The 144,179-nt window shown below is 44.7% G+C and overlaps 1 protein-coding gene across 1 annotated transcript; it reads right to left on the bottom strand.

The window, feature by feature from the left end:
* Window positions 1-35,708: 35,708 nt before the first annotated feature.
* Window positions 35,709-97,889, bottom strand: LOC123954405. The gene is given in 19 exon segments (XM_046025535.1): window positions 35,709-35,954; window positions 48,363-48,514; window positions 48,594-48,666; window positions 52,569-52,754; window positions 55,063-55,200; window positions 55,339-55,470; window positions 73,955-74,270; window positions 74,462-76,616; window positions 76,619-77,094; window positions 77,096-77,193; window positions 77,410-77,457; window positions 77,460-77,533; window positions 77,536-77,785; window positions 78,154-80,901; window positions 80,903-81,955; window positions 95,704-95,838; window positions 96,094-96,229; window positions 96,341-96,412; window positions 97,798-97,889. Coding segments are annotated over 19 exon segments (8,580 nt in total).
* Window positions 97,890-144,179: the final 46,290 nt, after the last annotated feature.

The following is a 144,179-nucleotide window of genomic DNA, read 5'->3' as shown; positions in this document are numbered from 1 at the left end:
TCTCTGCTTGCAGCAAAATCACTCTCACTACAATGTAGCAACACATATTTCACAGAGAGGATGGCTGTCCCAGGTCCTTCTGGTGAATGTAGTTCATGAGTTTTGCTATTTTATCCGACTCTCCCTTTTCCCCACACTTATTCTGGAAAAAGCTGTATTCCAAAGGCATGTCATTCCTGGCATGTGGAGGAAAGATTAGAACAGTCCAGAGTAGTGGTGGGCAGCCTGGCAGGAGGCTGTGGCCATGACCGTGGAAGAGATAGTTGTGTCTCAGATTAACGTTGCAAATGTCAGCATGGAAACTGGGGGGGTGGTCCCCAGCGCTGGCCGGGCAGGTGGCACAAGTAAGACGGGGGACTGAGTTTGCAGACATAGAGTAGGGGGCCACCACACAAGGGCTCTGGGCTGTCCCTTCCTTAGCAATCCTGTGTGTTTGGCAAAGTGACCCCTTACTCAAGACTGGCCGTGTTGGAACCGGGCAAGTGTGTGTTTCCAGTCCCCTCTGCTCTATCTCCTAAGCGCAGCCTTGCCCCCCACCCCCAAGAGCCCCCACTCCTCCCTCTTCCTGGATCTGCACAACCCTGCTTCTCTGCAACTGGACCTCAGTCTCCCCGACTCGTGCCGTGTCCATCCGGTGTCCCCGTGGTGGCATGACTGCACTCTCTCCTGGAATGCAGGGCACACAGGTGCCCACCCTGGCTCCAGACGATTTTCTTTTCTCCTACATGTCTGGAAGCTGGACGTAATAGGCTTCACAAGGCTAGGAATCCTCTCTTAGGTCTCCAGAGCATTGGAAGACGTCTAAAGCTCAGAAACTCAACAGCACGGCTGGACTTTGAGGACAAGCCTCTGATAAACATAAATTGGATTCAGCCAGCGATTGTGAACATTGCTTTCTTGTTTCTAATGAAACAAGAAACATCCGTCAATTACGCATTTTAAGAAATGCTAGTAGGACATTGGTTTGCAGATGATAATTATGAACGATAAATGATAAAAAAATTATTGTACTGTCTTCTCTCATCAAAGTCTAAATGAGATCTTCTTTGGTGAAAATGGAGCTGTGTTGCTTGCACCAAAGGATACACATCCCCCCAGAGACCACGGGTCACCGTTCTGTGGCTCGTACAAGTGACCTCTGCGTGAGATCTAAGAGGAGGAGTGGAAGCAAGATGGCCCCAGGCCCACGTGAAAGCTTGATGAAATCTATTTATTTCTAGTTTTCTCCTGATCACCTCTCCCCTGTTCCTCCTTCTGAACACGTCATGCACACGTGTGTGCCGTGGGCTGGTTAGACTGGGTTTCATGTATCCACCAGGCAGCCCGTGTAGTGGGTATCTGTGGTCTTTAGAGCAGGAAAGCTGGACGTGAGCTCTGCACATGCCACTGCTGTTCACACATCAAGGGCTTGGACCCCAGGATGGCTTGGCTGTGAGATGGGGGCTTAAAGGAGGCCATAATGTCACGAGATTTTCAAACATGCCTCATAAAGGACTTAGCTGTGCCAATGTCATGATGAGCCTACAGACACAGCCATAAAACAGGTGCCGTTGCTGGGGCACGTAAGGGACAGGCCTGGGGCCGAGGATTGTGGACCTGACCCCCGTTTACTGCGCACTAGCACTAGCAAAGGGAAGCTGTTACCGTAGAAATATTAGTAAGAGATCGGGGGATCAGTGGGGTGAGCTCCTGGAGCCCAGAGGCCAAGGCCAGAATGGAATTCCGGGCTGTCCCTCACCAAAGCCCACTTTCTCCTTGTTCCTGCAGGGGTGTGTGGAGAACTGACCCCAGGGTACAGGATCATTTCATTGTAAACCAAACTGTGAGCCCCCAGACAGACTCAGCCTCCAGGACTCATGGTCCAGTTCAGCGAAGTGTAGAGAAAAGACATCTCCTGTATCTCCCGGCCCAGCAAGTGTGATCTTTAGGTTCCCACCCCGTCAGATTGATGGGGAGGAAAATGTGTCATGTTGGCTGTATACAGTGCCAGGGGGGAGGTGCTCAAACAGCACCCAGAAAACACACAGGGACAAAACCTATGTTTCAGACTGGACCTGTCAGACGTAATGTTCTGGCTGATATAATTTCGACGTATCAGTTCCCAATATTCCCACAAGCAGTTTTGTAGGCTCTGCATCTGTATACCTGGGCACTGGGTTTCCCCATACGTGCAAAAGTCACTTGATCTGATCACAAAGGCTAATGGGCCCAAAGAGGGTGATTTATGGAGATTTGAAAAGAAACAAGGGATGAGTGATACGGTTTCTGTGCATTCCCATAGCACGTGTCTGAGAACAGGCCATTCAGATACACCACTTACTAAAAGAAAGACTGCATATCCCTTTGAACTAAAATACCTTTAGTCTTTGAGGCTTAGCTGAAATAAACAGAATTCAAAAGGACCCAAACGAGGAACCGGTAGAACAAGGATGAATGGACGTGATCTTATGGACAACGTCAAATCACCTCCCTCCAGAGTCGAGAGAAAAGAATCAGGGAAGGCTTTGCACCAGTTCGTATTTTGAAATGCACACCCTTAGCTTTCTTGTTCAGATAATGATCGTGTTTATGCCCTTCTCCCTCTTTCTTTTCTGAAGGGCTTCCAAGGAGCTCTGATTTCCCATAAGTGGTTCTTGGGTGAGCTGCTGACCCAAAGGGGAAGGGACACCATCGTGGCAGACTTCTGTGTTGAGGGCACTGGTCTTCTCTCCTGGTGCCTCCATTTCTCCATTTCGGGGGTAGAATCTAGATTTTCCGGCAGGGCAGACCCGGTTGGAGGCTGCAGACGAGGAACTGGGAGAACCGGTTCCAGGAGCTGGGGAAGCTTCCCACCCATTTCAGAAACACCACATTCTGTAAGAACGGTGTGCAGAGACCTCCCATAATGCAGGGATATCCGTACATGCACCTGCTCATAACCGCCAGTGCTGCCGTCCTGTGTTCCAAAGGGTGTGGTGCTAAAAATTGGGCAGGGTTGGCGTGGGACACACGCGTGTTAATTTCACTTGTCAAAATGAGTCCTTTCGCTCTATGAGCATTACAGTATTTATAAAAATAGAAAAGCACAGAATATACAAGATAAATAGGAGGTATGAGCTTTCAGGAGCATCCTCTTTGTGGGAAAAATGTTTCAGTGATGTTATGGTGCTGTAATGCTCAGGGTTCCAACCCTAATCCTGCCAGTAAATGCTGACCTTAGCCTCTGTCTTTCTGGGCTCATGGTGTTAACAATGGCTCAGAGACGTCCTGGGTACTCACAGAGGACACACAATGATTGTTTTCAAAAACTATTTTTTTTTCCCTTTCAATGAAGCAAGGAGTCAAGTTTTGTAAAAGAAGTCTAGAAATCCATAAAGTAAATAAGCAATTAAAGTACTTTTTTACCAACCTGTCTGTTGTGTTGCCCCCAAATTTCACTCTCCAGATGATTTCCTGGACTTGCCCAGAACATTTTCTGTGCCTTGACAAACACACGTGCACAGACACGCTCATGAGAGAGCCAGACAAAGGCAGAGACCCCCATGCCAAGGGAGCCGGGAGCCAGGAGGAGGGGAGAGCCCTGCCCATGGAGGAATCAAGGTGTTTGCTACTTCACCAATGGCTTCTTTCAAACCCTCCTTCCCTAAAGGAGATGAAGGAGTGGGAAATGATTTGTGATTCTGCTGTGGGAGGGATGATGGAAAACAACAGAATTGACCAGGAACCCATCTCCACGGCTTTGGAGAGGGAGGGTAGGGGGTTTTCTGGGAAGGAGGCAGCCTGGATCTGCAGAGCAACAAGCACGACTGACTTCGAGAAGATTGCTTTTTATGGGGGAGCCTGTCTGGGTGTGTTAAGGAGAAGCCAAAGTGAGGTTAGTGGAGGCAAAGAATAAAAATGAGCCTTCACATTTTATGACATTTTGGTGCCCGGGTTGAAATGGATCAGAAATGACACATTCTTTTTTGTGACATCTGAGTGTTTGGATCATTTCTTTCTAACCTACATCCTCGCTTCACTCAAGAGTCAGACCCAACCTTCTGCCCATGGCCCCGTGGGCTCCGTAAACGTCCCGACTGCTGCCGTGGCCACGCGATCACTGTGCTCTGCTTTATGAGCCCCGAGGACGTGGGTGCTGGTTAGGCTGTGTAAACTGCTTCGGGGGACGGTTGTCTTCTTGTTTTTGGAAATCTGCACCAATACCCAGAATCAGTAAGTTTACATATTATTTTCATGTGACCCAGGCACGAACAGGCCCAGGGGGACGGGCAAGGTGGTCAAGGTCATCCGGTGTCTGAGCGTTCAAACTACCTGAGCCCTACCAGCCCATTAACCCGTTGGGAATGTGTGCGGACTGTGGAGTGAGGGGTGACTCACGAGGGGCGGGTCACTTTGAGCAGCCTGTTGGAAGTGTGTCAGTCTCGTAAGCCCACAGTTCTGTGGAACATCTGGGTTCCTGGTCGCCAGTGTGCTCCCTGTCTCTTGGTCTGAGCCAGGAGGCTGAGGACACTAGGGACAGCTGGCTGATGGCAGGGCTCTGGTTTTAATCCTGCTTCTGCTGTCCCCAAGTCTGTGACCCTGGACACGTCATTTTACTTCTCTGGGGTTCCATTTTGTGTGTTCTGTGCATTAAGAACACCTGTCTCAGGTTCTAAGGCCTGTTCTAAGGCCTGTCTCACCTTGGGCTGCTATTGGGTTGAAAACACACACATCTGCAAAGTACTTTGCCAAATGCCTCACACATAGTGAGCACTTGTGAACATTCTCCTTAAGGGGCTTCCTGCATCTTCTCGGACCTCCCACAAAGACCCCCAGCTGGGTGATATCCGGGTGCAAGGCTGTTAGGTAACCTGGGACCCTACGAGAATTGGTCCATCCCTTTGAAGACTGTCGGGGCAAAAATCACATAGGGAGAACCAAAAGAGAAAGGCAGAGAGCCAATAAACACACAAATATGATTTAAAGAAATGGCCAAATGTCAACAAAAAGCCAATTAAGATCATGCGTGTGGGGGAATCTCGTAACAGCAGCTTTTAGCCAGCTGTGAGACACAGGGCAGAATCATGGGTTAAGGCTGAGTTGGCATGGGGAGGGCAGTCTGTGAGACGGCATCTATTACATTTTAAAAGGGGTGAGCCCTCCCCCACCCCCGCAATTGCACTCATTGTAATAGTTCAAGAAACAGTCACATATCCACAGACTACCAAGAGCACCCACTGTGGCATTTTGTGTTGGGGAGAAAAGCTGAAAATAGCCTATGTATCCATCAGGGACAGGAGGGGGTCTGATAAACGCCTACGTCTTCATGGAATACTTGGAGGAAATACAGGGCAGTAGCAAAGCTTCAAAGACTGACAGAGAAACAAACACACAAACCAGCGAACCTCCTAGAACATACACTGTAGCCCTAGAGCATGTTATGGAGTAGCTTGTGAACGACAGCGTGCTGCAGAAGGACACTTGGTAGGGTGTATGCGTGGATATATGGAGAGATTTGTCTCCCTGACAAGCTGTCAATGCCCAAGCATCGGTTATCACCTGCGTACAGTGGGAGTGTGGATGGATGGGTTTGGAGGGTGGTTCTACTCTCTGCTTGGTCATTCATCTCATGGAAGGGAGGCTGGTCTGGGAAGGGTATGAAGGCTGCTTCCCAGTACTGGTTGATGCAGCTTTCTGGCTCATAGTCAAAAAGAATAAGAAAAGTGGGGCACCTGGGGGGCTCAGATGGTTAAGAGTCTGTGTTCGGCTCAGGTCATGATCTCGGGGTCCTGGGATGGAGCCCTGTGTTGGGCTCCTTGCTCAGCAGGAAGCCTGCTTCTCCCCTGCCTGCTGCTCCCCCTGCTTGTGTCCTCTCTCTCTCTGTCTCTCTCACTTTCTCTGTGTCAAATAAATAAATAAAATCTTAAAAAAAAAGAAGAAGAAGAAAAGGAAGGAGGGAAGGAAGGGAGGAAAAAAGGAAGGAAGGAAAGGAGGGAGGGAGGGAAAGAGGGAGGCAGGAAGGGAAGATGGGGAAAAGAAAAGGAGGGTGTGCTTTTAATATTTAAAGTTAACTCTCATTGAAATATATATTTTATAAGCTTATTGTACTTATGCATAATTAATTTAGGAAGATGTACTCTCTTAGAAATATGTGTTTTTAATTACAACTTTTAGGAACAAAGGAGCTCTTATACGAGTTCTAAATTAATTAAACTTTGGAGAATTTTAGACAAATCTAATTATTTCCATGGCCCTTCCTTTTATGGCATGAAAGAGCAAAGCTATTGGATGATACTTCATCCCGGTTATAGGGAATCCAAAGATTGTTTAAGCGCCTAAGACAGCTTGGCAGCTTTGTCATTCTGAAGTTGAGCTCAGACAGCGATCCGTTTTTTTCAACCTTTTGGGTGCTGCTGCCCCTCCCAGGCAATGCTGGAGTCTGGAACCTTCTGGCCAGGCCCGTTCTGAGTCCATTCTGTGTTGAGGCTGGGTCAGCCAGGGGGGAACCCCGTGGGGGACCACCACGGAGGACCCACTCTGAACGCAGCATCTGCCCGCACTTCTGCAGGGGGCCTGTGACAAAATCATGGTTATTTCCACTGTTGCCGCCAGACAGGTCCTAACAGCATTTAAAAAATTCATTAGAATCTCACCAGTCACTTCGAAGGGGAAAAAGAAAGTCAGAAATAATGATGCTGGTGCAGGAAACTCACCTGTTTTTCATTTAATGGGAAGAAGTTAAGGTTTCTCACTGCAAACTCTTAATGCCAGGTTCAATTAACGAGGCCCTCTGTTCTCATCACACTTCACAACCAGACTCTCTGAGGTCGTCTTCCACTTGTTCTTCTCAATAATCATTTCCACTTTGAAGAACTGAGGGATTTCACAGCAGATCTGAAAAAAAGAAAAGGATTTCCTCTTTTCCTGCAACAAACATCTCAAAACCACGACTTGTAAACCTATTTGTAACCTCCGATATTTTACAACCATCCTAAAGTGTGTCTTGTGTGAAAGGGATGTTGAATCACACCCAGTGGAGAAAGGGAGACCTAATTAGATTTCGTCGGATTCAGGGAGCTTTCCAACAAGGATGTTCTAGGGGCCTTGTTCTAGGGGAAAAATGTCTATCTTTCCCTGGCCTTCCGCTAGACGAGAGCTTCACTTCTGTCTGAATCTTACAGTCCTGACGGGTCTTGTAATAATAGAAGAAAAGAGGAAATTATAAGTAATTTTGGGGACAATACTTCAGCCAAGTCCTTTCCCATAAACCTGAGCTACACTCCACAGCTGAGTATTCGGGGAGGGAGAAATTTAAATACACTCATGACTCCTGTTTTCACTTGGATTTCTCACACTGGAGGCTCTTAATTTTCTCAAGGAAAGGGAGATTTCTAATGCAAAATTGGATTTTCCCCATGACTCTAAATCTAGCCACGGAGAGCTGGAAATGTAACAACTTCGGGGTGGGGAAGGGAAGAGTTTTGTTTGCTCTAATAACATAATAAACTCAGAAAGGGGAGGCAGTGACATGATTCTGCAGGACATGTAACAATGGACATTAGTCCAAGCCCATAGGGGGCACAAGGCCAAAAGGGAGCATATCATGGGCTGTGAGTGGCCGTGACATGTCGGTGTCAGTCCATGGATTGCACCAAATGTCCCACCTGGAGGCTGGAAGACTGAGATCAGGGGCCAGCCTGCTCCGGTTCTGGGCAGGTGGTCTTTTCTGGATTGCAAACAGCTGGCTTCTTGGTGCATCTTCACAGGGCAGAGAACATGGGGGGCGGAGGGGAGATGCCCCATGCATGGAGGCTCTGCCCTCACATCTTCATGGGATCCTAATGGCCCCCAAGTGTCCACCTCCTGATACCATCAAACTGGGGGGATACGACGTGAACATATGACTCTTGGGGGGAACACAGACATTTGGTCCATGAGAAGCACGGCACACATTAAACTGTAAGGACAGATCTTAAAAGGTCATCATTCTTGCAGTGGTTGATGAGTCCAACCTGAACTGAGCTCACCTTGGATTTGTACAGAAGTGACCGAGCCTTTCAAAGAGAGAAGGAGGACAGAAAGTTCAGGGAAGTGGGGACAGAGGAGCAAGGTTTGGCCCACGTGCAACTCAGCTGGTCTTAGAAGCTTGTGAATGGCGCTTATCAAAGTTAGGTGCCTGCTGGCCTGCATAAACCCTAAATTCTTTCAGGAGGTTTGAGTTTTCTCAGGCAGATACTTTAATGGGTCAGTCTAGGGGGGTGACTTTGAGCTGTTAGCAAATTTGTTAGTGTTTGTCCGAGGCTTTACAAGCCAAGGTCAGGCATCATGGAGAAGAGGTTCAGAGGAGCCTGACCAGAGTTTGGTCCAGACATGAAACATCGTTTTAATGTGCTTGTTGAGGTGGTGGGCCTTCCTGCTTTCTGGGCACTTCTGTTCTTCTACAGACTCTTGAGTAATTCATTTAGATGTTTCCAACTCCTTTTTACACAGGACCAGTCACAGGTTTGACACTCTCCTAGATAAAATTATCAACAGCACTGGATACAAAAATTCTAACCCCTGTGGCTTACATTCTCACATGGGGTTGGGGGGAGATGATAAATTCATGGACAATTGAAATTCAGAGTAGGTCATTTTTACTGCTGAGTAGTAACCAAGCCCTACCTATGCCACGGCTTGTTTGTCATTCACCAGCTGAAGGACATTTTGGTTATTTACAGTTTGGGATGAAGATAAATGAATCCATAGGAATGTTCACACTCATAAGTATGAACATAGGTGAACGTAGGTTTTCATTGCATTTAAATGAATGCTCAGAAGCGGGACTGATGGGTCACATGGTAAGTGTACGCTTCACATGATCAGAAACTTTCAGACTGTTTTCTTGCTGAGGGGTAGGTAGTGATGTCTCATTGTGGTCTTCATTGGCATTGCTGTAATGGGTAATGGTGTTGAGCACGATTTCAGGTGTTCCTTTGCCATCCGTCCCATATGCCAGGGGAATGAGTGGCTGATACAAGCAAAAGCATGAATGAAATTAAATGCATTGCACGGAGTAAAAGAAGACAGACTCAAAAGACTATGCGACCTAGGATCTCACCATCATTCGTTCCAGAGGAGGTAAAAATACAGGAAGTGGGAGAGCTGAGTGGTTTCCAGGGGCTGGGCTCTGGGGAACAAAGGGCTCCCCACAAGCCGTGTACAGAGTCATGTAGTGATTCTTAGGGTTATGGGACGCTTCAGCGTTTTGAGTGGGGCAGTGAGTATACAACTGTGCATCCTTTAAAACTCAGAAATACCACTAAAAAGGGTGAATTTTAGTGCATGTAAGTTATACTGTAGCAAAAGGGATCATCAATTTTTTTGAATGGCTGAGATATTCATAGAGGAAGCATCACAAAAAACAAAACAAAACAAAACAAAAAACTCTGCTTGATGTTGTACCAATGTTGACGGATGCTCTCTTGGAGGGTTACAGGAGTTATAGAGAAACACGGAGCAAGGCAGGGCCATAAAGAGCAGAGTGTCCAGGGAATGCATTAGGCAGGATAGCCAAGGACATCTCCACTCACGAAGTGGCTTTGAGTCAGGATGAGGATGGTGTAGGGAGCCACAGGCACAGTACCCAATTTTTATTTTTATTTTTATTTATTTTTATTAACATATAATGTATTATTTGTTTCAGGGTTACAGGTCTGTGATTCATCAGTCTTACACAATGCACGGCACTCACCATAGCACATACCCTCCCCAATGTCCATCACCCAGCCACCCTATCCCTTCCCAGCTTCTTTCCATCCAGCAACTCTCAGTTTGTTTCCTGAGATTAAGTCTCTTTTGCTTTGTCTCCCTCTCTGGTTTTGTTTTGCTTCATTTTTCCCTCCCTTCCCCTGTGATCCTCTGTCTCGTTTCTCAAATTCTTCATATCTGTGAGATCATATGATACTTGTCTTTCTCTGATTGATTTATTTCGCTCAGCATAATATCTTCTAGTTCCATCCATGTCGTTGCAAATGGCAAGATTTCGGGGGTTTGATGGCTGCATAGTATTCCACTGGACAGCACCCAATTTTTAAACAAATGTATTCTTTTTAAATGAGCAAGCATACAGCCTCAGCCAAGGACTTTTACCAGGAAATGTCTCACTGGAAACAGGAGAAAGGCGAACTGTAAGGTTTTACAGGCGAGATACACAGGACACTAGGCGAGATAGGCACAAGGCAAGGTTTATTAAAGGCACACTTGGGTGAGGTTCCACGACTCAGGAGAGGAGAGTCAGGGAAGTCGCGTCTGGCAGGGGGCCGAGTGAGTCTTTTATCTGGGTTAAGACGGGGCATAGGTTCACAACCATATAAGGTAAGGTATTTGGTGATTGGAGGATAGGAGGAGTCCTGATGTTCCTGTTTCCTGTATAGGTATCGGTTTACTTATGGAGACATGTCCTTGGCATACGTCCTTCCGGCAGGAGAGTCATGGGTAAAGGAAGAAGGCAGCCCTCCTGCATTCCTGTAGCCGCCGACCTAACACAAACCACTCCTGGCTTCTGAAGCATCAGGTATAAAAGGGGGAAATGCTATGCATAACCTTAGTTGGTTGAATACTAAAACAGGCATGTCGCGGCAGACACACACCAAACAGGCTCTCTTAATAATTCCACTTTCAGGCATCTTACTATTCCAGAAAATGTACATCTCTTCTCCAAGTACTTAATATATTCAGCACCCGTTTATAGACTAGGAAGCTGAGGCACGGAGATTAAAGGGCTGGCCGGGGGACACACGGCTGCCCTCGGAGCCCAAATTTCAACCAGCTGTCCGTGGCCCCTCCACCACGTGGCCTGAAACTCACCCTCTCCCAAGTCATGAGGGAACGTGGATGCGTATGAGTGGAATCATGGCACATCGATGTGTGAATGAAGTTGCCGTCGGGGTCAAGATCTCCTGCAGTTCTCATCATCTGTGCCCTTCGGAGCAGTGTCTTCGAGGACCAGCCCATGAGCAGCCCCGTCAGTCCCCCAGCAAGCGAGAAAGCAAGCCCCTCGGGGATTTTTCCAGCCCCAGTTACTCACTGGTGAATTCTCTTGTTAACGTGATCTGGCCACACCTGAGTGTCTGCTTATATTGCACTATCTGATACTGGAACGTGGGGCAATTTTTATAAATAAAAGCAGATTAAAAAAAAAAAAAAGGCAGCTCATTCCAAACGAGGCACTGTAAACGGAGATGACTGTGTATTTATCATTTGAAACAATGTAATTCCGCTCGACAGGAATTGATTGGCTGTCTGCCAGGTTTCCCACTGCGAAAGATAAAAATGAAATATGGTCACAGAGGGGTCGGTGGAGCTTCTTGGATTTGTGGGTTTTATAGGTTTCATTAAGTTTGGACAATAGTTGGCCATTATTTCTTCAAGCTTTTTTTTTTTTTTTTTCCTTTTTCACCTCTCTCGCAAGCATTAAACTGCTTGATGTTGTCCCAATGTTGACAGATGCTCTCTCCATTTTTGGCGGTTGCTTCCCTCTCTGTGTTTTGGGGGAAGGAGGGGTATTTTCTCCAGTTATGCATGAATGCTCAAAAATGGTTTCTCTTGTCTAATCACGTGAATCTCTTCTGGGGTATTTTTCATCCTAAACACTGATGTCAACTTCAGAAATTCAGTGTGGGTCATTTTAAAGACTTCAGGGCACTCCGGCTCGTGATGGCTGCTCTCCTGCTCCTGCACTAATTCTGACTTTGCTGTCCGTCCCACTCGGTGGTGTTGAAGGGCTGTGTTTTTCTGCCTCTTTCCCTGCCTGGGAATCCTTTGCGATGAAGTCATGCAACAATAGCTGGATCCTTTAGGGTCTTGCTTTTGTGCTCTGTTGGGTGGCACGGAGGGAGGCGTGCTGGGTTCACAGCTATCTGTCCCTCACTGCCCAGGCAAAGCCCACCTGAGTGCCACCCCCTCCCCCTAGTGCCTGTCAAGGATGGAGTCCTCCAGTCTGGAGGGCGGGAAGGGACCCTGTTCTCTCTTGGATATTCTCACCACGCAGCTTCTCTCTAAATCTTTTGGATAGTTCTGGCCTCAGCCTGGGAAGTTCCTTACACACCCGCACTGACCAGCACCTGACTCGGTATTCCCTGCTCACCACCCACCTCCCCACCCCACATGCTGCTCAGCAGGGTTCCCTGTGTGCAGCTCTGGCTTCTCTTGGCTACTCTTCCCTATGGCTTCTAGCTTCCCTGGTTTCCCTGAGATATCCCCTCTGCCTCCTCTGCTCAGGGACTCGGCCAGGCCCTGCCTCCCTCAGTTTCTCCTTTTATGTCGTAGACCATAAGCACTCCCAAGGCAGCAAGTAGAGGAGCGTGATTGGTTGTTTCTTGTCTATCAAGAATCAGTCTTCACTTCTGATGCTCAGTGTCTTTCAAATTACTGTTTCATGAATTTTAGTTTTGGGGGTGTTTTGTTTTGTTTTGTGTGTGTGTGTGTGTGTGTGTGTGTTTTGGTTTTTGTTTTGTTTTGTTTTGTTTTTGATTTTGGGTTGCGGTGGGTGAGAGGGTAACTTGGTTTCTTTTATACCATCCTGTCCAGAAGTGTAAGTCCTTCATTTATTTTTTAAATGTTGTGAAAGGCCCACTACTTGCTGATGCTGACAGTTCTTCTTTCTTCTGCTTTTTCCTTATCTTATCACTCTTTGTCATCTTTGGGTAGTAAACTGATATTTACCACCGTTTTTCCAACTTTGCCTTCTGATCATACCAGAATCATCTTATGAGATCTCTGTCTTCAAAAATAATTCCATATCCTTCTTTTATGACTGTTGATCAAAGCAATAGAAAAAAAAGCAGTAGTTAAAATCAATACTCCAGATAGGTTCTAAACTTAGTTAAAATCAAAGTCAACCCAAATAAAACTTAAAAATGTGTGTGTTCATTCACTTGAGGGGCTGGAAGCATCCTTCATTTCACAGTAGAATTCAATACACATGCTAGATATCCAGATGAGCGGCGTTGAAGTCATTCTCCACTATCTTCTCTTTTGTCTTTTGAAAACCAAAAATATCTCCCACGTTCCCTTGTAATGCTGAATCATTATGGGGTCCCCTTTGACCTGAGAACCTGATGACAGGAAAGTAGAAGTCCTTAGAACAGATATTCTACACTACTTAATCCCCGTCCCCCCCCCCCCCACACAAAAGCAAGAAAACTTTACAAGTCCCTTCTTTTCTTTCTTGCAATATAGCTGTGATGCCTGGAGGTCCAGCAGCCATCCTGTGACCATGAGGACAAATATCCCATACTGATACTCTTGGCTGAGTCAACACAGCAGTCATAAACTGCCTGTGTCTACATGAAAACAGAATCCTGTTGCATATTTATGCCACCGTAGTAGAGACTAGGGTTCTTTCTGGCTGCACACAAACCTGATGATAGCTTGTCCTCCCTTATAAATGAACACATGACACCTTTGGACTTAGTTTTCCAGAAAGGAACTCCTAAAATTCACATTTTTTCCTACAAACCTTCCTATTTTTCATAGAAGGACTCCACTCCCTATCTATAAAAAGAGGCAGTGGTATATCCTACAGGAGTGGTGAGTTTTAGAGTCTGATATAGGCTAACTCCTGGCTCATTCACTTTCAGTTGAAACAGAGTGTCTTATCCATGATTTCTTTGCAGCAACCATCAACCTTGCCTTGGTTACTTTATTTCTCTTTTGGTTTGTGTCTGTGGAATCACATTCATTATGGAGATCAAGAATCAATAAAAATCCTCACCCCAAATTGTATGATCTTGTCTTCAGGAACCCAGGTAAGAAAAGCTTTGTGCTATGTGACTCAGCTTAGGTGAGGAGATCTTACAAGTGGGGGACCCATTCCCAGGTACACTCTGGTTATTATCCATTGGTCCTTCTCCTCCTTACCCTCATAACGTCCTAGCAGAAAGAGGGGATGAGTGGGCTTATTAAGCGGGAGCGAGTAACACTCAGCTGTAGGTAAACCACTGGCGTATGGACACTGGTCTCAGAGACAGTCTGTAATGACAAAGGGAACCAGTCAAGTGAATTTGGCTCATCTGAGCCTCTGCAAAATTATGGTTTTGCAAAATAGCATCAAATTGTCAAAGCCCAGTTGTTCCCATGATTATGTAAAATAATTGAGTTATGTTGGCTCAAGCTAGTAAAATAAACTTCTTATGCAAAATGTATTGATTAATAAAAGATGAGCATTTCTAATTCAGCTGTCCTGGTCCATCTGAATCCAAACCATTTTTATTTATTTTGCTCACACAAAGCTTTTTAAATTTGAGTCTAAAAAATGTAATTATGGTTTTAGCACACTCCTGGACAGTTGTTGAACAGCAATGCTGATCACGTCTTTTTTTTTTTTTTTTCTCCAGGTTTGATTTTCAAAAAGCATTTCATTAAAATGAGTTTTGCACCAGGGTTCACCCACTGAATCAAATCTTTGGCAAACAGCATAATATGCCACCTGCTTATCACAGAGTTTAAAAGACTCTCTTTACATATTATCAATTGCTGTCTCTGAAAAACATCACAGTCCCTCGGGATTGGGGAAATGGGGGTCAGGATGACATGGTGGCAGAAACTACCTCTGGGCAAACTCAGCCTGAACACACACTTCTTTTCAAATAGCTCTTTAAACTTCCTGGGTTTTATTGAAACACACATACACACACAACTAATGAAACCCTCGGAGTCCCAGAAATAGCTTGGGTGAGAGATAATGGTTTCTGAAGAATCCCCCCCTTTTTTTAAATTAACGTATAATGTATTATTAGCCCCAGGGGTACAGGTCTGTGAATTGCCAGGTTTACACACTTCACAGCACTCACCATAGCACATACCTTCCCCAATGTCCATAACCCCCCTCCCCCTCTCCCAATCCCACCACCCCCCAGCAACCCTCAGTTTGTTTTGTGAGATTAAGAGTCTCTTATGGTTTGTCTCCCTCCCGATCCCATCTTGTTTCATTTATTCTTCTCCTAACCCCCAACCCCCCATGTTGCATCTCCACTTCCTCGTATCAGGGAGATCATATGATAGTTGTCTTTCTCCGATTGACTTAGTTCACTCAGCATGATACCCTCTAGTTCCATCCACATCATCACAAATGGCAAGATTTCATTTCTTTTGATGGCTGCATAGTATTCCACTACATATACACCATATCTGAAGAATCCTTTTGTGAGAGTCTTTTGAATGCTGTGGTCACTTGGCCAGATGCCAGATACTTAAACACCCACCCGCACCCGCCTTTCCAGGTGACCCCCGGGAAGGAGCACCTGGGAAGCTGCCTGGGGGGGGGGCAGGGCAGTGTGAGCGTGTCTCAGAAAGACCGTTGAAAGAATTAAAGCCTGTGTGGATGCAGATGCGTTATCTTTGGTATCATACAACCCACTCTGTGTGCACAAAACCGGAGTGATAGGCTATTCAATTTCCTCTGGTTAAAAAATCATCTGCAGTAAATTCCACCCACAGGCTTTCTCTGGCTTTGTAATTCCGGTAGGATGCTTGGTGCGGAAGGCTCCCCAACGCTGTTACTGTTGAGCACCCTGGCCTTGGTTCAAGTTTGGAGGCTTTCTTCCTTCTCTGATGATATCCCTCTGACCGCAGGCTCCCGGCAGGAGGCAGTGACAGAGGAGAACTTGCGGGTGTAAGACTGCGCTGTCTTCTCTGTGTAAAGAGGATTAGTGGGGAAACACACATTGTTTTGCTTTTTCGAGACTGAGAGAGCCCGATTGTCCATTGTCAAGCCCAGAGAATGAGTTCTGGTGCTTCATGGCCAGCAGGTGAAGTCAGGCTGCAAGTCACTGATTAAATTTTTTTTTTTTCTTTTTTACAGATAGAGAGAGAGAGAGAGAGAGATCACAAGTAGGCAGAGCAGCAGCCAGAGAGGGGAGGAAGCAGGCTCCCTGCCAAGCAGAGAGCCCGATACGGGGCTCGATCCCAGAGACCCTGAGATCATGACCTGAGCTGAAGGCAGAGGCTTAACCCACTGAGCCACCCAGGCGCCCCACAAGTCACTGATTAAAGGTAGGAGGTTAACTAGTCTCCTACCGCGTGCAGCTCACCGCTGAACACCAGACATCATTTCCTACATCGGTCCTCTCCCCAAACATCGCCTCCCGCGGCAGACCTCCATCATCTCCATGTGATGAGGCCGTGGTCTTGCCGCTGTGAAAACAAACCTTTTATTATCTAGGACACCTCGTCGCCCTCCTCTATAAATGATGCAGATTGGGTGCCTGGGTGGCTCAGTGGGTTAAGCTGCTGCCTTCGGCTCAGGTCATGATCTCAGGGTCCTGGGATCGAGTCCCACATTGGGCTCTCTGCTCAGCAGCGAGCCTGCTTCCCTCTCTGTCTCTCTTCCTGCCTCTCTGTCTACTTGTGATCTCTCTCTGTCAAATAAATAAATAAAATCTTTAAAAAAAAAGATGCAGATTAATTTCGGGTTTAGGATGATAATATATACACACAGCATGTTAAATTTCCACTTGGAGTTCATGGTCTGTGGCATATAAATATTCACCAGCTCGCTCTTTGGATCTTCAACACGGTACCAGGTGTGGACCTGAAGTGTGCCTTCACGCTCCTGGGTCCGCAGGGTCCCTCCGTAATTGGGTAACTGAGCCTTTCCGCTGGTGGCATTCACGGTGATGTCTAGCCAATGCTGAGTTAAAGGAAATGGAGTGAGCTTATCATTTTCAGTTTTCCCAAATGTCCCTCAATGGGACACGAAGCAAAAAGTCCAGACTCCTCTCTCTGGAAAGGTGCCTTGCGCCCCTGCCTGCTGCTTGTCCTTGTCTCTCCTGGATCAGGGGTCTCTGTCCCCATAAGGGGGTGCTGAAAACATAGACTGGAGTGTCACAGAAGCTCCCATCTTCACCCTGTCCTTGCCATCTACTGCGTGGCCCTGGAGCATCCCCAGGCATCTGAAATACTCAAATTTCTCATCTGAAAGATGATTATCTTCTAAGATGCCTGGCAGGGTGGGCAAGAAAGGGGAACAGCCAGCACCCAGTTGTGTTTAATACACTCGACTGATGGTGGCAAGTGCGGTGGGACCCTCGGAGCTCCCAGAAGACACCTGAGCTTGTTTGACCAGTCAGGTGAGCTGAAGGACTCAGCCTTCCCAAACACTCATGCAGAGAGTAAGAAGAAAGAGAGGGGCTGCTTTCTGACAACCGAAAATAGACTAAATGTGACTAATTTGTTATAGATGCTTTAAAAAACCAGCTTTTTCTTTTTTCCCTTTTTACCATGGTAAGAACATTAGCCCGAGATTCTTCCTCTTCATGGGTTTGTGCGTGCACAGGGTGGTTATCTGGAAGTGCAATGTTGCATAGCAGAGCATGAGGACGGCTTTGTCCTGTGTGACTAATTCCAGGTCTTGTGGGGAGGCGAGCACGGTCCGGTTGTTCACGGTGCTGCTGGTGCAACCAAGATGTGGAAACAGTAAATGTCCACAAATGGATGAACGGCTACGTGTGGTATATCCACGCAATGAAATATTATTCAGCCTTAACAACGCAGGAAGTTCTGGGTTATGTGTATGTGACAAGACGTGTGAGCCTGGAGGACACACGTTCAGGGAAAAAGCCCATTGCAGAAGGATAAATATGGCCTGATCCCTCTTACCTGAGGAATCTTCAAGAGCCAAATTTGGGGTGCCTGCTGGCTCAGTTGGTTGAGCGTCCGACTCTTGATCTTGGCTCAGGTCAAGATCTCAGGGTCACAAGTTCAAGCCCCACATTTGGCTCCTGGCTAAGCATGGAGCCTACTTAAAAAAAAAAAAAAAAAAAGTCAGAACTCACAGAAGCAAAGAATAGAATGATGGTTGCCGGGGGCTGGGGGACAGGGGAAATGGGGAGATGCTAATCAATGCGTATAAAACACAGTTTTCCATTTGTCAATTCATTAACTTTGCTAGGGATTCAGTTTTGAGAATGACAGAAAATGCTCAGGAAAAAACAGGCTTTCAGGGATAGGAGTAAAGCCGGGAATGGTGACGTTAGGTCCGAGTGCGACCATGAGACAGTTACAGCCGTCAGTGGCAGGTCGGGGACAGAGGCATCCCCAAGAATGGAGACCAGATAGACAGAAAGAACTCCGGACTTTTTGAGAAATATTGAGCTGCTGGAACAATTAACCTGAAGCCTTCTTACTCGGGACTTCCTGCTAGCTTAGGGCTCCAGTGTCCTTGGGAATCACCCAAACTTGCAGACTGTGGTTATTTATTTACAGAGTAAAACCTAATTTCAGAGACTTGGGCAACACAGGTAGCAGAGCTAGGCAGTGGGAATTGGCCTTTCTTGTTTTGGATTCATATTTATTGATGGAGAGAAGGGCGGGAAAGTAGGAGAATATTCCTGAATTTCTGAGTATTCACTGCTCCCAAGGGACTGAGGTCTCTAAGTCTCATGCAGACACGTGGCCAGGACGTAGGTCACAGAAGCAGGAGTTTTTGTTCTTATGCAGACGAGTATTCTAAAACCAAGGAATTTGTCATTCTCCTCTGCTGATTGAAAATTTCCCAAGGTGGAGTCCCGCCCTAGGTGCTCCATTTTAGCCAGGGTGTGAGCTCCGTGCTGATGATCACAGTCCCCACTGTTCCCTATTGCCTTACCAGCCCCTACCATGCATTCACATTGCTTTACATGGCACCTGATGGCATTTTTGTTTATGATTTGTATAAGTCATTTTATTTTATTTTATTCTTTTTTAAAAAAAGATGTACTTATTTATTTTAGAGAGAGCAAAGGCAGGGGAGGGGCAGAAGGAGAGGGAGTGAGTGTCTTAAGCAGACTCTGTCCTGAACACAGAGCCCAACATGGGGCTCAACCTCACCATCCTAAGATCATGACCTGAGTTGAAACCAAGGGCTGGACGCTTAACCAGCTAAGCCACACAGGTGCCGGTGTATAAGTCATTTTAAATGTGTGTCCTGTTTGTTCCCTTCATTGGAAGATTTTTACCAACAAATATCCTGCGTACTAATGTTCTCCTTTTAGGCACACAGGTACTTGTCAAAGAGGACAAAACACTGGCGACTGGCCAATTCAATATTTCATGAAGAAATGAGTGAGAAATTTCACTTAAGTTTTTAACACTTTGAGGACAAACAAGGAAGAAATATATTTTTAAGAGGGGAAAGCTTAATTTACGTTGGCTTATCATTTTTTAATTGACATTTATCCTCGGAGTTAGCTCCGAATTGGAGAAATAATATCAGAATGGGATCAAAATGATGATCTTATCATTTTTCTTCGTTTTAGTATTCTGAGAAGATTCGTCACTGGTGCTGTAAAGGTCTGTTTTTAAATGGATGACTTTGATTAAGCTAAAAGCTTTTTAAGGGTAGGGTGTGAAATTTTTTCTCCTTAATATATTTATGAAAGCAGTAAAAAAAAAAAATAGAACTGATGTGCCATTTCAAAAGCCATTAGAGAAGGCTGATACTTACCCAGTTCTACTTGTAACCAGATCCAGACTTTAAAATCCACCTGTGTCTCCCCGCTAGAATGTAATGGGGAGCTTTCAATTAGGAGCCACTGAACATCCCATCACCAGCCACTAACCGCCACCCCTTCAAAGAAGCTGGGATTTTAAAATGGGCTTAGGTAGGAGGAAACTTCCGATTTCTGTGATTTCTTAGGCTTCCTCAAGGACCTGATTTAAAGTGTCCCAGATACACACACATGGTTTAAAAAATGGTTGTCATTTTAGTTAAGGATTGGTGTCCTTTAATTTTAACACAGTCACATTCCTTTCAGGAGAAACACGTCTCTTGCCATTACTGGTGCTCAGAGACCCAGAATGCCCCGACATGGGTTCTCCATTGGGTGGTAGCAAGTAGAGATGTTTCTGTGACAGAGGAGGATGTCCTCCAGTTCCTACGGGGAGGCGGGATGGGACTCATAGAGGAGCTGGTCCTTTATAAACCACGAGTGCCTGCGGGTTAGGAACTGGGATCCACCGAGGGGAACAATCAGAGATTTTTTTTATTGTAAAGAATATTGTCTGCTGAAATGTGGAACAAAGATAAAGAAATAAAAGTTATTCTTTATTGCTCCATCAAGAGGAGGATTGGAAGGCTGACGAAGCGAAGGGGACAACTAGCAGTGTAAGGGTTATACATGATTTACACGTAGGAACTAAGGAAGCTTGGGGGCACAGATAGTTTGCCAATTAGGAATTCTGTTCAGTTGTAGTCAACATAGATCTTCTCCAAATCAGGGGTTTCTTTTTCGCAAACGTGTCATGACGTCCAGAGGTAGGTGGTAGGGTGAGTGTAGCAGAGCCTCACTGCCACCAATAACCACACACATCCTGCCTCCCACAGTGCCTGGCTTGTAGTATCCAGACTACCTCAATATCACAAAACGGCTTCTGTAACACCAGCCATTGCTTCTGTGTCCCAGACAGTACAGGGGAGAAGGTGAGAAAAGCCAGAGAATGTCTGCCCTTTGAGTCAGCTCTTCGCCTTCCTTTTTCTTGGAAAATTGCCACTAACAACTTCACATTTATTTCCAGCTTATTGGCCCAAACTGAGTCATACGGCAATGTCTACCTGCGAGGTATGTCTACCTACACTTAGATTTTGTGTGTGTGTGTGTGTGTTTCTTTAGACACACTCTTTCCCCACTTCTAAAAAGTTCGGACACTTTTAGTAAGGGAAGAAGGATGAACAGTTATTAGACAGAGGGATCAGAGTTTGAGACCAGAGGGGCCACAGAGGTCAACATACAGAGTTCTGTGAGCATCAGAGTCCTACACAGCATCACAGATACCTCTATGCCTGAGGTCTACTTACTCTATGTCTTAGTATTTGTCAATAAGCGGATATATTATTGTACTTACATTTCTTTATTTAAAAAGGGACCTTTTATTGAATCCTACATGGAAATATTGCCCCGTGTTTCCATAAGAAGGCACACAATAAAGATGAACAGATCTATAGAATTCCAGCTATATTGTCATACTGCCCAAGTTCTGAGCATGGATCAGGCTCCATTAGTCACACAGGGGATTAGAAAATGTTAAAAAAGATGCAGTCACTGAAAGGACTACTCCTCCATGTCCCAAGAAGCTTCAAGGAGGTTGCTAATGAGGAATAAATCCCTGTAATGTTACAGATGCTATCACCTGAAATCCCCTTTCATTCCAGCCTTCTTGGCCCTGCTGATTATGTCTGACAGTTTCATTGGCGGATGAAAAACACAGCCCATGTCGGGTCTATGGTTTGTCTCCAATTTCTGGCAAAGGAAGCACTGACATGTGTCACCCATCTCCAAGATCGTGAGCATGCCGGTGCAACTCTTCCCCTTTATCAACTCCAGGATGTGGAAGACTTGTGAAGTCCTTCGCTCACAGATCACATGGCGCCATGAGGACCTGAGCTATGAGTCCAGCCCTCCGCCCTCGTCCTGTGGCCAACCGAATGGCCCATTTGTTAGAAAACAAAACAAAATCAACTCCAATGTAAAGAAAACACCTGTGATTTACTTCAAACACAGTTAACAGTCCATGATTATTGGGAATGGATCTAGGGGTGGACTCACAGTTCTCACCCATTAAAGAGACCCTATCTGTTGACTGGACACAGTCCCTTCATCATGAAAACACATTGTTTCTCTTCTCTGTAGATGATAGCATCTAATGGAACTGGTGGAGAACAGCAATACACAGAGGTAAAAGAAACCCTCCCTCGCTTCATTTCTGCCTATAGAAAAAAAAAACCAATGTATCTTTAAGTCAGACTTGATTATCATTTTGTTACATTGCAAAACACATTTCTGAGAGTGTAGCTAGCATTTTGAGACAGCACATGAAATATTAAAATGTAGCCAGACTGTGTACATTTAGCATGGATACTGAGATTCTATTTGTACTGAAACTCTCATTAACTTAATGGGAACGATGCCCAGGAGCCTGGCCTCTGGTTAGGACGAAACAATGATGTTTCTCGATGATTTTTTTCCTTCTTGAATTCAGAAATCAAAGCTGAGTTTCAACCTTGCAAAACCAAGGCATTGGTAGAGGTTGGAAATAGCTCTATTTCGTAGATACTGGGTAATGGGCAGGAATCCTTTGTGGGTTCTGCCTTCCAGTCAACTCTCCAAGTGCATCCTTCCATGTGTCTGGACGTAGGCACAAGTCCATGTCCTGAGTAGCAAGAGATGGTCTCTGTGGACTTGATTGTAAAAGAATATTCAGAACCAACAATCGCCAGCCCCATCAGGCAGAACTCGACTGTGTAAAGTGAACTCATCTAGAACAACTCACTGCACATCAAATTCAAAACCAACCCCCAAATCTAGAGGTCTTAATCTGCTACCTGGAGGTTGAATTTGCCCCCAAGACCTGTTCTTTATCAGCTTTGCTTTATGCAGTGCTGACCTGCAAAATACTAGGAAAAAGTGAGCTGCTGGCCACATTTAAAAATGAGGATACTTGGCTCCAAATTGGGATACCTCTTGGCAGGTCTGGGAGTTTTGGAACCATGTTTCATCAGGGTAGGTAACAACCCTGGGGATTTCAGACACCTGTGTTTGTTTCCTCTGGAGGCTGCAACAACTTATCTAAACCTTGATGGTTTCAAAGACCAGAAATCTATTCTCTCAAAGTTGAGGAACTCAAAGTCTGAAACCAAGGAGCCTGCAGGATGAAGTTCCTTCCAGACACTCTAGGAGGGACTCCTGACTCCCATCTTCCAGCTCCTCATGGCCCTAAGGTGTCCCTTGGCTTGTGGACATGTCCCTCCAGCCTCTGTCTCAGTCTCCATGTGGCCTGCCCTGTGTCTCTATGTCTCACATCCTCTCTCCGATTGTATGGACACAAATTGTTGCAGGTAAGACGGACCATTCTAAATCTGGAATGTTCTTATGCTGAGATCCTTGACATGATTATACCTAAAGAGACCCCATTTCCACAGAAGCTTCACAGGTACCACGGTGAGGAGTTGGGAATATCTTTTGGGAGAACGCTTTTCAACCCACTGCAATGGGACAAGGATTCTCGAACGTCTCATAATCATCTCTATTCCTTTTTGTCTTACTTCTGGCTAAATTTACCTTCCTACCTGGTCCATGCATGAATCAGAGTTCTCAGAACTGATCCTACCTGATCTCACAATACAGGGCTTTCAGCTGCTGAAATTAAAAACAAAACAAAACAAAACAAGGAAGACTTTATTCAAGTTGATTGCAGAGAGGTAGAGAGACCAGAATTCCATCAGCACTCAACTCCACCGCAAAAAATTGTTTATAAAAGCGGGGGGGGGGGGGCGGGGGAGGCTGTCTTTGGTCATCTGCCTTTGTTAATTGACTTTTCGCAGGCAAGAACAAGTGACGCGACACCCTTCTGTATCTTTCAGGAGAGAAGAGAGTTTTAGAGCTTGGAGCAGGACTCCCACTGAGGTTGGCTGGGGGTGGGGGTGGTGAAGTCTTCCTTGAAGATCACTTTGCAGAGGGATGGCTCCCAGGTCCTTGGGAAAGACATTCCTGGCCCCAAAACTGAAAGGAGGCTTTTAAACAGATTTGCATCTCAAAGGAGCAAAGACAGAATTTACAACTTCTTGTTTTCTAAAGTCAGTGCTCAAAAAAAAAGAGAAGCCAGGGCCTAAGGTAGGGGGAGGGGTGGAGGGCGAGGGGATCTGATGAGTCAGGCAGAGGCAAACAGTAAGGTCTTCTCAGGGCCAGGTCCTACCTGAGCCCCTAGGTGACATTTATTTGATTAGATGCATCCCGCTTCCTGGACTCTGCTAATTCACAGTTTCTTCATCTGTAAAGCACAAGAATAAAGTTTCCTACCAACTAGGGCTGTTGGGGGAGGTAAATAAGATCATATAGTTAAAGTCCTGCGGTGACATGGAAGCTTGGACTTGGAGCACCCAGATCCCCCACACCAACCCACTGTGATGGCCAGCCCTATTCCCTTTTGACTCAGCCTCCTTTGAAGATGGTAATGGCTATTTGACCCAACTCGGGCCAATACAAACTAAGCATGGATCTCTGTCAGGCATTTCTTTTGTTTTGGGATAAAAGGAGATATGTGACTGGCAACCCCTCTTCCACATCTTTTTGCTCTGATTAGGACGTGATGGCTGGAGATGCAGCAGTTGTCTTGCAACCGTGAGGAAAAAGCCCACGGGTTGCAAAAGCTTTCCCTTTGATTTCTTTTAACTGCTCAGCTGATCCCAACAATCTCTAGATACTTTATTATGTGAGAAAAATGAATCCCTAATTTTAAAGCCACTGTGATTAGTTTAACTGTTACTTGCAGTTAAACTCTGTTTGGGAGAAGATATCACGGTGGTCTTCACTTTGTAGGGGATTACACTTTGTTATACACGCAGCTGTCTCTTTTGTTAGATTTAAAGATCTTGGAGACAGTCCCAAGTCTTACTCACTTCTGTATCCTTCTAAGTACAAAGAAGAAAGAGTTGCCTTAGTGTGCTTGAAGAGATAGTCTTATGAGTACTGAAAGTTTTAATTGAATACAAAATTTAATTTTAAAAATATTCATAAGCACTCACTGTGCCTGGTTCTGAACATTAAAGAATAAATAAAACTTAACAAATTAACCAAAAAAGAAACCAGTCTCTGCCCTCAAGATGATCACAGCCTTCCTGGGGGAGAAGATGAATTTCTGTACCACAATAAGTTTGTTGTAATAGAGACATAGCAGAGGGTAGCAAGCACTCAGCCACTTACAAAGATGTTGCAATCACTGAAACCAAAATTTTTTACCTATCTCTTATTATGTCTCTCTTACAAAGCCCAAAGCTCCAGCAGTGAGACTTGGGGGTCCAGAGTTGGCAAATTCAACAGCTCAGCGATGTTGGCCTGTCCCAGCTTCCTTTCATCTGTCTGCTTGGCCATCCTTAGCCTGGGAGCAAGATGGCCCCAGGAACTCCAGGTGTCACAAACCAACATGAAAATCTTCTCATAAAGAAGATAGGATGTATCTTCCCAAACTCTTCTGTAGGAAAGCAAACACTTTTTTTTTTTCCTGGAAGCCTGGATCAAATTTCCACATATGTCTGGTTTATCAGAATAACAGAGTAGAATCACATATTTACTCTTGAACCAGTCTCCCGCAAAGAAACTAGAATACTCCAGAGCCAACTAAGCCGGCCTACCCAAAGCTGTGACCTGGAAAGTGTCAGGCCGCATTCAGGAATGAGTAAGGAGGCAGTGGATTCTGGGTTTATAACCACAACATTTTACAGGAAATAAGAATAATGAGTGAATTATGCACTTCATGAAAATTCCAGAATATCTAAGCACATATTCTATTAGATCACTAGAGAAATGAGGAAGCATTCTCTTACTTCATATATCAGAGAGTCCTAAGGCTAACATTTTGATTCTTAGAATGGCTGTGTGTGTGAGAGAGGGTTGCAATGAAGAGCTGAAGGCTATTTTACATTTTTTCAATAGATAAAGCCCTTGTAACTAAAACAGAGATTATTTCAGGGAAATTCAGCTCCCTTCTGGGGGACTTTGAAACTTTTCCCACAATATTTACTCAACAACATTGTATGGATTTCTCTCTATGTGCCAGGCATCGTCATTTGAAAATGGAAACATACAGAAAGGCATTAGAAGCCATTTCCCCTACATGAAAATTTGAAAAACCCAGGCCCGCGGGCAGCCCCTGCTCATTAAGCCCACAGCTCTTTGCTATATCCATTCCCATCATGGGGGTTTTGGTAAAAGTCACAAATTTAAGAAACACATTTTAAAGTGAACAGACATGAAGGGCGAAAATGCCTCTGCTCTGTTGGAGGAAGTCTTTGAAAGGAAGGATTGTGTTGTGGAGGAACCTGGGGGGGATCCAGTCAACACGCTGGAAAGAAGGCTGAAGGAAGGCTGAAGAAGTCACTTGACACACACCACTAGCTTCAGACAAAGACACATGATGCAGTCCACATCCAGTTTCCAAAGGAGCTCACGTCCCCCACATACACTTCCAGAGGGCTTCCTTTGTATGGAACTCCATTGACTGGACCTCTAGAGATGACAGCATGGCTCCTGGCCCTTCCTCTGTCATCTGCACACACCAAAAGGCCCTGAGTTTGCATCCTTGGGCTGGACATACCAGGACCCGTTGGCTTGAGGGTGGGCTCTGGGAGCTAAGCTCTGCCTCGGACTTCTTCAGTTTCTGTCTAGTGCTTTACCAAATATCCTAAGCCCAAGACCAGTTTTCCCTCTGCTGCTTCTGGTTGCTTTTGTCCTTTTGCCATCAGGTACTGAGAGTGACCTCAGTGTTCCAGGACAAGAGCAGGAAGCAAGCATTCTGTAAATGGCTTCAACCACACATGGATTATAGATTCTTGTATAGCCTGCCTCCACCTCGCCATCTCTTGCCTTTCGTTAGATCCAGATTTCACTCGCTTCCATCTGAGGGTATTTCTAGACATCTGAGGCAGTCTAGTAAATATATGGGGCCATCCTCAGTAGCAGTTTGAATAAGTAGAAAAAGGGAAGCGTCTCAACTCATTTGTTCATGGAGTAGATTTCAGGAGAATAGGCATTATTTCCGGTCCTTCCCTGAGTGTCCAGCATCCAGCTGGAGAGCTCACGATAACATGGGCCATTTCTATTAACATCTGTCAAAGAGGAACAATCCAGGCAAAGGCTGTGATTGGTTCCATTTATTTTTGCTAAAATATTTATGCAAATTTAATTTATATGCAAATGAACCCCTTTCCTCTCAGCCCCCAGGTATCTGTGAAAGCTGCCATGTTGCCACTGGTGCCTGGAATTTCTGGTTGGAAAATGAATTATTCTGGAGTTAAACACTGTCCATTCAAAGGCTCCTCTTCCCATGGGACTGACTCTTCCCCTCCTGCTCTCAGAAGTCCCAGTGATGGAGCAGTTTCGTCTCAGTGACAGCTCTATGCTCAATGACAAACCACCAAATCCAAGGTATGTCTTTCCAATTTAAGCCCATGATTGTGTACTGGAGATTGCATGAATTGTGCTTCCAAGCACATCAGGTAAAACATTCCTTCCATAGCTAACTCATTTGGATCATTCCAAACCTTGGTTGTTTTCCATTCTTCAAGTGTCAAACAGTCATAGGTAGGAGCAGACGTGTAAGAGTGGGCTTTTCGGAGTGACCCATATGGATGTCTTGAATGTGCTTGAATGATCCTTTCTGTGACTATTTAGCAGTGGAGAGCATCAAATGTGTGTATTCAACTGTAGTTGCTCTCAGTATCCTCCCAATTTAGGCCACAATTCCCAGCCAACATACAAGCATATAAATGTCTTTATCTCTTATTTGACTTTTTCAGAAGTATTAGTATAACAAGAGAAAATGTGAAAAATAAACGTTTGTAAGAAATATGATACTGCAAATATGTGTGTGGAGGTTTAAGAAACACTGTAGATGTGCCTGCCTGTAGGAAAATCTTATTACTGATGACTCCACTTCCCGAAATCCGCAATAAAGTACTTTAAAAGGCCTCAAGTGTTTCCCAATCAGACACAGTCAAATAATAGCCAAAAGCTTATTTTATCTTATTTTTTATGAATAACAGAGACCAATAACAATAATAAAGCTTACATTTACTGAGCTCTTTCTTTGTGCCCTCCTATTTACGTGCATCATTTTATAAAACTGTTGAATTACCCCATGAGATACATTCAATGCTTTTTTTACAGATAGGGAATTGGTGTAACGGGGAGGTGACATGAATTGTCTGAATTTAGATTAATCATAAGCAGTGGAGCCAGGGTTTAAACCCAGACCCACTTCGACTTCAGAGCCTGGAGTCTTAGCAGCCACACTCTAACCAAGCCCCTTGATCAAAATGAGCCCTTGGTGAAGACATCGCTGTCTCCTGGTCACCCCACCAAAAGAAATCTCTTTCATAAGGCAGGAAGTTGGATGAGGAGATGAGATCAGCCATTGGCTTCCCCTTGCAAGCAAAGAGCTTCTCCAGGTGCAATTTGATCGACCTGCACCATAATTGTTCTTTTGTCTCTATTTCTCTTCAGATAGATTGCCTGTGAATCAGTTTACAGAGGAAGAGGGGATGGAAAGACTGCTGTCCATGGATGACTTTCTTCCTATCCTTACGATGTTCTCCGGCCATCATCCCAGAAATTGTGATCAATCATTCAATACAACAATGCACTCATTAGTGTCTGGAACCAAAACAGGGTTTATGCTGGAGTTCTAAACTCTCCGCAGACAGAGGACCTTCCAAACCACCTCATTGTCATTATTAATATAAAGAACTGGGATTCAGAGGAATCAAACAAAGGTATTCTTCTTAAATAATACTTACACTTCATTGAAAATCGTCATTGAGCATTTTGAATGTTTTTTCTAGGAGTCATTTAAATGGAGTGAGATTCAAGAGTTTAAAGGGTTTGAGAAGAGAGGAAGAAAGATCATCTGAGATGGGTTATCTTTGAAGACAAAAATACTGTTACTTCTGTTTTGTTCCTTCTAAAGAGAGAAAGTTTTCTTGCATTCTTATCCCAAAACTCCAAAAGAAGAAGACCCAAGAGGCTATCTGTAGAGTGTAGGATGTGAATGCTACAGTTGGGGGACATGGTAGCCTGCCTCGTATTATTTTCAAGGACAGTGGGAGGACTAAGGAAGGTAGCTGTGGTCAGAAGAACTTAGCTTTGGGGAGCAGGCAGGACTGACAGGTTCTCTCAAGGTAAGAGATGTCTGGCTGAGTTACCTGTAAGCAAGGCAAGAGATAGAATCTACAAAACCATTGACACCAAAGTTGGATAGACATCAATTCCTAACATCAGCTAATAATATAAAGGAAAGTAGAAAGCACACACAAAGGATATTCACTTTTCTTGGGAGAGGAACTGGATGAGAACATCAGAAGGAACATGGATAGGTTCTCCATAAATCATAATTTCTTCTATCCATTCTAAAAAAGTTAAAAAAAAAGTAACTTTACTTTAGTGGAAGAATTCAGTCTAGGGATAAGTGTGAGTGTGTGTGTATGTGAATATATGCATTCCAATATAAGTGCTTCCAGAAAGAGTCAACCAAAACCAAAATCCCCAGCAGGACGTCCAAGATGGTGGATTATCTAAAACTTCTAACTCAGTTATTTAATTCTGGGGAAAATACAATATAGGACATTCAGCACAGGTCACAAGTTTATTATCTCATTATATGAAACTCTTAGTACAGATTTTGATGAAACATTTTTAAATAGTCTTATTGCTGTATATTTCACATAACATATGATTCACCTGTTTAAAGTGTACAAGTGGGAGTGTGCTAAGTATAGTCACATAGTTGTGTCTCCATTCCCGTAATAAATTTAAAAACACCTTCATTCCCTCAAAATCCCCACACCCCTTGTTGTCACCCCTCAATCTCCCCCATCCTCTAGTCACTCCCAACCTTAAGCAATCATGGTTCCATGTTTCTGTGTCTCTGCCTATTCTGGACCTTTCATAAAAATGGAAATCATGTAATATATCATCTTTTGTGATTGGCTTCTTCTACTTGGATTAATGTTTTCAAAGTAGATTCCCATAACACGTATCAGTGCTTCAATTCTTTTGGTTGCCAAAGTGCCTGATGTTGTATGGATATACCACATTTTACTTCTTTGTCAGTTGATGGGTTTTTTCCACTTCAGGTCTACCATGAGTAATTCTGCTATGAACGTTTGTGTCCAAGTCTACTGTTGTTGTTGGCCACTGCACACAGGTGTAACTGAGATACTAAGAATTGTGCATATCTAATGCATACCATTTTATAAGTTTGGAAATATGCAGCCCCCTGGATCACCACAATCAATGTAATAAACATCCAATTTCTCCCAGAATATCTTTGCATTCTTATTTTTTGGTATAAACACTTGACACGAGATCACTCTCTCTAGGAGTACACGGCATCATATTGTCAATGAGAGACATTGTGTAGTATGGCAGCTTTTTAGAATATATCCATCTATACCCATTGAGCTTTCCACCCACTGAAGAACTCCTCTTCAGTGCGGAGTCTCTCCACACCAGCCCCTGGCCACAACTACTGTTCTCTCTGCTTCTAGGAGTTTGACTGCTTTAGATACCTCTTCTGACTGGACTGATGCCATATGTGTCCTATGTTTGGCTTACTTCACTGACATCCTGTCTTCAACGTGTAGCCCTGTTGTCCCAAATGGCAGAATTTCCTTCATTTTAAAAGCTGAGTAATAGTCAGTTATATGAATATACACATTTTCTTTATTCTTTCATCTGTAAATGGATACCTGGGGTTGTTTTCATATTTTGGTTACTGTAAATGTTGCTGCTATGAACATGAGAATGCAGATAGCTTTTAAAAATCCTGATTTCAATTCTTTTGGCTATATGCCTGAGACTGGGATTCCATTTTTTATTTTTTTATTTTTTTGATGATTCTCCATACTATTTGCATAGCCTCTCTACCATTTTACGTTTCTATTAACAGTGTACGAGGGTTCCAAATGTTTCACAATTGTGTCAGTTCTTTCGTTCGTTCTTTCTCTTTCTTCTTTCCTTCACTCCTTCCTTCCTACCTACCTTCCTTCCTTCCTCTGAATATCAAGTTTTCCCAAAACCATTTATTGAAGAGATTACGATTTTCCCATTGTGTGTTCTTGGTGCCTGTGTCAAAGACTATATATACCTGGGTTTATTTCTGGGCTCTCTGTTCTAGCCTCCTGATTTATCCCTTGTCTTTATGCCAGTTCCACTCTGTTTTAATTACTCTCATTTTGTGATATGTTTTAAAATCAGGAAGTATGATTCCTCTAGCTTGTTCTTTCTCAAGATCACGTGGCTAGTCCGAGTCTCTTGTGGCTCCATAAGAACTTTAGGATTTTTTTTTTTTTCTATTTCTGTAAAAATTATCCTTGGGGTTTTGATATGGATAGCACTGAATCTGTGGATGGCTTTGGGTAATATCGGCAGGTTAGCAATACGAAATCTCCTAGTCCGTGAAAACAGGGTGTCTTTCCGCTTACTTGTGTTGCCTTTAATTTATTTTGCCAACTTGGGTGACTCCCAGAATGCACAACTTTTTCCCTTCTTGGTTTGTTAATATTTATTCTTTCTGATGATATTGCAAACAGGAATTCTTTCTAAATCTCCTTTTCAGGTGGAAAAGGTAGTTAGTGTAGAGAAGCACAGCCGGGTTTGTATATTGGTTTTGTATTCTGCAATATGACTGCATCATTGATTATAACAGTCTCGCGTGGAAGTTTCTGTGGGGACTCGTGCTCTCACTTTGCCTGTGATTGCTGAGTCATTCCTTAACTCTTAGAACTTTTCAAGGACTTCAAGCTCCTTCCAAGAACAACCACAACTCAGGGCCAGACAGAGCTTCATTTCGGCTGCTGCCAGATCCCAGGGTTTGGAACAGGGCCACGGTTCCCCACAACTCATTAGTTGGACGGAACGAGTGTATAAATGAATTCCACATCTTGTACATTTAAGCCCACATCTATATAGTCAACATTTCTCCATATATTCTCTAAGAAACCGAAGCCAGAATGACACGGTGGGCTTTGATTCTAGCCAAATAAACGCTTCCACTTCCTTCTTGTTCCTCCTTGTTGAAACGGGAATCAATATCCATCCTACAACAAGTTCACTACAAGGCTCGGATGTGATTAAATATATGAAAGCAATTTGAAATGGTTAAGTGTTATAGACATGCCAGCTCCTTACATTCCTATTTTTGTTCAGATTGCTTTCACTAGGATTATCTGTCTTCCCCGACTCTGACCCAGAAATAAAATAAAAAAGCACCAAGTAATTCCCCCAGGTTGGAAAGAGAAGAGACATTATGTCAGTTATATCTGTGTCTTTAGCATTTCTTGGCAGTGGGGTTTGTGGCTAAACGTGTAAAATTTCCTCAGTTTAATCCATACCATTTGCCTGCATGATAGAGATAAAGCCATTGTCCCTGGGTGCTGGATGATTTCCAATCTCTTCATAGTGAATCAACTGGGCATCCTTGCCCTCTGGTTTCTGATTAGATTTTCTCTCTTTCTCTTTCTTTCTTTCTTTCAGATTTTATTTATTTATTTGTCAGAGAGAGAGAGGGAGAAAGAGGGAGCACAAGCAGGGAGAGTGGCAGGTGAGGGAGGAGCAGACTCCCTATTGAACAAGGAACCTGATGCGGGACTCCATCCCATGACCCTGGGATCATGACCTGAGCTGAAGGCAGAGGCTTAACCCACTGAGCTACCCAGGTGTCGCATTGGTTAGATTTTCTTTCTTTCTTTTTTTTTTTTAAGATTTTATTTATTTATTTATTTGACAGACAGAGATCACAAGTAGGCAGAGAGGCAGGCAGAGAGAGAGGAGGAAGCAGGCTCCCTGCCGAGCAGAGAGCCCGATGCGGGGCTCGATCCCAGGACCCCGGGATCATGACCTGAGCCGAAGGCAGAGGCTTTAACCCATTGAGCCACCCAGGCGCCCCTTGGTTAGATTTTCTAATTTGGGGGTCCAGATGAGAGAGGCATCCTGTTAGATGACCTGTCTTTGCCATGGCTTTCCAGTGATGGCTTCCCACTATTGCTAATAGATGCCACAGGGACATTCCCTATTGACCTAATCCCACCAGTCCACTTAAACACTGCTTTTATTAAACCCTGTCCCACTCTGAGTATGCCATGCACTTTCAAGGAGGACCTTACCTAGTGCCCTAATCATCACAATCGTACTATAACGGGAACAGCTCACTCTTCCCTTCTATTCTTTCCACACCATGCCTGTCCCGGTGCATTCTCACCAGCTGACTGCTTCGTCCTCACAACGACCTCGGAGCTGGGCACTATCGTCATCATTCTCATCTGCCAATATGGGACCTAAGGCAGAGAGGGTAGCCTAACTTCCTGAAGGTCCCACGGCTATTCAACCTTCCAAGCACTTAACCTCCAGGTTCTAGGATCTGCTGTGGCCCAAGCAGGCTGCTCCCAGGTTCTCAAACGAGGAGGCTCGGGCTGGTGGCTCTTCCGACCCAGATATGGACCTGGAGATGCAGCATCTCCTTCGTTATCCTCAGCCACCCTCGGCCGTGAGCGCGTGAACTCGGGGTCACGAGCGGTGATCCTCCCACTCACACAGTGAGACCTGCTGTGAGTCCACCAGCCAGAGGGCACCCTGTGCCCCAGCGAGCCTGTGCGCTCATGAGCGTGGGATCCCTGCCGTGGGCCCCGCGCTCACTCTTCCAGACAGAGCAAGACCAGGCAGAATGGGGATGATTTAGACACAATCGCAGGGCCTGATGCAAGCTCATTTTCACGTTAATGGGAACAATAAAAGACTTCACAGCCATATTTACACCCAAGCCTTCACGCCTTCTAGATTAAAGGCAGGGGATAAAAGTGGTTGGTATATATAGTACATTTATTATTTCTCAGAGTTATCCGCAGCTGCCCGCAGTGCTCCATCACGAGTTAGGAATTTTGTGAGATAGATAATATATCGTGCAGGAAGTCAGATTAATTAAGTAGCTTTTTTTGGATCACGTGTGCTCACACTTTTTGAGTTAATAATAGTGTTTGCACATTAAGGGATTATTATGCACAAGGAGTTGTTCTAAAATTGTGGAGGACTTAATTCCTTACATCCCTTAAGAGCCCATCTTGCAGACAAGGAACCAGAGGCACAAACTGAAATACAGTCAGGTCTTGGGGAGCTAAACACGGGTTTAAGAGACTCCAAAACCCAAGCTCATAGCCATTGTACTATTGTGCCATGAATTCTCTGTGTTTCAGCTTCCTGGTTTTTCCCATTTGGCTTGCATGGAAACTTCTGGACTTATGAGCTCTAGAGCTGAATTATCCTGAGAACCTAATTGAACCCAACCTAGAGCCTCATGCAGGCACGGGTGGCCACCAGCCAGATCTCAACACACAGTGAACCGGCCAAGAGCAGGATGGCCAGCAGGTGTCAGGATTTACTAGTGGACTTTGGTTCTGGGCTTCCTTAGGGGCTTCAATGCAGCAGAGAGCCCCATGAGAGCTGTGACTCTATGACCAGTCCCCGAAGCTCCTCTCCTCGTGGCCAGCTCTCCCACGGGTGACCCCAGGACACAATAATGTAGATAGTGTACTCAGATTTCTGGCAGGGACAGAATGGAACCTATTAGCACCAAAGTCATGTCCTCCATGAATAATGGAAATAAAGACAATTTGTTATCACTAAAAACAATTACATAAGCAGTTTTGCACAGTTGTTAATACCCAGGCTCTGGAGTCAGACTGACTGAGCCTTACTACAGTATCAGTATATTGGCATTATTATTTAAGTGTTGTTAAGGGTCAACTGTTTGTAAGACACAGCACATAGACATGCTCAATTTCCCCCTGACACAATCGTTCGAAGCCAACCCCACTGCTGTGCTTATTTTTCAGGGGAGGACACTGAGGCAAAACATAAAGGATGCATAAGTTGGTCCCGCTCACCCAGGTGGGAAACGGCAGAGCTGCAGTTTGAACCCAGAGTCGTTGGACCCAAAGCTTGTGCTCTGGGGTCCTGTACCCAGAAGATCATTGCCAAATGCAGGCTTGATTAGTGGAAGGGTGACTGAATGATTGGTAATTATCTTTGCCATTTCCTGGGAGCCATGAACACTCAGTGGTTCTGGTGAATCATAAACTGGCAGCTCTGGCAGATGGGATCACCCCCTTACGCAGACAAAGGAATGGAGGTTCAGGGCAAAGCATGGCCACAACCAAGCGCCGGCAGAATGAGACTTTGAGCCCAGCTTTTCCTGAAGGAGGAAAAGAGAGAAGCCACATTGGTGATTCAGTTTCCTCTGTTGACCGTCACTGCCGGAGCTTCTTCTGGAACACGTGGGAAGAGTGAGATCCTGAAACGTTACATCCACAGCGATAGCACAGCAGTGACGTGAACGGAGGAGTGAGGTAAGGACGCAAGACCCGGCGATGCACACAGGAGGCAATCCCATATCAGCCAACATCATGCAATGTTCCAGAACAGCCCTGATGACAGGGGCAGTTCCGTCCACCAAGGACTCTGGAAGGGGCAGTGGAGTCATCTTCCATGAAGAGAAAAGCAGGTGCAGCGATGTTAATGGGAGGAAGGGGGCGGGGGTGGAGACATGCAGAAAAGAATTCCAGAAAAGAGCCTTCTTCCATCAGCTTCTCTGGGAAAGGAGAGTTCCCACAGCAATAGTCTGTGTTCTGTGTGCATGTGGTCTCCTCTCATGGAACTGCTCTCCAGTTTCCAAGGGATACAGAAGGTCTCATGGCAGTAAAGCCCTGGGCTTTGCTGCAGATTAAAGGATAATGATACTGATGAGTCTCTTGTTAGTCCCACAGTATCTTCATGCAGATTTGAATTCCTGAGGTGCTTGTCCCAACCCAACCAAACCCAACCAAAGAAAAGCTTCCCAGTTAAAGTCTGAGCTAAGAGACACTCAAGTAGGCCAACGAGCTCCTTCCCTCTGGATCCTTACAACTGGAAACACTGACAAAGAACTCCGAAGTGGCTCTTTCTCCACTCACATAATTTCCAAAGGCGTAGTTACCCCATCCGTAACGACACTGTCTGCAAACCACAAGTGTGTGACTTGTGTCGTATAATGATAAGAAATCAAAGACCTGCTTCAGTCAGCTTTGGATACGGATAGATCCTTCAGGAGCCCGGAGCGACCAGAGATAAATGGAGTCGATATTTTTCACACTTTCCGCCCCAGGAGGAGAGAGAATAGATATCATGCCTTGCCCGAAGACATTAATAATTTATTCAGTGAGTCTCGGTCTGCCCAAAGCATGCACTTGACACACGGATGTTGACCATCTTCTGGGCTGCAGGTGAGGGGCCGGGTGTGCGAGGCAGGGCTGGAGGTCGAGTCTCGTGTCCGGGGTCCAGGGAGATAACATTCAGGCAGACAGTGGTCCTCCCCAGCGTGGAGGCCCAGGGGATGAACCTGTGTTGTACGGCGGAGTTTATGCCTTCCGGCTGAATTCGTGATTGTGCTAGTTCCTTCTGCTGTTGGAGCAAATGACCACAAATTTAATTTTAGAGCAACACAATTTCTTTCTCTCTCTTTCTTCTTTCTTTCCTTCCTTCTTTCCTTCCTTCCTTTCCTTCCTTCCTTCCCTCTCTCCTTCCTTCCTTTCTCTTTCTTTCCTTCCTCCCTCCCTTCCTCCCTCTCTCTCTCTCTCTCTCTTTCTTTCTTTCTTTCGCTGTCTTTTGGTTCTGCAAGTCAGAAGTCTAAAATGGATCTCACCAGGCTAAAATCAGCGTCATCAGAGCTGTGTTTCTTAGGGAGGCCCTAGGGGAGAATCTGTTTCCTTGTCTCTCTCAGCTTCTAGAAGCTGCCAGCAGCCGGTGGGTCTTGGCCGCACCACTCTGACCTCTGCATCTATCTCAGCTTCATCTCTGACCCTGATTTCTTGCCTGCCCCCCCCCAATAAGGACCCTTATGGTGACACTGGGTGCCCTGGATAATCCAATACAGCCTGCCCATCTCAAGATCCTCAACTGAATCACTTCTGCCAAGACCCGTTGTCCATATAAGGTGACACAGTCACAGGTCAGGGGGTCAGGATGTGGCATCTTTGGGGGGCAATTATTCTGCTTCCTGCGATGATCAACAGGTAAATACTAGTAAATACTAGGTAAATACAACTAGGTAAATACTAAATACACATTTGCCTTATAAGCCATGTCTCCTTCTGATTAAAGTACAGACTTTGTTTATTGAAGGTGTTAATATTGGTTCATCAATTGTGGTAAATGAACCATATAAATGTGAGGTATCAATAATAGGGAACAGGAAGGCTCAGTCGGTTATGCATGTGGTTCTCTCACATGGAACTGCTCATCATCATGAGAGATGACTCCACTGCCCCTTCCAGAGTCCTTGGTGGTCGGGGCTGCCTCTGTCATCGGGGCTGTTCTGGAACATTCCCGGAGCCTGGATGGCTCAGTGAGTTAAGCGTCTGCCTTCAGCTCAGGTCATGATCCTAGCATCTTGGGATCGAGCCTGGTATTGGGCTCCCTGCTCAGCAAGGAGTCTGCTTCTTCCTCTCCCTCTGCTCCTCTCCCTGCGTATGCTCTCTCTGTCTCTCTGTCCAATAAATAAATAAAATCTTAAAAAAAAAATAATAGGGGACAGGGAGTGTGGTACGTAAGAACACCTTTACTATCTTCAAAGGCACTCTGTAAATCCAAAACTATTCTTAAATACACATTAAAAATAATCATTCCTGTTGCCCTTGAAAATATAGAAAGCCAGTAAACAGTGGGTCCTCCTGGCACGGAAGGAGGGGACGGCAGGTGAGTCCCAGCTGATCCCTTTTCTGTGGCGTGAGCCCTTTGGTTCATTAGAGGCCTCAAGTGACTCCATTCATCTCTGTCACTTCTCTGGTGGCTTTGGAATTTGAGATTGTCGCTCTCTGAACAAAGTAATTACGTAGAAAGCTCTGGGATTCCCCTGGGATCTGCACCAGGGATGAGGTCAGACAGTCTGAGAGGCTCTCGGAAGGAGAATCTAGCCTGGTCTCAGGCTGCGGGGCTCAGAGTGCTCCCAGATCTCCCTGTCGAAAGTCAACACCATGGAGCAGGAAGATGAAGCTTCTTTTCTTCTCTACGCTTTACAGATTGAGCTAATTTCAAGCTCTATTAAATAAAGATTCTTCCTTGCTGGTGGATGTGCCTTCCTCTCCGGCTAAGTGCACCTGTTCCCAGGACCCAGCCTGCGTCAAGGACTGTTGCATAACAGGCTGGACAAGACATTCTGGTCACTGCATGGGGGCAAGGGGAAGGGACGTGAGTTATTAAAAGCTAGGCGGAAATGCGCCCATGGCAAAGAATAATGTAAATCGTCATATTATAGGGAAGCAAGGTGCTGAGCCGTTACGGTGCTCAATTATTTTGATGCTGCCGGGCAAATGTTTCCCTGTCTGAAATACCAGTCTACTTGACATCCTTCAAATGACGGATTTTTATAGAGCGATGCCCATTGGCAAAGGGGACAAGTTGTGCCTTTGTTCCCGCCCCCCTCCACCAGCCCCGAGCACCTCCACGAACGCGCCGAGTGCTAACATCAGCAGTCATGTTTAATGTTTCCTAGAGGGGAGAGGATCAGCAGCTTTCTGGGTGTGGCAAGGTCAGGGAAGACCTCATAAGGTGAAAAGCTCTTTCTCCTTGTAGTCCGTCTCCAGCTATAAATCTAGGATCTGAAAGAGAGTTCCTTCACTTTCTTCATGTTCCCAGCACATAGCTACTTGTGAAGAAGGTTAAAAAACAAAACGACAGAGGGTCCAATGATCTGTCTTCACAGAGTCACAGGGGACCTTTACAGGTTCCATATAAAAACACCTGCCTTATAATCATAGCTTCCATTTGCCGGGCACTTCATGCAGTCCCTGTCCCTTACCCCTCATCCACATGGATTGCTAATAACAGCTAACGTTTATCTAGAGCAGTGGTGATAGGCAAACTATACCCCTGGGGTCCGGCTGGCTTGCTGCCTGTTTTGTCAATAAAGTTTTATCAGAACATAAGCATGCTCATCGATTTATCTATTCTCTGTGGCTGTTTTCCTGCCAAAAAGGCATGAGTTCAGGGTGGCACCTCTGTCCCTGTGGCCCATGGAACTGAAACTATTTTGATACCTGGCCCTTTATAGAAAAGCGTTTGCTGAGCGCTGATCTGGTCCCAGTCTGAAGACCTACACGAAGATTAATTCATTTAAACCTCCGTGTAATTCAGCAAGGTCGAAACTATTATATTCCCTGTTTGTAGATAAGGAAAGGAAGGTTGTAAGCAGTAAACATTCACAAGACCCAAGGAATGACCTAAAAACAGGAGGGTCGAGCATCAGATCTACATCTATGTACCTGACAGCCCATTTTCTGTACCACGAGCTTCCCAGTCATCTGCAATGGGCAGTCGGCGATCCATCTGGGCAAGCGCATATGTGTAATCTCTCCCCAAGAGGTCTGAGGTACTCACAAAACCATTGTCCCCAAGGATGAGAGATCCAAGGACAGACCCCAACAGAGGGGCTCGTGCTTTGTAGGAGAAGGATGATGTCATCTTATGACTTCGGCTTCTCTGGAAAGTTTGCTTTCTCACGTGGGTTTTCCACACCTGTTCATTTCAGAAACTTTGGGATCAACTCACGAATGTTAACATGTGTTGGGGAAAGCACAACCTCCATGGGACCCCGAAGCATTTCCTTTTTTCATTTCCTTTTGAAGATACATCCACGTGTCCAGGAATTTCGTTCTGCATGGCGGTGAAAGATGTCGGTAGTAGAGTGAAGCTTCTTTGGCTCCCGGGAACATGTCGTGGGCCAGTCATGTGTACCACAGGGGTGAAGAACAAGATGAGAACTCCGTGCTCCATCGCCTGATGGCTCTGTGATATTGAAGGAACTTGGTCCATGTCTCTGGGTCTCAGCCGCTCCCTCTGAAATTAGACTCAGTTACAGACTCACAAATAATGCCTGGCTTATGGGGAGAGTCTGTTCATACACATGGGATGAGGTTCATACTTAAGCATATGACCATTTCCTAACTCCTTCAAGAGACTCCGCTGGTCAGCACTCGCTGTCTGAACATTGGAATTCCGAACATCCTCCTTGACATCGTGGGGAAGTGCGGAGACAAGCATCATACCTTAGGAAGTCTGTAGAAGCATTTGCTGTTACTCTCAACAGCCCACACAGCTATGATTTTGCCGTTTCTGCACCTGCTTTTTATGTCTGATTTTTTCTGGGGTCTCCATTCACCGTTTTCCTTCCATCTGCCCATTGTTCTGTTTCATTCCCTAAACTCCTGTTTTGGATCTGCGGCAGGCTGATAAACCAAATAACTGAACCCAGAATGCTTCTGCTTAAAATAAATTTCCTGTCTCAGTGCATGAGTTTTAGATTGTGCACGAGGTATTTTGACTTCAAAGATTTTTTTGTTTTTTTGTTTTTTGTTTTGTTTTTCCTAATGTTCTGGACAGGTGAGGGATCACGGGTTTGCTACACTCCTAAAAGGCAGAAAGAGCCTCCAAAGCCTGGGCACCCAGTGCAGACCCTGGGGCATCTGACGCGGGGCCTCCAGGGGATGGAAACATTCGGGCCGTCATCTTTTTAGGGTCGCCCATGGTAATGGGCCATGCTGCTGACCACAGAAATCCACAGTTGACCTTCCTTGCTCCAGCCATGGAGCTGGCACCAAATTCTTCACAAACCAGCATATTTCATTTCTGACATCCAATGATTCATCGAACCACCTCACTGTGAGTGTGATCATTGCCAAATTATACCATACATGGAGACCTAATTAAATTCATTGATTCAATTATTGTGTGACTGAGTTATTGATGTGGAAGGGGATTAACCTACTTGTCCGCAGCCAAAGGCCAGGAACAGGATTCGGAGAGAAATGATGTCGCGATCACACTCAGCATGGGTGAGAGTCTGTCTGATTCAGAGAAGGAAGGTCTCTGGGGCAGGCCTATGGAACCTCTCCGCCTTATTAACCTCACCTATGATCAATCTGGGGGATGTGCTCTCATACTTAACTACAAAATAAGAAATAAAGGAAGCATGTGAGATCTTTTCATGCATGGTAAGATTCGGATTCTAGGGGAAGATTATGCTTTATGTTATCAAGTCCAAACATCTGCGTTATTCCGTAGGGCAAGGATCTCTATATTAAACATAACAAATTGAAAAACATTTGCTTCGGACATTGTGCCCGGGGAGGTAAACCAGGCACAAAAACAACAAAACAAAACAAAACAAAACAAAACGCTGTATGATTCCACTTCTGGGAGGTGCCTCAAGAAGTTATGTTTGTAGGGACAGAAAGAGGAATGGGGATCCCCAGGGACCAGGGGAGGGCAGATGGGAAGCTGGTGTTTAATTCGGATGGAGTTTCGAGATTCGCGAGATGAGAGCCCTTCCGGAGGTTGGTTACACAACAGTATGACTGTATTCAACATGACCCAACTGCACACTTAGAAATCGCGAAGACGGCAAATGTTCTGAGTATTTTACCGTGATTAAGAAGAGAATGTAGTGACTCACAGTAAACAAAGAACTGGCTCCATCAGTAAATTTGAAGCATCTAGTAACTCAGGAGGAATCGTCTCAGAGCGAGGGGTCTACCCAGCGATGGAAAGGACTGGGTGGGCACGTCTGATGTCAGGGGTCCACAGCACCCAAGTGGCTGCTTCTCGAGAGGGAACCGAGAAACGGATGTTGAACTTCATGCTCACCATCCCCCAAGGCCCATGGACTTTTCTGCACCTGAGAGCAATGCCTTCCGTTCCTCACTGCCTTCCACATCTGAGCAAGGGCCTCTCACTGGCAGACGCTAGTTAGAACTCTGCTACTAAAAGGGAGTCTAGACCGTCCCAGACAATGTTTCTAGGGGCACAGAGGTAATACTAACACTTAGCTGTCAGGTGCGCTCTCCTACTGGAGTATTTCAAATATGGAAATTAAGGTGCCAATCCACACGTTTTTAAAATTGCTGCCGTATTCAGAGAAAGTATAACAGGTGAGGCAAAAAGGAAGCCAAACCAGACAGAGAAGGCAGGAATCTCACCACAACTGCCAGAGGTGTCTCCCTGGGGGCGGGGCACCCTCAGGCCATCTGGAACACTACCAGCTCTCCAGGGCTGTGCACAGAGATGCTCAAACTGCACGGGTGCCTGATAGATCATCCAAATATCTCCCAACTCCACTCCGGGGGTGCCCCTCTCCAGGACCTCTGAGCATGCGGAAATGCTGTAAGATTAGTGTCCTGGGGAAGGTGCCCTTTGAAGTGAATAGGACATTCTACTCCTGGGTGTGCATAAAACTGCCAACGAGAAAGAGTGTTCAGGACACAGGGCTACGGAAAACTAGGGACTTATTATAATAAGCGCTAGAGCGTATATAATGAGCACAAAATACTGTGGTTTCAGAGGAACTGGTCCTGATGCTATGGCCACATGAGTCCCACAGGGATGCACCTGCCTCCCGTAGCATGGTGTTCAGCCCTGGGGCTCAGGCATGAAACACACCTGCTGTGCCTACAGGTGGAGGGGAGAACAGGCTGGGGAAGCTCGGACGTAGGTGACTCATCCCTATTTGCAGACACCTTTGATTTCTTCCACCTCTCCACCCCTCTCTGCCCCCACTTTTTTTTTCCTTTGATAGGAATGGCAAAGAAATTGTGTACTTGTGTACTTTGTTTGAAACAGCTTTTTTGTTTTTTTGTTTCTTGTTGTTGCTTTTAGATTTTTTAAAAATTTCAGCATAACAGAATTCATTGTTTATGTACCACACCCAGTGCTCCATGCAATGTGTGCCCTCCCATAATGCCCACCACCTGGCTCCCCCAACCTCCCACCCCCGCCCTTTCAAAACCCTCAGATTGTTTTTCAGAGTCCATAGTCTCTCATGGTTCACCTTCCCTTCCAATTTCCCTCAACTCCCTTCTCTTCTCCATCTCCCCTTGTCCTCCATGTTATTTGTTATGCTCCACAAATAAGTGAAACCATATGATACTTGACTCTCTCTGCTTGACTTATTTCACTCAGCATAATTTCTTCCAGTCCCGTCCATGTTGCTACAAAAGTTGGGTATTCGTCCTTTCTGATGGAGGCATAATACTCCATTGTGTATATGGACCACATCTTCTTATCCATTCATCTGTTGAAGGGCATCTTGGTTCTTTCCACAGTTTGGTGACCGTGGCCATTGCTGCTATGAACATTGGGGTACAGATGGCTCTTCTTTTCACTACATCTGTATCTTTGGGGTAAATACCCAATAGTGCAATTGTAGGGTCATAGGGAAGCTCTATTCTTAATTTCTTCAGGGGTCTCCACACTGTTCTCCAAAATGGCTGCACCAACTTGCATTCCCACCAACAGTGTAAGAGGGTTCCCCTTTCTCCACATCCTCTCCAACACACGTTGTTTCCTGTCTTGCTAATTTTGGCCATTCTAACTGGTGTAAGGTGGTATCTCAATGTGGTTTTGATTTGAATCTCCCTGATGGCTAGTGATGATGAACATTTTTCATGTGTCTGTTAGCCATTTGTATATCTTCATTGGAGAAGTGTCTTTTCATGTCTTCTGCTCATTTTTTGACATGATTATCTGAAACAGCTTTTTTAAGGTATCGTTAACAAACAATAAGCCAGGTACATTGAAAGTATACAATTTGATGGTTTTTGTTTTGTTTTGTTTTTAAAGCACCCTTTTGGGTGTGTAGGTGGCTTAGTTGGTTAGGCAACTGCCTTCGGCTCAGGTCATGATCCTGGAGTTCCAGGATCGAGAGCCACATCAGGCTTCCAGCTCCACGGGGAGTCTGCTTCTCCCTCTGACTTTCTCTCCTCTCATGCTCTCTCTCTCTCTCAAATAAATTAAAAAAAAATTAAAAATTAAAAGGCACCCTTTTTAAAAAGTTCATTATTATTGTTATTATTTTTAGTAAACTCTACACCCAATGTGGGGCTCAAATTCATGACCCCAATATCAAGAATCACATGCTCCTCCAGCCGAGCCAGCCAGGCACCCCAGGTCCATATACCCCCGCGGCAGCACCCTCAGAACACACAAAAATATCCATCAGTTGCTGAAGATGTCTCAGGTCCCTTTGTAACCCTTCCCTTGGCAACCCTCCGTCTACCTTTTGCCACTCTGGATTAGCCTGCATTTTCCTTGAAAATCACCTAAAGGAATAAGTCAGTATGAGTTCCCAGGCTTTGGTCTGGATGATTTCACGTGCCCATTTATTTTGTATCCATCTATGTTGTCCCATACAGCAATAGTTCACTCGCTTTTTTGCTACTCTGTATCCATCGTACAGATACAGCTCAGACTGCTTCTCCATTAACCTGTTGACAAACATTTGGGTTGTTCCCAATTTATCTCAAATAAAGTTGCAATAAATGTTTATGGGCAAGTGGCTGTGTCTGGGTATATCTCATTTATTTTGGGTAAATGCCTAAAATTTGGATTGTTGGGTCATACGGTAAATGTGTGTTTAACTTTGTAAGAAATCGCCAAAGTGTATTTTGGGCTGGTCGTAGTATTTTACACATCGCCTTCAGTTCCTCTGCCTCCTCACATCAGTATGGCCAGGATTTTCATGTTAGCCATTTGAATGGTCGTCTAGTACTCTTTGCTCTCATTTTCATTTTCCTAATGACTAATGATGCTGAATGTCTTTTCATGTTCTTGCTATCCATGTATGTTGGTTGGCAAAGCATCTGTTCCAACCTTTTCCCCATTTTTTAATTGGGTTGTTTATTTTCTTATTGAGTCTTTTTTTTTAAGATTTTATTTATTTATTTGACAGACAGAGATCACAAGTAGGCAGAGAGGCAGGCAGAGAGAGAGAGAGGGAAGCAGGCTTCTTGCTGAGCAGAGAGCCCGATGCGGGGCTCCATCCCAGGACCCTGGGATCATGACCTGAGCCGAAGGCAGAGGCTTTAACCCACTGAGCCACCCAGGCGCCCCTTTCTTATTGAGTCTTGAGCGTTCTTTATATTCCAGATGTAAATCCTTGGCCAGATTCACAATGTGGAAATGCTTTCACCCAGTCTGTGGCTTGTGTTTTCCTTTTCTTAATAGTGTCTTATAAGAAGCAGAAGCTTATCATTTTAATGAGGCACAGTTTATCAATTTGTTTATTATGGATTTGATTGTTTTCCCTTTGACCCTTGGATTACTGAGAAGGGGTTATTTTATTACTAAATATTTGGGAATTTCCCAAAGTCTTTCTGTTATTGCTCACAAATTAAATTCTATTTGGTTCACAACATCCCCTTTGCATTTCATTAATGCTTTTATATTCATCAAAACTTGCTTTATGTACCTAGGTATGAACTAATTTGGTAAGTATCCAACATGCACTAGAATGTGTATTCTGGTGCTTGTGAACGGACCGTTCTGTGTCATCTGGGTCAAGTCGATCGTTGGCGTTGTTTGAGCCTACCATTCTTGCTGATTTTCTGTCTGCTTGTTCAATCAGTTCTTGAAAGGGGGACTGTAATCTCTGATTATAACTGTGAATTTGTCCAATTCTCTTCCTGGTCTTTTCAGAATTTCCTTTATGTATTTTGAAATTCTGATATCAGATGCATAGTACTGAGGGTTATTATGTCCTATTCATGTATTAACTCCTTGATTGTTATAAAATAAATTTCTCTATCCATGGTTATATCCTCTGCTCTAAAATATACTTTGTCGACGATTCATATACCTACTCTGGTTTTATTTTGTTTAGTGTTAACAGAATTTTTAAAAGTTCTTCAGCATTTTAACCTATTGTCTTAAATATTAAGCCAGTTTTCAGATAGGTAGCACAAAGCTGGGTTTTGCTTTAATACCCAATGTAAACATATCTGACTTTTAAGTGGAGTGAGTGACTCATAGTCACTGATCACAGCTCACCATCACAGATATAATAATCATTAAAAACTTCAAAACAGTATTAGACTAGCCAAAATGTGACACAGAGACTTGAGATGGAAAAATTTTGCTGACAGACGTGCTTGACACCAGATTGCTACCAACTGTCCATTTTAAAGACACCGTATCTGCAAAGTACAGTAAAGTGAAGGTACACTTGTCCTTTCAAGCACCTATAAACTTTCGCGTTCAATATAAAAACCTAAAACCGTGTACTTCTATTTCTCCCTTCTAAACTTCTTGCAATTATTTTCATACATTTTACTTTTGTCTATGTTCTAAACCCCAGAATATGATGTCCTTATATTGGTTTCAATGGTTGATTATTTTTAAAAGAGAATAATAAAAAAAAATCTCTAATATAGTTGCCCATGAAGTAACCATTTCTAGTGCCCTTTACCCTGCTGTATGTACCCACATTTCCTTCTGGAATCATTTCCTTTCTGCCTAAGGAATTTCCATTAACATTCTTCATAATCTAGGTCTGATAGCAACAGATTCTTTAAGCAACTTTAAGTCTAAAGAAGTCCTTATCTCACGTTTGATTTTATGATATTTTTCTGAGGATAGAATTCTAGTGTTAAAAAAACAAAAATCACTGAGTAAATTTTAGAGATCTTATTGGCTATCTTCAATGGTACATGTTAAGCAGCCTCCCATCTAGCTGGCAGAGAGAGAGCTCTGAATTGCTGTGCAAAAGGCAAGAGTTTTATAGGCAGAAGGCGGTAAGACAAGGAAGCTGTTGGGAAAGACTGGATTGTTTTAGGCAAGGTCACCTTCCTTTGGGGGATGACAAGGGTCTCTCCGGCGGATCACCTCATTAGTGCTGACCACGAAACTCCAGACTGCCTGATTAAAATTACATTCCTGGGAGAGGCTGAAAACTGCCATCAGGTTAGGGGTTAAATCTTGGTTTGGTGATGTGGGCCTAGCAACAAGTGACTCTATTTGGGGACCGTTATCTCTTCTTCAGCCCTAGGCTGACTTCTTTTTTTTTTTTTTTTTTTTTCAATCTTTTAAGGATGTGATTTCACCATTTTCCTTCTTGGCTTGTCTCTGACAAGAAATCTGTCCTCATCTTTATTTTTCTTCTACTCGACTTAATGTGGCTTTTTTTTTTTCCTCTAGCTGCTTTTAAGATTTCTTCTTTATCACTGGGTTCGAGAGTTGGATCCGTCTGTGCCTCGAGGTAGTTTTCTTAATGCTTATCTCCTTGCCTTTTCAGTCTGTAGATAAAGCACTTTCAAACATCTTAAGAGGAGCTTCTGAGCACCAGTCTCATTTCTCTGTTTCCCCTTCTCTTTTGAATCTAGCCTTCGAGATTCTAGCTGCCTGGATGGCCGTGAACTCCAATTTTTGTCTCCTCGTCCTCATGATACTGTTGAAATCACTCCCTGGCTTCTGTTGAGGCTAGGACCTCTGTGGCGCTTCTCAGCCTCACTCCTCATCATGCTCATAACCAGTAAATCCTGGCGGGTAGAAGGCAGACACAGTACTTTAACTGGAATTAGCTTTCGTAACTCCATAATACACTACTGGATGTAAATCCTTATTAGATCAACTGTTGGGTCATGAACAGATGTGCCTTGATTGTCCCATCCAGAAGGAATAATGCTCCGGGAAAATGGCCATGCTTTTTCGGTGTCTTTGGTAGAATGGTCAACATCAGGTGTTGTTGTTGCTGTTTTTAAAGCCTTCTCAAAAGTAATGACAAGGTCAAACACCAGAGAATTGAAACCAGAAAGGAACAACACTCAAGGTGATTGCCTCAATATGAAATTTACTGCAAGAAGAAATGTCACAATAGATATGTTATCCAATTAGCAACCTCTCTAGCTCCTTCTGCATTTCCGAACCACCTTTCCATCCGTGTTTTGAAATATCTCAATTTGTGATGACTGAGCTCTCTGAAGGGTTCTTAGACCCAGGGTCCCCCCTGAGTGTGGTGAGAGGGGAGAGCAAGGCAGTCCTCCCCACCGCGGTTCTCGGGTGAACATGGAAGCTGACACATCAGGCGTTCCCCTCTCGGGCGGGGGGGGGTTCCCCTCTCTGCGGGGTGGGGCTCTCCCACGCATTCTTCAAGTGTGATAGATGAAGATAGTCAGCACCTGTGGATCCCTGCTTGTTAGTTGTGTCTCTGCAGTTTCATTCCCTCGGTGTCCTTTTCCCTCACCCTGACCTTGAAATGTCTGCACAGCCCCTGAATTTGCATGCACGCTTCACCTGGTCTCCGTAGCAACAGCATCTGACGATCAGAGCAGAGCAAAGGCATTCAGTGTCCATTTGTTGATGACGCCTTTGCCTAGCTCAGGGTTTCTTAATCTTGGCTCTATTGACAGATGACTCTTTGTTGCGGGGCTGCCTTGTGCAGTGTAAGACGTTCATGCCATCCCTGGCCTTTACCCACTAGAGGCCAGTAGCACCTTCAAATTGTGGCATCCTACATTCTGTACATTCCCGATTCTCTCTTGGGGAGGGGGTGGGAGGGAGATATCACTCCTACTTGGGAAGCACTGCCCCACGGAAGCACATGACCCAAGTGGATGGTTTCATACGATCTGACATACTTTCCTGTTTACCATGACCTCCTTCTGTGCTTCATCTGTAGCCACAGGAACCTAGCCCATCTCAGCTTGGCCAGCACTCTAGTGATACTTAGAAGGAACTCAAAATCTTGCCGTGGTGTGTGTTCTTCACTGAGATGACACGTATACTATGGATCAAGCATTTTAATCCTTTAAAAAAAGCAGTACATGCCTCTCACGAGTGATCCTGAGGCCACTTTGAGTGGACAAAGGAGAGAGGGAAAGGCTCTCTTCCTCCGCCATGCCCTTCTCTCCCCAGGTACATGTTCCCACTGTGCCGTGCCCTCCTCCGAACTCCTTATACACCTTGAACCTACAAACAGACGGCTGGAAGGCTTAGGGCAGGTTTTGGCTTTTCCTTCAAGCATGTTCCTTCTGCTGTTCCTCCCACCTGGAATGCTTGTCCTACAAGTAGCTGCTGGCTGACTTCCTCCTTTTTCCTGGCCTGTGAAATTAGCTCTTTATCAGCTCTGGAACCTTCCACGCCTGCGGTCCAGCTCTGGGCCGGCTCTCTTGTGCGCGGCTTTACTTCCGTCCCGGGACCTGAAAATTTATGATGTGTTTCAGTGTCCATTTCGTGATCGGTCTTTAATCTCTGCCTTTCGAAGGGAAGCTTCTTTACCTTCTTTGCTCACCGCCGCCTCTTCCAGACCTGGAACAGCACCAGCCACAATCCAGGCCTTCAGTAAGTCTGGCTTTAATGAAAGAATAAAGGGCATGTCACCTGTGACATCCGTGTCTCCATGCTCTCATCCTGCACCCGTGGCAGACATTACTAATCGCTATGCGCACACTCCCACCAAGTTCACAGGTGACACCTGAGTTCTTCTCACTGGTGCTGGTGAGGTCTTGGAGAGGTTGTTCAGCGTAAATATGACACCATCACCCTTTCCCCAAGACCTGGTGCCTATCACTTTAGAAACAAACTGACCTGATGATGGCAAGATTATTAAGCCTATTCTCCTCCATCTCCCTTCTACATATTTACAAGGTCAGTCATGAAGCTTGGCCGAGGAGACCAGAGTGACCAGGGTGAAGAACATAGGCTCTCTGCCTTTGTTGGATGTCTGGCTCCACCACTTCCTAAATACTAGAATTTCAGATCATCGCTTTCCCTTCCCGTGGCTCAGTTCCGTCCTCTGCAAATTGAAGGTAAGTGTGGTACCAGCTCCGTGGGCTTGGTGAGGACAGAACGAGCTCATGAGTCATATATTCATTAGGAAAGCATGAGGAAAACATGGCTTAGCTTATTATATGTGGGGTATGTGTGTGTGTTACAACTAAAAAATATTTTAATGCCAAATACCAAGGGTCCGTGTTTCTTTTTTAAAAAACATCATCCAGAGAGGGAGACAAACCATAAGAGACTCTTAATCATAGGAAACAAACTGAGGGTGGCTGGACAGGAGGTGGGTAGGGGGATGGGGTCACTGGGAGATGGACATTAAGGAGGGCAGGGGATGGAATGAGCACTGGGTGTTCTATGCAATTCATGAACCACTGACCTCTACCTTTGAAACTGATAATACATTAATGTTAATTAATTGTTTAGTTTAGAAAACTAAACAAACAAAATAAAACCATCATCCATGTCACTCAGATGTGGCTGTCCTCTGCTTTTAAGAATGAACACCAGCAATTTCATGGTATCAGCCCCGGAAAGGTGAGTGTTGAAACATGTTTTACTGAGACCCAGACTAAGACACACATTTTATACCCGGACGCAGTCCATGATTACACACTTTCACGCTGAAGCAGACAATCCACACCCTCACCACCTACAAAGGCTGGGACATTTCTTAGCCCATATTGTATTCTGTTCTGTCATGCCCTAGTCTATTCTAATTCCTGAAAGTTGACGCTAACCCATTCAACTTTGTTGAGGTCAGTAATACCCCGTGACCAGTGTTTGAAGGGCAGGGTTCTGGGGAGAAGACCAGCTCTGGGGCCACGATGTTTGGTTTTCATCAGCATCGCTGCACATAAAGCCTCTTGATGGGGGAACAGGTGCCGGGTCTTTTAAAGCTGAGTGTGGGTTGTTCTCTGAGCTCCACGCCATGGTCTTCCCGAAGATGACCATAGAGTGACGGCTGAGGAACCAGAACGGAGCTCTCCCAGACCCTGTGTGATAAGATACGTGAACCACTTAACACAATCCCAGACACAGGCGAGCGTCTGAGGACGTGGCTTGTTTCTATGGGTACACGTAATACCGAATTATCAAAACCTAGCCAAAGACCCCCAAGTGGGAGACTCCTTCATTCTGTCAAAATTCCAGAGAAAATGTTTCTCAGCGTCAATAATAGATTTGTGAAGAACGTGTCATCACATAGAAAGCGTTTGTATTTGGTACTGAGTAGGGGACAGAATCCAAAACAAATCAGTAAAAGCACAATGTGGTTAAAAGGCACAGAGAAAATTAAGGACACAGACAATTTTATTCACGGTGAATACACTCGGTGGAGCACTTTCTCCTACCTTCTACTTTCATAGCATCTTAAATTTTTCCATCCTAAGATTTGTTTTGTAATTAACCAAAGGGTTTCCTATTTTGAAAAAGACACGCACTCTTACATTTTAACTGCCAACCCATTACCCTTCCTGGGAAGAACATGACCCCCTCCGAGAAGACATTCTTCCCCCAGGGGTGGGGGGAGGGAGGGAACCCATTAGTTAAACCAGCTCCATGCACGCTGTCTGCCAACATTCCAGGCCGGATGACAAGGCAGCCAGTTAAGAGGGGGGAGTAACAGTATGAGCTCTTTCCTGGGACAGCCCGTGACAAAATATCGACATCCTTTCCCAGCAGGGAGACTACAGATTCTGTAATGACATCTCTGGAAGGTGGGGAGGGTCCATCACAATGATTCCTGGAGTAGGCACCTGCAGAGGAGAAGGAGGAAATGTTATCGAGACAATGGGGAGGTTTGGGTGAGGGTGAGCCCCACTCTGATCCCCACCAGCACGTTTCCCTCCCCGTGTCGCCGACACCTTTGTTCCAATGAGCTTCATCGACAAGAAAGCAGGTAATGGACACAAGGCTATAGAGTCAGGGAAGCAGAACAGAAGGGGACTCCTCTTACCATGTATTTTCCTAAAGGAGTCTACCCTGACCAGTCCTGAAACTCTAAAGGGCTATGTGGTTTGGGCTTCCAAGTAAGTAACGCCTAAAACCCACAAGACACAGGCGTCCCTTCCAGAGTCACAAGGCAACGCCCATCAGGCACACAAAAACCGGGGCCACTGGACTCGGACGCGGCGCACCTTCCGGAGGAATAAACCCACCTTCGTTTGCTATCAAAAGCAGTTTGGCTCACAATTCCAGTCTCAGGTAGACAAAGGATGTTTTCTTTAGCCAAATTCGGGGTTTCAACTGCTCCCCTTGAACAGTGGGAACAGGTGTCATTTACAAAGAAGTTCACTAGGTCTGGGTAGTGATGCTAAGATGTATTGATGAGGTCCTCCCAAGAGCCCGGTGTGTGTGTGTGTGTGTATGCGTGGGGAGGTGTATTCTTGTATTATTGTCTCTTTTGTACAAAGTTCTGAGGCTTGGAGAGGACACTTTGTAACTGAATGGAGCCAGGGAAGCACAGCCTTGCACCGAGTTCTTTTATTATTAAAGCCAGAGGTCTTCTTTCAATCAAGATTTCTCATTGTGGCCAACCAGTCCATTTGGAAGCTTCTGTTGTAAACCGGATTCAAAATGGGTTATAAAAGGTCTGTCGTAGACTCAGAAGGAAACTCTGGATCAAGTGTCTAAAAGTGGGCGAATTCCTGAAGGAGGTGTTCGAAGTTTGGAGGGAAAGTACGATGGCTCTGATCTCACTCTGCGGCCTTGAGTTACTGAGTTGAATTCCAGACGTCGGAGTGGCCAGGTCAGCGTACTCCTGCCAAGAAGAAACAAACCAATGGAATGAAATTTGCAAAGAAAATGGGATGAGGAATTTTTGCAAGGGTTCAAAAATCTCTCCAGAGTTGTTTTATTTCATTCGCGAAGACTCCCTTATGTGTAATAAGAACATTGGGTCTCTCTCTCTCTTTTTAAAGATTTTATTTATTTATTCGACAGACAGAGATCACAGGCAGGCAGAGAGGCAGTCAGAGAGAGGAAGTGAAGCAGGCTCCCCGCTGACAAGAGAGCCCCCCGTGGGGCTCGATCCCAGGACCCTGAGATCATGACCTGAGCTGAAGACAGAGGCTTAACCCACTGGCCACCCAGGTGCCCTGGGCTCTCTCTTTTTAAAACCTTATTATAATACCATTATCATCCTTAAATAAAATAAAAAGTAAGTCATTAATATCATCAGCTACGTGGTCAGTGTTCAAATTCCCCCAAATCTGATCCTGTTCTTAAGCCTCTAAGATGTCACGTGTAGATGTGATGTTTTTCTTTCCGTAGATGAGCATGGCAGCTTTTCAACACATTTCACCTTCCGCCAACCTTAGCAAGTCCCATAATTACATTCATCTTTGTGTGCTCTCCGTGGCTGCTCCTTCCCTCATGACAGGGGAGCTCGGTTTCTGTGGGAGTCCAGCTAAACTGGATTATTGAGATAAAATGGAGCTTAACTTGGTTAGAAAAGAAGCATGATGTTACCAGCCTCACGGAAAGTTCCAGCGGTGGACTGCAAAAAAACATGAAATCAGCATTTCCAAAAGGGACGTGCGCATGGAGCTTCCAGAGCTGGGACACGCCCACTGGGGCAAGAAAGTGGAGGTCAGCGTCCTCTCGCCCAGAAGTAAGCTCAGGACCACATGGGCTTGCTTTAGGTCTATCTACTGCCTAGTGGATGAAATCATGGATCGTAAACAGAACAGACACATCCCCACTAGGATGGTTTTAATTGTCTTTAGGAGCAACTGTCAGACAAAAGATGCAGGAAATCCTCATTGCTTCTGGGATCCCGCCTGGTCCACCTGCAGCTTCTGTAAACTTTCTGACCTTCCTACCTGGATCCAAATGAAAGCCCATTAGGAAAAAAAAATGCAAGAACATTTTCCAACGCTCTCCATACCCTGTGACTGTTTTGGAATTGAAGGGCTTTGACGCTGCCTGAGAAACTGTCCTAGGAAAGCATGGTCAGGCTCTGACCACCCTGTCCAGGCTCTGGCCACCCTGTCCACTTCTGTTTCTGGAACAAGCCCAGCCCATTTCTGCCCCAGGCTCTGCCCTTCCCTGTCCTCTGCCTGGAGCCCCTACACCCTTTCTCTCCTCCTGGGGGGGGAGACTCCCAGACCACGGTTTCCATGGCAACTCCATCCAGAAAGCCAAGCAGCAACCGTGTGGACAGTGATCTTCAATATTCTGGACTTGATTAACTGTCGTCTTCCCAAAGCTCTGCCCCCACTTCCTACTCAACTCAACTGGTAAAAGCTAGATACACTCTCTTAACCAGTCAAAGTGAGTGTCCTTCCTCTAGTGAAGCTGCCTGACAGTGCCCGTTCAGGGCTCACCTGAAACCTTCCCTCTGCACACTCGAACTCTCCAGCTTATCTACCTGCTCTGGAGTGTCTGCTAAATTCAGGTGGTGGTGGCCGACTCCCTTCTGATACCGAGCTCTGGATGAACAGCCTCAGCCCATTCTCAGGTATGTGGGCTTCATTATTTGCACAGTTGTGTGGGCATGTGGTTCAGGAGGGAGTGGGTGGGAAGGAGAAAGCTAGGTATTGATGGAAAGAAAGAAAAACGCAGTGCTTCAGTTCTCACTTATGAGCTTACTTTATCCACTAGGGTATATGCATTTTCCTGGAGTTGAGGAATTAATCAAGTTGTTTGTGGTTGGGGCGCCTGAGTGGCCCAGTGGGTCAAGCCTCTGTCTTCGGCTCAGGTCATGATCTCAGGGTCCTGGGATCGAGTCCCGTGTTGGGTTCTCTGCTCAGCGGGGAGTCTGCTTCTCCCTCTGCCTCTGCCTGCTTGTGATCTCTCTCTCTGTGAAATAAATAAATTTTTAAAAAAAGTTGTTTGTAGTTAATTTCCCTCTTTGCTAAAGTATTACATCCAAAGGGACTTATCCCTAGGATAAGTTTATTGTAATCATGTGTTTTTTTGTGATCATGTATTATAATTTGACATATATTTGAAACTAACAAACCTTGTTATTGTTACTGGTTTATACTCTGAAATTTCTATAGATTTACCCACATACTCATGCTGTTTTGTGTTCTTTATTCCTTGTTTCATTCCTCCTGTGTCCTGTAATCAAATGAATACACTTCCCAGTTTTTAGTTCAGTATGGGTCTGTTAGTAATTTATTATATTCATTTTTTGTTTTCCAGTAAATTTATTCTTTTTTTTTAAGATTTTATTTATTTAGTTGACAGACAGCAAGAGAGGGAACACAAGCAGGGGGAGTGGGAGAGGAAGAAGCAGACTCCCCGCTGAGCAGGGAGCCCGATGTGGGACTCGATCCCAGGACCCTGGGATCCTGACCTGAGCAGAAGGCAGACACCCAACGACTGAGCCACCCAAGCTCCCCTCAATAAATTTATTCTGCTTCTTGTCCATAAGCCGTTTTTGCTGAGAATGGAATTCCAAGCTAACAGTTACTTTCTTTCAGTGATTTAAAGATATACACCCATTGTCTTATGACTTCCATATTTTTTATTCAGATTCAACCCTTTCAATTCCTGTAATTATTCCTTTGCTCTTGGTCTTTGGGTCTTAGTGGCCTTACTGTAATGCACCTACATATGGTCTTTGTGGTATTTATCTTACTCGGGGTTACAGAGATTTTTCCAACCTGGGTCTCAAGGCCAGTCAGTGTCTGATGATGACCAAGCATCCGCACTTCAAACACTTCTGTCTTATTTCCCTCTCCTGCCCCTTCCAGCACTTGAAGACACGTTCTTTGAACACTTTTCCCACCTCATGGATAACTATTCTGCTTTGTCTCTTCCCTTCCTTTGTTTTCTCTCCATGCTTCAGTTTCTAGATCCACAACAGACACAGCTCCCAAGTCATTCGCCCCTTCCTTAGCTCTGTCCAACATCTTTGTTTTTAATTTAATTTGAAAATTCTAGAAAATTCAGTTGTAGAATTTTTATCCAATGACTGTTTAAAATTCCTCCGTCTCTGATGGGAGCACCTCACTTTGTCGTCCACTTGACTGAAGACGTGTGTCACTGTTGAACACATTCTGCATCGAGCAACTTCCACATCTTTGTCATCTTGGGGTCTGTACCTCCTAGCTCTTTGGCCCCTGCCTTTGCATGGCAGCTGCTTCAGCTCCTGGAAAGTGGTGAGGGTAGGGATGCATGACTCTTTTCAGTTTATAACTGAGAATGTCAGAGGCTGGGGCATTTCTGGTGTGCCTTTCTTCACTCCTGGGTCCTTCAAAGATCCTGGACTAAAGTCTGAGTTACTTACCAGCTTTTCCTCCCAGCGGTGCCCAGTGCTCCGGCTTTCACTGCCCACCCTGTAAGACTCCTGAAAGATCACGGGTGGAAGGGGGCACCCCAGCGTTTCCAGTCCTAGAGGGCGGGCATTGCCTTCGCTGCTCTTTGGGGGCAGGGAAAGGACTTTTGACAGTGGAGCAGACCGGCTTCTCACTGTGGACTGTGGGGATGGAGCAGAGCTGACCCAGGTCTGGAGGCCCCCGATGAATCATCACTTGCTCTTGGAAGTGGTGACCAGGCTATGAAGAAGCCTAGACGGCCTGCAGTGAGAGCTCGTGGAGAAGCGAGGCCTCCCACACGCAGTCACAGCTCAGGCGACAGCCCTATGAAGTCGCCCCCTTGGGATGTGTCGTCTTGACCTTGGACCTCCTTCCTCCTGTCTCAGGAAGGGCAGCGACGAGCCCTCTCAGCGGAGCCCAGGGTGAGAGTTCTTGAACAAAATAAATGATTGATGCTATTCCAAGCGATCATGTTTCAAGGGGAGTGGGTGGGACCCAGCGACAGGTCACTGGTAAGTCAGCAGGTGGCTTGAGAAGAAAAGCAGCTGGAGGGCTGTGACCCTAACTGGGGTCTTCCCTTCATGCTCCTCTTCTCTTGAATCCTGGATTTGGGGGCAGCTCTTTGATATCTGTAAACATGGGCTGTTTATTGTGCTGATTACGTAGGTCCCTGAATGTTCTCAGTGGAAGAGTCGGTATTCCGTAAGCTGACTCATCTCAGTGGGAGTGGAGCTATTGGGGCTGGGGTTCCCTAAAAAGAGTTGGCCTCCTATGGTTTTGAGATCAATTGTCTTAAAGGCATTTCACTGTTACTGTTTTTTGTTTTTTGTTTTTTTTCTTGGGTCCACTTTTTTTTTTAAAACAAATATACATCAAGTTAATTTCATTTAAAAAAATGATTACTATTTTTAAAATTTTGAGTTTGAGTCCATGGAACAGCTAAAAAAAGAGAGGAGGTTATGAAAATTAGGTAAGATCCATTTCTTATTCTCAGAGTATTTTCTTTCTGGCTTGGGAGACAACAATAACCCACACACATGAAGAAAGGCTAATCCGAAACAATTATATCTGATTTAGTGCACTATGATCCCCGGTGCAGAAACAGATGCCAAAAACAGCAAGGACCATATCTACCAATGCACACCATGGAATTAGTCTAAATGTAATTGACAGCAGCATTGGCAATTACAAATAAAATTTAGTAGGAAAACTGAAATGAAAATGTTTCTACAGGCAACTTAATTTCCTTCCTATAACTTTGTTAATGGAGCACATTTGCATGTTTTAAACACCCCTGTGACTCTCACATAAATGTAGAAGCACTCACCTCTCACCTCGGACGCTGATTATTCTGGTGAAAATGTAAGGTTGACCCAATTGCATGCATCTTTATCTGATCCCAGCTTCAATTCTTGGAATTACTGAGAGGTATCAATTATCCATTTTTGTTGCAAATATCTTGGCTATTTTGGTTTGCCCTTCATGTACACGTGGTGAACATGGCAGCCGCCAATATGTCCCCAGGGACCCTGCCCTCTGGTATCCACAGCCATGTGTGATCTTCTCCCTTTTGGAATGGGCCGGCTTGAGTTACTCTCTTCCAGTGAAGAGTATGACCAAAGTGATGTGCTATCTCTTCTGAGATTAGAGCACAAGGAGATCATTGCTTTCATTTGGGGCGTGCCCTCTGACCCCATCTGGAGGAAACTGGGTGTCTTGAGGCAGCCCTGTGGGGGAGTGTAAGAGGCAGAGAACTCAGACACATCAACAGCCACGGGAGGAAGCTTGGGAGTTGAGTTTAAGGTCTCTACAGCCCTGTCTGCAGGTTGATTACAACCTCCTAAGATTCCTTAGGCAGAACCACCACCAATAAGACTCTGCCAGACTCCTGAATCATAGACAATGCAAGATAACAAGTGGCTGTTGTTTTTTGGGGATATTTTGTTACACTACAATACATAATGAATACAGTGAGATACCTGTTCAGAACAATTGTACTATGCTTTATTTCCAGTGATCTCTTGCTTGATGGAGCAGAAAGTAGATTTTAATATCAGCAGGAAAGATTTTTGGAAGGCTAATGTTTCACAAATACTGAGATACTCAGGGGAAAAAGAATTCCAACTTCTATGTGGAAAAGACAGTCTGTTATAGTCTTGATCCGTGGTTCACCACTATGGCTAGACACCAAAATTGTAGGAGGAGCATGTTCAAAGTACACATTTTCATGCGATTCAGATTCATTAGACCTGAAGATCCAAGAGTCTGTACATCCAACAGTTCCCCAGATAATGGCGACAGTCAGAGTGGGAGCCACTTGATTGACAACAATGAGTTCACTGACCAGGAAATTATACCTGATGATTTTGTCCCAAAGTTCTCTTGACGTGTGGTCGTGGTAACATAGGCTCAAGGCCCTAGTGACAGACAGAGTCCAGAACTCCTGGAAAAGTGAGATTTACTCCCTCCATGCTAGAGGGCTGCTCTAGCCTTGACCTAACTTCAGACCTAACACGATCTACACACGGTATTTGGAGAAAACATAGTACTATTAATCCCCTCAACTAGTGATCGCTGTAAATCCTTGAAAGATCTTCTGACATCATTCATTAAGGAAGAAATAAAGAAGAGGGTAGAGGGAAAAAGACAATGATTACATAGAAGGCAAAATGGCCCAGGAGAACAGGAGGAGGAAGAGGAGGAGGAGGAGGAGGAGGAGGAGGAGGAGGAAAGGAGAAAGGAAGGAAACAACCACAAAACTTTTAAGGAAAACTTCGTGGCTGTAACTTGCATCTGATTCCAAAGATGTGAGCATCAGATATTGTTGTAAATAAGCCTTCTGAACAACTCCTTAATGAGGCAATGTTGAAGTTATTGGGTGGGGATCCGGTAAACCCAGTGAGTGAGGGTTCAATATACGTGTCCAGAGGTTAAGCAAATGGACACAGGTGTCTTGGGGTGACATTTCCAGTCAAAACGTCAAATACACATTCCAAATGCGCTCCATTTCAAGCAACTTACGAGATGTACCCCAGAAAATGGCATTACACAGGTGAATGACATGGACTTTCCTAGACGCAAAGTTGTTCATGTCAAAAATACATGTGATGTATTAAATAAATTGGGGCAGGAAAAATGAGAATGAGAAAAGCAATATTTCTAACATTACATATAGCATGCTTTAACATTTATACATTCAGGTTCTTTGTCTTTGGGGAAATCCCCACACACCTAGAACTGTTTCCTTCAGGGCTGTAGGTCTCTGTAAGCACAGACTTTGAGACTCCGTTAACAGCTGACTGGAAAACGAGCTGGAAAGTGGACAGAACATTCATTGATGCTGACGATCTCATTGAATGATTAAGACATAGCAACGATATAGCACAACCTCGTTTTCAGCAAACCGTACTCTCACCCACCAAGCAGAAGCTGTAGAGATGGACCAAGAAAAAATCAAGAATGTAATGGCTTTGTGTGTTTACCATGATTCATGGTAGTTGACAGACATCCAGCAAAACACGGACAGACCAGAGCATTGCAATAAGAGAACAAGGAATTCTGTATGTCCCAAGGGAAACACCAGTGAGCCTTGGAATAAACAAGTACCAAGAATAAATGTTTACATGGCTAGGGATTATGGACAACTGAAGGGACAGCCAGTAAGAAACGGCGTTCAAGGGACTACAAGCACAAAACTGATCCCCTTCAGGTAACTGGAGTGTGATACGTAGATTTGTGATATCATTATCTACATGTCTGAGTTCTTTCCTTTGTGTTTTTTTTCCTCCTCTTCTCGTTGACAACATGCCCACACACGTAGAAATATCTGTCGTGGGGCCATCAGTGTCTGCGAGTGAGACTTGGGGGTTCAAGTACTACGGCAGACTGGAAATGGGTCTGAGTCCCAGTGCAGGTAAGTGACACGGGCTTGTATGAGGACAGGCGTGGAAGATGATGAGTGACTGGGATGAGAGAAGCATCAGTGAATTCTGCAGCCTGTGCAAGAAACAGAGACGAGAGAGATGCTGCAGATAACCCCAGTCACCTTCAGAGCCTAGGGAAAGGATGCCTCAGGTGGGACTGGACTGTGAGCATCAGTGACCCGGAAAGACCAGGGCGGTGGAGAGCAGGGATCTCCTGAACTCTGAGCTGTCGGTGCAAGGACCCACATGGGGAGCGGAGGTGGCCCATGGAATCCCTGCCTGGTGTTGCCAAAACCCCACACCTCTGCCCACCGGGATTTTGTTTTTAGTTTGCATATGAAATAAAGCACTCAGGTAATGCTATATTGAAGGGGTCGTACCAGGGATGATTGGAGGCTTTACTCCAAGACAAATAGTTGAAAGGCAGATGCTTCAAGACATTTCTTAGCATGTGAACAAGTGAGGGTCTCCCACGATGGGCATCCTAGCCAACAGGGACTTTGAGCCAGGCTGTTGGCTCCCAGGCTGATTCCTGGAGAACCTGAATGCCGTCCATGAGTGTTTGCAAAGAACTTAGAGAACCACCTGCTCTGAAACATGCAGTCTGTGCCAAGGTTTGGTGAATGGAAATCTTTGTTCTGAGCTTTCTCCTTCCTCGTTGGACCAAAAGATAGCGTCCCCTTGCACGGCATAAAACTTGGGCTGTAGATATCGGCTGGTCTAACTCCCTCTTGATACAGACATATTGGACCAAAGAAAGTCAGCTTTAAAGAAGGTATTTCTATTTTATGTACATGATAGTCAAAAGTGCTGAATTAATTCTAACTAGCCGAGTTTCCATAATGGATACTGGGGAGCGAACATCCATAACTTGATTAAAGCGGAAAGCATATAAAAGATCCTTTCAGGAATGAAAGAGAAGACAATATTACTTTCCAAGAAGTAAGACATTTAAAGGGACCTATTCCATGAGCTGGATGGCTCCCCAGGAAGATACGCTGGTTCTGAGTTAATAATGAAGACGATCTTTCACTCTCCCCTGGTTCATTTTGAACGATATTTGATCGCCCATTTAGCCGACAAAGACGAGAAACAGCAGAGAGCAACCAAGGACAGACAGTGCTTTCGAAGTGAATTCAGAATTCCTCCTGTCCATGTCAGTCTTTGCTGTTTATGAAATAGGCATTTTTATTTTTTATTTATTTTTTATTTTTTTTTACTTTTACCAAATTTTTTTTCCAAATTTTTATTTATTTTTTCAGCGTAACAGTATTCATTCTTTTTGCACAACACCCAGTGCTCCATGCAAAACGTGCCCTCCCCATTACCCACCACCTGTTCCCCCAACCTCCCACCCCTGACCCTTCAAAACCCTCAGGTTGTTTTTCAGAGTCCATAGTCTCTTATGGTTCGCCTCCCCTCCCCAATGTCCATAGCCCGCTCCCACTCTCCCAATCCCACCTCCCCCCAGCAACCCCCAGTTTCTTTTGTGAGATTAAGAGTCATTTATGGTTTGTCTCCCTCCCAATCCCATCTTGTTTCATTTATTCTTCTCCTATCCCCCTAACCCCCCATGTTGCTTCTCCATGTCCTCATATCAGGGAGGTCATATGATAGTTGTCTTTCTCCGATTGACTTATTTCACTAAGCATGATACTCTCTAGTTCCATCCACGTCGTCGCAAATGGCAAGATTTCATTTCTTTTGATGGCTGCATAGTATTCCATTGTGTATATATACCACTTCTTCTTTATCCATTCATCTGTTGATGGACATCTATGTTCTTTCCATAGTCTGGCTATTGTAGACATTGCTGCTATAAACATTTGGGTACACGTGCCCCTTTGGATCACTATGTTTGTATCTTTAGGGTAAATACCCAGTAGTGCAATGGCTGGGTCATAGGGTAGTTCTATTTTCAACATTTTGAGGAACCTCCATGCTGTTTTCCAGAGTGGTTGCACCAGCTTGCATTCCCACCAACAGTGAAAGAGGGTTCCCCTTTCTCCACATCCTCTCCAGCATCTGTCATTTCCTGACTTGTTCATTTTAGCCATTCTGACTGGTGTGAGGTGATATCTCATTGTGGTTTTGATTTGTATTTCCCTGATGCCCAGTGACGTGGAGCACTTTTTCATGTGTCTGTTGGCCATCTGGATGTCTTCTTTGCAGAAATGTCTGTTCATGTCCTCTGCCCATTTCTTGATTGGATTGTTTGTTCTTTGGGTGTTGAGTTTGCTAAGTTCCTTATAGATTTTGGATACTAGCCCTTTATCTGATATGTCGTTTGCAAATATCTTCTCCCATTCTGTCAGTTGTCTTTTGGTTTTGTTAACTGTTTCCTTTGCTGTGCAAAAGCTTTTGATCTTGATGAAATCCCAATAGTTCATTTTTGCCCTTGCTTCCCTTGCCTTTGCCGTTGTTCCTAGGAAGATGTTGCTACGGCTGAGGTCGAAGAGGTTGCTGCCTGCATTCTCCTCAAGGATTTGGATGGATTCCTTTCTCACATTGAGGTCCTTCATCCATTTGGAGTCTATTTTCGTGTGTGGTGTAAGGAAGTGGTCCAATTTCATTTTTCTGCATGTGGCTGTCCAATTTTCCCAGCACCATTTATTGAAGAGGCTGTCTTTTTTCCATTGGACATTCTTTCCTGCTTTGTCGAAGATGAGTTGACCATAGAGTTGAGGGTCGATTTCTGGGCTCTCTATTCTGTTCCACTGATCTATGTGTCTGTTTTTGTGCCAGTGCCATGCTGTCTTGATGATGACAGCTTTGTAATAGAGCTTGAAGTCCGGAATTGTGATGCCACCAACTTTGGCTTTGTTCTTCAATATTCCTTTGGCTATTCGAGGTCTTTTCTGGTTCCATATAAATTTTAGGATTATTTGTTCCATTTCTTTGAAAAAAATGGATGGTATTTTGATAGGGATTGCATTAAATGTGTAGATTGCTTTAGGTAGCATAGACATTTTCACAATATTTATTCTTCCAATCCAGGAGCATGGAACATTTTTCCATTTTTTTGTGTCTTCCTCAATTTCTTTCATGAGTACTTTATAATTTTCTGTGTATAGATTCTTAGTCTCTTTGGTTAGGTTTATTCCTAGGTATCTTATAGTTTTGGGTACAATTGTAAATGGGATTGACTCCTTAATTTCTCTTTCTTCAGTCTTGTTGTTGGTGTACAGAAATGCAACTGATTTCTGTGCATTGATTTTATATCCTGACACTTTACTGAATTCCTGGACAAGTTCTAGCAGTTTTGGAGTGGAGTCTTTGGGGTTTTCCACATATAGTATCATATCATCTGCGAAGAGTGATAGTTTGACTTCTTCTTTACCAATTTGGATGCCTTTAATTTCTTTTTGTTGTCTGATTGCTGAGGCTAGGACTTCTAGTACTATGTTGAATAGCAGTGGTGATAATGGACATCCCTGCCGTGTTCCTGACCTTAACGGAAAAGCTTTCAGTTTTTCTCCATTGAGAATGATATTTGCGGTGGGTTTTTCATAGATGGCTTTGATAATATTGAGGTATGTGCCCTCTATCCCTACACTTTGAAGAGTTTTGATCAGGAAGGGATGCTGTACTTTGTCAAATGCTTTTTCAGCATCTATTGAGAGTATCATATGGTTCTTGTTCTTTCTTTTATTAATGTGTTCTATCACATGGATTGATTTGCGGATGTTGAACCAACCCTGCAGCCCTGGAATAAATCCCACTTGATCGTGGTGAATAATCCTTCTAATGTACTGTTGAATCCTATTGGCTAGTATTTTGGCGAGAATTTTTGCGTCTGTGTTCATCAAGGATATTGGTCTTTAGTTCTCTTTTTTGGTGGGATCCTTGTCTGGTTTGGGGATCAAGTGATGCTGGCCTCATAAAATGAGTTTGGAAGTTTTCCTTCCATTTCTATTTTTTGGAACAGTTTCAGGAGAATAGGAATGAGTTCTTCTTTAAATGTTTGGTAGAATTCCCCTGGGAAGCCGTCTGGCCCTGGGCTTTTGTTTGTTTGGAGATTTTTGATGACTGTTTCAATCTCCTTACTGGTTATGGGCCTGTTCAGGTTTTCTATTTCTTCCTGGTTCAGTTGTGGTAGTTTATATGTCTCTAGGAATGCATCCATTTCTTCCAGATTGCCCAATTTGTTGGCGTAGAGTTGCTCATAGTATGTTCTTATAATTGTCTGTATTTCTTTGGTGTTAGTTGTGATCTCTCCTCTTTCATTCATGATTTTATTGATTTGGGTCCTTTCTCTTTTCTTTTTGATGAGTCTGGCCAGGGGTTTATCAATCTTATTGATTCTTTCAAAGAACCAGCTCCTAGTTTCATTGATTTTTTCTATTGTTTTTTTGGTTTCTATTTCATTGATTTCTGCTCTGATCTTTATGATTTCTCTTCTCCTGCTGGGTTTAGGGTTTCTTTCTTGTTCTTTCTCCAGCTCCTTTATGCATAGGGTTAGGTTGTGTACTTGAGACCTTTCTTGTTTCTTGAGAAAGGCTTGTACCGCTATATATTTTCCTCTCAGGACTGCCTTTGCTGTGTCCCACAGATTTTGAACTGTTGTGTTTTCATTATCATTTGTTTCCATGAATTTTTTCAATTCTTCTTTAATTTCCTGGTTAGCCCATTCATTCTTTAGAAGGATGTGGTTTAGTCTCCATGCATTTGGGTTCTTTCCAGCTTTCCTCTTGTGATTGAGTTCTAGCTTCAGAGCATTGTGGTCTGAAAATATGCAGGGAATAATCCTAATCCAGGTTGAGACCTGATTTGTGACCCAGGATGTGATCTATTCTGGAGAATGTTCCATGTGCACTAGAGAAGAATGTGTATTCTGTTGCTTTGGGATGAAATGTTCTGAATATATCTGTGATGTCCATCTGGTCCAGTGTGTCATTTAAGGCCTTTATTTCCTTGTTGATCTTTGGCTTGGATGATCTGTCCATTTCAGTGAGGAGAGTGTTAAAGTCCCCTACTATTATTGTATTATTATTGATGTGTTTCTTTGATTTTGTTATTAATTGGTTGATATAGTTGGCTGCTCCCACGTTAGGGGCATAGATATTTAAAATTGTTAGATCTTCTTGTTGGACAGACCCTTTGAGTAGGATATAGTGTCCTTCCTCATCTCTTATTATAGTCTTTGGCTTGAAATCTAATTGATCTGATATAAGGATTGCACCCCAGCTTTCTTCTGATGCCCATTAGCATGGTAAACTGTTTTCCACCCCCTCACTTTAAATCTGGAGGTGTCTTTGCGTCTAAAATGAGTTTCTTGTAGGCAACATACTGATGGATTTTGTTTTTTTATCCATTCTGATACCCTGTGTCTTTTGATTGGGGCATTTAGCCCATTAACATTCAGGGTAACTATTGAGAGATATGAATTTAGTGCCATTAGTAGCCTGTAAGGTGACTGTTACTGTATATTGTCTCTGTACCTTTCTGATCTACTACTTTTAGGCTCTCTCTTTGCTTAGAGGACCCCTTTCAATATTTCCTGTAGAGCTGGTTTGGTGTTTGCAAATTCTTTCAGTTTTTGTTTGTCCTGGAAGCTTTTGATCTCTCCTTCTATTTTCAATGATAGCCTAGCTGGATAGAGTATTCTTGGCTGCATGTTTTTCTCGTTGAGTGCTCTGAATATATCATGCCAGCTCTTTCTGGCCTGCCAGGTCTCTGTGGATAAGTCTGCTGCCAATCTAATATTTTTACCATTGTATGTTACAGACTTCTTTTCTCGGGCTGCTTTCAGGATTTTCTCTTTGTCACTAAGACTTGTCAATTTTACTATTAGGTGACGGGGTGTGGACCTATTCTTGTTGACTTTGAGGGGGGTTCTCTGCATCTCCTGGATTTTGATGCTTGTTCCCTTTGCCATATTAGGGAAATTCTCTCCAATGATTCTCTCCAATAGACCTTCTGCTCCCCTCTCTGTTTCTTCTTCTTCTGGAATCCCAATTATTCTAATGTTGTTTCGTCTTATGGTGTCACTTATCTCTCGAATTCTCCCCTCATGGTCCAGTAGCTGTTTGTCCCTCTTTTGCTCGGCTTCCTTATTCTCTGTCATTTGGTCTTCTATATCACTAATTCTTTCTTCTGCCTCATTGATCCTAGCAGTGAGAGCCTCCATTTTTGATTGCACCTCATTAATAGCTTGTTTGATTTCAACTTGGTTAGATTTTAGTTCTTTAATTTCTCCAGAAAGGGCTTTAATATCTCCAGAGAGGGTTTCTCTAATATCTTCCATGCCTTTTTCGAGCCTGGCTAGAATGTTCAGAATCGTCATTCTGAACTCTTGATCTGACATATTACCCATGTCTGTGTTGATTAGGTCCCTAGCCTTCGGTACTGTCTCTTGTTCTTTTGTTTGTGGTGATTTTTTCCGCCTTGTCATTTTGTCCAGATAAGAGGATATGAAGGAGCAAATAAACTACTAAAAGGGTGGCAAAGACCCCGGAAAGATGCGCTGTAACCAAATCAGAAGAGACCCCAAATTGTGGGGGGGAGAAAGGGGATAAAAACAGGTTCTTTCAGAAAGTGGTTGATTTTCTGTTTCTAGAGTTGCTGTTCTTCTTCTCTTCACTCTCCCGTTGAAATAGGCATTTTTAAAACAGACTGGTAACAAGTACCTTGTGATTACAATTTTCTTTTCTGAATCTACTCTGGGACTCCCTTTGAGTCTGTGGACCCTGAAGGATTGCATTTTTTTTTTCGTTTGTGAGAATAAATTGATGGGGCACCTGGATGGCTCAGTGGTTTAAGCATCTGCCTTCGGCTCAGGTCCTCATCTCGGGGTCCTGGGATCTCGCCCCACGTCGGGCTCTCTGCTCAGCGGGGAGTCTGTTTCCTCCTCTCTCTCTGCCTGCCTCTCTGCCTACTTGTGATCTCTCTCTGTCAAATAAATAAATAAAATCTTTTTAAAAAAAGAATAAATTGATGCTATTAGTCGTTAAATTAATATCAGGCACACCTTAGTACAATTTAGAACATAAGTGTTTGTTATATGTGTCCTGATAGTAAAACAGATGTATAGATGGATAAACCTGAAATAAGAACATAATTTTCTACATATAAAGTTTCTATGTACACACATGCAAATGTATGCGTATATATACTTTCATATATCCTTATATATGTACAAATACATGTATACACAGACATGCATAGAAATTAGAACAAATGGGAAATTCTACCTTCAACGTATTATTAGGCAAAGAAATAGTACTTTGTATGGTAATACATATTATGCATAACTTCACATATTGGTAAAAACTGATTAGCTTTCACTTTTGAACTTCCCTGAGTTTTGGAAAAGGAGGATAGTTAAGATTTGGACAATACCGAATGCTGATCAGAGTCCTGTATATGTATCCTTACGTATTATAGACTTGCTATTTTAAAATTATTTCGCTGCTGTGTAAAACAACAACAAAACTCCAAACTGAGTTACTTAAAACTGTAAGATTTCCTTTCCCCAGGGACATTCATTCCATCTGAGTTAGAAGGAAGAAAGCTTGTCTCCACTCTGACCAGCTGTTAGTCGGGCCAGTTGAAGCCTGGGAAGTAAGCCTGCTCAGCTGGAAAAAAAAGAGGGGGGGAAATATCCTAAATTTTGGAAGAGCATGTCACGACTATTTGTAATAAACACAATCTGCCTTATTAATGATGGCCGTGGTCATCAGAGTTCACACCTACCGCGTAAGCACACAGGCTCCGTGTTTTAACAGTAATGTGTAATTTCTCCATCACGATGGTCATATCAGGGAGACCTTATTATCATCCCCATTTCACAGATGAAGAAAGTGAGGCTTGAAGGGGGCGGTGGCATGTCTGCCTCATACAGGTAGCAAGCGTCCCAGCGGATCTTGGTAGCAGGAATGTGCGTAAAAAAGGACGGCATTCGGGTCAGGCAGGGAAGGGAAAAAGTTTTGCCACCTGTACCCTGTTTAAGAAAAGTCTGAGAAACAAACTGAGGGTTTTGGAAGGGATGGTGGTGGGGGGTTGGGTGAGCTTCGTGGTGGGTACCGAGGAGGGCATGTATTGCATGGAGCACTGGGTGTGGTGCATACACAGTGAATACTGGAACACTGAAAAAATAAAATAAAGTTTAAAAAAAGAAAAGAAAAGTCTGGTGAATTCCCATCCCAGCAGCCTAGGAATTTAGGACCCTGATTTCCTCAAGGACTTTCTCCTGACTCCACCAGTGAGTCTCCTGGGCAGAGACAAACAACACATTTGTTGACCTGGTGACCATTCAAGACTTAACATCTTCCCCTCTCTGGATCATGGAATAGGCCAGGTCAGCAGGTGAAGAACTTCAGATGCCTGTTAGAGGGTAACATCTTCCCGTCCCACATAACTCTGCCCTGAGTTTCAATGATGTGAAAGGATGTGTAGGACGGACAGAATCATCACCTCCCACCACCCCTCCTTGATTGGGTGACATGACCCTTTGTATTAGCGTGTGCTTTTTAACGTCTGTTTGCTGATGCCTTGGCCTCTTGCGTCCTGCTTACTGGGGAGGAACTGCCCGTCTGAGGGTAGCTAATTCCTAGAGACAGCAAAGGGCTTCCCACCTTTCCTATGTAAACTGAGAAATCCAGAACCACACCCCATCACCTCCTCTATGGTTCAGAGTCAGGGTCCCCAGTCCTCAGCCCTAAACACTGGAGGGCCATGTACCAGACCCCGAGGACAGTCCCTAGAACCAGAACCTACTGAGAGCATTCAAACTAGCCCATTCTAACCTTGCTTACCTGGCCTTGCCTATTCCTCCCTACAGAAACCACAATGAAGGTTCTTGCTCTTGGTAACAATCTGTCCATAGCAGCCACGTCTTCCTCTCTTGGCCTTGCCATCCCTCCGTAACCGTAAAACCCTCATCTGATGGCACCCATTGAACAGAAGCCTCAAGATAGCTGAGATGTTTGTGTAATTACCTACTTCCTTTCTACAATGGGAAAAAAGACAGCCATTGAGCTCCGGGCTTATAACAGCATAATACTCAATGCTCATGATGTTCAAGGTTTTTTCTTTCTTTTGACTCTGTAGGGCAGGATTTCAGCTGTGATATATTAATTTACTTTCCACCTGCCGTGCTGTCAAAATGGCCGACCAGTTTGCCGATGGCCCAGAAGCCTCCACACACATGCCTTTTGAAGAGGTCCCCGATTTCAGAAAAGCAAGGACCTTGGAGATCAGATTGACAGGAAGAAATCCCAAAGGTAGTAAATGACCCTTGATTCTTCCAGGGGCCTAACAGAGGGAGCCCCAGGTCTTGATTTAATAGCTGCAGTTCGTATCTGATGACACCTCAGCAAGCTACAGAGAGGTCTTGGGATTAAAAGGAAAAAAAAAAAGATTTATTGGTAGAAGTGATCAAACCACTGACCTAATTATCCTCTTTTTTTCCAGCCCAAAAAAAAAAAAAAAAAAGAAAGAAAGAAAGAAAGAAAGAAAGAAAGAAAAAGAAAAAAGAAAAAAAAATTGTTTCAAAGAATTTCCATTAGGGAGCACGGGACATAATAAACTACGACAAATTTATTTTTCATTTGTGGAGAAAATAAAGTACTGAGGGCCAGTTGCATGAGCAGAATTAAGATGCATTTCTCTGTGCGAGCCCTTGGGGGTAAGTCAGCTCCTGGGAGATATAATAAATCCGCGGTGGTCTCTGCGGTCCAGGATGAACATGAACACTTGGTTTCAGAAATCTCATCTCCAAAATTCCATCAGAAAATGACTTTAGCTTCACCAGTCAGCCGGAAAATTATAGGTCTTGGACTGTCCTCATTTTTGCAGTGATCTAAAACTACTACATTCAATTGCCCTAACTTACTTGGCCACACACATCTTACCTCGCCACATGTTGGTTAAATTAAAATCCTATTTATCCCCAGCACTACTAAAACAGAAATATAATTCGTATGGCGTGAGCCCGCACTTAGTTTTCTAGGATTTTCTAGAAAAGTTACTTAGAAGTGGAATTTCTGAGTTGAAGATTTTGTACAAACTTTAAGGGCTTTCGACCATTCCGCTCAAGGATGCTGTCCTCGTTGGCTGGGTGAATCCATAACCTACTTCTCCACCCATAGGTGCTGCCCTAGGACAGAAGCTTCTTTTTGTTCCTAGCTGCCTGCTTGGTTGCAACTTATCAACATTTGCAACCCCACACGTTGCAATCCCAGATAATGGCCAACTCAAGTGTCTGAGGAGGACCCCAGGCAGTGCTCCAGAGTCAGTCCTCAGCTGCAGGTAAGGGGCTGGAACTCCTCTCAGACTGGAGATGGGAGACTGTCCCTGTGACACCCAGCCCACCAGGTGACCTGGATAACAGGAAAAAAAATTCTCACGGTCTTCCATTCTACCCGAGTTCACTTAATGAAGGGGGAATGGTGATCCCTAGAGGCTAATTTCTTTTTTCTTTTTTTTTTTTAAGATATTATTTATTTATTTCACAGAAATCACAAGTAGGCAGAGAGGCAGGCAGAGAGAGAGAAAGGGAGGCAGGCTCCCCGCCGAGCAGAGAACCTGACATTGGGCTTTATCCCAGGACCCTGAGATCATGACCTGAGCTAAAGGCAGAGGCTTTAACCCACTGAGCCATTCAGGCACCCCTAAGAGGCTAATTTCTTTATCACAGCAAGACAATGTCTCTTTAAGGAAGAACTTTCAATAAAAAGACATCATGGGTTTACCAGGAGGGCAAAGAAGAAATAATGCAGGCAAAGCTGGAGAAGGGCAGGTAGCAGTGAAGAAAGGTCCAATAATTTAACCTCCTAGAAACACTGCAGTTAAAGTGTAACCCGTCCCCCCATAGAAGTGTACTGGTATCTCTGTTGCACACTGAACAAATTTTCAAGAGTGAACCTACCTATATACCTTGCATCATATCTATATAACTTGTATCAAGGAGCAAGACACAAGCTGCACGCAGAACCCCTTCTTTGTGCATCCTTCTAACTACATCTTCCCTCACCAGGGCGGCCACTCTAACCCAGACTAGCTTTGCCTGGGTCTGTTTATAAATGGATCCACGCAGGATGCAGGATACGTGCATTCTTGTGGTTCTGACTTCTTTGACTTAATGTTGTGTATCTTAATTGTATCCATATTCTTACATGTCATTTTGGATTGTCCGTTCTCATTATTGGATGGTTAGTTTCGATATCACATGAAGTATATACTGTCTTATGTAATATACAGTGTAATCTATGTACTATATGTTGAGCATATATTATTATATAATATAATATACATAGTTGTATATACATATTGTGTACAGTATAACATATACTACATGTATACATAATGTGTACTATATGTAGCTACATATATGTACATATACATAGTGTAGAGAGCATAATATATAGTATATTATATATTATATTGCATTATTATACAGTCATATTGTATATTGCATATATACATATATTATATATTATATATTTTATATCATATATTATAACAATATTGTATACTATATATTATATACAATATTGCATACTATATATTATATACAAATATTTATTATATAAATATATCACAGCTTAATTTACTAATTGGGCATTTGCTTGGTTTCCAGTTTCTGGTCATTACAGATATTGCTGTTTGAGCATTTGGACTTGGCAAAAAGAGGCATAAAATTCTATCAGGCATATATTTCGGGGAGGGATTGCTGGGTGATGGGGTGCACATATGCTTAGCGTTGGCAAACACTAGCTTTGGTAGAGAGTACTGAACAATTTTACGAAGCGGCTGTACCAATTTCAATTCATCTTTTTAATTTTCTTTTTCCAATCATTTGCTTGGGTAAACTTATTGTCTATTAGATTTTATTACTTTGTCTTGGGTATATGGATTTTCTGAAATACAGTTTTTTCCCCTTTCTTTCTTTTTATTTTTTAAAATCTCATTAGGCATTGAACTTGATTTTTAAAGGAAATGCAGTATTCTTTATAGAATACCTATTTGGAGGCAAATTACCTGGCTTTGAACTGTACTAGTTGTGTGGCACTGGGCAAGCCACCTCGCCTATCTGTGCCACAGGGTTTTCATCTCTAGAGGTGAGACGGTAATAGCCCTTACCACATACGTTGTTGTAATGATGGAGTACGTTCTTATCTGTGAAGCTACTGGAGTCAATGCATCATGTACTTTTCTATATGCATTTGCTTCTATGATGTCTTAAATAAGAAGTCTGGATAGAAATGTTCTAAATGGCAAAGCCAGTGAGATTGTTGGATAGTAGAAAAAAGTGAAAAAAAAAAAGCAGAAGATTTTTTTTTTTAATTTTACAATGCACTTTGAAAATCTTTCTCGTACAGGCCAAGAGGCAGCATGGTGTGAAGGGAAAGAACCAGAGCATGGTGTGAAGAAGGACCGTAAAGAAGCCACTTTCCCTCTTGTGTCTTCTCAGTGCCACATGTCCTAGGCACTGACAGGTGCCCAGGGAGGGGTGAGGCTGGGATGCTGCACGTGGCCCTCTCTGGAGGTGAGGATGTGGCCATCCTTCTCCCGAGCCCCGTGCCCCTGGGTTGCAGATATAGTTACATGCTTAACTGAGTCGTCCCCTCTTCTTCTTGTGTTGGTCCAGTATCGGGATGAGTGCCTTCCTCTCCATGGAGGTGGTACCAGCCTCTGGCAGGTGACTTGTCTCCGGATTCCCAGCTGCCTCCTCCGGGCTCTGGGGACAAATAAGACACAAGCTGGATACCTAATGCCTTGCAAGATGGTGACTTGTACTTGAGTTTTAAACTGATTTTTAAGTGTTTTACTCTGTTTAGCCATTTCCAGTCATGAGATAAAAACAAAAACAGGTTGGGAGCCTGGTGGCTCAGTGTGGTAAGCCTCTGCCTTCGGCTCAGGTCATGATCTCAGGATCCTGGGATCGAGTCCCGCATCAGGCTCTCCGCTTGGTGGGGAACCTGCTTCCTCCTCTCTCCCTGCCTGCCTCTCTGCCTGCTTGTGATCTCTCTCTTTCTCTCTCTGAGATATAAATAAATAAATCTTAAAAAAAAAAAACAAAAAACAAAACAAAACAAAAAACAAAAGCAAGTTGGAAGTGAGCTGGGAAATGGTGATTTCCTGGAGGCAAGGATGGAAGGGTCATGGGGGCAGGTGGACCAAGGGACCCACCAGCACAGGTGAGGGAGAAGCTGTCCCTGCCACCAGTGATGGCACCAGCCCTCTGTGCTCACACAGAGGAGCTGTGAGGAGCTGGAGGGAGGCCCTTGCTAGATTACCAGTCCTGTGGGGGTGGTTTGCCTCAAAATGAATCGATCATCAAAGCAGTCAAAGCAAGCTGTACTTTTCAGGTTTAAAATACAAGGAAGAGGGTCCTTGATTGGGGAGCTTTGTGGCAGGTGCTGGAGAGAAGTCGGGAGAAGGGAAGAGACCGATATCCACGCCGTCCTGGGAGCAGCCAGCCGGGGACGCAAACCAGCGTCTGCAATCCGTTCATCTCCCTGTGAATTATTTATATGTCAATCTGACCTTGCAGCTCATTTCAAAGGCCTATTTAATTTTCCCAACGATGGCAAAATAAAGCATCTCCAGGGGAAACACTAAGGGTCAGCTTAGAAGCCACGGGCATTTGCTTAGGGGTCCTTGCAGGTGACCAGATGCATAGCCCTAAATATTTTGGAGAATATCAATATATCAATCTTTATTTGCTACTGGCATGGGATGCTAAGGCCCAGAGCCATAGGAAAGATTTTCCTTTGGCCTTCATCTCCCTAAAGAGAAATTTCACCTTCAGTGACTTCCCTGGAATGAGCAGCACAATTCATGAGAAGGGGAAATGCCCCCGGACTCCCACCCTGCCCACGCAAGCTTTCCCTGGGGCCGGTTTCTACACCCAGAGGATCCCACAGCAATTCTGAGAATGTGTATGGTAATTTTCTCCCTCCTGCATCTTCCTAAGTCTTCCGGTTGGTGAACAATCCCTTCTGGGACCATGAGCCCCACACACCACCCCATCCCCTATTGGAGCTCCCAACCTCTAAGCGCAGGACACACAGTTGAATGTGAATTTCACATAAACAGCAGAAAGAATTTCAGTATACGTGGTCCCAGATATTTCTTAGGCCCTACTTACATGAAATATATATAATCATTCTATATAAATACATATGTAAATTATACACAAGTACATAAAAAATTATATATAATTATACATAATATATAAATATCTACTAGATGGTGTATGTAAACTTAAAACTATGTACTATGAGATTTTATTACACTTACTACTTAATTATTATATTTGTTACATCATAATATATAATATAATCATTACATTTGTTATATTAATACAACTATATTACCAATATTAATAATTAATATATTATTATATTAACAATTTGGTGTGTTAATTATGTTAATTTTAATGTGCATACTATATAGCATGTATACTAAATTTCTTTTTTTTTCTGATTTTGTTTTCTTATTTGTTTATTTACAGCATAACAGTGTTCATTGTTTTGGCATCACACCCAGTGCTGGTTCCTCAACCTCCCACCCCCACCCCAGCCCCTTCAAAACCCTCTGGTTGTTTTTCAGAGTCCATAGTCTCTCATGGTTCATCTCCCCTTCCAGTTTCCCTCAACTCCCTCTCCTCTCCATCTCCCCATGTCCTCCAGGTTCTTTGTTATGCTCCACAAATAAGTGAGACCATATGATACTTGACTCTCTCTGCTTGACTTATTTCGCTCAGCATAATTTCTTCCAGTCCCGTCCATGTTGCTACAAAAGTTGGGTATTCATCCTTCCTGATGGAGGCATAATACTCCATTGTGTATATGTACCACATCTTCCTTATCCATTCATCCGTTGAAGGGCATCTTGGTTCTTTCCACAGGTTGGCGACCGTAGCCATTGCTGCAATAAACATTGGGGTACAGATGGCCCTTCTTTTCACTACATCTGTATCTTTGGGGTAAATACCCAGCAGTGCAATTGCAGGGTCATAGGGAAACTCTATTCTTAATTTCAAACAACTCTTTTTTTTTTTTTTAACATTTATTTGACAGAGACAGATCACAAGTAGATAGAGAGGCAGGCAGAGAGAGAGAGAGAAGGAAGCAGGCTCCCTGCTGAGCAGAGAGCCCTATGTGGGACTTGATCCCAGGACCCCGAGATCATGACCTGAGCTGAAGGCAGCGGCTTAACCCACTGAGCCACCCAGGCGCCCCCTATTCTTAATTTCTTCAGGAATCTCCACACTGTTCTCCAAAGTGGCTGCACTAACTTGCATTCCCACCAACACTGTAAGAGGGTTCCCCTTTCTCCACATCCTCTCCAACACACGTTGTTTCCTGTCTTGCTAATTTTGGCCATTCTAACTGGTGTCAGGTGGTATCTCAATGTGGTTTTAATTTGAATCTCCCTGATGGTTAGTGATGATGAACATTTTTTCATGTGTCTGATAGCCATTTGTATGTCTTCATTAGAGAAGTGTCTGTTCATATCTTCTGCCCATTTTTTGATATGATTATCTGTTTTGTGTGTGTTGAGTTTGAGAAGTTCTTTATAGATCCTGGATATCAACCTTTTGTCTGTACTGTCATTTGCAAATATCTTCTCCCATTCCGTGGGTTGTCTTTTTGTTTTGTTGACTGTTTCCTTTGCTGTGCAGAAGGTTTTGATCTTGATGAAGTCCCAAAAGTTCATTTTTGCTTTTGTTTCCTTGGCCTTTGGAGACATATCTTGAAAGAAGTTGCTGTGGCTGATATCGAAAAGGTTACTGCCTATGTTCTCCTCTAGGATTCTGATAGATTCCTGTCTCACGTTGAGGTCTTTTATCCATTTCGAGTTTATCTTTATGTACGGTGTAAGAGAATGGTCGAGTTTCATTCTTCTACATATCACTGTCCAGTTTTCCCAGCACCATTTATTGAAGAGACTGTCTTTTTTCCATTGAATATTTTTTCCAGTTTTGTCGAAGATTATTTCACCATAGAGTTGAGGGTCCATATCTGGGCTCTCCACTCTCTTCCACTGGTCTATGTGTCTGTTTTTATGCCAGGACCACGCTGTCTTGGTGATCACAGCTTTGTAGTAAAGCTTGAAATCGGGTAACGTGATGCCGCCAGTTTTGTTTTTGTTTTTCAACATTTCCTTAGCAATTCGGGGTCTCTTCTGATTCCATACAAATTGTAGGATTATTTGCTCCAGCTCTTTGAAAAATACCGGTGGAATTTTGATCAGAATGGCATTAAAAGTATAGATTGCTCTAGGCAGTATAGACATTTTAACAATGTTTATTCTTCCAATCCAAGAGCATGGAACAGTCTTCTATCTTTTTGTGTCTTCTTCAATTTCTTTCATGAGTGTTCTGTAGTTCCTCGAGTACAGGTCCTTTACCTCTTTGGTTAGGTTTATTCCCAGGTATCTTATGGTTCTTGGTGCTATAGTAAATGGAATCAATTCTCTAATTTCCCTTTCTGTATTTTCATTGTTAGAGTATAAGAAAGCCACTGATTTCTGTACATTGACTTTGTATCCTGCCACGTTACTGAATTGCTGTATGAGTTCTAGTAGTTTGGGGGTGGAGTCTTTGGGGTTTTCCATATAAAGAATCATGTCATCTGCGAAGAGAGAGAGTTTGACTTCTTCCTTGCCAATTTGGATACCTTTTATTTCTCTTTGTTGTCTGATTGCCGTTGCTAGGACTTCTAATACTATATTGAACAAGAGTGGTGAGAGTGGGCATCCTTGTCGTGTTCCTGATCTCAACAGGAAGGCTGCAAGCTTTTTCCCATTGAGGATGATATTTGCTGTGGGTCTTTCATAGATAGATTTTGTGAAGTTCAGGAATGTTCCCTCTATCCCTATACTTTGAAGTGTTTTCATCAGGAACGGATGCTGGATTTTGTCAAATGCTTTTTCTGCATCAATTGAGAGGACCATGTGGTTCTTCTCTCTTCTCTTATTGATTTGTTCTATCACATTGATTGATTTGCGAATGTTGAACCAACCTTGCAACCCAGGGATGAGTCCCACCTGGTCATGGTGGATAATCTTTTTAATGTGCTGCTGGATCCTGTTTGCTAGGATTTTGTTGAGAATCTTTGCATCCATATTCATCAATGATATTGATCTGAAATTCTCCTTTTTGGTAGGGTCTTTGCCTGGTTTGGGGATCAGGGTAATGCTGGCTTCATAAAAAGAGTCTGGAAGTTTTCCTTCTGTTTCAATTTTTTGGAACAGCTTCAGGAGAATTGGTGTTATTTCTTCTTTGAAAGTTTGGTAGAATTCCCCAGGGAATCTGTCAGGTCCTGGGCTCTTGTTTTTTGGGAGGTTTTTGATCACTGCTTCAATCTCGTTACAAATATCGGTCTATTCAGGTTGTCAATTTCTTCCTGGTTCAATTTTGGGAGTTTGTAGTTTTCCAGGAATGCATCCATTTCATCTAGGTTGCTTAGCTTATTGGCATATAACTGTTGGTAATAATTTCTGATGATTGTTTCTATTTCCTTGGTGTTAGTTGTGATCTCTCCCTTTTCATTCATAATTTTATTAATTTGGGCTTTCTCTCTTTTCTTTTGGATTAGTGTGGCCAATGGTTTATTGATCTTATTGATTCTTTAAAAAAACCAGCTTCTAGTTTCATTGATACGTTCTACTGTATCTCTCGTTTCTACCTCATTGATCTCTGCTCTAATCTTGATTATTTCCCTTCTTGCATGTGGAGTTGGTTTGATTTGTTGTTGATTCTCCAGTTCTTTAAGGTGTAGAGACAGCTGGTGTATTCTGGATTTTTCAATGTTTTTGAGGGAGACTTGGATGGCTATGTATTTCCCCCTTTGCTGTATCACATAGGTTTTGGACCAAAGTGTCTTCATTCTCATTGATTTCCATGAATTGTTTAAGTTCATCTTTGATCTCCTGGTTGATCGAAGCATTCTTTTTTTTTTTTTTTAAGATTTTATTTATTCATTTGACAGAGAGAGAGGGATCACAAGTAGGCAGAGAGGCAGGCATAGAGAGAAGGGGGGGAAGCAGGCTCCCCGCTGAGCAGAGAGCCCGATGCAGGACTCGATCCCAGGATCCCGAGATCATGACCTGAGCCAAAGGCAGTGGCTTAACCCACTGAGCCACCCAGGCGCCCCTGATCCAAGCATTCTTAAGCAAGGTGGTCTTTAGCTTCCAGGTGTTTGAGTTCCTTCTGAACTTTTCCTTGTATTGAGTTCCAGTTTCAAAGCATTGTGATCTGAGAATATGCAGGGAATAATGTCAGTCTTTGGTATCGGTTGAGTCCTGCTTTGTGACCCAGTATGTGGTCTATTCTGGAGAAGGTTCCATGTGCACTTGAGAAGAATGAGTATTCTGTTGTTTTAGGGTGGAATGTTCTGTATATGTCTATGAGGTCCATCTGGTCCAATGTTTCATTCAATGCTCTTATTTCTTTATTAATTTTCTGCTTTGATGATCTGTCTATTTCTGAGAGAGGCGTATTAAGATCTCTTACTATTATTGTATTCATATCAATATGACTCTTTATCTTTTTTTTTTCCATTTTATTTATTTTTTCAGCGTAACAGTATTCATTCTTTTTGCACAACACCCAGTGCTCCATGCAAAACGTGCCCTCCCCATTACCCACCACCTGTTCCCCCAACCTCCCACCCCTGACCCTTCAAAACCCTCAGGTTGTTTTTCAGAGTCCATAGTCTCTTATGGTTCTCCTCCCCTCCCCAATGTCCATAGCCCGCTCCCCCTCTCCCAATCACACCTCCCCCCAGCAACCCCCAGTTTGTTTTGTGAGATTAAGAGTCATTTATGGTTTGTCTCCCTCCCAATCCCATCTTGTTTCATTTATTCTTCTCCTATCCCCCTACCCCCCCATGTTGCTTCTCCATGTCCTCATATCAGGGAGATCATATGATAGTTGTCTTTCTCCGATTGACTTATTTCACTAAGCATGATACGCTCTAGTTCCATCCACGTCGTCGCAAATGGCAAGATTTCATTTCTTTTGATGGCTGCATAGTATTCCATTGTGTATATATACCACATCTTCTTTATCCATTCATCTGTTGATGGACATCTAGGTTCTTTCTATAGTCTGGCTATTGTAGACATTGCTGCTATAAACATTCGGGTACACGTGCCCCTTCGGATCACTATGTTTGTATCTTTAGGGTAAATACCCAGTAGTGCAATTGCTGGGTCATAGGGTAGTTCTATTTTCAACATTTTGAGGAACCTCCATGCTGTTTTCCAGAGTGGTTGGACCAGCTTGCATTCCCACCAACAGTAGAGGAGGGTTCCCCTTTCTCCACATCCTCTCCAGCATCTGTCATTTCCTGACTTGTTAATTTTAGCCATTCTGACTGGTGTGAGGTGATATCTCATTGTGGTTTTGATTTGTATTTCCCTGATGCCGAGTGACGTGGAGCACTTTTTCATGTGTCTGTTGGCCATCTGGATGTCTTCTTTGCAGAAATGTCTGTTCATGTCCTCTGCCCATTTCTTGATTGGATTGTTTGTTCTTTGGGTGTTGAGTTTGCTAAGTTCCTTATAGATTTTGGATACTAGCCCTTTATCTGATATGTCGTTTGCAAATATCTTCTCCCATTCTGTCAGCTGTCTTTTGGTTTTGTTAACTGTTTCCTTTGCTGTGCAAAAGCTTTGGATCTTGATGAAATCCCAATAGTTCATTTTTGCCCTTGCTTCCCTTGCCTTTGCCGTTGTTCCTAGGAAGATGTTGCTGCGGCTGAGGTCGAAGAGGTTGCTGCCTGCATTCTCCTCAAGGATTTGGATGGATTCCTTTCTCACATTGAGGTCCTTCATCCATTTTGAGTCTATTTTCGTGTGTGGTGTAAGGAAGTGGTCCAATTTCATTTTTCTGCATGTGGCTGTCCAATTTTCCCAGCACCATTTATTGAAGAGGCTGTCTTTTTTCCATTGGACATTCTTTCCTGCTTTGTCGAAGATGAGTTGACCATAGAGTTGAGGGTCGATTTCTGGGCTCTCTATTCTGTTCCACTGATCTATGTGTCTGTTTTTGTGCCAGTGCCATGCTGTCTTGATGATGACAGCTTTGTAATAGAGCTTGAAGTCCGGAATTGTGATGCCACCAACTTTGGCTTTGTTCTTCAATATTCCTTTGGCTATTCGAGGTCTTTTCTGGTTCCATATAAATTTTAGGATTATTTGTTCCATTTCTTTGAAAAAAATGGATGGTATTTTGATAGGGATTGCATTAAATGTGTAGATTGCTTTAGGTAGCATAGACATTTTCACAATATTTATTCTTCCAATCCAGGAGCATGGAACATTTTTCCATTTTTTTGTGTCTTCCTCAATTTCTTTCATGAGTACTTTATAATTTTCTGTGTATAGATTCTTAGTCTCTTTGGTTAGGTTTATTCCTAGGTATCTTATAGTTTTGGGTACAATTGTGAATGGGATTGACTCCTTAATTTCTCTTTCTTCAGTCTTGTTGTTGGTGTATAGAAATGCAACTGATTTCTGTGCATTGATTTTATATCCTGACACTTTACTGAATTCCTGTACAAGTTCTAGTAGTTTTGGGGTGGAGTCTTTTGGGTTTTCCACATATAGTATCATATCATCTGCGAAGAGTGATAGTTTGACTTCTTCTTTACCAATTTGGATGCCTTTAATTTCTTTTTGTTGTCTGATTGCTGAGGCTAGGACTTCTAATACTATGTTGAATAGCAGTGGTGATAATGGACATCCCTGCCGTGTTCCTGACCTTAATGGAAAAGCTTTCAGTTTTTCTCCATTGAGAATGATATTTGCGGTGGGTTTTTCATAGATGGCTTTGATAATATTGAGGTATGTGCCCTCTATCCCTACACTTTGAAGAGTTTTGATCAGGAAGGGATGCTGTACTTTGTCAAATGCTTTTTCAGCATCTATTGAGAGTATCATATGGTTCTTGTTCTTTCTTTTATTAATGTGTTCTATCACATTGATTGATTTGCGGATGTTGAACCAACCCTGCAGCCCTGGAATAAATCCCACTTGATCGTGGTGAATAATCCTTTTAATGTACTGTTGAATCCTATTGGCTAGTATTTTGGCGAGAATTTTTGCGTCTGTGTTCATCAAGGATATTGGTCTGTAGTTCTCTTTTTTGGTGGGATCCTTGTCTGGTTTTGGGATCAAGGTGATGCTGGCCTCATAGAATGAGTTTGGAAGTTTTCCTTCCATTTCTATTTTTTGGAACAGTTTCAGGAGAATAGGAATGAGTTCTTCTTTAAATGTTTGGTAGAATTCCCCTGGGAAGCCGTCTGGCCCTGGGCTTTTGTTTGTTTGGAGATTTTTGATGACTGTTTCAATCTCCTTACTGGTTATGGGCCTGTTCAGGTTTTCTATTTCTTCCTGGTTCAGTTGTGGTAGTTTATATGTCTCTAGGAATGCATCCATTTCTTCCAGATTGCCCAATTTGTTGGCGTAGAGTTGCTCATAGTATGTTCTTATAATTGTCTGTATTTCTTTGGTGTTAGTTGTGATCTCTCCTCTTTCATTCATGATTTTATTGATTTGGGTCCTTTCTCTTTTCTTTTTGATGAGTCTGGCCAGGGGTTTATCAATCCTATTGATTCTTTCAAAGAACCAGCTCCTAGTTTCATTGATTTTTTTCTATTGTTTTTTTGGTTTCTATTTCATTGATTTCTGCTCTGATCTTTATGATTTCTCTTCTCCTGCTGGGTTTAGGGTTTCTTTCTTGTTCTTTCTCCAGCTCCTTTACGCATAGGGTTAGGTTGTGTACTTGAGACCTTTCTTGTTTCTTGAGAAAGGATTGTACCGCTATATATTTTCCTCTCAGGACTGCCTTTGCTGTGTCCCACAGATTTTGAACTGTTGTGTTTTCATTATCATTTGTTTCCATGAATTTTTTCAATTCTTCTTTAATTTCCTGGTTGACCCATTCATTCTTTAGAAGGATGCTGTTTAGTCTCCATGTATTTGGGTTCTTTCCAGCTTTCGTCTTGTGATTGAGTTCTAGCTTCAGAGCATTGTGGTCTGAAAATATGCAGGGAATAATCCTAATCTTTTGATACCGGTTGAGACCTGATTTGTGACCCAGGATGTGATCTATTCTGGAGAAGGTTCCATGTGCACTAGAGAAGAATGTGTATTCTGTTGCTTTGGGATGAAATGTTCTGAATATATCTGTGATGTCCATCTGGTCCAGTGTGTCATTTAAGGCCTTTATTTCCTTGTTGATCTTTTGCTTGGATGATCTGTCCATTTCAGTGAGGGGAGTGTTCAAGTCCCCTACTATTATTGTATTATTATTGATGTGTTTCTTTGATTTTGTTATTAATTGGTTGATATAGTTGGCTGCTCCCACGTTAGGGGCATAGATATTTAAAATGGTTAGATCTTCTTGTTGGACAGACCCTTTGAGTAGGATATAGTGTCCTTCCTCATCTCTTATTATAGTCTTTGGCTTAAAATCTAATTGATCTGATATAAGGATTGCCACCCCAGCTTTCTTCTGATGCCCATTAGCATGGTAAATTGTTTTCCACCCCCTCACTTTAAATCTGGAGGTGTCTTTGCGTCTAAAATGAGTTTCTTGTAGGCAACATACTGATGGGTTTTGTTTTTTTATCCATTCTGATACCCTGTGTCTTTTGATTGGGGCATTTAGCCCATTAACATTCAGGGCAACTATTGAGAGATATGAATTTAGTGCCATTATTAGCCTGTAAGGTGACTGTTACTGTATATTGTCTCTGTACCTTTCTGATCTACTACTTTTAGGCTCTCTCTTTGCTTAGAGGACCCCTTTCAATATTTCCTGGAGACCTGGTTTGGTGTTTGCAAATTCTTTCAGGTTTTGTTTGTCCTGGAAGATTTTGATCTCTCCTTCTATTTTCAATGATAGCCTAGCTGGATAGAGTATTCTTGGCTGCATGTTTTTCTCGTTGAGTGCTCTGAATATATCATGCCAGCTCTTCCTGGCCTGCCAGGTCTCTGTGGATAAGTCTGCTGCCAATCTAATATTTTTACCATTGTATGTTACAGACTTCTTTTCTCAGGCTGCTTTCAGGATTTTCTCTTTGTCACCAAGACTTGTCAATTTTACTATTAGGTGACGGGGTGTGGACCTATTCTTGTTGACTTTGAGGGGGGTTCTCTGCATCTCCTGGATTTTGATGCTTGTTCCCTTTGCCATATTAGGGAAATTCTCTCCAATGATTCTCTCCAATAGACCTTCTGCTCCCCTCTCTGTTTCTTCTTCTTCTGGAATCCCAATTATTCTAATGTTGTTTCGTCTTATGGTGTCACTTATCTCTCGAATTCTCCCCTCATGGTCCAGTAGCTGTTTGTCCCTCTTTTGCTCGGCTTCCTTATTCTCTGTCATTTGGTCTTCTATATCACTAATTTTTTCTTCTGCCTCATTGATCCTAGCAGTGAGAGCCTCCATTTTTGATTGCACCTCATTAATAGCTTTTTTTATTTCAACTTGGTTAGATTTTAGTTCTTTAATTTCTCCAGAAAGGGCTTTAATATCTCCAGAGAGGGTTTCTCTAATATCTTCCATGCCTTTTTTGAGCCCGGCTAGAATGTTCAGAATCGTCATTCTGAACTCTTGTTCTGACATAGTACCAATGTCTGTGTTGATTAGGTCCCTAGCCTTCGGTACTGTCTCTTGTTCTTTTGTTTGTGGTGATTTTTTCCGCCTTGTCATTTTGTCCAGATAAGAGGATATGAAGGAGCAAATAAACTACTAATAGGGTGGCAAAGACCCCGGAAAAATGCGCTGTAACCAAATCAGAAGAGACCCCAAATTGTGGGGGGGATAAAGGGGATAAAAAACAGGTTCTGAAAAAAAAAGAAAAAAAAAAAAGAAAAGAAAAAATTTTAAAAAATAAAACAAATAAAAAAAATATAAAAAAGAAAGAAAAAATATATATATTTAGATGAACTAGTCAAAAAACGTTAAAAAAGAAAAGGGTAAAAGTTTTAAAAATTTTAGCAGAAGAAGAAAAAAGAAAAAAGAAAAAAAAATTGAAAAAAGAAAAAAAAATTGAAGTAGCCGCAAGACTAAAGAATCATGGGGAGAAAGCCATGAGTTCCGTGCTTTGCTTTCTCCTCCTCTGGAATTGCTCTGCTGTCTTAAGAATTGAATCTGCTTTCTCCTTGATAGATGAACTTCGTCCTGGCTGGATATTTTGTTGATCTTCTGGGGGAGGGGCCTGTTGTAGTGATTCTCAAGTGTCTTTGCCCGAGGCGGGATTGCACCGCCCTTACCGGCGGCCGGACTAAGTAATCGGCTCGGGTTCGCTTTTGGGAGCTTCTGTTCCCTGAACGCTTTCCGTAGAGTTCCGGAGGACGGGAATGAAAATGGCGGCCTCCCAGTCTCCAGCCCGGAGGAGCCGAGAGCCTGGGGCCCCACTCCTCAGTGCGCCCCCAGAGGACAGCACCCAATCACTCCCGTATCCCCAGCCTCTAGCCGTGCTCCGAGCTCACCCAGCCCACGACCAGTTCAAGGTAACCCCGAGCTGAGAGTTCAGTCCTCGGCTCTGTCTTTGCAGCTGGTTTCTCCGTTCTAATACCTGCAAGCTCTCCGACACTCTGACACCCCCGATCCTTCTGTGACCTTGCGGGGCCTGGGGCCACGCTGGCCCCGCGTGGGCTTCACCCCGGTTTAGCCCCTGGAGCAATGTCCCTCAGTGGAACAGACTTTTAAAAGTCCTGATTTTGTGCTCCGTTCCTCCGCCGCTTGCCGGGAGCCGGCCCCTCCCCCCGCGGTCTATCTTCCCGTCGTTTTAGATTCACTTCTCCGCCAGTCCTACCTTTCAGAAAGTGGTTGATTTTCTGTTTCTAGAGTTGCTGTTCTTCTTCTCTTCGCTCTCCCGTTGGATTTGTAGGTGTTTGCAATGTTTAGATAAGCTATCGAGCTGATCTCCTGTTACCTGATGTAGTCTCAGGCTGCTACTTCTCCGCCATCTTGACTCCCCTCCTGACTCTTTATCTTGATTAATAGTTTTCTTATGTAATTGGGTGCTCCCATATTGGGGGCATAGATATTCACAATTGTTAGATCATCTTGGCGGATAAGAATTATGTAGTGTCCTTCTGTATCTCTGACTACAGTCTTTAGTTTAAAATCTAATTTATCTGATATGAGAATCGCTACCCCGGCCTTCTTTTGAGGCCCATTGGCATGAAAGATGCTTCTCCATCCCTTCACTTTCAGTCTGGGTGTATCCTTAGGTTCAAAATGGGTCTCTTGTAGACAACATATGGATGGGTCCTGTCGTTTTATCCAATCTGCAACCCTGTGTCGTTTTATGGGCGCATTTAGGCCATTCACATTGAGAGTGATTATTGAGAGATAGGTTTTTATTGACATCATGTTGCCTTTGAAGACTTTCTGTCTGTAGATTGTTTCTATATTTCTGTTCAATGATATTCTTAGGATTTTTTCTCTTTTATAGGACCCCCCTTAATATTTCCTGCAGTGTCGGCTTGGTGGTTGCATAGTCTTTTAAGCCTTGCCGGTCTTGGAAACTCTTTATCTCTCCATCCATTTTAAATGTCAATCTTGCTGGATAGAGTATTCTTGGTTGCATGTTCTTCTCATTTAGTACTCTGAATATATTTTACCAGCCCTTCCTGGCTTGCCAGGTCTCTGTGGAAAGGTCTGACGCTATTCTAATGGGCTTTCCTCTGTATGTAAGGAGTTTCTTTGTCCTAGCTGCTTTTAAGAGGGTCTCTCTTGAAATATAATTCCTCATTCTAACTATAAAGTGTCGTGAGGACTTTCGAGAATCTAAAATCTTGGGAGGAAATCTCTCTGCCTCTAGTACATGAACATTGTTTCCATTCGTGAGATTGGGAAAATTTTCATAGACAACTTCTTCCACTATATCTTCTAGACTTCTTTCTTTTTCCTCCCCTTCAGGGATTCCAATAATTCTGACATTGAAACGTTTCATGGCATCATTTATTTCCCTGATTCTGTTTTCATGGCTTCTGAGCTGTTTGTTCCAGGCTTCCTCCTGATCCTTTCTCTCTATCTGTTTGTCCTCCAGATCACTAATTCTATCTTCTGTCTCAGTTACCCTAGCTTTTAGAGAATTTAGATTCGATTGGAACTCATTGAGAGCATTTTGAACATCATCCCTGGTGGCTTTCAGTTCTGCCCTAATCAATTCTGTTTGGTCATCCATGGCTTTCTCCAACCTAGCTATTGCCTGGATAATTGTTAGTCTGAATTCCTTTTCTGACATATTGTCTATGTCGATAGCCATTAGCTCTGTTGCAGAAGGCCCATCCTCTGTATTTTTCTTCTGTTGGGTATTCCTCCTCCTAGTCATTTTGGTAAGAGATGACTGAACAGATGCAGCTGGACTTATCGATTGTGGTGCAGTCAATGTGCACCCTGGAACGCTTCTGTGCAATCAGGATTCCCCACCCAAATGAGAGAAAAAAAGAAAAGAAAAAGAAATAGAGAAGAAGAAGGGAAAAAAAGGGAAAAGAAAAAAGGACAAAAGAGAGAGAGAGAGAGAGAGAGAGAGGAAAAAAAGGGAAGATAAAAGAGAAGGCTCAGCCCAAATGGGCCACAATCTAAGATTTGTGAAGTATACAAAGAAAAACAGACAAACCAAAAGACTGATAAAAGTATATGACAAGAGAAAAAAAATATATATATATATAAGCAAAAAAAAAAAAGGGAAGAACCTCATCAGAAAGAACCCCAAGTATAAGATTTATATATTATCAGGACAAACACAAATTCACAGAAACACTGACAGAAGGAAAAATTGGGAGAGTGGTTATAAATTCTCAGTGTGGGTGAGGAAGGTTATTTTGATTCTTCCTGAAGGTATCTTGATGTTTTTGTTAAAGGACTCAACTTTCCTAAGTTACAGGGGGATTAGAAACTGGTTTGCCTATAGGGGTAGTATTGATTGGGGAAAGGGGATTACCTTGAAGTTTAACTCTATATGTATAGTAGAAAATAAAAATTAAAAAAGAATAAACTAGACTAAACTAAGTTAAAATTAAAAAAGAATTAAAAAAATAGAAAAGCAAAAGAAAAACATGGGCGTATGTATCAAAAAGTTCAGGTTAGAAGGTTATTAAAGAATTTGATGTACTGGACATCTCAGTGTGGTGGTAAATAGGTTAAAAAATTATCTGTATGTATAAAAAAAAAGAACCAGAATATTGATAAAGAGTTAAAAATAAAAGTTGTATTTATGAAGTAGTGGTGGTTGTTCTCTTGTAGTCTTTTTTTTTTTTTCTTCCTTCCTGGTTGGTTTTCTGGGGGAGGGGCCTGCCACGTGGGTTTTCAGACAATGATGTTCCCTGAGTTAGGTCCTCCCGCTCCCCTCAAGGGGGTGAGCTCTGAGGAAACTGTTTTTTTCAGCCTTTTGTTCTCTGGGGGTTTTTATGTTCTTTCATCTGCTTTCTCTCGCCTTGACAGCTTTTAATGGTTTTTGGAGGTTTAGAGGAGAGCAAACTGCACCCCAACCTCCCTCTCAGAGAGAAGCCTCAGAATGTTTTGCAAAAGCTGCTGGCAGAGTTGGTTCTAAGTCACGGTCCCTGGGGATGCAGGAGCTCCTCGTTGTACCCAAAACCAGGGCAGCGGTGGCTGTCTAGGCAGCTCCAGACCGCCAGAGAGGTTCTGAGCAGAGATCGCCCACTGAGATTTTCCCACTGTCCCGGGCTGGGAATGTCTGGTTTTTCCAGATGCCAGAGCTCCAGGCTAGCGCCTATGAGCACCTATCCCAAGGGAGGGTGTGGGACATGTGCATTTCAGGATTGCCATCTGGCCAGGCTCCCAGCCCCTCATGGGAGCCAGACCCCACTCGTTCTCGGGAGCTCTGGTGTTCAGGCGCACTGGTGGCTCAGGGACGGAGACCTGATTTCTCTGCCGCACTCTCTCTGGCTCAGCTCCAGGGGAGGCTGTCCTGGTTCCGGGGACTTAGGTCCCTGACCCTAACCGCCCAGGTTCCCACTATTACCCACCGTGATCCTTTGCTCTTTGTTTTTTGAGTGCTTTCAACCAGACTCCAAGTTAATGCTGGTCCCCAGACGCAGAGCACTCTTGTGTTGGGATATTACTTTCCAATCGGTCACCTCTGGTGGCTCCCTCCCCCTTTTGTTTATCTTCCGATATCAGTCGGAAGCTCCCAGTCTGCTTTACCTGCCACTGGCATCTTCTGCTCCTGTAGAGATCCAGACATGTATAATTCTGATCTCAGGCTGATTTCATGGGTGGTCGGAGTTCTTTGGTAGGTAATCAGCTCACTTTAGGGTACAGGTTGAAAAGGTGCCTCCTCCTACTTCCCTGCCATCTTGACTCCCCCCTCCTAAATTTCTTTTTTAAAAATATTTTATTTATACATTTGACAGACAGAGATCACAAGTAGGCAGAGAGGCAGGCAGAGAGAGAGAGAGGGAGAAGCAGGCTCCCTGCTGAGCAGAGAGCCCAATGTGGGGCTCGATCCCAGGACACTAAGATTATGAACTGAGGCAAAGGCAGAGGTTTAACCCACTGAGCCACCCAGGTGCCCCTGTATATTAAATATTTATATATAATATGTAATAACATAACATAATTTATAAAATTCATATTATACATTATAATTTACATTATATGTTATTAAATTAACTTAATAAATATTGTGTATTACATGTCATATATTATAAATTTATATTATAATTTACATTGTATGTTATATTATATATATATGAATTTAGTATACGTACTATATAGTATGCATATTAAAAAAATATAATATGCCTATATATATATTCCATGTAAGCAAAGCCCATGATGTATCTGGGATCTACTTAAACTAAATGAAACTTTACTGATACTGTGTGTATTTCTAGGTCACCAGGCCCGGTAACATTGCACCCCTGCATCCTTCTGCAGGGAGAGAGGGTGGCGGGAGGGAGTGGAGGAGGCGTGGGGTCAGACACACTCAGAGTGTTCCATCTGTCCCTGCTGGCTGCATCATTAGCACCAGGGCAAGAGACACGAGGGCTGGTCCCCATGCTTGCCACCTGCACCCTCCCATTTGCTCCCGAGTTCTCCACCTAACAGCCTTCGGTCGTTAAAATTGAGGGCGGCTGGAAGCAGTATTTACAGCTAATCTGGACAGCTGCCTTGGTGACAAGAATTACAGCTCTCTCCTGTCGGCACGGTAGGCCAGCCTTATTTGTGGGCCCAGAGCGGACCCTGTCTAAAATTTATGTCTTCCTTGCGGTGAAACTTTATTCAAAGTCTGCTCTTCCTCTATGGGAAAGTGAAAGTCCCCATCCTCACCTCCTTTCTGCCTGTCTCCATTCTTTTCCTGTCCCCCCGCGTCCTGGCATCTTCTTCAGAGAACAGGAGGCTTCTGGCACGTCAGCATCTGGGGGAATCAGGTTGGAAGCTTCTCAGATGCATAGCCCTAAATATTTTGGAGAATATCAATATATCAATCTTTATTTGCTACTGGCATGGGATGCTAAGGCCCAGAGCTATAGGAAAGATTTTCCTTTGGCCTTCATCCCCCCAAAGAGAAATTTCACCTTCAGTGGCTTCCCTGGAATGAGCAGCACAATTCATGAGAAGGGGAAATGCCCCCGGACTCCCACCCTGCCCACGCAAGCTTTCCCCAGGGCCGGTTTCTACACCCCGAGGACAGAGGTCAGCTCCTGGACCCCCATTTTGCCAATATCTTCGAAATGATGCTCTAACCCCATCTTCTGATCTTGGTCTGAACATGCGCTTTTCTCACGTGCCTGTTCTTGAAACAGGGTCTTTGACAAGGATCCTCAATATGGTTCCTGTGTGGGGTCTCCTCTCTCATCAGTGACAGGATATTTTTGAAAATATTTAGATGTGCGGCATTTTTTTTTTTTTCGTGAATTTCCCGTGTCAACACAACCAGCTCACTCAGAGGCTGTTAGCAGGAGAAAAAGACAAAATAAAACAAAAGAACTCCAGATATTTTGTGTTTACTGTGTATTTCTCTGTGTGGACTTTCTGAAGCTGATACAGGATCCAAGCTTCAGATCTCATTTCCTTTGACTTTAAGCAAAGTGGTGGGGGTTTGTGACTAACGTTTCTGTGATACAAATACAGAAACATCATGGAGAGCTCCTTTGAACTTCCAAATAGTTCCCCACTTCATTTCCCACATATTACAAACCAGCCATCGCACTCCTGAACATTTTTTTTCCATAGAGAAAAGTGTTCCCACAAAAAACTGCACACCATGGTTTATAACATTTTTTGTAAAAGGCATAAAGTGATCTCTTTCAGCAGGTGGATGGTTGAACGTGCTATGGCACAGGCAGACCATGGAATACTACTCAGCAGTAAAAAAGAACACACTATTGATATACACGAGTTAGATGAATCTCAAAGACATCTTGCTGAGTTAAAAAAAAAAGTCCATCCCAGTATATGCTGTTTGCATGATTTCATTTATAATATGACAGAAAACTATATACACAGATGTTACTACTGTTGATGTCTTGCTTCTAATATTGTACCATCATTATGTAAAATAGAACCGTTGGGGGAAACTGGGCGAAACATACTTGACTATGTTTTCAACTTCCTGTGATCTATAGAAAACAAAATTAGAAAAATTTTCATATTATAGTCAATTCATTAAGTCACAAGAAACTCTCTGCTGAGCAGAGAGCTGGACTCAGGGCTTGATCCCAGGATCCTGGGATCATGACCTGAGCTGAAGGCAGATGCTTAACTGACCGAGCCACCCAGGTGCCCATCACCATCCTAATCTTACAGATAAGGAAACTGTTGCCGAGAAATATAAATTATTTGTCTTAGGCAACTAGAAGAAGACAGGATACAAGCAAGATGAAAACTCAAAAGTATCTGTCCATGCTCTATAAGCAGTCAGATCAGCTTGCAATCTCTCAGAAAATTCCATCAGTTAAATCTATATAACTTTAAGTCCTTAGATATGACGGGCTATGGACATTGGGGAGGGGAGGCGAACCATAAGAGACTATGGACTCTGAAAAACAACCTGAGGGTTTTGAAGGGTCAGGGGTGGGAGGTTGGGGGAACAGGTGGTGGGTAATGGGGAGGGCACGTTTTGCATGGAGCAATGGGTGTTGTGCAAAAAGAATGAATACTGTTACGCTGAAAAAAATAAATAAAATGGAAAAAAAAAAAAGATATGACTTGGGTCTAAGCATCACTCCAAAACATAATTCCAAAAAGAATACAATATATGAAAACCTAAAAATAGAGGCACAATAAATCAAATACACAGAAAAGGAAAAAACATGTTTTCTTCTATATTGTTCTTCTATTTTCCCAGCAAAGGGAGTGGCTAGTGACCACTGATAAGTTATTCTGGAGGGCGATTTTGAGATTATGAATACAGGATCACCTGGAAACATTTGTCCCACAAAATTTGCTATTTAAATAAGAATGTACCATTGTACCTCCAAGCAGGTAGAAAAGTACGTGCCTCTTTGTACAACCACTAAATGATAGCGTTGTATAAATACCTAATAGGCGTGGAAAAGCCCATGAAACATCACAGGAGCCCCTCGTCTTCACCTTCTGGTTACCCTGAATACACTTCACACACCTGCATCTGTGGGTCTTAACAGGAGATAGAAATCAGACATGTGATGGGGCACTTGGGTGGCTCAGTGGGTTAAAGCCTTTGCCTTCAGCTCAGGTCATGATCCCAGGGTCCTGGGATCAAGCCCCACATCAGGCTCTCTGCTCAGCAGGGAGCCTGCTTCCCCCTCTCTCTCTGCCTACTTGTGATCTCTGTCTGTCAAATAAATAAATAAAACCTTTAAAAAAGAAATCCTCTGCGCTCTGCAGGACATCCTGGTTGTTTCCAGGTTAAAAAAAAAAAAAAAAAAAAAGAAAGAAAAGAAATCAGATAGTCCAAGGTCACATGGCAGGTGGATGGTGAGGGCAGAGCCCAAAACCAGCCATTTGGTCCCACATTCCAGAGATTTCTTCCACATAATTAGGAAGATGTATTTGTCCATCTTCTTCCTTTCGAATGGTGAGTAACAGATCCCAAACAATCCAGAACTCAACAACGCCCTTCTATGACAGTACGAGAGAACAAGAGAAAGCCCAGGTGGGCGGCCTTCAAGGGAGACCAACCAGGGGGTGGGCGACCACTGGGGAGGGTCACTAAGTAACACGATCTTGTCCTTAACTATTTCCACTTAGAACCTTCTTGCCTTCTAGAGATAATGGGGACAGGTCCTGGGAGCGGAATGAGGTGAGCTGAGTTTAAGCCTGCTCTGTACTACCCGGGCAATTCTTTTTTTTTTTTTTTTTTTTTCAAATAAGAAACTCAGAAGAAGGATAGATTTTGTGATCCCCCGAATTCACCCAGTAAGAATTACTTTTTTATCCATAGCAGCCTCCCTTGAATTTTGGAAAGGCGAAGCCCAAGGGAAGAAAACATCTGCATGGATGGTGAAGAACGGCCATCATCACTATCATCACAACAATGCCAACTTTGGGGGTGCTGCCATCAACACAGCTGGACGTACTCGATGCCCCTGAGAAGGTCGTGCACTGTCTGATGGCATTTTGAGATGAGTGCACCCAAAGTAGCTGCTGAGTCAGCGAGAAGTCAAGCTGAAAATGTGTATAACACACTACCCAATCTGTGACTTTCCCAGCTAAAGGCAACGCCCAAAACTACCAGTGGGCCATTTAGTTACAAAATGCCCAGGTGGTCCACGGATGAGTCACTCACCCAGGAGGAGTGTCGGGACGGGTGTTTGCTCCCTCCTCAATCCCAGAGAACAGTGGGGGCTCCTCACTTACCCCCCCAAAACTGCCGTGCTCTGGTCACCTAACTCTACCTTGGGCCAGATGGAAAAGCACCCAGTTCTGTCAAGCCCAACAGCAACGTCACTGATATTTTAAGATCAGCTCAAGTGCAGGGAAAGACAGAAATGAAAAGACATTGGAGATTTGAAGTCAAAAGACAGACAGAGAGGTTAGGAACAGGTCCCCTGCCGACGCTGTAGGATGGTGGCCCCTGGGGAGGGTACAGGTGTGCTCGCAGACCTAGAAAATGTGTTATTTTTATTGTTCATTGAAATGTTTTCAACATCAACGCAGGAGACGCTGTATACAGAATTCGGTATTTCTGGCTTCTATTGAAACCTTCTTTAGAGGATCTGTCCACCCGGAGGTCTGATCTCCTGCCTGCTGCGGGAGCTGAGTGGCTGCTGGCCCTTGGGGCGCGGCATGGGCTACAGGTCCCTGCTCCTCCCCTGGCTCTGGCCTTCTTTCCAGTTCTGTCTTCTCTGCGGTGTTACCTGCCCAACTCCAGCAGCAAAGGCAGACCGATTATAAAAACATTCACCCAGCACATATCATCTGTCATGCAATTAGAATGAAAAAAAAAAAAAAACCTTTCCTTCCAAGATTTTCCCCAAGTTCCTGAAAATCAACAGCTTCATTGCAGCAACTGCTTCTGAAAGGAAGGAAAGTAAACACCATGTAAACTCCCCTTTCTGCCCCTGAGGGTTAATTTGCTTGCATGAAAATTTCTACAGTCTGTGGCTCAATCTTTCAACCTTCCTTGGTTTCCATTGTCTCGTGTGCAAAGTGGGTCTAGATATGCCCACATACAATTGTGGAAGAGAGAGTGTGTGGCTGGCCGTGGGCTGCACAGATATCTGGGATGATGTAGAGGACAAGATGCAGGTGTCGGTGGCCATGGGGGGCATTTGGATGATTCTGTGCTTGGTATCTCGTTACCCACGTGTCGCTGCAGGGAGTCCCCGTGTGAATATTTCTGATGCGAACACCAGCTCCACATTCCATAGCTGCCGTGGCTGGAGGGTTTCTGGTTGAGAAGATCCGTCTTCACATCGTTGGGGTTCCATGTCTGCTATCAGCTTCCCTGTTGTGGTCAGAATGGGATGTTTGTGCTCTGGTATCTCTCTACCTCCAGACGCCTCAATGCAGAGGCTCATTCCTCTCCAATGCCATGTCCCCATCGGGCAGTGGCAAGGGGGCCCCGTTGGCCTCACTCCGGGGCCTAGGCTCCCCTACCTGTCCCGCCTGGGGCGTCCCATTCATCCTGACCAGGAGACAGGACATAGGGAAGAATGTGAGGGTCCCTTCTGCACTCACTTCTTTGGCTAAAACCAGACCTGTGTACACACCCATTTCAAGTGTGGACCCAAGAGCTCAATCCCGGCATGTCCCTGGAGGAAGACGGCGGGCAGAACATGCTCCACTGAGAACCACACTCAGTCTCCTCCAGCAACATGTGCTTGCCCAGAGCCGACCCTGGGCATGCCTCTCCTGGACTGAGTGGGAGGACATGCTCCTTATGGGTAAGTGATGTCCGCAGGTGATGTAGCTGGTCTGACAATGAGCGACAGAGAAAGACAGCCTCCTAAGTTTATTCTCAGTACCACCATCCTTTTAAGTTGGGACACAGAGTCGCAATGACCTTGAGTCTAATGAGGGCACCAGTAGTGATCTCCTGCGCAGTGGTCCTCAGAGGCCGCAGCTGGGAAGGCCAGAAGGGGAAGGGGGCCGTGAGCTGGGGTCAAGGACCTCTTATCAAATACTATAAATTGGGGACTTTTGTCGTGTGGTTTTGTGATAGTGACTGGCCACGAGCGTTTCCACAGAGACGTGTGAGACGCCGCTCATGGAGGAGGAAGACATTGAGGATGTCTGCTCAGTGAGCCCATCTCTCTGGAAAGCAGCCCCTTCACGGTTTGGGGAGCCCTGCATGTCCCCTTTTGCCCAGCACCTAGCTCTGACTCATTGGTGGTAAACAGTGGTGAGAGCAGATTATCTCAGGTCTGATACCTTGCCCGACTTTTAAATAGAACAGAAAGGAGTCAGAAGATGGGATCAGTTCACAGGTGGGAGTGGAAGGCGTGACTCATGTCCCAGGCGGCTCTCCTGCAGCCAGCGAGGTTCCCTTCCAGAGCTCTCCAAACTGCCTGTGACCTTGGGACAAGGGGACAGTGCCAAGTACAGCCTGTTATCAAACTCTCTCAGACCATTGCTCTGTTCTTCTCAAATGCACATGACCAGGATTCTTGGCTCCAAGTAACATCCTACCCATGTATCCTCCTGAGAGAAGTGTTTGCTGGAGAGAGTCTTTTTTCCCCCTATAAGAGCTGTGGTCACAACCCATGCAGAACATTGACCAACCTACTCAGCAGCCTCTCTTTCCCACGTTCCCGTGGTATCTTCAAAGATCATCAAACAGTATGAGGAAAACAGATGTGTTTCCTCACAGTGTGCCCTTTTCTCTGCTTTTGTCCTCAATCAATATCCAAATTAGAGAAAGTCTTCCTGTCCTACACTATGAAAATTTTAGGGCATTTGTAGACACCTGTATTAAAAAACCATCTGCTTCCATTTCTGCAAAGTAAAACATTCTTTTTACATGCTTGTGCCCATGCCGAAGGACCCCCAAAGTGACCCGAACGTTCAGCAAGCAAACTTCAGTGTCACAGGTAAACAAGTCACACCCCTGTCCGGCAGAGTTGTGCACAAAGCGTATAGGAGTTTTGGGAGATAACGACCCTTTCCTTTGGTGAGAATTTATAAGCCGAACAGAATTTGTCAAAATGTATAAGTTCCCATTGGCTGAATCTGCCGATAGTTGAACAGTATCTAGTTTGTAGTTAGACGAGATGAAAAAAATCTTTTGCTTTATAATGTAGGGGGTTTTATTAAATTCCTCATGGCATCATGGCAATCAAAACATTTTAAAAGTCTCTCTCTCTCTCTTTTTTCCTCTCCAAGGCAAACTTCGTAAGAACTGGAGAGAACAAATTTTTGTTGCTGCACACATCTCTTGATAGTATAGAAAGGAGCTTAAATCAGTGCTATGGTTAAGGGAAATTGTTACCAAAGTTTCCCTGTTTGTTTGTCAATGGGATGTTTTAGTTACAGTTTCTAAAATAGAAGATGTAGCCTTGTTTAGTTTCTTAGAGCAGTCAAGGAATGGTATGGGGTGTGTGTGTGTGTGTGTGTGTGTGTGTGTGTATACACAGTATGCCAACCTAATTCAGGGGTCCCTGTTTCCAAGTGAGCATCGGTGCCTGTCTGGGAGACAAAGGTACTTTTGTTGCATTAGACGTATTTTTGGATTTTTGCAATTTATTCTTCATGTATGTGTTCGTGTACATTTCCGTACCATGGCCAAATGACTTCCTGCATATTGTACAGTAGGGTTTATTATTACTACTATTAATTACCACGCATCCGTTCTCCCCTTGAGATACCCCAGTCTTGCAGCCTTCCTCCTCAGTGACGTCTGGGTCGTGCTGGTGTTGAAACTGACCATCACTCTCCTTTTTATTATTTGAACTCATAACGCAAGGTCACCGTATTCACAGTGTTAAATATTAAAAATGGAAGTAGCGCTATCTCGGCACAAAGCACAGACATCAGAGACAGACCGAGGATGACCATGATGGCAATGTGCTAGCATCGCGCACTTGGGTCCCAGATCTCAGAGGGATGCAGCAAGAGATGCCTGAACCACGAATCACTGGTGCCGACAGCAGTGTTAAGGGCTGGAGCAGCAGCAGACCCTGCAGAATGCAATCCACACTCGCATTTCACGTTAAGGATGATGCTGCTGTCGGCCCCTATTTTTAGGGTATCCTTATGGCTTTTGTACCTTCTCCACTTTCCACACTGGTCACCAAATCCCAGGACTTTTTGTGTCTTGGGGAAGGAGTTTTTGGGTTGTGGTATTTTGAGCACTAAAACTGGGACAAAACTAGGTGAATTGGGATGTTGGTCACCCTAGGAGCTACAAGATGTGAAAGAGCTGCCCAACTCACATAGACGTAGTTGAGAAATACTTCATTGTGTCGAGCCATCGGGACGCGGGGGTTGGTGGTGAGAAAGTGGCCGTTCTCCTCCCAGCTAACGCTGAATACTTCTTCCCACTGCCTCTCTCCAAACCCAGCAGCCCGCCTAACATGCCATTAATCAGACAGCACAACCCAGCAACAGAGACTCCATGCTTAAGCCAAAGGGTGCTGTCCAGTAAAGGAAGCTCCGGTTCCAAACTCCAAGTCTGCGTACCTTCCAACACCATTGCTCACAGCTGCAGGAGAAAGAGCACTCCCCAGGCTAGCTGCACTGGGTCCCGCGCACCTAAGATAAGCAGGTTTAATAAATTATGAAGAACTTTTACCAAAGGTGGCTATGCCATGAATTAAGACGATCCCAGAAGCCCGACATTTCACACATCTTAAATATGGGATAATGGGTTCTTCTTTGTCATCTACAGATGACATATTAGATAATATGACATATTAGACCCGAAATCAGTTTCATACATGACCTAATTCTAATTTCCGTAATTTAGTTCAAACACTTACTGAGTGGCTTCAGTGCTCCAGAGATGTGGGTAAAGGATTTAGTGGTAAATGACACACTGTCCCCCACTGTCCCTTTTCTGAAGCTTTGAGTGTACGTATGTGCCGGCATGTGTCAAAGTAAAATTCACATGACGTAAACGGAACTACAACGTTCAGGTGAACAGTCCAGTGGTTTCTGGTATATTCACAACGTCATGTAACCATCGCCTCTGTCTGGTTCCCAGACATTTTCATCATTCCCAAACACTTACCTATTCAGCAATCATTCCCCATCCCACCCCCCACCCAACCCCTCCTGCCAACTCATCTCCTTTCTGTCTATAAATTTCCCTCCTCTGGATATTTCATATAAATGGAATCATGCAGCATGTGATCCCTTTTTGCATAATGTTTGCATAAGAACCATCCTTTTGTACTGCGTATTCAAACAAAAATTGGTACCCAAATATTCATAACAGCACTATTAACCTAAGCCAGAAGGTAGAGACCACCCAAAATGTCCATCGACTGGTGAATGAGCAAACAAACTGTAGTTTGTCTATTCATACTATGAATATACTAATAGACTGATATTATTACCATCCAGTTTTATCAGACAAAAAAAGCTATATATATCTCAAAGAGATTATACTTAATAATCATGTTTTGTGTGCTTGAAAGTTTCTAAGAGGGCAAATCTTCAGTGTTCTTACCATTAAAATTTTTTAAAAAAGGAGAAAGAGAATGTTAAGTATGTAAAGTTGATGGTTGTGTCCATGAGCTTGACTGAGTCATTTCCACCACAACATGTATGTGTATCAAAACATTACGTCGTACACCTTTAATATACATACTTTTTGTCAATTTCGTGGAATTAAACTGGAAAAGAAAACCCTAAAATGAGGAAGTGAATGTACATTTTTTAAAAGGCCACTTTTCTTTTTCTATATATCTACTCATTTTATTTGTAGCCTTTATTCCAGAAAGGGGCGGAGACCTTGTCTAACTCAAGGGAGGGTCTTGTCAGTCAGCCCGGGGTCCGGGATGGCGCTCCGTTCTACAGGGCGTGGCCTGCATGGAGCTGGGAGTGACCCCAGGTCCCTGGTGCCCTCATCTATTTCCTGAAATCTCCAGGCACCGCTGCTATACAGATACAGCCAGGACCCGGTCCACAGGCACCTGGGTGCGCGGAAGATGTGCTGAGGCTCTGCACAGGTGAGAGGGGTCCGAGAGTCGCCTCCGGAGCGCCCCCCAGGGAGCCGCTCGGGCATCTGCACTCCACTGCCCCTTGGCCATGCTGCCTGGGCACCGCTGAGCCCTCCACACATGTCTCCAGTCACAGAGCACAGGAGCCCTTTACTCCTGGACTCTCAAGCTAGCTGAAATTTCGAGCATGCCCCACTTCCTCTCCTGGGTGCTCAGAGCCAGTGAAGGAGGGCAGGTGGGGAGACAGGAAGCAATGGGCAGGCTTTTTTCAGGGACACACAGAGCAGTTTCTCTGCAATCTATTATTTTCCCATTTTTACTTCTCCCCAGGAAGCGAGTGCCTCCTGTCCTGGCTTAAATGAGAGAAAACCATGTGATGGGCTAGAAAAATAAATTACCAGGAACAAACAGAAATAAATGACTACATCACTGTGTAATCCCATTTTAATAAGCATAAAAAAAAAAGAAAGAGTGCATTTTGATCTAATAGTGTTTTCTATCCTAAGAGAAAACTAATAAGCCATAAAGGAGAACCTACGTATGTGACTATATGACATTTTCAAACTTCTGTTTATTAAAATGCATTATAAATACACTAAAAGGCAAAAGAAAACTGGGGAAATACTTAGAATAGAGAAGACAAGGCATTTGCATCCTTAATATATAAAGAGCATTTATAAATCAACCAATATAAATGCAAACACTTTAATAAAAACTGGATAAAGGATATGAAGAAGCAAATCAGAAATGAACATAAGAGGATATGGGAAATCTATATTTGAGAAAATACGTATTTGGGAAAATCTATTAATAATGAAAATTCAACTTCATCATTAATAAAAAGAGAGCAAAAATAAGGAGGATGTTATGTCTCACTGACCAGTCTAACAAAGAACTTTTCAACATAACCTCTTTTGTTGTAGAGCATATTGAAATGGGCACTTCCATAGTAGAAATGTTTTAAAGAACAATTTTGTGATATGGAATCAAAGTCTTATAATGGAACTTCCTATTTGACCCCAACTTCACTCTTTGATATTTATTTCAAGCCAATAATCAGAGATGTAAAAACTATAAGGGTTTCTTTATGATGTAAAGCATTCCCCATTTCAGAAAAGCTTTCAGCAGTGATAGCATGCTGGTTGTTAGGCATACTAATGGCATTTTTATGTATCAGAAAAGGGCTGCACTAGATGAGCTGAGGATTACAAGTCTTAAATTTTATTATTCAACTAGTCAGTCATCAGAACAGAATTAGTGGAGAAGCCTTAATAAAGCTATGATGGAAAAAATAGTGATGATGATGGTGGTCATAATGGTGAATATGGTGATGGTGGTGGTGATGGTGATGATTGTGGTTTTGATGGTGATGGTTGTGATGATGATGGTGATGACAGTGATAGTGATGTGATGGTGATGATGGTGGTATTGATGGTGATGGTGGTGATGGTGATGGTGGTGGTGGTGGTGATGGTGATGGTGGTGATGATGGTGGTGTTGATGGTGATGATGGTGATGATGGTGGTGATGGTGGTGATGATGATGTGATGGTGATGATAGTGGTGTTGATGGTGATGGTGGTGATGGTGATGGTGATGATGGTGGTGATGGTGGTGATGATGGTGATGATGGTGGTGATGATGATGGTGGTGATGATGGTGATGGTGGTGATGATGGTGATGGTGGTGATGATGGTGATGATGGTGGTATTGATGGTGATGGTGGTGATGGTGATGGTGATGATGGTGGTGATGGTGGTGATGATGATGTGATGGTGATGATGGTGGCGTTGATGGTGATGGTGGTGATTATGACACAGATGGTGGTGACTATAATGTTGGTGCTGATGATGGTGACAATAAAGCCCTCTGCTTCATTTAAATAAGAATATGAGCAAGATGAGTTCCTGAAGGTCCCTGTGTGGAGCAGCAGGAGGTCACACCAGAGCAGATAGCCAGCTGGCTATCCCGGGGCCAGACATGGCTAGCAGTGTATTCTGATAGCCTTGGTCATGTCAGGGAGTGCTCAGGACAAGCATGGAAGCTTGGATCCCATGCAAACTATTTAACAATTCCTCTGAACATCTGCCAGGGGCCCAGCCATACAGGGAGGCAGAACTGAACACCCTGCTGTCCCCAAATGCCCAGGACTCCAGGTGGGCAGACTTGGTCCAGCAAGGACATTGCACCTGTCATGACTGATGGGAGCTCTCAATCATTAGCAACACAGTCAATTAAAAAAAAAAAATCAAGACGTGGACCAACGCAAAAGAGCAAACAAGAAAACACAAACCAAATGGGTCTGCCAGCCCCTCCAGAATGGCCAGCCTCAGAGACCTCTGTTCAAACAGGGCTTCCCCCCCCACTCACAAAGTTGGTCAATGAATAGACAGGTGTCGAATGCAGAAGGTGTGTTGGTAGATGTGGGCATCTCAAGGCCAGGAGGGGAGTTAATCCATGTCAAGTGCCCTGAGGAGAGGCTTAGGCATGGGAACAGGGGACTGGAGTTAGGATGGGCACATCTAGGCACAGGGAAGGGAAGGCTGGCTGTTCTCCTCCATCATGGAGGGCATAGGGAGTGGGTGGATATTCTCTGGAGTCTCGGGTGTGGGCAGAGGCAAAGGCAGGGGGGTCTGCATAGGGGTGTGTTCCCATCCTCAGGCAAGGACAGCAAGCTATCTTAGGCAGGCGTGGCCAGCAGGAGAGAGGGCCCATAGGAGAGACATTAGAGAAATAGGTGCCTACGTGTGTCAGAGTAGAAGTCCCATCTTCTTCAAGTCCCATCGGACTCATTGTCTAGTGGGGCTGGGGACACAATCTTCTCAGCCCCGAACAGCTTCTGGGTCCCCAGTGGTGGTGTCTCTGTGTCCCTAAAGGTAACAGTGGCCTCAAGGTTGGGGCCCAAGAGTGGGAGGTTGAATGGCATCACTGGTCAAGAGACATAGGTATGGAGGTCAGGAGGAAGAGGAGAGGGCTGAAGTCCCCAGAGTTATTTCTAGGGGGCATGGCGGGTGTGGTGAGACTGTCCAGAGGCCCTAGAGAGGCATGCTTTCTTCTGGAAGTTCTTTCTTGTGGGGAGTTGCCCTTGAAGTTAGAACAACAGCCAAACATTGGATGTAATCATACTTACCAATAGAAGATTCAACTTTGGGAGTTGGTTTTTCCCAGAGATGAAACAGTGTATTGTTTTTCTTTTCTTCAGCTGGGGGGCTGGGGGACTGGCAGAAGAAGGAAGTATCCTACAACAAAACCCCTGAACATGCGGGGATGTTATCTGTCAGCACAAGAATCCCATGCAGCTCTGTGGGGGTGGGGGTTGGGGTCCAGCCAAGGGAGGAGGACCTCCCTCCCATTATCCTTTTAGACGATCCAGCTCAGTGTGAATGAGGTCCAAAGGGAAGCAAACCCGAGATGAGGAGGTCCACACCACCTGGGGCTTCCTGACGCCCATGGAGCAGGGTTAGGGTTGCTCAGAATTGGTGAATTGCTGAGTCTCTGCTCTTTCTTTCTCATCCGCAGCACCCACCACCTCGGATGGGGTCCTCCCACTCACTTTCATCTTCTCCTTGTGGATTGGGTGCTCAAGGGGAAAAGTGAGGTCATTTGCCAAAAGGGGAGCAGGGTTGGGAGTCCTCTGCCTTTCCTCTGGGGCTCTGTCTGCTTTTCCTGCACCTTCCTGCAGGAAGGCACAGGACAGGATGGAAGCCGCAGGGCAGTGGGGGCAGGTGGCTGTCTGGGGCCTTGGCTGCAGGGGTTCCTGAGAAGTGATTAAGGAAGAGGACAATTTGCCTGCGGGCTGCTGGCTTCAGATGACAGGGGACTCAGACAAAGACAAGGTCATTTCTTCTCAGTTCTCTGGTCTCAAATGCTTGTGAAGTCCAGAAATAATGGGGTCACAGTCCAAGTCAGTTCACGACCTCCAGACCCTGTCCCACTGTGGCTCCAGGGTCCCCTCCTCCACAGACGCCCCTTGCCCCCGGGCAGCCGTACTCCAGGGCAGTGCACACGGGGTTCACTTTACCTGGGAGAAGTGCTATTACCATTTTGATTTCCTAAGCCTAGAAAATAAATTAAGCTATTTGGATATAAATTTGATTGTTTTGTCTCTCCAACACAAAACAAATAAAAGCAATTTTAAAAGCACCGTGAACATGTGGGCTCCATTTGCAGCAGGAACAACCTTGTCCCCAGACAGTCGGTTGTGTCTTCTCCTCCACCTTCCAGAATCATGCCCCGTGCTCCCCGCCACCCCCTCCTCCTCTTCCTTCTCGTCTTCTTGTCTCAGCTCCCCCCGATGTCTTTGGAGCAGAGTTGCCCCGAGCCCCCTGCACCCCTGTGCTCTCACCGAGCTCCTGGTGTTTGGTCCCTCAGCACACTTCCTAATGTTCATCTTTGGCCCCCACCACTATGTTATCCACCTTGGATAATATCCTGGGGGCCAGGATCAGACTCAGTCCTGTCCCTCTCCGCAGCCCCAGCCCCCAGTAAGCACCAGGCACAAAAGAGCCATAACAAATATCTGTTGAATTACTGAATGAATAAATTACCCCAAACATGAATATTAGATATACTTGGTGACCTCCATGACTCCGCCATAGACTCTTCATCAGACATCATTTTTGCCAGTTGCTTAGACTTTCTCTCTTCTTCCAGCTCCTTTTTTATCTTCCCGTCCTTTCTTACTGTTCTTCCCACTGCCAGGGTCCTTACCTCCTCTGTTTGCAAAAATAGTTTAGTTGCCCTAACTTCCTGATGACACATCTTTGAGGTCATATTTTCTCCACTAAAATGGTAAATCAAGGAATTTCAAAAGTAAATAAAGTTCTTTCCCTAATAGCTTTTCAGTTAGAAACAATGTTTCAGTGGACCAAAAGAAGGAGGAGGAGGAGGAGGAGGAGGAGGAGGAGGAGGAGGAGGAGGAGGAGGAGGAGGAGGAGGAGGAGGAGGAGGAGGAGAGAAATACAAAACAATGGAAAGGAATAGCAGTGTGCCTTCCTGATTTCTGTCTTTCTATTATGACTCAAAGTCGAGGTCATCCAAAATGGCTGCTGGTGCTCCAGTCATTACATCCACACTCCAGGTGGCAAGAAAAGGTTGGAGGCAGGAGAAACGAATGGGTTACACCTCACAGCTTCATCTGCTCCATTTAGGGAGACTTTCCAGAACTCTCACATAATATTTCCTTTATTCATCACTTAATAACAGGGTACACTTGATTGTAAGAGATGTTGGGCACAGTGGATCTGAATAAGACTGTTTTTATTATTATTATTATTTTAAAGAAGAAACAGAGAGTAGTTATCAGGTAGGCAGCATTTTCCACTTCTCCTCTTGCTTTCTGGCATGTGAAAGAGCTTTCTTGCTGTGGGATCTGGCATCTGACACACACATGTGGACAGGCAGAAAAGCTCCACACATTCACTCAACCGCGCATCTTGGCTTCTTTCTGTTTAGATTGACTTAGGTGATTTGCTCCAACTTGGACCAATGACGGTTGCCATGGGAATGAGAAGTCTTGTCAAACTAAGGAAGTAAGCCTGGAACTGGAGATGGAGACAGCTTCCTCTAAACTCTGTGTGGAAGAGGAGGAGGCCCCCTTAACAATATGAGGGCTCTACTAAGAAAGAAAAGGAGCTCCGAGGTGGAGGCAGGCACTTGACAGTGTCCCGAAACACCTGACGCCTGGTGTGGTACCTGGCACCCAGAGCATGTGCAGCAGGTAGACAATGAACGAATTAACTCACCATCTCCTCTTACTTCTTAGCAGCCTGTTTCCCTTCCACATCCATTCCTCCCTCTCCAAGCTGCCCAATGTGTAGCCTATCGCTCAGGACCCTGAGGCACCTGTCTGCAAATTCACATGCACCTGAGGGTTAACTAGGAAGAGATCCTGCTGTCCCAACCAGCTGGAGGAAAACACATTGCTGGTGCCAGACAGGGTGGGAAGTGGGCATATGCCTGGCCTTGCTGAAAACACACCCAGTGCTGGGCTCCTGTTCCAGTTCTCATTGCTCATTGTCTGGAACAGAAGAAGGATGAGTTTCCGGAATGATCCATCACAGCCCCACATACCCACCTCAGACCGTAACCTAGAGGGGTCAGACTTCCTGTGGTCACGTAAATACAGCTTCCCCTGACCCAAAGGAGCACCAAGAGCAGTGGGAATTATTCACTGATTAAAGGCAAGCATGACATCCTCCATTAAACCCACAATGATGGGGCGCCTGGGTGGCTCAGTGGGTTAAGCCTCTGCCTTTAGCTCAGGTCATGAACCCAGGGTCCTGGGATCGAGTGCCACATCAGGCTCTCAGCTCAGTAGGGAGCCTGCTTTCCCCTCTCCCTCTGCCTGCCTCTCTGGCCACTAGTGATTTCTCTTTCTTTGTCAAATAAATAAATAAAATCTTTTTTAAAAACCCCACAATGATGATAAACCAGAAACAAACGAAACTGATGTCATTTCTCAATATGCATTTGAATTGATGGTGTGTATAAGTGTGTGTGTGTGTGTGTGTGTGTGTAAGGATACACATGACTCAATCATATGTTAAGAACTGTCACACTTTGCAGTTTAACCCACTGTGGAATTTTGGAGGCAAGTTCAGTCTACAGGGTACATAACTTTTTAGTATCAATCTCCATATGAGAGATAATATTCACAGTCTAAACATTAAGTATTATAAACATAGTCCTGCAAGTTTGCGAAAAACCCCTTCATGTGATATATCCTAATAACTAGACAGCAGCGTTTCCTTTTTTCTTCTTTTGATAAGAAAAAAAAAACAAGGCCCCAAAGGTATCTCTTTTATAATACAGTATCATTTTTCTGCACCATTTGTTAGAAATATCTGTTCCTACCATCAAAGATCTTTCCGGAAGTGTTTTTGCTCCCACCTGAAATATTTATGGTTTTCAGGCTTGAGATGACTTATATCTATTTGCTTTTAATTTCCTTGTGCAATGTTTCAAATGGCACCGCAAGTTGTTAGGAATGGTTTCCAGTTAAATTATGGAGAGATGCCACCGTGCTTCTGATTGCCTGCATCTGATGAGGTTATTAAAACAGCGGAAATATAAATTACCATAGCAACAAAAGCACAGATTCATTGCCTGTTTCATAATCTTGGGCCCGAAGGAAACCGTATGGCTCTTTACAGCTCAGGCATGACACAACGTGAAGCCGCTGAGTCATGGAGGGCTCGGAGATCCATCAGAGGTGACGAGGACTGAGTCCACGCAATAGTCACGAGTGACTAGCCTTGACCCTTTCTTTTTGACTTTCCACACATTGGAGAGCCTGCAGGTTGTGCAGAGGAACTGCCCCTCTGTGGCCCTTTCCTGTGCCTGCCGGAAGCAAGCCCGTCCTGAGACTGGATCGTATGGCCAAGAAAAGTCACCCCCCCCCAAGCGGCATGTCCCCCTCTCACTTGTGGATTCCATATGCTTACCCCATAAGCAATACCATCCTCATCTCCAAAATATCAAATGCTGATCAAGGAGAGGGAAACATGGAGGAAAAAAAGGGGCAGGGGGACTGAGATATGACAAGTCCTATAAATCTATGCCTAGAACATGTTCAAGACAGTATAGTAGGGGTTATCTTGTCCTTGATGGACGGGGCGTGTCATTTACCTGTTGTTTCACTTGATAGTAACCCCGAGATTAAAAGAAATATGTATACAAGGTGGTCCCTGTATCCTCTCCGGCTGTTACGTGCTGTTTGATAAGCTTGAAAAAAGTGTATCTTTCACTCGGCGTTCTGTGCTGCCCCCGGAGGGAACAGGAAAGCAGAGTACAAGCTCGATCTTGTTCTGATTTCCTTTTTTCCAGCTGCTGAGAATTTTTCTAGAGGAATCTCTGATTTTGGTCTATTGGTGTTTCTAGACAAGGTTTGTGTTATAAAAATGCCACACGAATAGGAACGTGACTTCCCCAGGGTTCATACCACACCAGCAGGGTAACTTTATTGTATCTGGGGCCTGGGACCTGGGCAGATCGATACACCGGGACAGGCTGAGGACCCTACAACACACAAAGGGTTTTGGATCCAAAAGATATGCTTCCTCACCAGAATCTTTGGAAGAAACATTATAAAATGGCATGCTGTGCAAAAGGCGAAGTCCCTCATCCGGCCAATCTTGAGAGCATCTTCTAAGTGACAGCATGGTTCCCAGCACACGTGCTGCCCATGAACCAGACCCACCCAGGCCTTGCCCTCAGGTGGATCCTGATGGCGGCAAGGCTGGGGACAGGGAGGGACCCCCACCTCCAGAAGGGAGCTCAGCGAGAAGCTATGGCAAAAATACTGGCAAGAGGTAGGAGGTTGTCTTAGACAAGGAGATTACCTGAAGATGTAGGTCATTCATTTCTGGATGCATTTAGAAGGCAAAGCCATGTCTTTTCTGATGGGACTTGATGCAGCTTGTAAATTAGTGGGAGGAATCGAGGAAGAAGCAAACAATTCTAGCCTGACTCACTGAATGACTCAGTGTAGAAGAGCTTGGGAGGAGCGGATGGGAGAAGGGGCATTTGCTCTGGGAGGTGTGTACTTTCAGACTCTTATTAGGGTATGAGGGCAGGTACCCGGTACCCTCCTGCAGACTCAGCACACAGGTCTTTGATAAATGGGCTTATACCAGCATGAGCCAACATTTACCGTCTGTAGCACACTCTGTACTCAGCACTTCCCATTTCTTCTTATTTAATTGCCACAAGCAACTTATAAGGACATTCATACCATTGTCCCTGTTTTATATATGAGAAAACTGAAATTTAAAGGGCTTGGAATACCCTGCCTGGCGATTGGAATAGAAAGCCTCCTGAAGACGCTCCCTGTGACAGTCCATACTCATTTGCCAAGAGAACTCATGAACTTGGAATCATCACCGCCCACCCCCGGTCTGAGCAGAGCCCCACAGCAACCTCCGAGCTTCATGGGAGGTCCCACTGTATTTTGCTCCAAAATCCCAGGGAAGGATAAACCTTGCCTCAGCAATGATGCTGAATACTTGCTTATTTGGAACAGGTGCCCTGCTGGAAATGTTCATGGCAAAGGGCTTGGAAGGAGGGAATACTCTGCAGGAGCAGGTCCTATTATTAATTAATAAATTAAGCCTCTCAGGCCCCCAGAATCAGGAGGGAAACGCATCATTTCTATCACCTCTCCACCAGCAGCAGAGCTGGACAGAGGGAGACCACATGCTGTCTGGAGGGACAGGGTCTAGAAGCCCAGACCTGAGGGGGATCCGTCTTACATTGTGGCACTTTGAAATAATCAATTCACATGGTTCTAAAGTGAAAGAGAAGTCGGTCTTTCCAGGCTGAACCAAGAACCTGTGTTTTTACCCGTAACGTGACCCTGAGTGACTGGAGACTTCAGGAGAGCAAGAAGATGTCCAGAAGAACTTCTCACCAGTGAAGAGAAGAAAATAATGCCAACACATATTTTACAACGTTCTTGATCGTTCTCCAGATTAACCGGGCATTGAACTAGAGAGAATCAAATCTACTCCGTGAACATCTTTCACGACTATGACATCTGACCTTCAGGCACGTGGGCAGACGGGATGCAGGCAGGTCCCAAAGAAGCCGGAGGCCACATCTAGATGCAGGGAGCCTTAATGCAGAAGCCTTCTTCCATCCCATCCAGGGCTCACATGAAGGTGAGCTATAGCCACGGCCGCCAAACAGCCCCACTCAGAGACTTTGCTTCTCTGTGGTGAGACATAGTTTTTTGTTTGTTTGTTTCTTTTGGTTCTTTGGCTTTGAAAGATCTGTATTTCTCCTTCCTTCAACCCCAGGGAGCTTACCAAGACTCTGTCCCTGAGTCAGGTTTTCACATGGCAGGAAATGGTTTAAATCTCAGCCCTCAAGATTCAGCCTCTAGTGGTCATTTCTTCCGTGTAACAACATCTGCTTCCGTGAATTAAATCAGGGTCGAGCAGAGTCGGAGGTTGGGGCTGACTGGCACGGGCAGAAGCGTGATGTTGAGAGAGGGGGTGTGCTGGTTAGGAACACAGAGACGTAACTGCGCATCTCAGAAGATCATCGTCACAACTGAGTGGAGCGGTCAGGGCGAAGCGGGCACCGTTGTGCCCGGAACCTAAGCAGCACTCCATAAATGGTATCATTGCCCCATCAACATCATCACCCAGAAAGGACCCCGTAATACAAAGGATTGGCCACACCAACAGCACCAAGTTCCTACCATGGCACTTCTAGGGAGTCAAGTCAAATGAACAGCTCAGAGAGGCCCCTCAGATGTGAGCTCGGCTTCCAGAGCCAGTGCCCCAGGGCCATCAAAAGGTTAGCCAGCTGTGGAAGGCACAGCATCCGTGTTGTTTTTGTTCAACCACTGTCTCTACCCTTCGTCCTGGGAATGGAGCCCTGATTTCTTGGGAAGACACCTCTTCTCTGCTTTGAGTCTTTGTGGTTAGGAAGGAGACTTGGCCATCTGGCTAGGGCCCCAGAGTCCTGCCAGGCAATGCGTTCCATTCCCCTGTCCTTACTGATTGGTCCCCAAATAGCCACATAACCCAAGATGGGCCGGTGAGCCTCAACCCTGGGATTTTGCCTGAGTTACCAAACCGATCCGGAGCGTATACCACTTAGCGCGAGTGGAGAATCAGGAGTGGAGATCAGGCTCTGGTGTCTCTCTCAAGTCATGCCGGAGAGTTCTTTACACCTATGTCTGTGTATTCACCGTCTAATCCCAAGAGCACCCACAGAACACCTCCCCCAATTACCCCTGTTCTGATTTGCTTTTTATGGGTAATTGACAACTCGATTGCTCCTGCTTAAGATTTTCGCCAAACATTTTACATTATTTATCAAATTCAATGAGAAAATACACTTTTCATTAAGTCCCTGCTGTTGGAAGTGCTGCCTGTCATGCATTTAACGTAGGGGTGGGCTTCAGATTGAAGACTCGTAACATACAAATACAGCGGCTGATAGGCTCCAACGACGAGATTGTCCTGAAGTTACTGAGTCTGAGACCACAGCCGTCGATGCCGGTAACTCTGCAGAGACGAGCGGGCGTGGAGGTATTCAAGGCTTTTTGTTCCAAGGAAGCGGATTTTCTGGGTATTTAAATACTCGTCCACAGAGAGCCGCCCGCTTTCAGATAAAAGGCTTTGTGGCATGTGTCCTGCTTCCTCAAGAATCCCCAGAATCAAGCCGTCATGGGGCTGGTCCATGAGGAAGCGGCCGTTCAGAGCCCCGTGCCCACATGGATAAACATGTCAAACCCTGCAGAACAGGGAAGGAGTGGTTTGTGCACGAGCAGTGAGCAACTTAATGCATGGAGTGGTCTCCCACGGGCTCCAGTCCTGGCTGGGGCCTCTATTTTGTAAGCCACCTTCTGGAAAGCCCTTTAGCAATCTGCACTCAGTTCATATGAGCAAGGGGCTGATAATGCCACCTCCCTCCAGGGACTTGTGTGAGAATGAGATGGGCTTCTACTGCAAAGTATTGACAGGTGTGAGGATACTGGCGGTCCCTGGTCTCACCGCCATTATGCATTTTGTTCTTGTGACTATGCTCTCCCCCTCCCCCGTCCTCTGCCCAAACTGGTGCTTCTGGAGTCAGCAGCTCCAGGAATGCATCTGGCCCAAAATTAATCCTCAGAAAACATCATCACAGTCATGAACTTCAGAATGCAGGCGACCTTGCTGCAGATAACACTTTGTCACACCAGGCAGTTTATCTCCGAAAGAGGATGTGACAGGCTTAGAAAGTCCCTGACCTGGGAGTCTCCACCTTGCCTCATGGTCTTGGTCAGCTTATCCCCTCTCGGGACATATTGCTCACCTGTGAAGTGCAAGGATTCCATCGGATTATCTTGAAAATCCTTTTGGATAAATTAGGGCAGGGTTACCCCATGCAATGGTCTGGTGACTTTCAGTGCTGGGCTACGTGGTGATTTCCTGGAGACCTTCTGAAGATCAGACTCCAGCTGCTACGGCATACGGCGTGTTTCTGGCTATGCAACATTTGGGGAAAGGCAAAACTATGGAAATAGCAAAGAGATCAGGGGTTTCTGGGGACTCGGGTGGTCGGGGGAAGGATGAACAGGTGGAACACAGGTGATTTCCACATGATACTGTCCTGGTAGATACAGGATATCATGCATCTGCCAGAACCCCTGGGTTCTAGTTGATAACATTGTGTCCGTATCATTTCGTTGATTGCAACAAATGTACCGCACTAAGGCAACATGTTAATAACAGGGAGACTTGTGGAGGGGAGGACATAGATACACCAGAACCCTCTGTACTTTTCCCTCAATTCTTCCTTAAGCCCCAAACAGCTCTCATATCACCTCTACACATTTTAAAAATATTTACTCCTTCTCCCCACCCCCAAGTATCCTGATCTGATTAGGCTGGGGTGAACCAGAACATCTGTATTTTAGAGTTTCTCCCAGGATTCTGAAGGGCAGCGGCGGTCAAGGACAACACTGTCCAGAGTGAAGATCTGCAGGGTTGATGGATGGAGACACAAGGGTGATGGGGCACAGGACAGCCATTTCCAGATACCCAGAACCTCAAGCCCCCAACGTGTCTCTACTTGTTTGTTGGTTCTGCTTGGCAGCCTGGCTATAGTATGGAAGGTACCCCAAACTCTCATTTCCCCGATTTGACTGTGAGCTCCTGGAGGGCCATGTAGCACCATGTAGGTTTCTCGTGGCCTCTGTGGTGTCTGCATGTGCTGGGAGAGGGCAGGTCACCGTCCTGACCTATTGATGAACTTCATGGAGCTACAAGTGGGAGAAGCCTGACTGAACCCCAAACCTGTCTCCAGGTGGAGCGACCTGACCTTTATTCTACAAGAACACGCCCTCCTACTTCCACAATATGGCTTTACTTCTCTTTTTCGAGTTTGACAAAACTCACAGAGCTTTTGTCTTTCAGATACTCTTCTTTTGCATCTCCCAGGTGGCAAAGGGGAAAAATTCAGCACCAGACTTCCGCACCTTTCCCTTATCTGATATTTCCAGAGAAGCATGTCCCAGTCTAATTTGCAGGAGGAAATTGAAAATGCATCCTCCTCACCTCGAGGGATGATATTCGGATGCTTTGGAGAATCTTTAACTAATTAGAGAGATAGAAGCAGATTAATGGGTCCGGAAAACAAAACCTCCGTCCTACCTCGAATGGCATGTCCCAGGGTATGTAAATTGGTGATTGCTGGGTCCAGCTGGGGAAAGAAGCATCGGACGACCTTGACGTTTCTGTAACTGAGTATGGAGACGAGGGTGATATTCCAAAGGTCGCCACATTTTCTTGCCCTTTGAGACACGTCACAGTCTCTCCTGCCAACTGCCACCTTATGTACAAGCAAAAAGGACAGTTGATGGAGAGATTCACCTATATACCTAAGAGGCAAAGTGCCCTCACTCTAGAAAGGCAAATCTACTTAGAGTTGTACACAAATACAGGGGTCACAGACTTTAGCTCGAGCAATCAGGCTTGACATTCTCTGTGAATGGAATGAGAGACAGACAGACCTACCGGACGGACACCTCTCCTGCCCAGACACAGGCAGGGGCTGCAGATGGGAGAAGTCCCACCTGTATTCCCGGCCAGGGGGAGACGCTCTGCTCAAGCTCACACATGGGAGAGTAGGGCGGTCCAGGAGAAGGCATCTGGGGACATGGAGCTGGACTGCCTGCTCCATTTGGAGATAAAAAAGAATCCAACTGTAGGCTGAGTTTCTCTGGAGGGATGTGCTGCTGGTAAACAGGATCACGCAAGAGAATAAATCGAAGTATGTGTCCCAGTTGCGTCAAAAATGCAACGTTCCTATCTGCTCCGGGGAAGGCATAGAGTGTAGCCACCGACATATCTCCCCGAGGAACAAGAAAATCTGCATTTAGAATTATGAATGCATTTATCAACAAATGATGGGTCGGGGTCGTCTCTCCTTTAGATCCACACTTCGCAGAAGAGCAAGTCTGCATTTGCAGACCATGTTACGGGGCCTTCAAATTTGTCTCTCCAATCAGAGGGTGATGGTAGGAACCGAGAAAGAGGCAAGCAAGCGAAGAAAAGTTTCAGAATCGTGGAGGGTGTCTTTCCGATGTTCTTGCCTGGGGGATAAGCGGATTCGGGTTTTGCAAGCACTTGCGTGTCGTGTAAAGCCGTTGTGGAGGGTGTGAGCTTTAAGAATTAGAGAAAGGCTCTCGGGCTTTACTGTTTTGTGTTTTCTGAATGTGGTTCCCCTACTCCCGTGGGCCATGGCCGATTCAGAGGATCTTACACACACACACACACACACACACACACACACACACACAAGCAAGCATGCACGCAGGCATCTACATGTAAGCGTGTTGCGGGGATTGTATTGATGCAAAATAATGTGTTATGAAATTTGGAAAAAAATAAACCACGATAAAGGGCAATGTGACCCCAGGGAGCCTCTCACTTGTAAATAGGGACGTCCCGACGTGGGGTCAGGGCTTGTGATATCCCCTCTTCTGAAACCATGACCAGGATGTGAATCCAGCTTCTCCACGCCCTCATACAGTGGTTTGAAAATTAAATTACATGTGTATGCAGAGATACAGCTGCCCCTGGCACATCATACATGCTCGGGAAACGATGTCTAAGAAAACATGCACAAAACACTTCCATGAAAAGATGTCGATTGGGGCGCCTGGGTGGCTCAGTCACCCCAAAGGTGAGCATCTGCCTTCAGCTCAGATCGCGATCTCAGGGTCCTGGAACGGAACCCTGCATCAGGCTCCCTGCTCAGCGGGGAGTCTGCTTCTCCCTCTCTCTCTGCTGCTCCTCCTGCTCATGCTCTCCCTCTCTTTCTTAGTGTCTCTCTCAAATAAATAAATAAAATCTTAAGAAAAAAAAAGAAAAGCTGTTCATTATCTGATAAGAGTGAAATTTTAGGAACAATCAGGTATCCACCAATTCAATGATCGAATAACCCTACGGTATAGGTGTTCCATAACGACGCTCCCAGAAATTCCAGACAATGAAGCAGGTCTGTTATAGAGTCATCTTGTGTTAAGTGACAAAGGCATGCATTGTCCCCAAATCCATAGATTAGCATAATTTATGATGGTAAAGACCGCAAGCCGTAATCCTCTATTTTGATGTATCTATTTATGTACACTATAGCATGTTTACTTTTTGAGTGTAAATTTACATGCCTATACATTTTGGAAGGTTACATGCCAAACGGATAACAATGATGATTGACGGAGAATAATTATAGGACAACAGGAGGTTAAAGAGGGCTTCTCTGTGTGTGTGTGTATGTGTGTGTGTGTTCATTTTTCACAACCAGATTTCAATCACATATTGCTTGCCTACTTAAAAGACAGACCCAGATTTCAGCTCTGGCACTGACTAGTTGGAAGACTTCAGAAGAATTACGTAACTCAGATCTTTACGGAGGAGGGGGGATGTGGACGAGAGAGATGGGAATTGAGAAGGCTCCCAGGTGACTCTTGGGAAAGCATCAACGTAAAGGAGTCATGAAGGGAGCCGAGTCACTGTTGTTTTTTGTGTTTGCTTACTTGTCTGATTTTAATATCGCATGAAGCTGGCACCCCTGTCTTAAAACATTGAGAATTAGGGGCACCTGGTGGCTCAGTGGGTTAAGCCTCTGCCCTCAGCTCAGGTCATAATCTCAGGGTCCTGGGAATGAGCCCCACATTGGGCTCTCTGCTCAGCGGGGAGCCTGCTCCCCCCTCCCCCACTGCCTGCCTCTCTGCCTGCTTGTGCTCACTCTCTCCCTCTCTGTCAAATAAATAAATTAAATCTTTAAAAAAAAAGTTGAGAATTAAATAGACGAATATGTAAGAGATGTTAATAGAAGGTCTGACCCTGTACATAAACACCCACTCCTGTAAGCTATTATCAAAAACCTTGGTTGTTTTGCAGTGGTGAGAAGGGACATAGACCATTTGCGGGGAATGTGTACTTACTCCAAAGAGCTATTTTGCAAGGTAACTTAAGGATATTAATATTTAAAAGGTGGTGCATAAACAATGAATTCTGGAACACTGAAAAGAAATTTTAAAAAATAAATAAATTTTTTTAAGTTTATTGATCATTTTGATATTGATATGAATATTTAAGGTGTCTGCCAAGGATACTTTGTAGCTTTGTAAACACCCATTCTTAAACACGAATTGTGTATCAGAGCCTAGAGTTGCCAGGAATTCCGGGCTTTGTTTCTCATCACTCTCCATGAGTTTTTATGTCTTCTTTGCTCGCTTTTGTTTCTATTTGGAATGTCAGGCATGCTAGGTGGTGCGTCTCATTTTGACTTTTGCAAACCCCAAAGAAACTCGAGGTAAACTAATATGGGATAGTAATTCATCACTACCATAACAACGGATGATGCATCAGGAGAGATAGCTCATTAAAACACGGACGGGATGTGAATCGCTGAACTCATAATTGTATCCCAATTTGTTTCTCTCCTCTCGAGAAGATGTTTTAGAATGATATTATTATCAGACCAGGGGGAACGATTTTGTCCTCAAAGGGACATTTGGCAATGTCTCCAGTGTCCCAAGATGACTCTTTGCTGTCATAGAGGAGTAAGGGCTGTTACTAGCCTCTCGAAGTTTGAGGTCAGGAATGTTGCCCAAAACCCCACCAAGCAGAGGATGGCCCCACGCAGCACAGAACTTTCCCTCCCCAAATATTAATAGTGCCAATGTCGAGAAATCCTGTTATAGGGAGAATTCTGCTCAAACAAAAGCTAACCATGTCCAGTTTTCAGTGTGGAAATCCTACTTTTCACATGTGGTGAGAGGACAGACCTCAGTAAGGACAAGTAAGTCTCTGCTCTGTTTCGGAGGACCCGGGGGTCCTGGAATTCTGTTACGAGAACAAATAAGTACCTATCATTAGCCATCAGGGAGATTCAAATCAAAACCACACTGAGATACCACCTTACACCAGTTAGAATGGCCAAAATTAATAAGACAGTAAACAACGTGTGTTGGAGAGGATTTCCACTGTCGGTGGGAATGCAAGTTGGTGCAGCCACTCTCGAAAACAGTGTGGAGATTCCTCAAGAAATTAAAAATAGAGCTTCCTTATGACCCTGCATTTGCACTGCTGGGTATTTACCCCAAGATACAGATGCAGTGAAAAGAAGGAACATCTGTACCCCAATGTTTATAGCAGCAATGGCCACAGTTGCCAAAATATGGAAAAAGCCAAGATGCCCTTCAACAGACAAATGGATAAAGAAGATATGGTCCATATATACAACGGAGTATTATGCCTCCATCAGAAAGGATGAATACCCAACTTTTGTATCAACATGGACGGGACTGGAGGAGATTATGCTGAGTGAAATACGTCAAGCAGAGAGAGTCAAGTATCATATGGTTTCACTTACTTGTAGAGCATAAGGAATAACATGGAGGACATGGGGAGAAGGAGAGGAGAAGGGAGATGGGGAAATCGGACAAACCATGAGAGACTGTGGAGTCTGAGAAAAAAACTGAGGGTTTTAGAGGGGAGGGGATGGGGGTTGGGTTGGCCCAGTAGTGGGTATGAATGAGGGCACATGTTGCAATGAGCACTGGGTGTCATATGCAAACAATGAATCATAGACCCTACATCAAAAACTAATGATATACTGTATGGTGACTAACAAAACATAATAAAAATTATTAAAAAAAAAAAGAGAAAGAACAGATAAGCACAGAGAAGGGCAGCTTGTACCGCCTGTGGGTCCGCCGCAGCTGGAGCCTCTGTCTGGGGAGCGCTCAGCACAGTCGTCCTCACACTCCACCTGTTTGCACAACCACCGTGCAACCCAGTCTGGCAGAGCCTACTGTCCAGACCTGAAACCCAGCCTGGGAGGCCCTGCCCATGACCTCGCCCCACCCCAAACTTCTGTTCTAGAAGCCATGTGACTCTTCAAACCAGAAGAGGAAACGGAAGTTTGCACGTTCCATCGGAATAAGACCTGGTTTAAAATAATTCATGATGGAGCTCGTTCCAATATTGCAGAAATAGAGGATTTCACTCTTGCTATCTTATCTGTTTCTGGTATCAGACATTTCCATTTTTCTTCTGAATTTCAGTGACGGGGGGGAGGGCAGGCTGGGAAGAGGGGAGAAAGAAGACGTGAATTTACAAAGAAATAAGAAATTAAGAAAGAAATCTTGTCTAGTGGAGTTGAATCATCAGATTTTTCTTTGACTGTGATTCCCCTCAAGAGTATAGTCCTAGTGGGGTCCAGGGCTGGCACTTTTCAAAGTGGGAGCTGAGCAAGAAACCGCTAACCTAATGTGTCCCTGTCCAGGGGGAAGCTAATATTATTAAAAAAAACAAAAACAAACAAAAACCCTCAGGGTCCAGAAAACACATATAGCAAAATAAGACTATTAGCAGAGCTGCAGGCAGTGGTGGGTGTTCTAGTTCTACAGAAGTCCCTGTTGGAGACTCTGGGAAGCAGCTGACCTTTGAAAACAAGATTTAAGGGAAGGAAAGGAGTGAGCCAGGTTTCTAGGCAGAGAGCAGCCAAGCCTGACTCCCTGAGGCAGGTGCATGGGGTGTGACTGAGGACCTGGTCTCAGATGAGCCTGAGTACTGTTGGCCTTGGCAGAGGGCATGAGGAGGCAACCATACAGACCAGGCATTGCTGCCTCATCTGGGTCCCATCCTGGCTGCAAACCCCAGTGCCCAGGAGGGGCAGAACTTGGGTGCTGCTCCTGGGCACTTGCCAGATGTGGGAGCCCCTCGCAAGGGCTCCCCTTGGCTCCTGGGACCCCGTGCTGAGGGTTTATTACAGAGCTCCAGGATGCCATGCTCCCTTCCTAGATGATATCATTCAGAAAGCTTCTTTCTTGCTTCCTGCCCATGGAGACGCCTTTATTCCACTGCATGCTGGGTTCTGTATCACGGCTGGAGGGAGGAGGAGAAAGGTGCACATAGTGAGTTCCTTCCACCTTTGGAAGCAGGACCACCAGCTCCCACCTATGGGGGCAGGTGCTCCCACCCAGGTGTCTGGAGGGAAGACAAGGCCAGGCCGAGCCCAGACTGTCCTCCATCTCCCAGTGCTTCCTGCTTCCTCAGCATCCAGGCCTCGCTCGCTGCCAACACTGATGAGCAGCTTAGAAACATCTTGGGTCCCTGGCGCCCCATGCCCATGCACCCCCAGTGGCCACCTCCTCCCACCTGTGACTCGCCTGTGGCTTCCCAAGTCGGCCCCAAACCACCTCCTCCACCGACTGGGCTTTCTACTCCAAGTCCACCAGCCGTGTTCATCCCATCTGCGTGCTCCGATGGGACCTCAGACCTCATTCCCCGGGGGCATCTGGAAACAAGTCCCCCTTTCTCGGAGGTGGAACATGGCTTTGCATCCCATAAGCAACCCCGGTGACAGTGCACAGTGAGGGGAGGCGTGGGGCACCCCTGAAGGTGGGAGGGGGGCCGGGGCCTCAGGACCGCACTTGGGGTTCTTTTTTAAGACTAGATTTTTAGAGAGGTTTTAGGTTCACAACAATATTGGGAGGAAGGTACAGAGATTTCCCATGTTCCTTCGTCCCCCACATGCACGGTTCCCTGCCCGCCACTATCAACATCCCGCAACAGGGGGGACCTTCGTTACAATCATGAACCTACACTGACAGGTCATCGTCACGTGTCCACAGTTGACATTAAGGGTCCCTCTTGGTGTGGTGCAGGCTGTGGACGTGGACAGATAGAATGCCGTGTGTCCACCATTGTGGTCTCAGAAGTGACCACAATGCCTGTTCACTGTCCTCTGCCTGTTCACCCCCTCCGTCCTCACTAATGTCTGGCAATGACTGATCTCTTGTCTGTCTCCACTATCGTGCCTTTTCCAGAATGTCCTATAGTTGGAATCATGATATTTGCAGCCTTTCCAAACTGGCTTCTTTCACTAAGTAATATGCATTTTTAAAGACTGCTCTGTGTCTTTTCCTGGAGTGATCGCTCATTTGCGTTCAGAGCAGAATAATATTCTATAACCTGGATGGATCGCAGTTGAGCCATCTGCCTACTGAAGGACGTCTAGGTTGCTTCCGTGTTTTGGCAATTAAGAATAAAACTGCCATGAACAACCATGCAGGGTTTTCTGTGGACGTCAGTTTTCATCTTCTTTGGGTAAATATGGAGCAGCGTGCTTGCTGGATCGTGTGATAAGAGAACATCCTTCCAATACAGCTTTACCATTTTGCAAGCCCCGGGCGGTGAAGGAGAGCTCCGATCATCACGTTCTTGCCAGCATTTGGTGTGGCCAGTGTCCCAGATCTGGGACATTTTCACGGGTGTGTAGTGGCATCTCCTGGGTTTAATTTGCACATTCCTGGGGACAGGAGACATGGAGCCTGCTTTCATGGGGCTCATGGGCCACCGCCGTATCTTCTTTGGCGAGATGTCTCTCAGTATCTTCATCCGACTTTTTCACTGGGTTGTTTGTTTTCTTATTGCTGATTTTTAAGTGTTCTTTGTATATTTTGGGTAATAGTGCTTTATCAGATCTGTTTTTTGCCAACGTTTTCTCCTTTGTGGCTTCTCTTCTCGTTCTTTTGATGCTGTCTTTTGCAGAACTTTTTTTTTTTTTTTTTTTTAATGAAGACCAACTTACTAATTCTTTCTTCCTGGGTTTGTGCCTTTGGATTGTATCTGAAAAGTCATCACTGAGGACCTGGGTTGTTCAGGTGGTTAAGCATCTGCTTTCAGCTCAGGTTGTGGTCCTGGGATCCTGGGATCAAGTCCCTCATTGGGCTCCCTGCTCATCAGAAAGCCTGCTTCTCCCTCGCCCTCTGCTCCTCTCCCTGCTGTACGCGTGCTCTCTCTCTTTCTCTTGGTCAAATAAACAAAACACTTTTAAAAATAAAAATAATAAAAGATAGAAAGTCATCACCAAACCCAAGGTCATCAAGATTCTCTTCTCCTAAAAGGGGTTTCCCAGGTACTCCCACCTTGGGAAATCACAACCCTGTTCATCTGTGGTCATTTCAACCTTCAGACCACATCCGGACTCTGGAAATGACTCAGTCTCGGCTGCAGGACCCTGGTGTGGGCAGCACCTCCCTTCAGGGTTCGGGTCACCATCCCCCACGGTGACACCCCCACTGCTCAACTTTGCCTTCCATCTCTTCTTCTTAACAGAGAGCAAGAACATTGTAAAGAATGTAACTCAGATGACATTGCCCTTTGGCTCAGTATCCTGCAAGGGTTTCTCCCTACACTTGCCATCAAATCTGCTGTGCTTTTGGTAGCCTAGGACCCTCAGTGTCAGGCACCTCTGCCTCTCTGAGCTCCTCTCCCACTGCTGTGCCCCGCTCCACGAGTGGCAGTCACATCAGCCTTCATACCTGCTGATCCCTGCCTGGAGCCTCCCCAAAACCCGCTCTTCCCGCCCCCCCCCCCCCCCCGCATTGGGCTCCCTGCTCATCAGAAAGCCTGCTTCTCTTTCTCTTTCTTTCTTATATCCTCCTTCCCTTTCTTTCCCTGGAGGTGCACATATTCCTTCAAAAAATGGTCATAACGTTCTTTTAGAAATAAACACAGAAACAAGGCTTTCCTTCTGTCTCGGCCCCAAGGACATTATTTGGCTTCACGCCCAGACGGTAACGAAGCTGGGGGTGTTTGAGCTTCTCAGTCATTTCTCTGAGGCTGAAACAATTGGAACAGAGAACCAGAATTTGGGTGAAGGCTGTGCTATGCTAAAGAAGAATTAATAAGGGGTTCTGTTGGACCCCCACAAGGAATGTGGCACGTGGAGTATTTCTCATGGCTTTAACGGGGGTCGACACAGGAGACGTTGCAAGCACGGGCCAGCCAGATGATGGCCGAGTGGTGGGAAGCAGAGAGCCGACCTGAACTTGAGCTCTGAGCTCTGCTCCATGGTGCGTGATGCTCGGCCCATTGCCTCTTAGGTCTGAGCCTCAGTTTCCCCATCGGTACCATGGGATGATAATAGAGCATCCCTCACAAGACTTTTGAAATGACAATGACTGCCTGGGATACTGACTGCCAATGTCTCAGTGTCTTGTCCGGCACATGGCAGACCTTAAGTCAATTACTGTTATTACAATTACTCCTAAGTTACTGTCATTGACACACCTCAGGTGGTAAATATATGCCAAGTCTGGGATGAATTCAGATCCCCTTATTCTCAGCCCATTTTCTTTTCCCGTTCTAGGACTAAAAATCAAACAAGTGAAATCAGCATTCTTTGGGTTTCTAATCATGCATTTCTAAGCTGTCTTGTTTGGCTGAGGACAAGAATTAAGGAATGAGTAAATTAAGCTGATGGTCAAGGAAGCAAAATGGCCACCAAGTTCTGCCCTTGGTCCAGAAGCTGCCTGGAGCCCAACATTTAAACGTGATGTTGGAATGCCTTGTTGTGTGAAACAGAGGCAACATAATTCTCCACAAAGATCCCCAAATCAGCCTCTTCTGAAATTGCCAACAAGTTAAATGCCATGCAGATACCTACTCCAGGTGTCTTCCCGGAGAAGAGATGAGAAGAAATTCTCATATCACAATCCCTCCTTAAGTTCCCAGAAGACTCCCAAAGAAACAAAAATCTGTCTTTTGGATTTCGTCAGCATGTTAGAATTTGCTGAATGCATTTTCTCAAATTAATGTACCTATTAGCTTCCATGGGAGGGGAAGACCTTCAGGGAGGAAAAGGGACAGTGAATGGATGTTCTGATGGGGAAAATGGGAGGGAAGAATTTCCAGTTACTCTCCACTAATTTCTTTGGAAGATTACCTATGATTTTGCCTTGATGGTGGCCTTTTGCTTTGGTTACTGGAGAGGTAGGTTATGTTTCTAAGCAGCACTTTAGAATGGAAGGAAAGGACCCTTCTCATGAGGGAAGTGGTGAGTTCTAATCCCGATGGGCTCTTGAAATGTCTGTATTTGGTGATAGAAAACAACCTGCCTCGTGTGCTTCTGCACTTAACAGGGTCCAATCAAGGGGGAGTGGAGTTCCACTAAGTGAATCTACAGCTAAAATTATACAGCCGTGATTGATAGCTCAGCTTTCCAAAAGTGGGCTGAGAGATCCCATGGGTAAAGTGTGTCTTTACATTTGGAAAAGGAGAAGAAAATCCCTTTCATTCTGAAGATGAATTCGGTCACTTACATACATGCCTGGGGCACAATTTGGAAAGCACAAGATGTCTTTCATGCAACAGCATCTGGGTAACACATTGCAGCAGTTGCTGATATAAATAATTCACTGTTAATTGATTCCAGGGTCACTCCTGAAATGCATACACCAAGTTGAATAACAGAATAATGTGCAGGGTAAAGTGATAGCCGTGTAGACAAGTATTCCTATTCACCCTTGTGGCTTGTAAGGAAGAAGAACCCAGGCTCCTTCTGATTCATCATTGAAGCAACCCTGAATGGACATTTGCAGGAGGTATGTGCAATGGTCACTCCGTTTTCCAGATGAAGATGAAGACACTCCAGGATTAGTCCAACAATGAGTTGTTTCTTCTACGGTCTGTTTCCAAGGGGAGACATGACCTCTGTGTAGCTGAAATGACTCAAACTGAGAGTCATCACCACTGGGGTATCAGGGGTAGCTGTGAAGGAAGAGATGAAAGAATGACTGGGACCTCCTGCCTATACAGGGATTTCTGTGTAGACATTTGTCATCATGTCAAAAGCTGTCATTACACATGTGTGCATAAGTGACTTAATTATAAGCACGAAGGGGCGCCTGGGTGGCTCAGTGGGTTAAAGCCTCTGCCTTCGGCTCACGTCATGGTCCCAGGGTCCTGGGATCAAGCCCCACATCGTTCTTTCTGCCTGGCAGGGAGCCTGCTTCCTCTTCTCTCTCTGCCTGCCTATCTGCCTACTTGTGATCTCTGTCTGTCAAATAAATAAATAAAATCTTTTAAAAAAATATAAGCACAAAGACATGACCCAGTTTGCATATGCTTTCTTCATTTTCTTGTGTACAGATAGGAATCAAATAGGCATGATGCTGGATATCTCTCGACTACCAAAAGACTTGCATTTTCTGTTGCTCATTTCCCTACTCCATTCTCCTCCCAGAGTAGATTCCACATTCTTAATATGTGGGTGTTTCCTGAAAGTGCTCTCCACTGAACTGAACACAAGGTCAACTCACAACATGACCGACATTTTTGTTGAAAGCCTCTCTTCGGTCCCTGGTTGTAAAACCAATGAGGGCTTTCCTTGGTTTTATTTTGTCTCCTGGAAAGAGAGACTTGGGAATCTTCTTTTTAGAAAAGATTAAAAATTCCTGCCCTTAGGCAGCTGATATTTTTGAATGTGAGAGACAGTTGGCAAATAATACATAATTAAGTATGTAGATATCACGTGATGGCATGTGCTAAGAAGAAAAAGATAAAAATTAAAAAAAAACGGTGAGGATGTGAACAGAGAAAAACTCACTTAGAAGCTGATGCAGGAATAAAGACCTCAGGTAGGTGAGGGATTAAGCTCTGCGTCCATCCAGGAGGGAGAGGGCAGAAGAAGAATCTTGTGCAAAGGTCCTGAGGCTGGATGCGTCTGGTAGCTACAAACCACAGCTCAGAGGCATAGGGAGAAGCAGCAGGAACATAGAGTGGATAGGAAAGGTCTGAGGGCTAATGAGGGTGTGGTGCCTCTAGGGGCCTTTGAAAATATTGGCTTTAAGTCTGAGAAGATGTGAGGCTACATCATCACACCAGGCTGAAGAGCCTGGGACCTGAGTTACACACACTGGAACAGCAGTGTTTCCCTCCCATGGCTTTACAATGAGCAGGGTGTCACTGGCCTTTTGTGGTTCCACCTGCACTCCTGCTTTTCTGGGTCCATACCCACACTGTTGCTTGTTTGCATCCCCTGCGGGTCTCTGTAGCAGGGACCAGTGCAAGAGGGTTGGTGTGCACAAGGCAATGCTCTCTGGGAGTGACGGGACATGTGGCCACTTCAAAGAGTCCTCCTTTCCTGCCACACATGTACTTTTCCAACTCAGAAGAAGTTAGCTCTCTGTCTGAATTTCAATGTTCTGAATTTAAAAAGAAAGACAGGACAAACAAAACAAAAGTCATGAGCAAAAGGCAAGCATTTTCATCTGCTTTGGTCTTGAGCCACAGGGATTTCAACCCACAGAACATTGAAGAAATGGGTAACAGACCCACCATTCTCTAGAAATGTCCTGGTCCCACCACCACTGATACCAGCTGAAGATGTGCTAATCGTGTATTACAGACGAGAAAAAGCTGAATATCAGGCACTCCCACCTCTGCCTTCCAGTACTGACCTTGGCTTTGCAACTCTCTTGCCTGGCCATGACCATTCAAGTTCGACAGAGCTGCTGTCAGCCAGCTCATCAGGACTGTCTGCTGAGCATCCGCATGTGCCAAGCACTGTGCTCAGAGCCCATTTCCTGCGAAGTAGCACCATTGCTGGGACTGACCCTGGACGTCTGGTTTGGCTACGTGGTGGTGGTGGTTTTGACCTCCTCTGGCCCTCTTCCCATCTGAAAGCTTCAGATTCTGAGGTTCACTCAATGGGACCAGATTGAATCCCCATCCTTGTACATTGTGCTCTGGCTTTTTATTACTTTTCTTACCCCTGAGATTGACTATAGCAAATTCTTGCTTTATGTGGTCCAGCCTTCCTCTGACCTTTAAACCTGCCTGCTCATTCCTGCCTTGAAAATCCCTGGGATGTAGGGTGGCTCTGGTGTGGAATGGATGTGTAGAGCCCTTTAATAAGGACTGCTTGCTGCAGGCTTAGCCGTGCTTGGGGAAACACATGTAGACACGGTAGCATCTGCTCATTTAGACAGGGAACAAGAAGCCCTAGTTTGTCTCCTCCTGTTTGGCTTGGGCACTGACATCCCCCCTCCCTTCCTGGGAGCCCGCTCAGTCTGAATTAACTGGGACAGATGGTCAATCTGCATTTAAAGCTCCCGTCCACCTCACCAGGTGGGAGCAAGTTATGTCCCATTTCACAGATGAGGTCTACTGAGGTTATAGGACTTACATGATTCTCCTGATGCCCCCGCCTCACCCCAGTTGCAGAGTGATTCAGCATGACCTCAAGTCCTCCCACTATGCCATCTGTCCCCCGGGGCAGATTTTCTCTACAAATTGTTCAGAACTTAGCCTGGCCATGAGTGCTTTTAAAGAGTGTCCCAGGTGGCTCTAATGTGTTACCAGCCCCCCGAGGGCCAGTGGCAGATTTAGAAGAGAGACGGGAGCTCACCTGTTCTGGGGGGATCCTGGACGTGCCCCTTATCAACTGTATGCAACTCAGCAAGTTACTTAATCTCTGATGCCTCTGTTTCTGCGTCTGGAAAAGAAGGGACCCTGGAGCGCCTGCCCCTAGGGCATTTCAGAGAATGAAAAATGTAAGCATTTGTAAAACGCTTAGGACAGTGCTTGGCAAATAGTGAGTGATGTGCCAGAGTACCTATTATAAGATAATAATCTTCAAAATGAAAGAAAAGTAATGTCATCTAAAGATCTAAGTGGTAGAAGACCTGTATTATTCATTTTCAAGCAAAACGTTATTAAAGTTTAAAACACTGTCATGGACTCCAAGAGCCCTTTCTTCCTTTGGCATCTTGGATGGGACACTCACGCCCCTGCGCAGGGATGGAAGCCCGAGGCTTGGGCTCTCGTTAATTTTAATACAGATACGACTACCTTCTCATCCAAAATGTGAAACGTAGATTTTAATTGATCTCCGCGGGTTCCTGCAGGACTGAGGTGACACAATGGAAAATATATCAATTAGGTATATTTCCCAGGAAAAGAGAATGAGCTCCTGCATGCAGTGGAGGGTAGAGGGGCCCTGATTTTGAAGGTGACCGGGGGACAACAGCGCTCACTGTGCTGTTTCTCACCTGGAAGCCTGCTCTCCAGAAAGGCTGACTACCCCTCCAGTTGCCCATACCTAGCTCCTTGGGATGGAGAATGGCACTCTGCCTCGGTGCCCATGCCAGCGGACCCTGGTGTTCCTTTGTGTGGCTCCCCTCATGCCTCAACATGAGGCATCCCCTCATGTCTTTTGTTTAATTTCTCCCACGGTGAAAATGCAGATTGTTACGAAGGTTTGCTGGACAGGCTTGACCTTCAAATGCATTTAAAAAGAGGCAATAGTGGTGAAAGTCATGAACTTACTAAAATAATTTTGTTTTAGGAGAGACTGGACTGGCCCAGCTATTAAGGTTTTTGCCTTCTTTTACTGTTGGGCTTGGGGTTTGTGCGTGTCTGGTTATGTGCGTATTTTTGTTTTCGTTCCTGGGTCCTCTGTTCATTAGGGGCTGAGCGGCTTGACATGGCTGGAGGCTGGGGAGTAGAAAAATTCCAGATTCAGGCATTTCTGAATCATGCTTAGGTATTTTAGTGTGAGGTTGGGGGGTCTCGTGCATGGTGCCAACTGAAAACTTCCTCCAGTAGTCGACCTCTGCTCTAGATCTGCATTTCCAGTAAGGCTCGCAATGCTGATTTCCACTTTCTCGCATCTTTTTCTGCATCGTTAGCTAGAATTTTCCCACAAAGAAATGAATCTTCCCTTGTTCTTTTGTTTTGTTTTGTTTTTTATTGTTTTTTTTTTTGTTTTTGTTTTTTTTTTAGATTCTGTGAATTAAACGTATATAGAGGGCAGTGGTGTTGAATCTGATTCTGATTATTATATTCTGAATTCCCTGGAAAGGCACCAATCAGGCATTGTAATAATCACTCTTGGAGACCACCTCAATGGTCTTGTTGTCATCAAGATCATGGCACTTACAAGCTCAAGTTCAACATGGGACACAAAGCTGTGCTCTCCCTTTCCTCCTTGGAGCTGAGGATATGGGCTGGCAGGGGGAGCAGGGAAAAATGGGGGCATCTGTCCTTCTCTCTCCAAGAAAACATACTAACATCTGTGTAAGTTAAATGTGTCTATATGCGATGCCACTTATCTACCCTAGAGGATTCCGTAAAGGACCACAAGAAATAATGCATGTATCAATATCTTTGAAATGTAAGCTCTCACTACTTTTGGATCCCCTGGCTCACTGCTCTCCACCAGGACATGCAAATACTGTAGGTGAGTTTCCTCATCCCCTCTGGCATGACCCAATTCTCTCAACTCTCCATATCTTTGAACTTACCTTCCATCTTCCTCCCCACCCAGCCTCATTCCAAGGACTGGTGGAGATCCTTCCTGGAAGGATGCTCCTCCCTTCCTCAGCTGTCTGGTGGCTGCCATGCTCCTTCAGCTCTACCTGGACGCATGATTTACCTCTCTCCTAGGACACAGGCTGTGGCTCCTTGACTTCATGGTGTCCCCTGGGGTGTCTCGTGCAGTTCAGAGTACACAGGAAGTGTTAGAAGACCAGGCTAATTGTACAATTGATTAACTACCTACTTGTCCAATTTACATCAGTCGCCCACCTCCCGGAGAGTCCTGATGTTGGATTGTACCTCTATTCCTACTTGACAGATCAAGTATCTGTGAGATATCTTCAGTGTCTCTGTTGTTGCCATTTTTGATGACGATGATGATGACAATGGGGATGATGTGTGTGTTTTGTTTACTAAGCGACACGTTATATAATTTTTGCATATTTGCGTGGGATAGCTAAAGCCTTTTGAGACACATCTTTAGAAGCAACCCCAAGGCAAGAGAAAAGCCCCCTGAAGGCCACACGTGGTGGGCATCTCCCTGGGAGAACCAGTCCCTGCAGCCCAGAACTGACTCAGCCGCTCCTGTGTTTGGGACTCATCTCCTACGGTTAAAGAATAGTATGGTTCATATTATAAAGACCATTTGGTCACAGTTTTGCTTACAAATGGTAGCCTCTGGGAGTCTGAGTATTTTCTGAGGCTGAGCTGGTACCAGAAGCCCAATTTGCCTCCCAGGTGCTGCCATTTTTCTTCATTTCCTTGGAAACAAGAGCAGTATGTTGGTACTTCGCTGAAGCAGGTGATATTACCTAATACATCAACATCACAAACATGACCTAAATGGATTTGGTAAACCAGGGACTGTTAGCAGGAGCAAAAGACAAACATTGGTAGTTCCTAATTTGGCTTGCCAGTCTTGTCCAGAGCGCCTCTCAAGTTGGGAGGCTCTGCTCAGCTCCTGGTTTTTTTACAAACCTGTTTCTGGAGACAAACAACTGTTTTAGACATGGCTGCTGGCATCGAGCTTCTGGGAGGCTGGTTCTACACCAAGGGCCTGGCCAACTGTTGCAAAGTCAGGGTGCTATCCCCCATCAAGTTCTTCACGAACATCACTCTTGCTGCATGTGCTCGTGGGCATGGCGGCTGCTTGGGTAGTCACATGGTTGAAAGAATCAATATGGCGTCTCACTTGACCTCTCAACAGCATGAACTCAACTCCTTGAAAAATGTCTATTATCAGTTTCTAGACATCAGTCACTTCTGGTTCTTATCCTAACCCACTGCTCATGTCTCGGACCCCTGTTCTTCTTCCACATCTGCTGTTCTGTTCTATACTGGAAAGCACCTGATCTCCATCCTTGGGTCCCGTCCTTACCTACATTCGTTCCCTGGTGGGTCCCTTCCAGTCTCAGCGCTTCCAATAACCTTTTCTGGCTGGTGATGGATAAAATCATTCCCAACCAGTGTGTTCACTACACATTCCAAACTCTACATCCAACCATTGATTGGACATCTCTCTCATCTCGGGTGCAAGCAGACAGCTCACACTTCATGTCCACACCTGAGTTCTAGGTTTCCCCCCTAAACCACCCCAACACAGATGTTTCCCATGTCACGATAGGTTCACTTCATTATCTTGTGACTCAGGGAAAAAAAGAAACATAGATTCCTTCTTGATCTTTCTCTTTCTCTCCCATTTCAAATGTAATCCGTGAGCAAATTCTACTGCATCTTTTCTAAAATATATGCTCCAAACCTAAACACTTCTGAACTCCACCCACTTGCCATCTCCCGTCTTCACCACCCTATCTCTCTCTGGTCCACCACCTACCACTTTTTTAAGTCTGGAAGGCTGGACTTGTGGACTGTTGGCCACTTATGGTAAACCAACAGTGGGCAAGAAGGATGAATTCTTGAGTTCTGGCATCCTGCTCCCATAAAGCCAAATTCATGAGTTCTAGGTGTCCACAGACTTGACAAGTCATTGACACCATTAAATTGATATTTAAAAGTCTACGATTCATTGATTTTTCTCACCAATCATGACAACAGCCTGCGTTTCTGTACCACACCCCTGTGCAAGGTCAGAGGACAAAGGCAGACAACATCTATCTACTCAGTGGGAATAGCAGGCTTTCCTTCCAAGCTTCTCATGGTCCTTACAGTTTCCATAGTTAGACTTAGCCCAGAACCATAACTCACGCTCCTGTGCCTGCAGGTGTCTTAGAACCATCCTTTATCAACAGCGTAACCGCCAAGCTCCCAACTGTGACAGCCATGAGAACCGGCACAATGAAAGCCACTTATCACACACAGGTGGGATATTGCCTGCTGCCCACGACAAATGGCCCCAGCACAATGAACCTTGAAGCTTGTTTTCTTGCCTCCCTCCTAAATATTTCTGTCATCGTCAACACTCTTCATCATGGGAGCAAGTCTCAGTACCTTGCAGAGGCACAAGGCTACCCTGACAGAGTCTCCTCAAAACAAAGGATCTTGTGTGGCACATATTCCTATGGTCAGGCTGTAATGCTCATCCCGAGCTGCACACGGGAATCATCTGAGGAGAGTTTGTGAGCTAGTGTTGCTTAAATTACCCATACAGCTCGGTCTCCTTCAAGATATTGTGGGTCCCAATTTCTGGGGGAGGGGGGGTCTGGGTTTCAGGGTTTCTAAAAACTCCCGAACTGGAGCCACAGTGGTGAAACACCGAAGAGACCAAATGAAGAGAAAGCAAACACACACACACACACACACACACACACACTGGATTTAGTTTGTAGGCATGATGCCTGTTTCAGAGCTTACTGACCCTATTATTACCACAAACATTGATAATTCCATAAAGCAAGCCTACACCTATGGATCTCGGGGCTTGTGCCCATCCCAGAATTACAGAAAAGGTCAGCTAAGGGCTGCCGGGCTCCCAAACACCAGGCCCTCCCCTTCAGGGGGCCCGTCCAGGTGTGGCAGCTGAGCTGGGGGCCGCAGGTGTGCAGGCTGATGTTCTCCCGCGTGCACAGGGCAGAGGCCAGCATGAGGCTGACTCCCCAGTTGTTGTTTTTTTTTTTCAGCGTAACAGTATTTATTGTTTTTGCACAACACCCAGTGCTCTATGCAATACGTGCCCTCCCTATTACCCACCACCTGGTTCCCCCAACCTCCCATCTCCCGCCCCTTCAAAACCCTCAGGTTCTTTTTCAGAGTCCATAGTCTCTCATGGTTCACCTCCCCTTCCAATTTCCCTCAACTTCCTTCTCTCCATCTCCCAATGTCCTCCATGTCATTTGTTATGGCCCACAAATAAGTGAAACCATGTGACACTTGACTCTCTCTGCTTGACTTACTTCACTCAGCATAATCTCTTCCAGTCCCATCCATGTTGATACAAAAGTTGGGTCTTCATCCTTTTTGATGGAGGCATAATACTCCATCGTATATATGGACCACATCTTCCTTATCCATTCGTCCGTTGAAGAGCATCTTGGTTCTTTCCACAGTTTGGCGACCATGGTCATTGCTGCTATAAACATTGGAGTACAGATGGCCCTTCTTTTCACTACATCTGTATCTTTGGGGTAAATACCCAGTAGTGCAATTGCAGGGTCATAGGGGAGCTCTATTTTTAATTTCTTGAGGAATCTCTACACTGTTCTCCAAAGTGGCTGCACCAACTTGCATTCCCACCGACAGTGTAAGAGGGATCCCCTTTCTCCACATCCTCTCCAACACATGTTCTTTCCTGTCTTGCTAATTTTAGCCATTCTAACTGGTGTAAGGTGGTGTCTCAATGTGGTTTTGATTTGAATCTCCCTGATGCCTAGTGATGATGAGTATTTTTTCATGTGTCTGATAGCCATTTGTATGTCTTCATTAGAAAAGTGTCTGTTCATGTCTTCTGCCCATTTTTGGATATGATTATCTGTTTTGTGTGTGTTGAGTTTGAGGAGTTCTTTATAGATCCTGGATATCAACCTTTTGTCTGTACTGTCATTTGCAAATATCTTCTCCCATTCCGTGGGTTACTTTTTTGTTTTGTTGACTGTTTCCTTTGCTGTGCAGAAGCTTTTGATCTTGATGAAGTCCCAAAAGTTCATTTTTGCTTTTGTTTCCTTGGCCTTTGGAGACATATCTTAAAAGAAGTTGCTGTGGCTGATATGGAAGAGGTTACTGCCTATGTTCTTCTCTAGGATTCTGATGGATTCCTGTCTCATGTTGAGGTCTTTTATCCATTTTGAGTTTATCTTTGTGTACGGTGTAAGAGAATGGTCGAGTTTCATTCTTCTACATATCGCTGTCCAGTTTTCCCAGCACCATTTATTGAAGAGACTATCTTTTTCCCACTGTATATTTTTTCCAGTTTTGTCGAAGATTATTTGACCATAGAGTTGAGGGTCCATATCTGGGCTCTCTACTCTGTTCCACTGGTCTATGTGTCTGTTTTTATGCCAGTACTATGCTGTTTTGGTGATCACAGCTTTGTAGTAAACCTTGAAATCAGGTACATGATGCCACCAGTTTTGTTTTTGTTTTTCAACATTTCCTTAACAATTTGAGGTCTCTTCTGATTCCATACAAATTTTAGGATTATTTGCTCCAGCTATTTGAAAAATACCTGTGGAATTTTGATCAGAATGGCATTAAAAGTATATATTGCCAGTTTTAAACAACAACAAAGGGACTCTGATTGCCAGACTGTAGATTTTCTCCCAGGAAAGTTCCCCTTCCTCTAGAGGCCGCTGTAGTTTCTTTGTTCATCTCCAGCAGGGAAGCCAACTGTGTTTCCTGAGTGATCAGCCCACATTTGGCCAAATATTGCCAGGGAGGCTTTGTGTGGTGTGTTAGAAGTGCTGGTTGCTGCATTTCTAACCACTGCATCCCTGACTCTCTCCCTCTTTCTCTCTCTGTCTCTATCTCTGGCTCTCTGCCTCTGGGAGACCATGTTCCTGGAAGCCATTTCCACGTGTGGATCGTTGGTTACCACGAGCTATGGACAAACAGGAGAGAACTTTCCACTTTACCTCTGGCTGACTATCCCCCAAACACTTTGTTGAACATATTAGATCTATTTTGGTTTTTTTTTTTTTTTTTTTTTTGAGAGACGCATCTCTGGCATGCATGGATGTCTCAGTGGGAAGAGTGTGTGATTCTTGATCTTGGGGTTGTAAGTATAAGCCCACACATCGGGTGTAGAGTTTACTTAAAAATTAAATTTTTTAAAAATGTAAAACTTTGGGTGCCTGGGTGGCTCAGTGGGTTAAAGCCTCTGCCTTCAGCTCAGGTCATGATCCCAGGGTCCTGGGATCGAGCCCCGCATCGGGCTCTCTGCTCAGCGGGGAGCCTGTTTCCCTTCCTCTCTCTCTCTGCCTGCGTCTCTGCCTACTTGTGATCTCTGTCTGTCAAATAAATAAATAAAAATCTTTAAAAAAATGTAAAACTTTACAGGTTAAAAAAGAGGCAGAGAGACCCACTTCCAACTAACATGCTATTTCCTGGAAATAATGCCCCCCCCACACACCAAAAAAAAAGAGATAGAGAAAGAAAGGAGGGAAGGAAGGAAGGAGGTGGGGGAAGGGACGGAGGGAAGGAGGAAGGGAGAAAGAGAGGAAGGACGGAGGGAAGGAACAAAGGAAGGAAAGAAGGAAGGAAGGAAAGGGACAGAGGGAGGGAGAAAGGGAGTGAGAAGACTTACAGGAAAAGATCCCTTCTCCAGGAAGCTAAAAATAAGAATTGCCAAAGAAAGCAACTTTCTGGCACAACAAAGACCATGAGTTTGGAATCAACATTCCCTGAGCCTTCAGTCAGCTTCCTTGCTCAGTGACTTTCAAATGACTTTCAAAATAAAATCTTCTTTTGGAAAAGGCATTCATTTAGAAAAACAAAACAAAGAGAAGCTCATATCACTATCACGTCACAGAACATCTTCCAGGTCCACCCGTGCTGTCATGAGTGGTGGGACTTCCTTCACAAGGCTGGAGAACATTCTACTGTTTGTACACACCAATAGCCAAGATGTGGAAACAGCCCCAAAGCACATGAATCAAGGAAAATGTCTTAGAATATTTCGTGGCGCCACTGAGACCCAGAAGTGCTGCAATAAGTGGGTGGTGACAGGGACATGGAGAAAAGGTAGTGACTTCATCATCCGCCAGACGTGAGTTCTAGCCCCAGTGCAAGGCTTCCTCCAGGACTCAAAGCTTCTAACACCTGAATCGCCAGGAGACAATGTAGAGTTTCTCTCAGGATACCTTCTGCAAAGTCAGTGCTCCGTTCCTGTAGCCAGATGAACATCAGCTCAGAATGACTTACGACTTACGGCCATCAGGAAAAGCAGGCGGAAAGTACAGCCAAGCAAAGACGTGTCATCCAAACACATTCAATCACTCGCGTGACATCCTTCATCAAGTGAATCTTGTGGTGGCTGAATCTCCAGGTTAGCGACGACCCCAAGCCAGGAAAGTCCCAGAACCATCCATCCAGCTGCCCCTGTGTGTTCTGTGGATTGATGGGACAGATGGCACCACTTAAGAGAGTGACATGTGCTTTCATTAAATATCACAAGCAAACTGTTCATTCATTCCAGAAAAAAAAAAAAAAAGCACGTAGAAAATATAGAGGGAGCATAGCCAATTAATGTAGCTTTTACTCAAAAACCCTCTGACAATGATTGACAGCCAAACATGCCTAATTCATTAAGAATCTTGGGATCAGGAACAACATTTTGTCAGCGGGAAATAATTCACTTTTTAGCAGAAAGCAAAGGGAATGCTTGCAGATAATGGATTGCAAACAGACGTGTCTCTAGTTTAGTGTTATTTAATATTTTACAATAAATGGTCTGGAGGAGGAGAGATTTTTTTTTTTTTTAAACGTGTGAGTCTGCAGACAATGCTTAGCTGTTCTGAATTGAAAATATCGAGGGAAAGTAATAGGCCAAAGGAGGCTCTCACAATACAGAGTGGGAGAAGATGAAACTAAATTATATTATTAGTAATTTTTTTTAAGTAATTAGTATTTAGTACTAAGTACTAAAGTACTTAATACTAAGTATAACTACTAAGTATAGTAGTAACTACTATAACTACATGGTTATAGTATAACTATACTATATATAACTATACTATAACTACATGGTTATACTAAGTATAACCATGTAACTTCTTTTTTTTTTTTCAGCAACCATGTAACTTCTAAAGTACTTAATACTAAGTACTAAGTACAATTACAATTTAGTAATTGTACTATTTTTTCCATTTAAACTGATAAATGTTTCCCTCCCTCCCTCCTTCCCTCCTTCCTTCTTTTTGGTTATCAAATAAACAACAATGTATCGATGGCAACAGATACTGATGTGTACGTGTGTATGTATATCCTGGAAAATGTTTAAAAGAAAAACTGATTTTTTTTTCACCAACATTCTGCAACCTTACTCTGTCCCCAGCTCTGTTCATAAGCGCTAACCCTCATGGCCCCCTCTGCACAGTCCTGTGCACTTGGCATCATCATTGCGCCCTTCGGCAAATAAGAAAACGAGGCTCAGAGCCCTTTAAATGACTCCCCAGTGGTTGCATGACTACAAAGAATCAAGACCCATACCCCGGCCTGTCCCTTGACCTAGAGCAGGGATGCTCCCTCACTGTCCACAACCCAAGGGACAGTGGCTCCTCCTTGTCTCATGCAGCCTCCCCTTGGCCTGTGGGTATGGCCGGACAGATGGAACCTCCCCTACACTACACATCTGCGAACCTTCCAGCAACGACCAAATTAATGGCAAAATCCAGATCAGAAACTAACTTTAGACCCCCTAGGAAACGTAGCCTTCCTCACCCTCAAAAAAAAAATAAATAAAACCATAAAAGGAAACCTCTTTTCTCACTCTGTAGTGTAGGAGGTGCCAGACTGAGGTCCAGAATATTACTTACCAGACCCAAACGATCACAATGCCTCGGGCTTCCTTCTTCCCTCTGGAGCATGGTGAGCCATCTACTGTTTCTGAAATAGCCAGCGGGTTGCAAAGTGGGGGGGGGAGGCCAGGAGGATTCCCCAAAACTTGACCTTTTCTATATAAGAAGATGGAACTTTCCATTACATAAGCAATTGTGTCTACCTACAAGAGTGAATACCTGCCTTGTCTTACCCCATCATATAACAGGACCGTGCAGGTCCTGAATCAGCTCTCTGGGGAAATATCCTCTTGGAGAAAGGGACCAAGTTATAACAAGCAGTCCCTTTAGAGTAATGTCTTCAACGAGACTTGAGTATCACATGAGCTATTGCATTAAGGGTAATACCAGTAGCCTCAGTCATGTCTCATATGTACTGAACCCATACTACGCATGGCAGGCAGAATAACAAGGATGAGCTGTGCATTCGAATCCCAACACCCGCACATGTGTTTTCTTCCAGGGCCAAAGGAACTCTGCCGGTGTGATTAGTTTTACAACCTTGAGATGGATGGGGAGAGTGTCCCAGTCTGTCTGGATGGGCCCCATGTAACTACACGAACCCTGAAAAGCAGAGAGCAGGACCCAGGTGGCCTATAATGTGACCTCAGCCATCTGACACCCAGAGCAGAGACTCCCCCCAGACTGACACAGACCCCCAGAAAGATAGCAACATTGCATTGTTAAACCACCATGTTCGTGGACACTTGTCACAGCGGTCAGAGAAAAGGGATGAGCCTTGCAAGAGGTCCCCTGCAGGGTTTTCTGGTGTCCCCATCACCCTCATGCCTCACCCCTGTGCGGTGATGGAGGAACATCACGATCCCTTCTTCTCCAGAGAACTTCTGGGACCAGAGCATCCTGGCTCTGGACTCAGCTCTGCTCTTTCCATCTCTGTGACCTTGGCTACTTGTCATCTCTGGGCTTCACTTTCTTTTTGTGCAAACTGTCCAGAAGCTCTGTGTAAAGGTTCAGTGGTGTATGGGTATAAGCCACTGCACACAGCACCAACACTGCTCACACGAGGGAGGAGAAGAAACACGTGCCGCGGCCCCATGTACGCTCCACGTACAACTCGAGCCATGCACGTTAGTTCTGGAGCACAGGACCTTGCACAAACCTTAAACATGGTGTTGTGCCCATCACCCCCACCTTGCAGGGGAGCAAACTGAGGCACCTGTCCAAGGCTGGAACACTGGTGAGTGCTGGGCCTAGGACTCTCCCCTAGCTACCTGCCCTCCTAAGGGTACATCTCTGTGTGCATGAGAGCAGGAGCCCCCAGGCCCCTCTGCACTGTTCTTTTGCAGGAAAATGAGCCCCAGGGGTGTGATGGAGAGGCGGCTATCCTCTGCCATTGCTCTCCCGACCCTGCTCTCCAGACAGATCAGTCCGAGCGATCTGCTGGAGAGCCCATGCCCTGCGTCTCTTAGACCCAAGAGCTGTCCCGGGACGGGGAGCCCCTCACAGCCTGGGATGGAGACCTGGCCTCCTGACCAGCTGGAGAGGACTCAACCCTCGAGAGGCAGAAAGGAGGCTCCTGCACCAGAGGCCCCACATCTTGGGGAGCTTTCAAGGAAAGCAGGACAAAGGCTTATGTCATGTCAGTGCGGAGTGCAAAGCTTTGGGCGAAATTGGTATTTATTGTTTCCTTTTGTATCTCTTTCCCAGGTCCAGGCACTTCTTTTTATCTCCCCATTGTGTCCGCTGCTCTGCGGGAGGCCTTGCAAGGTGGTTTTTGTGCAATTACCTCAAATTAGACCCTGTTGAGCAGACCACCTTTTTAAAATGCAAGGTGAGCTCTTTGAATCCTTTTGGTAAGAATTCTTCATCGCCTCCCCCCACTCTCTCCCTGGAATAACTCTGTGTAGCTTTTCTGCTATTTCCTGTTCGATATATCCTAATTAAGGCAGGAAAATATGCCCGGAGAGTTAAAAGTAAAGAGAGACCCAGACTGTCCCATGTGGATGCTGTGACCCAATCGGGCTTCTCCCCAGAAAATGGCCCAGGCAGTGTGTGGTTTGCACCCAAGTCTACCCTGGGCTGTGGCTTCCTATTTAGTGAAAAGGACCCAGGGGCACCTTGAGGCTGGGTGGATTTGGGGGAACCCGCTGCCACCCTTAAGTGTACCCTGTTCCCCATTATCAAAACAAAGGATTGAGGAGGAGCACATCAGGGAGTGACATGACCTCTAAAAAGCCTCTTTCCTACGGGCTTTGCCCCAAATCTACCTTGACGGCTTCTTCTGCTCCCCTCCCTCCTCCCCCACGTTCGCGGTTGGGGTTCAGGACGCCGTCCTTTTAGGGTCTGGAGCTTTACCTGTTTTCTGACCTTACAGGCAATGAAGTTTGACTCCTTGCCTCTCATTTTTCTTTTTCTGCACGTGTGGATGATTTTCATAGGAAGAGGATGAGGCTCCTGGCTTCATTTTTCCATCTTCAGACTGGAACAGCTATGAGCTCTGCCATATTCTAAATGTTCCTTTTATTTTGATAGTACCCTATTTCTCTTTCATGAAGCCACACTCGACTCTTGATATCGATCACTGTCTGATAGTAAGTGGATTATTGGATCTTTTTTTTTTTTTTCTTGTGTGTTCTCTTGTCTTCTCTGGATTTATTTTGTTTTGTTTATTGGTCTAGTCTGTGCTTCAGGGTTAGACGTGTCTGGTACGTTCTGAAGATCCATTCGTATTTGAAAGTAACGCAGTTCAGGGCTTCCTGAAATGCCTGTCGCCGGACTGTGGTCATGCAGGTCGCTGCAGGGTGACCAACAGATTGGGCAAGGTGGCGTGGGTAACTGGAGCCCAACACGTCACTGTAGATAAGTTCTGTCTCAGCGCTGGGTGATTTGTCCCTACTGCAAGGTCACTTTGAAAGGCATCGATCTGGCTTCCAGTGTTGAGCCGAGTGAATCATGGGCTACACCACCTGCTAAAATGTTGGCTTTCACGTATTCACCCCCTTTTCTGCATTGGAGCTCAATCCGACTCTTGTCTCTTCCCAGTGCCCTGAGCCCGCCTGGCTACAGATTCGTCCAAGTCAAGCTCCCACACCGCCTCCCACCACTTGCCAGGGATGAACATCAGATTCCCAAGCACCAAAGAGGGACATCGGCTCCACCTGTCCTTATCCGGATTTTAAAACCCATCACCCTGGTCAGCTCTGTCTCTGCACCACCTACAAAGTTACCCGGCGTCTCTCCTTCTTGAACTTTCCAAAACACTGGAGCAGAACAGCTCCCGGGGCCTCCCTGTCTGCAAGGCACAGGCTTTCCTTCTTGGACCAACAGCCCAGCCTAGTTGGCCCCCCTCCTCTGACAGCTCTGTGTCTGTATATCCACTCTGTCAACGTCTCCCTTTCCGTAGTGAGGAAGTGAAAATACACGTGTATGTTAAGGCTTTCATGTTCAGCTGGAGTCTGATTCGCTTAATCTTCGTAAAAACCCTGTAAAGTATCTCATGCCCCATTTCACGCACACAGAAGCTAAGCCTCCCAGCAAATCAGCAACTGGCCCCGGGGAACAGGGCAGTGGCCCAGGTTTTCCTAACTGTCTCCATGGTACCATCCATCCTCCTGCTCCAAAAGGAAAAGAATGCACATCAGGAAGGATTTGCAGAAAGTGCAGGAAAATAACACCAAAGCATGATGAAACCGACTAGGGGAAGGGTGAGGGCAGCAGAGGGCACAGAGAAGAAGATGGAGAAGACCAAAATCCGATCTGCAGGACAAGGACAGATTTCTGTGGCAGACAGAATGATCCAGAGAGTGTCCACAATCCTTTCCACAGGCGATGGGCATTAAGGGGAAAGTTGATGCAATGAGAACTGGGGGTTATCTACCCATGATGAATCACTAAACCCTACCTCCGAAACTTATTTTATAAAAAGAGAATTTGGGGCAAAAACTTAAAAAAATACAAATGACTCATTTGCAGATCACATAATATTTAGGGGAAGGATTCATATTTGAATCATAGCCTGATTGAGCAAACTGAAATGCCAGATGCATAACGACAGGTGGACGGCCTGTTGGAAGAGGTCAGGATTGCAGTACAGGCTCCAGAGAGCCCCGGACCGGACCGGCCACCCTGTCCCAGAAACACCCTCCAACTCTGCAGATAGCATGCACTTGGATTTCACTCGGTGGCAGTAGGAATCTTTATTTTGATAATTTACAGAGAAATCATTTACAGTTTGAACACAATTTCATCTCTTACAAAGAACATTTTTTTCCAACTTTTAAAGTTATTTTGAATGATTATAAAATTGTTTGGATGCCAAATTCTTGAATGGATTCAGATGGCATTTCATGTCTCTATAAAGCTGATTTTGTTGATACTCAAAGAAGGACTTCGAACCCTTACTACAGGCTGAAAATCAGTTGCACTTGGCTTTTTCAAGGGTACGTTAACAAGAAGGTGGAATGTCATGAGGTCTGTAAATGGCAGCGGACATTTACATCTCGGCTGTGGTGCAGTTTGGGGAGCAGAATACTGAAAACCCAAGATGAAGATTATTTTTCCAGCAAGAAGAGGAAATCTCATGTATACATGAGGAAAATTTGAAGACAGTACAATATGGAGATGGTTTATAAGGTGTTCACAGAGTTTAGAGAAACCATGAGCCGTGCAGGACTGGAGCCTGTGGGATTGGGTGCAGGAGGGAACAGGAAAGCTGTGGACAGACTTAACGGGGATCTGACCACAAATTCCAAAGGAGAGGGTCCCCACATATCCAAGCAATGTTTTGACACCAGCTGGTGGCCTACAGTTCAGCTCCACCTGACCCTGTGCCCCTGCAGTTGGCATCAGATCCCACAGGTGAGGGAGGTACTCGGTCCCACAGGATGCCTCCCCACCCCCTGCTGCAGGTGCCTGTCCCAGGTCCAGATCGTCGGACACCTGCTACAAACCTTGGGATTGATTAATTCACCAGAGCAGCTCACAGAGCTCAGAAACCCCGTGTGTTTCCTTACTAGGTTACCAATTCCATCACAAATCCATTCCTAGAGGATAGGAAACAACGGCCTGATGGGGAGAAACCTAGGGTGAGTCCCCCGAAGAAAAAGCCTCTGTCCCCATGGAGCTTAGGGCTGCCCACAGTGGCCATGGAAGCATTCTGGTTCCCCAACCTGGAAGCTGTTCAGTCCCCATCCCATGGGATTCTTATGGGGCCACCATTACATGAACATGATCCATGAAGTCACTGGTCCTTGGTGACCAACTCAACCTCCAGCCTCTGTGCCCTCCCAGAAAGCAGGGGTGGGGCCAGACATTCCAACGCTCTGCTCAGGTCAGCTCCCTGGCAACCAGTCTGCACCCATCTTCAGGGGAGTCCAGGGCTCACCCCTTAACGCAAACATGGCTGTGGAGCAGAGGGGCTGGATTTGAGGAACAAGACTCCTGCTTCACCTCCAGGCTCTGCAACGATGTCAGGAACTGAGGACAGAGGACTGAATCCTGTAGCAAAGATGCCGTTGCTCTTTTAGCCCAAGGGCTCTGGGAGCTGGGAGCCAGGAACAGGGGCTAAGACCCAGCCCGACAGAAAGATAGACTGCAGTCATCTAGCGGAGCATACATATATTTCTTAGGCATTGCAGTACTGCAGCCACAGGATGGGGGCTGAGATGCTCCAGGGTCCTCTCCTCTTACCTGGATCCTGCAGACGTCCCCGCAGACAGACTCCGACAGAAGGTGAGTGCGGAGCCTTCCCAGGAGATCACACAGGTCAGCGTCCTGGGCACAAACTATATACATATACACACCACATATTTTGAAAATTGGCAATATTTGTCTAAAAGATTTGTCTGATTTTATTAGTATCTCTGCACTTATCTGGGAATATCTTAACCCTCTCCAAGAAATGTGGCCATGAAGTGTATCACAGGGGAAATGTGGCACGGACGGTCTTGTTTGTGCATCACCCATTTTTTGCTCGTACTCACAGTTTAATGTTGGAATGCAAATGTGCATTTATGAGAAAAAAGTGCAATTCTATTATTTGACCTCATGAAACCTGATTGGCCAGGTGGGTTTGGGGTCTTCCATTTCCTCCTGACAGCAGAAGCAAGCCGTGACCCAGAGCTTTCCAGCAGCATCCTTACTTCTGTGAGTCTCTGAGAACCCAACACTCCTCACACCTGTGAATGTTTTGAACCGTGGACCAGAAATTAGAGCATGCGGACAACCTGGAGAAAAGACTTTTCTTTTGGGGGAAGAAATTTTACAGATAAAGCCCCAGGCAGCAGAACGGGAGGGTGGAAACTGATCCCTGCCCTTGTCATCGGGACACACTCAGATCCCCAGCACGAGTTCCCCAAGGGGGAGTGTCTTCATTAATCATGGTTTTCTTTTCCTCCCTGACAGCAACTCTGCAACTGGCCATTTAGACCCGACTCACTGGCTGTATAAAGACGGTTTCCTGGTTGCACATTCCTCAACTGTGTCTTACTTTGCGATCATTGCCAATTGTGTCCACAAAGTATTTTCTACCCCCCACCTGCTCTGGCAGGAATTAAGATTGCATCCAGTCCTTAAGGTTAGAGGGGGGCATGTGACTGATTCTTTCCAAGGATGTTTGGGTACAGAAGGCACGTACTGTGGTGGGACAAATATGTGTTTGCTACTTTGAAGACTTCTGAGGTCAGACCCCCCCATATACAATATATATGTGCAATATACAATATGTATACACAATATGCAATATGTATACATAATGTGCAATATGTATACACAATATCCAATATGTATACACAATATGCAATATATATATACAGGGCAGACGAGTCATCTTCAGAGAGAAGAGTAGTCAGTGGAAAATCCCCACTCAGAATTGCAAACACAAATTCTTACTGGATTGAAGGGGTAGAAAGAACCATTTTGTTTTAAATGATAGAAAATCAACATCTATGTGCTAAAACCTATATTTAATAGATGTGCCCTAAAAGAAAATTTGGTGTAAAGAAACCCACTAATATAATCCCAAATTTAGCTGAGTCAAGAAGCAGTGTTAAAAGCAATGATTTGTCTGTTAAAAATCTTTCCATCAAGTTAATAGGGCAACCACATGGAATACTTTTAATTTTCAAGAATTAATTTAAACCAAATTATCTTCACTTAAAAAGGCTTAATAATAGAATCAAGCTAATAGAGTTATTTTGGAAATTAAATGAGTATTTATTCAACTGCCTGTGGTTTATAACTGTTTTGTGAGTATAGGCTATTATTAATAAGTTACTGTAATTTTGTTGTAAAGTTCAGAATCAAGTTGCTCCTAACCCTCGGAGAGTTCTCATGGCTGGGTCATTTTCAGGAGAACCTAGAAACAGTGCAGGGAGGCTTCCACCCTAGCACTCTGGAGTTAGCCCCTGTAGAGATCCACAGTCCTTATTATTTTTTTTAAAGATTTTATTTATTTATTTGACAAAGAGAGAGATCACAAGTAGGTAGAGAGGCAGGCAGAGAGAGAGGGGGAAGCAGGCTCCCTGCTGAGCAGAGATCCCAGGACTCTGAGATCATGACCTGAGCTGAAGGCAGAGGCTTTAACCCACTGAGCCACTCAGGTGCCCCCACAGTCCTTATTTTCAGCCCATGAAGGTCATGCCTGTTGTGATGCTCTTATCAAATCCATAGAAAAAGCACAATAGGCAAGAAGTATTACCCTTCTGTCTGTTGAGCCACAAAGAACCCCTTGAAATGTAACTCCTGATAGTGTTTTCATCAAGGGAATCCTTGCCAAGGGGAGAAATGAAAAATATCTATATCCATATAAAAATAGATTTAGAGAGAGACAGAGACAGACATAGAAAGAGACTGAGAGAGAGAGAGAGAAAGAGAGAGAGAGATACCAAGTACACCATGATGGCTTTATTTAATTTTGAATGTGAAGAAAGAGGTATGGTTGGATTTGTTTCTTTACTAAAAAAAAAAATAAGGTAATGAATTTTTCTAAAGTTAAATGGGGCCTTTGGGGTAACCATAATGACACTGTCTGCCACACAATTTTAAATGGCGTTCTTGAGGTACAAGGAAGGCACACAACATACAACTCACCCAATGAAAACACAAGTCCATGGTTTCTTTCCTCCTTTTTTTTTTTTTCCTCCAAGTTGTGCCACCAAGACCACAATCTAATTTTAGACTCTATCCATCACCCTGGGAAAAAACCACCAGACTCACACTTATAACCACGAGTGGTCACTCCTGAATCCCTTCTGACCCCATTTTCCCGGCCTCCTCTAATTTACTTTCTGTCTCCCAGGGATTGACCTCGTGTGGACATTGTGCATATAAGTGGATCACGCAGCCCCCGTGTGGTCTTTTGTGACCGGCTTCTTTCCCTGAGCACAATGTTTCTGAGATCCCTCCAGGCTGTAGGTCCCGGGGTGTAGGGTGTCAGAGCCCTGTTCCTTTTTAGTGCCAAACTCTGTCCATTGTCTGGACATATGCCATTTTCTTTACCCAATCATCCCTTGATGGACGTTCGAGTTGTTTTCACTGTTTGGCTCTTGGGAGGGATGCGGTGAACATCTGTGGGCAGTTTTGGGGAGGCTGTCGATGTTCATTGATCTTGTCATTCAGATTTCAAGCAACTTTTTCTCCTCTGAGGATTGGAATGGTTGTATTTGGCCACCGTGGTTAGGTTTTTCTTACCTGAAATTTTAGTCTTTTAATACTTTTAATTGACTGCCGACAATGAATTTCGACGGATTACAATAAAGTGAATGAAAAGCGAAGGAATTGTTCTCAAAATCACATCAATGGGGTGAATTGCATTTTTATCTCAATGGCACTCTTTAATGTCGAAAGTAGGAGATATTGTTAGACATAATTGAAATCTCTGCCCGTTTGTGTCTCTAAATAATGAAAATCCTCTCAAGTGTCTCCACATGGTAATATTTAATTAAAAATATTGTGATGATTCATTCATTTGGTTTAGTGCCTTCTAATTATCCTCAAACGCTGCAACAAAGGGGTGAATTTTGCATGTACACGAAGCCTCAAATTCAATAAAGATGAATAATTGAGCCACGAAATATGAGGCTCGTCTTCACTGAAATGAGAGATGAGACCTCTCCAGCAGGGCTGTGATGCCAGCCCCAAGAGCAAAAGCTGTGGGTGCCCCAGGCATGTCCCCACTCCCTCCCCAGGACCCTCATGTGCTGAGAGCCTCAGGAAGGGGGCACAGGTGACGCACGGCCGATGAGGGGGTGGTTGGAATGGGGTTGGATTTCTTCCTCCAGATCAGCAAGGTGCAGACGACTCAACCCACCTTCTCGAAATGTAAATTTGTACTGGGAATACAGGGGACTCCAAGGTCATGTTGACCTTCTCAGATCTGTGATCCATGAGCGAAAGTCCAGGAGGCTCCAAGTGGCAGGTGCCCAGATCTCAACACCTAGGACATAGGGGAATTTGTGCTTCTTTATGGAGGGAGATTAGGTCAGAAACCCCAGCAAGGACGTAGGATCTAAAAAATCAACATAACAGCCACAGGGGTGGAAAAAAAACAGAACTCCCCTCAAATCCTGTGTAAATGTGTAGATCCTATATTCCCAACAATGAATAGAGAGGGAAGTGGTGGTAAATAGCATAGTTGACACTGAGATTAAAATGATTTAATTCTTTGGGGTCAAGGCTCCCGACCCCACAGGCTACAGATGCATCCTCTGGGTTCCAGGGGGTGGGACAAAAGCAGAGCTGATACCATCTGAGCCCATGGGATGTGACCCTTTGGCATTTGACAACATTGCCTGTAAGGACATTCATCTAAACCCAGTCCCATCCGCTGGTGATTCAGGCCCGAGTCAAGATGGCAATGTGCTTTCAAAGCCTGTTGGTTCTCGTTTGTTATCTTCTAGAATGCAAGTGGGTTGTGGTTTGCTTTCTTTTTTTTTTCCCCCGAGTCCAATTAATTTAGCTTGAAGCTTTAATATTTTAATTAAAGTGGCGGTTTTCATAAATATTCATCCAACATAAATAAGTTGCCAGGGTCAGCAGGCCAGGTGCCAGGAAAGAAAGACGTGGATATTTTCCTTGCCGGGAGCAAGTGCACGCGCATGAATGCATAAGCAGCTCTTGGTACCTAGGAGTCCAGCGTTCCCGTGTTTGTTCAGTAAGAATTAACTGAGGGCCAATGGGTATGAGTGTGGATGGGATCTCAGAGTAGAGACTAGCGAGGCATCTTGATCGACCTGTATACCTTTTTGTGCATCTATGCACCTACTTGTAGCCCAGCTAATACCTACCTTCATGCCCGTAGTGTGACCTCTCCCTCAACATGTATATGTCCTAGA

The sequence above is a fragment of the Meles meles genome, chromosome 12, assembly GCF_922984935.1.
Source record: "Meles meles chromosome 12, mMelMel3.1 paternal haplotype, whole genome shotgun sequence".
NCBI lineage: Eukaryota > Metazoa > Chordata > Mammalia > Carnivora > Mustelidae > Meles > Meles meles.
Note: the sequence above shows the minus strand (reverse complement) of the source record. Positions and strands in the feature narration are given on the sequence as shown.